Source organism: Carassius carassius, chromosome 42 (assembly GCF_963082965.1).
Source record: "Carassius carassius chromosome 42, fCarCar2.1, whole genome shotgun sequence".
Lineage (NCBI taxonomy): Eukaryota > Metazoa > Chordata > Actinopteri > Cypriniformes > Cyprinidae > Carassius > Carassius carassius.
The window spans coordinates 9,024,099-9,168,277 of NC_081796.1; the positions used below are offsets into that span (position 1 = coordinate 9,024,099).

At 40.0% G+C, this 144,179-nt stretch overlaps 2 protein-coding genes across 2 annotated transcripts; one reads left to right on the forward strand and one right to left on the reverse strand.

Annotated features, from left to right (window-relative positions):
• The first annotated feature begins 29,404 nt into the window (after nt 1-29,404).
• On the forward strand, nt 29,405-32,289 carry tmem14ca (transmembrane protein 14Ca). Its single transcript, XM_059535537.1, has 5 exons — nt 29,405-29,542; nt 30,037-30,121; nt 31,255-31,356; nt 31,502-31,589; nt 32,152-32,289. The coding sequence occupies exons 2-5, from the start codon at nt 30,043-30,045 to the stop codon at nt 32,207-32,209; spliced, it is 327 nt and encodes a 108-aa protein (XP_059391520.1). The 5' UTR covers nt 29,405-29,542; nt 30,037-30,042; the 3' UTR covers nt 32,210-32,289.
• Nucleotides 32,290-32,550: 261 nt separating this feature from the next.
• On the reverse strand, nt 32,551-83,230 carry mak (male germ cell-associated kinase). The gene is made up of 15 exons (XM_059535538.1): nt 83,052-83,230; nt 58,062-58,293; nt 49,228-49,282; nt 48,529-48,650; nt 45,947-46,029; nt 45,379-45,511; nt 44,660-44,831; nt 41,586-41,753; nt 39,016-39,264; nt 38,142-38,311; nt 37,056-37,198; nt 36,496-36,624; nt 34,339-34,458; nt 33,598-33,693; nt 32,551-33,070 (listed from the first exon to the last, which is right to left on the reverse strand). Exons 2-15 carry the CDS (start codon nt 58,160-58,162, stop codon nt 32,910-32,912), a joined length of 1,902 nt encoding a protein of 633 aa, XP_059391521.1. The 5' UTR covers nt 58,163-58,293; nt 83,052-83,230; the 3' UTR covers nt 32,551-32,909.
• Nucleotides 83,231-144,179: the final 60,949 nt, after the last annotated feature.

Consider the following 144,179-nt stretch of genomic DNA (forward strand, 5'->3'; position numbering starts at 1 on the left):
AAAATGTGAAGTAAACAGGCAGGGCACAACAGAAACATTAATTTTCTAAAAAATAACTCACATTAGTCTCAAAAAAATTAAGTTATGTTGTCTCTGGATTTCAATATCTACAAAATACTCGCCTTAAACCTGTCTGTCCCTCTCTTTGGACTTGTTTTTCTATAAAGTCGCTTACAAATATTGGTAGTCGCGGGTAGCGTTTTTTTGGGCTTGTTTCTAAAGTGTAGTTGCTTATTTGGGCTTATTCCCAGCTCCATAATAACTTATCAAGCAGGTATTTTCTATATGTTATTTAAACGTAGGAGTTCTAGCCTGTTCTCTCTGTCCCTCCCTTTTCCCCATACACACAGGAGACAGTTTTTTTCCACCCACATCCTGCTTCTAATTGGCTCTGATCCAGATGGCAACGAGTACTAGCCAATCAGAGGCAGAGCAGGGCAATCTGTTTTTTTTTTTTTTGGAAAACGTCATCAGTGAGTGACGTAAACTTTAAATAAATTGCAACTGATGCTAAAATTAAATGATGAGTGTAACCGTAACCACAACCGTCTATTGACACCTCAAAAAGAGCAGATAATGTAAAATCTTATGTAAATTTGACATAAGACACTCACATTATATGAAAGGTACATCTTCCGTTCAGTAACGTTAAAGGAGGCCGTTAAGACCTCCGTTTCTGAGGCAAAAACCGTGTTTGCATATTTTTCTATATAATGTTAAGCTCCTTTGTTTCCCCCTTTCATAAAACCTTCCGCCTTTCAGAAAACTGGGTAAACAATAAACGATAACTTTACATTTTGAATCTTAACTTACCATAATGTCTTTCACTCGCTTCTCGCTTTTTTCACACTGAGAAAATGGTGGCTGCTCGCACTGGAGACGTACGATCTTAACGTGACGTGTGTGCTCTCCTTCACGTCCACGTTCCCAACCCAGCGCCGCTGGGTTATAATCGAGAACAATTTTCAACCCAAACTTGGGTTAAAACATCCCAAAGTCCTACCCAACGGTCTCAACCCAGCATTTGGGTTGAAATAACAACCCAGCATTTTTTAGAGTGTACAATGTTAGTATGCTACCCTTAATTATTACAACAATGATTATTGAACAATCGCAACTAGCAACTTAATTCACGTGATACGTGTACTGCTAGACACCTTTGATTCCCTCTTTTTGTTTAATTTTAAAGGAAAATATGTGCAATTTTATCATTTGCGTCACAGTTAAAAGTTGCTAAAAGTTTAAAGTTGCCAAACATTTTTTAAAAGTATGTTACTAGGTGCTTTCAAAGAGGTACACCTCTTTGCCTCAGAAGACAACTCTCCTGAAACCAAGGCACGGTTACACACCCAAGGTGCTCTTCACTTCATTCAGAGCACAAGTCATTACTCTTTCTGTGCTTCCTTCCTCTGAAAAGGATCGAGAGTTATATTTACTCTTCCTGGTCAGAGCTCTAAGATTTAACATCGAGCATCCTACCCCTTTAGAAGGTCGGCACAGCTCTTCGTTAGCTTCAGTAACCACACCAAAGGGAATCCTGTCAAAAACAAAAACTTTCTAGGTGGATAGTAGATGCTATCACACAAGCGTACTCTTCCTTGGGCCTTTAATGCCCCATTGGAGTAAGGGCGTATTCAACTAGGGGCATTGCCTCGTCTTTGGCATGGTATAGTGATGTGTCGGAATTTGCTGTGGAAATTTCAAATCAAATCAAACTTTATTTATAAAGCACTTTAAAACCACCGAAGTAGACCAAAGTGCTCTTCCAAAGAATACATACCAAATAATCAAGCAACACAACTCATAAAACATAAAATACAATGTGAAATAAATTAAAAACAAAAACCTATGAAACACAGCCAAACCATAAAAACAATAAAATAAACAAAATGTCAACTCCTGGTGTTAAAGGCTAAAGAAAAAATATGGGTTTTTAAAAGAGATTTAAAATGAGTGATCAAAGTGGCCTGTTTTATCAGCTGAGGCAGATCATTTCACAATTTTGGAGCTGCCACAGCAAAGGCGCAGCCCCCTCTGAGTTTACGATTTGTTTTGGGCACATGTAGGAGCAGTTGATCAGCTGACCTAAGAGAACGAGTGGGAGTGTAAAGATGTAATAGCCCAGAGATGTAAAGTGGGGCAAGACCATTTAATGATTTAAAAACAAATAAAAGAATTTTAAAATTAATCCTGAACTGTACAGGTAGCCAGTGAAGTGAGGCTAAAATAGGGGAAATGTGCTTATATTTACATGTTCCTGTTAAAAGACATGCTGCTGCGTTTTGTACCATTTGGAGACAAGCTAAAGAAGACCCACTAACCCCCACATGCATTACAGTATTCTAAAGTAAAGAAAGTAGTTTTAACTACTGCTCTAATCTGACTGTCGAGTTTAAGGTCAGTGTCGATTTTAACCCCTTATAGACATGCAATGCTTCTTAATTATTGAGCGAAAGGCAGCAAATAAAGAGAAAACAAAAGAGGGCCCAGAACTGAGCCCTGAAGAACCCCACAAGAGAGAGGGGCAGAAGTGGACTCAGAGCTCCCACAGCTGCCACAGAGAGTCTGACCTTCCAAATATGAGGCGGCTGGCTGGGCCTCAATGTCCACATTTGTCAGGTTCTATAACCTAGAAGTTCCGACCTTGCAAGCCAGGGTCCATTCTGCTTGAAGGAGACACTCATTGCGTTATGCAATCAGTTCTAACAGAAAGTCCTTGACCGTAACTTGCTCAAGCTCTTGAGTTAGTTTACTTGTTGATTCTCGGCCCCTGGGCTGCCAAAGTTGTACGAATACTTTGGAACAATTACCCATGCCAGGCGTAACCTTGGTGAGTTCAGCCCATTCTAGCCTTGGAGTTCATTGTTAACTTCTCTATGGGAATTTTTTGCTTATGGAGGTTATAATATGCAATTGTTCCTCTACTTTAGCACGGCTTGATTGTACTGTGTTCCCATAAGTGTCTTTAGCAAGACAAAGTACAAGTGAAGTATTGACAGGGAATGTACTTGGTTACTAATGTAATCTTGGCTGTACTGTGTTCCTTGATTGATTGATTGATTGATAGACTTTATTAATCCCACATTGGGGAAATTTCTTTGTTACAGCAGCTCAAAAATAAAAAATATAATATAATATAATAGAATAAGAGTGGTTACAATAACAGTAATAATGATAATTAGAGAACAACTGTATTCACACAATAACCAACCTTATGTAAACAGACAGTATATAAATACAAATATACAATTATACAAATAAGTATAATGTAAATAAACGAAGGTTACATATTGCACAATTGTGGTGGACAGGTGGAGGCTCAGGGGGAGGGACGGAGGGCCAGAAAAGAAAAACATGGGGAACAGGCACCAGAATGTAAACACAACACAGAAAGACCAGGAGGGAGGAGGACAGGAGGAGGTTCAGGGGGAGGGACGGAGGGCCAGACTAACAGAAAGGAACAGGGACAGACATTAACACAAAAACCAAAGGAAAAAACAACATGAAGCCCCCCAGGGCAGAGCAGAAGACCACCACACCCTTGTGGTCAAGGCCAGAGCCCTCCAGGGCGGAGCGGAAGACCACCACAACCGTGTAGTCAGGGCAAGCGCCCCCCAGGGCAGAGCGGAAGACCGCCATGTCCGTGTGGTCAGAGCGGAAGCCCCCCAGGGCGGAGCAGAAGACCACCACAACCTTGTGGTCGAGGCCAGAGTTCCCCAGGGCGGAGCAGAAGACCACCACCACCATGTGGTCAGGGCGGAAGGCCCCCAGGACGGAGCAGAAGACCACCACCCCCCTGTGGTCAAAGCGGAAGCCCACCAGGGCGGAGCAGAAGACCACCACATCCCTGTGGTCGATGCACAAAGCCCCCAGGGCGGATCAGAAGCCCACCACTTCCGTGCGGCCGGATCAACGGGAGGACGAGACTCTGGTAATTCCATGGTGTCTCTACTGGACTCCAGAAGATCGGTGCTGGCCTGACACTGCTCATGAAGATCATTGGTGACTTGCATTTGCTCATGAAGATCAATGGTGACTTGACTCAGTCCTTGAAGATCACCGGTGACTTGACTCAGTCCTTGAAGATCACCGGTGACTTGACTCAGCTCTGAAAGGTCAAAGGTGACTTGACTTGACTCTGAAAGGTCAACGGTGACTAGCCCTGACTCTGGAGCATCAGCGGTGACTAGCCCTGACTCTGGAGGGTTAACAGTGACTAGCCCTGACTCTGGAAGGTCATCGGTGACTAACCCTGACTCAGGAAGGTCATCGGTGACTAGCCCTGACTCGGGAAGGTCATCGGTGGCTAGCCCTGGCTCTGGAAGGTCATCGGTGACTAGCCCTGACTCTGGAGGGTCATCGGTGACTAGCCCTGACTCTGGAGGGTCATCGGTGACTAGCCCTGACTCTGGAAGGTCACCGGTGATAAGCCCTGACTCTGGAAGGTCACCGGTGATAAGCCCTGACTCTGGCAGGTCATCGGTGATAAGCCCTAACTCTGGAGAGTTCCCTGGCACCTGACTCGACTCTGGAGGATCAGCGGTGACTAGCCCTGACTCTGGAGGATCAGCGGTGACTGGCACCTGACTCGACTCCGGAGGATCCACTGGCACCTGACTCGACTCCGGAGGGTCCACTGGCACCTGACTCGACTCCGGAGGGTCCACTGGCACCTGACTCGACTCCGGAGGGTCCACTGGCACCTGACTCGACTCCGGAGGGTCCACGGGCACCTGACTCGACTCCGGAGGGTCAGCTGAGACTCTCATCCTGTGCAGCGGCGCTGGGCAAGCAGCCATCATGGGCCATGACTCTGGACAGGCGGCCATCTTGTACTGTGGTGCTGGTCTGGCGGCCATCTGGGGTTGTGGTGCTGGACTGGCGGCCATCTTGTACTGTGGCGCTGGACCGGTGGCCAATTTGGGCATTGGCGCTGGGTTAGCGGCCATCTTGTGCTGTGGCGCTAGGCTGACGGCCATCTTGGGCTGTGGCACTGAACCGTTGGCCAAAGTGGGCATTGGCGCTGGGCTGGCGGCCATCTTGTACTGTGGCGCTGGACTGGTGGCCAATTTGGGCATTGGCGCTGGGTTGGCGGCCATCTTGGGCTGTGGCGCTGGAACGGTGGCCAATTTGGGCATTGGTGCTGGGTTAGCGGCCATCTTGTGCTGTGGCGCTTGGCTGGTAGCCATCCTGGGCAGTGATGCTGGACTGGCGGCCATCTTGGATGGTGGCGCTTGGCTGGTAGCCATCCTGGGCAGTGGTGCTGGACTGGCGGCCATCTTGGGTTGTGGCGCTGGACCGGTGGCCAATTTGGGCATTGGCGCTGGGTTAGCGGCCATCTTGTGCTGTGGCGCTAGGCTGCCGGCCATCTTGGGCTGTGGCACTGAACCGTTGGCCAAAGTGGGCATTGGCGCTGGGCTGGCGGCCATCTTGTACTGTGGCGCTGGACTGGTGGCCAATTTGGGCATTGGCGCTGGGTTGGCGGCCATCTTGGGCTGTGGCGCTGGAACGGTGGCCAATTTGGGCATTGGTGCTGGGTTAGCGGCCATCTTGTGCTGTGGCGCTTGGCTGGTAGCCATCCTGGGCAGTGATGCTGGACTGGCGGCCATCTTGGATGGTGGCGCTTGGCTGGTAGCCATCCTGGGCAGTGGTGCTGGACTGGCGGCCATCTTGGGTTGTGGCGCTGGAACGGTGGCCAATTTGGGCATTGGCGCTGGGTTAGCGGCCATCTTGTGCTGTGGCGCTTGGCTGGTAGCCATCCTGGGCAGTGGTGCTGGACTGGCGGTCATCTTGGGTTGTGGCGCTTGGCTGGTTGCAATCCTGGGCAGTGGTGCTGGGCTGACGACCACCCCGCCGGAAGAGACAGAAGTGGCTGGGGCATCCCACCGAAGCCGATGCTGCAGGTAGCGCACGAATTCCCAGAATTCCAGTGTCTCTAACTGCGCCATCTCCTCCTGAGACACTGGATCATCCAGCCCGCCATTGAAATAGTCCTTGAGGGCCGCATCATTGTAGCCCATGCCCTCGGCCAGGGACCAGAACACCTGAGCCAGGGCACCCACTTCATTTCCCTCTTGGCGGAGGGCGATCAACCGAAGATACTTGGCTCGCCGCTCCGCCATCTTGGCTGGGGAACGGAAAGACGACATACCGCTGGTTCCTAGAATGACGGAGTCGTTCTGTCACGGCCGGGATCCAATGAAGCACGGAGATAGAACCAATTGCAAGTAAGTCTTTTATTAAGGGGTAATCCAAACAGCATAAACAGTCCAGGCAGGGGTCAATAGGAAACATCCATCCAAAACATAAACTAAACAAGAAGACAAGGCAAGGGCACGAACTGACGGACATGAATAAACAACGACTCCGTGACACATACTAAGACAGACCGGGTTATATACACAAAAGGATAATGGGGAAACAGGAGACAGGTGGGGAACAATCAATTAACTAAACAAGGAGGAAGGTGACCAAATAAGGAGACAGGAAGTGATAATATGATAAACACCGTGGGAACTGAGGACACCTAGTGGAACCCCAGGGAACACAACCCAGACACTGTGACACATGCAGGGGGTGAGAAGTGTTGCCCATAATAGATGTCAACCTGGCTAACATCCTCCTCTCCCCCACCTCCTCTATGGTGTCCAGAGGGCAGACCAGAACAGAGCTAGCCTTCTTCACCAGTTTATTAAGCTTTTTCCTGTCCCTTTCTGTACTCCCAGCTCCCCAGCATACTACTGCATAAAATATTGCAGATGCCACCACAGAGTCATAAAAAGTTTTTAACAGAGACCTGCACACACCGAAAGAACTCAGCCTCCTCAGCAGATGGAGACGGCTTTGGCCCTTCTTGTACAGGACATCTGTGTTTGTGGGCCAGTCTAGTTTCTTGTTAAGGTGAACACCCAGGTATTTGTATGTCTCCACCATCTCAATGTCAACACCCTGGATGTTCACCGGTGTAGCACCAGGTGGCCTCCGGCGAAAGTCAACTACCATCTCCTTAGTCTTGCTGGCATTGATGTGAAGGTGGTTTAACACACACCAGTTGACAAAGTCCCCGATGACCTCCCGGTACTCCTGGTCATTCTCCTCTGCAACCCTCCCAACAATGGCAGTATCATCTGAGAACTTCTGCATATGACAGCTGCTTGTGATATACCTGAAGTCTGCTGTATACAGGGTGTAGAGAAAAGGAGCAAGCACTGTCCCCTGTGGTACTCCTGTGCTGCTCATCACCACATCAGACACACAGTCCTGGAGCCTCACATACTGTGGTCTGTCCGTGAGGTAACTGATGGTCCATGCAGACAGGTGTTGGTCAACACCAGCCCCCAATAGCTTCTCCCAGAGCAGTGATGGTTGAATTGTATTGAAAGCACTGGAAAAATCAAAAAACATGACCCTCACAGTGCTCCCAGTGCTCTCCAGATGTGACAGTGCTCTGTGTGAAAGATAGATGATGGCATCCTCCACCCTTATGCCTGGTTGGTAAGCGAACTGTAGGGGATCCAGTTCTGAACTCACCACGGTTCTCAGATGTCGTAGTACAATCCTCTCCAAGGTCTTCATCAGGTGTGAAGTTAAGGCAACTGGTCTGAAGTGATTGGGCTCCCTGGGATGTGCAGTTTTTGGAACTGGAACAACACACGAAGTCTTCCAAAGAACTGGAACTCGCTCCAGACTCAGGCTCAAGTTGAAGATGTGCAGGATGACTTCGCTGAGCTGATCTGCACAATCTTTAAGCATTCTGGGGCAGATTCCATCCGGGCCCAGTGCCTTTCTTGCCTTGATCTTTTTTAGCTCCATCCTCACCTGATTGACTGTCAGAGAGAGGCTGCTAGAGGGAGGTATAGAAGCTCCCGACAAGTCTGAAGTCTGGTTGGAGGTGGGAGGAGAGGGGCTAGAATCAAATCTATTGAAAAAAAAGATTTAATTCATTTGCCCTGTCACAGTCACCAGAAACAAAGCCTCTGCCACTGACTTTGTTCTGACCAGAGATGGTTTTCAGACCCCTCCAAACCTCCCTTATGTTGTTTTGTTGGAGGCGTGACTCCAACTTCTTCCTGTAACTGTCTTTTCCTTTCCTTATCTCCCATCTTAGTTGTTTTTGGACCGTCTTCAACTCTTCTTTTCCCCCAGATTTAAAAAGTCTTTTCTTTTCATTCAGCAGGGCTTTGAGTTCTGAAGTCACCCAAGGTTTGTTGTTGGAGAAACACCGAACCTTCTTCTTAGGTATGGTGTTCTCCACACAGAAATTTAAGTAGTCAGTAACACAATGAGTAAGAGTGTCAATGTCCTCCCCATGAGAATCACAGAACATTTCCCAGTCTGTGGTCTCAAAGCAGTCTCTCAGTGCTTCACTGGCCTCCTCAGACCATTTCCTCACATACTTAGTGGTGGGAGGTTGTTTACTCACCAAAGGTATGTAATTAGACAGAAGATGGACCAGGTTATGATCTGAGCGGCCCAGCAGGGGGAGGGGTAAAGAGTTATATGCCTCTTTAATATTGGCATACAGCAGATCCAAAGTTTTATTTTCCCTTGTGTGGCATTTAACATACTGGGTAAAGGTAGGAAGTGTTGAAGACAAGAGAGCATGATTAAAGTCTCCGGAGATGAGGAAGAAGGACTGTGGGTTTGATGTCTGCAGTTGCGACACAAGTAAGTGAAGTAGCTCACATGCAGCTGAAGCATCAGCCGAGGGGGGGATGTAGACAGTTATCGCAATAATGTGTGAAAACTCCCTCGGAATGTAATATGGCCGCATGCTAACCGCTAACAACTCAATGTCTTTAGTGCAGAGCTGTTCCTTAACACAGATGTGCCCAGGGTTACACCATCTATCGTTCACAAACATCGCAATTCCCCCACCCCTCCTCTTACCGCTCTCCTTTGCTCTCCTGTCCGCTCTCACAAGTTGAAAGCCATCCAGTGTAACCAGTGAGTCCGTAATGGGTTCATTCAGCCACGTCTCCGTGAAGCACATGACACTGCACTCCCTGTATTCCCTCTGCAGCCGGGTTAGGGCTGTTAGCTCTTCCATCTTATTGGGGAGAGATCTCACATTCCCCATAATAACAGATGGGATGCATGGTTTGTACCGTCTTTTCCTTTCTCGACGTTTAACTCCACCTCTGCATCCCCTTCTTCTTCTTTTAAATAAATCATCAGGGATCTCCTGTCTTTCAGTAGAAGATATCCTAGTGTGCCTCAGTGCTAACAGCTGTTCCCGTGTGTAAACAATGGAGCCGCAGCCGAATGATTCTCCCATTGCAAAGTTACATCCATGTGCCCATACATTAAAGAAAGATAGTTTTTAAGGAAGAAAAAGAAAACAAAACAAAAGAAATATGCCTATACTAAAATTCACAGAAAAAAGCTCAGAGCTGCAGCAACAGGCTACCACACACGCAGCGCCATCTTGGATGCTATGTACCTGCACGACTCAGTCATCGCTTCAGTCGAAGTAACCTGAGAATTCTGTGATGAATGCAGCTTATATAGCCAGACAGCTCTGCCCATTCTGGCGGGCTCTTGAGGGATTTGTTGCCAAACGCTTGTGCAGCACCACTGCCGACTCATTGGTTTGTGCAGTGCATTAAAGAAACTGCTTGATCGAAAAGCTTTTTTTCCCCATAAGCATCTTTAGCAAGTAGCAGTACTTGTTCCCGTATCACAGGGAACCGAAGTTACATTAGAAACCGAGTACATTTTGTAGCGCTGGTCAGAGGGCAACAATTCAAAGAAGGAGTTGTAGAAGATTTTCTGTGATCTTAATTCAATATAATACATATAATTATGCCTATAGATAAGAAGACATTATTCTACTATTATTATTTAAAGAGACTGTGTGTGTTAAAGGTTGCAGTGAGAGTGGCGCTGTTTCGCCTTTTCCGTGGCGGGGAATTCAAACAGCTGTCAATCATTCGCTGTGAAGGAGAGGAGAAGCGTTTTACGATCAGAGATTTCGTCACAAAATTGTTTTGTTTAAACAATTTGCACTGTTAAACTACATTGGCTTTATTAACTATTAGCCTACGTAATTGATTTGTTATTTGTTGCAAGAAGTCTTAAGATTATACCTCAATATGTGTTATTTTATTTATTTATTTACCTCAGAGATTAGCGCGATATTTTCACCAAACAGGTAATGTGACGAAACATTTCTTACTATAATCAATGTTGATATTATTATATATCTAATAATGATATTACTTTCTGAAGGAAGTGTTGCTGAAAACTGGAGTAATAATACTGAAAATTCAGCTTTGCTTCACAGGAATAAATTACAATAATTAGAAAGTATGTTCAAATGTAAAACAATTCATTTAATTAAAAAAAAAAATAATAATAAAATAAATGCTATGCTAAAGTGACTGAGAAAAACTGTGACATCAGCTCACACACCCATCGAGATTCCTTCGGTGGGCGCTGTAGCTCTTTTATTTAATACACTACAAATATATGTGGGATTATTAGCAGAAATCATACCATGTGTCATACTCACGGGGACAGTATGCTTGGAAATAATATTTCATATCTTCCATTGCATTCGTTATTTATAGTGTGCCAGCCACCCAATAGCAATACGATTCATGATAGACCTACTTTTAAGGTCTCAGCTTTCAAAATCAGTTTTATACACAAATTATTTGTCTTACAACGTGTTTTTCAAGTTCTTTAATGATCAAATTGCTGTATTTATGTGAAACAATTCATTAAATTAAACAGTTTTCTTTGTGAAAATTCCAAATATATTCCAAATAAATTTCTAATGTTTTTTAAAGAAGTCTCATCACCAAGCCTGCCTTTATTTGATCCAAAGTACAGCTAAAACAGTACCATTTTGAAATTTTATTACTATTAAAATAACTTCTTTCTTTTTGAATATGTATTAAAATGTAATTTGTTCCTGTGATCAAAGTTGAATTACTCCAGTCTTCATTGTCACATGATCTTCAGAAATCATTCTAAAGAAACATTTATTATTATTATGTTGAAAAGTAGAATCTTTTCATGAATCTTCTTTCATGAATAGAAAATTCAGAAGAACAGCATTTATCTGAAATAGAATGTTTTTTTGTAACTTTGCATCATCAACTTCTTTATCATAACTTTTGATGAATTTAAACCACCCTTGCTAATATATATATATATTAGAGGTGGGCATAGATTAATTTTTTTAATCTAGATTAATCTCACTTTGATCTTGAAATAAATCTAGATTAATCTAGATTAAAATGGCTCAGTCGAATTCTGCCGAAGGCATTCAGAATATGTGTGTTACCCAAATTAAATTGGCAAACAGTAAGTCTTTGAGAAGGGGTTTATCAAGCTAGGTGGTGCATTAGAAAAGGGGCTCATCTCCTGTTTCCAAAATGCATCACAAAGTGCTTGAAAAAGCTGTAAACACATTGCACAAGGTGCAAACAACCTTACGCCTGTTTCACACAAATGTTTAAGTTTTTTTTCACGTTTGTAGGTGTCCAGGTACAGAAACCAAATAATTAAATGTAAAATAGCACTGGATAGGCCTAGTCTTCAATGTAAAAATGAAATATACAATCAAACCTACATTTATTCAGACACCTTCAACATTTCTCACATTATTACAGTTTTGCTATATATATCAAAAATTATATCTGGTGTCTGAATAATTTTTGGTTTGACTGTTAAAACTACAAAGTAGGGGTGTAAAAATTCACTCGTTTTCTCGATGCATCGATTACAAACCCTGTCGATTCATATGCATCGATCTTGAAACATGATTTTTGAATCGTGAATCACCGATCTTGGACAGTAATCGATTCAAAATACTAAGAATCGAATGAATCGCGATTTCTATAGCGATTCAATGCTTTCAAAATGTATACACATTAAATTACTACACGCACGAATTAATGGAGACCTTGAAGAGTGTTCGTGAATCGTGCCTCTTATCTGTCCTTCACGCGCTCCACTGTTTACCGACTGAGACTGTCACAGGATTGCGCTCGCGCTCCGTTCGTCTCTGACGCAGCTGACGTGTGATCTATAGGACTCGTGGCCCGTAATGCTAATGTGAAGTAGTTTTACTTTTCTGTAGTTTGTCAATGGCTCTCTGCATCTTACCGACGGAGTTACCGGAGCCGTCGACAGCTGTGTTTATTGCATGGACAGAGCAGAAATGTAAGTGTCTAAATCATACGCACAGATCCATTGAATGATAAATGTTTTTAAACAATGCGGATGAACCGAATATACGAAGGAAACTTTTAAAATTAACCACAGCATTAACAACGACCTTGAAATAAGAGCGCGAGATTTATCTGATAATCAGATGCATGAAAATAGCGTTTGTTTCATTAGTAAACAGACATCTGGCACGTTTTCTCTCAGAATCATTCGCTGATGGAGAGGAAAAGTTAAATAGAGATGAAGACGTTTTCACACTGAAAGAGAAGCGATCTCGCTCTCATAGACGTGCCAGGCTATATCTGCAGCTAAACTGAATAAAAGCAGAATGAACTGATGAATCTAAAAAAAACCCACAAACAATTTATGAATGTTGCAGTGCTAATTGACATTTATTACAGTACAGAAACTATAAAGTATATTTTCTACCTTATTCTGTGCAGAAAATTTTAATAATTGCTAATTAAATTTAGCCTAGTATATAAAACAATCATAAAATTGCCATTAGGAAAAAATATCGATTAAAAATGATTGATTATTGTCCAGCAGTGTATTTGATTTATTACAGCTAATTAAAAGTAATTAAAAAAGAAGATAATTCCTTGTAAAAAAAAAAAAATTATAATAATAATTATTATCATTATATAGGCTACATACATAAAATGATTGTATTTGACATTTCTGTCACTTCTGAAATTATGGCTACGCCCCTGGTGTGACAAAATGTTAGCTTATACATAATACTCTTTAAGCTCTTTTTTAAAAACTTTGCTTACGTACATTTTTACGTATGCCATGTCGCATCTGTCACAGTGTCTGGGTGTAGTTCCCTGGGTTTCCACTAGGTGTCCTCCTTTCTCACGGTGTCTGTCACCTTATCACTTCCTGTTTCCCTTATTTGGTCACCTTCCTCCTGTTGAGTATTGATTGTTCCCCACCTGTCTCCTGTTCCCTCATTATCCTTCTTTGTATTTATACCCGGTCTGTCTGAGTCTGTGTTACGGAGTCCTTGTTGAATGTTCCTTGTTGAATGTTAATTCATGTCCGTCAGTTCTTGCCCTTGCCTTGTCTTCTTGTTTGGTTTATGTTATGTTTGGATATTCTGGTTTTGACCCTGCCTGGACTGTTTACCCCTTTGGATTACCCTTCAAATAAAGGACTTACCTGCAATTGGTTCCCTCTCCTGTGTTATCTGTAACACCGTACGTGACAGAAGGACTCCGTCACAGTAGGAACCAGCGGTATGTCGTCTTTCCGTTCCCCAGCCAAGATGGCGGAGCGGCGAACCAAGTACCTTCGGTTGACCGGCCTCCGCCAAGAGGGCAATGAAGTGAGTGCCCTGGCTCAGGTGTTCTGGTCCCTGGCCGAGGGCATGGGCTACAACGATGTGGACCTCAAGGACTATTTCAATGGCGGGCTGGATGATCCAGTGTCTCATGAGGAGATGGCGCAGTTAGAGACACTGGAATTCTGGGAATTCGTGCGCTACCTGCAGCATCGGCTTCGGTGGGATGCCCCAGCCACTTCTGTCTCTTCCGGCGGGGTGGTCGTCAGCCCAGCACCACTGCCCAGGATGGCAACCAGCCAAGCGCCACAACCCAAGATGGCCACCAGTCCACCACCACTGCCCAGGATGGCTAACAGCCAAGCGCCACAGCACAAGATGGCCGCTAACCCAGCGCCAATGCCCAAATTGGCCACCGTTCTAGCGCCACAGCCCAAGATGGCCGCCAGCCCAGCGCCAATGCCCAAATTTGCCACCGGTTCAGTGCCACAGTCCAAATTGGCCACCGGTCCAGCACCACAGAACAAGATGGCCGCCAGTCCAGCGCCACAACCCAAGATGGCCGCCAGCCCAGCACCACAGTACAAGATGGCCGCCTGTCCAGAGTCATGGCCCAAGATGGCTGCTTGCCCAGCGCCGCTGCACAGGATGAGAGTCACAGCTGACCCTCTGGAGCTGAGTCAGGTTCCAGTTGACCCTCTAGAGCCGAGTCAGGTGCCAGTGAACTCTCCAGAGCCGAGTCAGGTGCCAGTGAACTCTCCAGAGCCGAGTCAGGTGCCAGTGAACTCTCCAGAGCCGAGTCAGGTGCCAGTGAACTCTCCAGAGCCGAGTCAGGTGCCAGTGAACTCTCCAGAGCCGAGTCAGGGCTTGTCACCGATGAACTCTCCAGAGTCAGGGCTTGTCACCGATGAACTCTCCAGAGTCAGGGCTAGTCACCGATGAACTCTCCAGAGTCAGGGCTAGTCACCGATGAACTCTCCAGAGTCAGGGCTAGTCACCGATGAACTCTCCAGAGTCAGGGCTAGTCACCGATGAACTCTCCAGAGTCAGGGCTAGTCACCGATGAACTCTCCAGAGTCAGGGCTAGTCACCGATGAACTCTCCAGAGTCAGGGCTAGTCACGATGAACTCTCCAGAGTCAGGGCTAGTCACCGATGAACTCTCCAGAGTCAGGGCTAGTCACCGATGACCCTCCAGAGTCAGGGCTAGTCACCGATGACCCTCCAGAGTCAGGGCTAGTCACCGATGACCCTCCAGAGTCAGGGCTAGTCACCGATGACCCTCCAGAGTCAGGGCTAGTCACCGATGACCCTCCAGAGTCAGGGCTAGTCACCGCTGATCGCTGATCTTCCAGAGTCAGGGCTAGTCACCATGGACTTTCCAGAGACTAGGCTGGACACCGTTGACCTTTCAGAGTCAAGTCAAGTCACCGGTGATTTTCAAAGACTGAGTCAAGTCACCGGTGATTTTCAAGGACTGAGTCAAGTCACCGGTGATTTTCAAGGACTGAGTCAAGTCACTGGTGGTTTCAAGGACTGAGTCAAGTCACCGGTGATTTTCAAGGACTGAGTCAAGTCACCGGTGATCTTCATGAACAAGGGCAAGTCACCGGTGATCTTCATGAACAAGGGCAAGTCACCTCTGATCTTCATGAATAAAGGCAAGTCACCATTGATCTTCATGAATAAAGGCAAGTCACCATTGATCTTCATGAGCAAATACAAGTCACCAATGATCTTCATGTACAAATACAAGTCACCAATGATCTTCATGAGCAGTGTCAGGCCAGCACCAATCTTCTGGAGTCCAGTAAGGACACCAGGGGATTACCAGAGTTTCGTCGTCCCGTTGGTCCAGCCGCACGGAGGTCTGCTCCGCCTTGGGGGGCTCTGGTCCTGACCACATGGCTGTGGTGGTCTTCCGCTCCGCCCTGGGGGCCTTCCGCCCTGACCACACGGTTGTGGTGGCCTTCCGCTCCGCCCTGGAGGACTCTGGCTTCGTCCACAAGGACGTGGTGGTCTTCTGCTCCGCCCTGGGGGGCTTCTGTCCTGACCACATGGTTGTGGTGGTCTTCTGCTCCGCCCTGACCTCACGGTTGTGGTGGTCTTCTGCCCCGCCCTGGAGGACTCTGGCCTCGACCCCAAGGATGTGGTGGTCTTCTGCTCCGCCCTGGGGGGCTTCATGTTGTTTTTTTTGCCTTATTGTTTTTGTGTTCACCCCTGTCCCTGTTCCTCTCTGTTAGTCTGGCCCTCCGTCCCTCCCCCTGAACCTCCTCCGGTCCTCCTCCCTCCTGGTCTCCCTGTTTTGTGTTTACATTCTGGTGCCTGTTCCCCATGTTTTTCGTTTCTGGCCCTCCGTCCCTCCCCCTGAGCCTCCACCTGTCCGCCTCCCTCCTGGTCTCTGTTTTGTGTCTGTCGTGGAGCGTCTGGGAGCCGCTCCGTAGAGGGGGGGTACTGTCACAGTGTCTGGGTTGTGTTCCCTGGGTTTCCACTAGGTGTCCTCCTTTCTCACGGTGTCTGTCACCTTATCACTTCCTGTTTCCCTTATTTGGTCACCTTCCTCCTGTTGAGTATTGATTGTTCCCCACCTGTCTCCTGTTCCCTCATTATCCTTCTGTGTATTTATACCCGGTCTGTCTGAGTCTGTGTTACGGAGTCCTTGTTTAATGTTCCTTGTGAATGTTAATTCATGTCCGTCAGTTCTTGCCCTTGCCTTGTCTTCTTGTTTGGTTTATGTTATGTTTGGATATTCTGGTGTTGACCCTGCCTGGACTGTTTACCCCTTTGGATTACCCTTCAAATAAAGGACTTACCTGCAATTGGTTCCCTCTCCTGTGTTATCTGTAACACCGTACGTGACAGCATCATTAAACTAGCATTTAACAATGGACAAAAGGTTTTTTTTTTTTTTTTCTAACCTATGGTTCTCTAACCATAAATGCTACTGTAATTTGCCCCCTGACTAAGCATTTAAAGAATTTAGTAGAAGCATTTAAAATAATCCCGTAAATTCACTTAAAGAATGCAGAATCTAATCGTTATAATCGAATCGAGTCTAATTTAATTGTGAATCGAATGGAATTGAATCGTTCTAAATTTGCAAAAATCGTTCGTGATTCGAATCGAAAACCTATGAATCGTAATCGAATCGAATCGCTGCCTTGCCAAAGATTCACAGCACTACTACAAAGTAATTCAGTCAAGAGCAGTGAGTGATTTTCATTTTCATTTTCTTGGATTAACATTACAGCAGCCAGTAGCTAAATTAGGCGCGGTCACTTTAAGAGACGACGAACGCATCCAATATAATACACATCCCATTTTTTCCCTCAACTGTTTACTTTCACTTAAGAAATAACTGACAGTTTTTTCGAGCATAATTTCCAAGGTGGATATTTTGACATATTTTGTATGTATTTGTCGGCACAAGAGCAAAAATAAGCAAATTCGATGTTCAAGTGTTTTTAGACGCCTTTATCTGCGTGAGCCCTGAACACCAGAACACCGCGGTGCTGAATTGGGCTCTTTCACATCTTTTTGTTTGTTCAAACTGCGATTTGTATTTGTTCGTTCAGGTGCAGGAGGGACTTAGAGGAGAACTTCTCATAAGAGAGCTCGGTTCAGTGTCGCTGTCCGTGATACGCGGCTCTCTCTCTCTCGTACGCACCAAACACAGCGCGCGAGTAACCAGCTACTCTGTTCAGCTTTTCCGCGTCTTGTTTTTGGATGCTTTAATGTTTACATCGACAAGCGGTAAGGTGTAAAAACATGTGAAAAAGATAAGCTTTCGTGATGATGCGCAGCAGTGGCCCGTCAACTGTCCTGAGCATCTTTTTAGGCTGGCCTCAGCCAGTCGGTTATATAAAATATCAATGTGAAAGTCATCATAGCTTGCTTAGTATAGACCCAGCTCCCAACCCAACTTTGAGAATAGATTAACGGCGATATTTTTTTTATCGCCCGCTAAGAGTCTCGCGTTAACGCAGCGCCCCACCACTAATATATATATATATATATATATATATATATATATATATATATACAGTACAGACCAAAAGTTTGGACACACCTTCTCATTCAAAGAGTTTTCTTTATTTTCATGACTATGAAAATTGTAGAGTCACACTGAAGGCATCAAGGGCTATTTGACCAAGAAGGAGAGTGATGGGGTGCTGCACCAGATGACCTGGCCTCCACAGTCACCGGACCTGAACCCAATCGAGATGGTTTAGGGGTGAGCTGGACAGCAGACTGAAGGCAAAAGTGCCAACAAGTGCTAAGCATCTCTCGGGGAACTCCTTCAAGACTGTTGGAAGACCATTTCAGGTGACTACCTCTTGAAGCTCATCAAGACAATGCCAAGAGTGTGCAAAGTAGTAATCAAAGCAAAAGGTGGCTACTTTGAAGAACCTAGAATATGACATATTTTCATATTTTTTCACACTTTTTTGTTATGTATATAATTTCATATATAATTCCACATGTATTAATTCATAGTTTTGATGCCTTCAGTGTGAATCTACAATTTTCATAGTCATGAAAATAAAGAAAATTCTTTGAATGAGAAGGTGTGTCCACACTTTTGGTCTGTACTGTATATATTAAATATATATATATATATATATATATATATATATATATATATATATAAGCAAAATTGATCAAAAGTTATGATATATATGTCAGGGTGCGTGCTAGACAGAGGACTCAGAAGCAGAGTAGAGAAAAGGAGAATCCTTTATTCTCGCCACAAAACACAAAATAACATAAACAATAATAAAATGCTCTGGCGCACACAGAGATCTCCGAGCTGGCAGGCACACTGCGGACCACTCGTGCTGCCGGATCTCCGAACTACGGATCCTTAGACGAGAAAACAGAAGGTGAGACTGAGACTTGGAACCATACAAAACATGGACAAAGACAAAACAATCTACTCACGACGACAGACAGAAAAGTAGAGACATATAAGGGAGTGGGGGAACAAGTGACAGTTGGGGAAGAATCAGCTCGTGATCTGCACAACCCCGCCACGATCAGCGCTGATTGCCCAGACCACGAGCTACTGAACAGACAGGAAAACACAGACCACAGGGGAAGCTTTGACGGCACCCTGCACCGTGACAGTACCCCCCACCTCAGGGACGCTGATGAAATTAATAAATGAGAGCGCGATCCAGAATATCGGGAGCCGGAATCCAGCATCTCTCCTCCGGACCATAACCCTCCCAGTCTACCAGATATTGATGACCTCTATCCCTACGCCTCACATCAATGAGCCGCCGTACAGTATAGGCAGGCGACCCCTCAATGAGCCTAGGAGGCGGAGGGGCAGAGGTCAGGAGCTGAAGGGGGGAGCGAAAGGCGGGTTTAATCTTAGAAATGTGGAAAACCGGGTGGATCCTTCTAAACTGAGGGGGCAATTTGAGCCATACTGACACTGGACTAAGCACTTTGCCGATGATAAACGGTCCAACAAATTTGAGTCCCAGTTTACGTGAGGGCAGTCTGAAGTGTCCTTAGTAGACAACCAGACTCTCTGACCACACACGTAAAGTGGGGGCTTAGTACGGTGACGGTCCGCCGATGCCTTGTTCCTCTCGCCAGTCCAAGTGAGGGCTTCTCTGGCGATCCTCCAAGTACGGAGGCATCTCTGAATAAACGCATGCGCGGAGGGAACAACGGCATCGGATTCTTGAGAGGGCAATAAAGGTGGCTGGTAGCCTAAACAGCACTGGAAGGGAGACAAACCCGTAGATGAGACCGGGAGGGAGTTATGCGCATACTCTACCATAGTCAACCTGGAACTGCAAGATGACGGTTCAGCAGACGCCACACAGCGCAGGACTATTTCCAAATCTTGGTTTGCACGCTCTGCCTGACCATTAGTCTGCGGGTGATAACCGGAAGATAGGCTCGCAGTCGCCCCCAGCTGTCGACAGAACTCTGTCCAAAACCTAGACACAAACTGGGGACCTCTGTCAGAAACCACGTTCACCTGGAGGCCATGAATATGGAAAACGTGATCTAAGAACGTAATCGCTGTCTCCCTCGCTGACGGCAATTTGGGGAGGGGAATAAAATGGACCGCCTTTGAGAACCTGTCCACCACAGTGAGAACTACCGTCTTGCCACTAGATGGAGGCAAGCCAGTCACAAAGTCCATCGCTATGTGTGACCAGGGCCGTGAAGGGACCGACAAAGGCTGAAGTAGCCCTGCTGGGGGTCGATTGGATCCCTTACCCGCATCACAAATCGGACAGGCCGTCACAAACCGTGGAGCATCCTGCGCCACGGTCGGCCACCAAAACCGCTGCTTGATTAACCTACAAGTACGAGTCGCTCCAGGGTGGCAAGCTAGACTAGAAGAGTGGCCCCACTGAAGTACTCTAGTTCGGACTGACTCAGGTACAAAGAGCAGACCCTCTGGGCATCCAGTGGGAACAGAAGCATTGCATAGTGCCACGCGGACCTTGGACTCCACCCCCCAGGTGACCGCAGCCACTACCCGTTCGGGATGCAAAATGGCCACCGGGAGGGTGGGACTAGCCTCAGCCTCAAAAACCTGCGACAGCGCGCCAGGTTTACCATTCTTAGAGCCCGGGCGATAAGAAATGGTAAACCTGAAACGTCCAAGAAATAATGCCCAGCGAGCCTGCCCAGAATTTATTCTCTTGGCGGTGCGAATGTACTCAAGATTCTTATGATCAGTCCAAACGATAAACAGAAATTGTGCTCCCTCTAACCAGTGACGCTACTTCTCCAGGGCCAGCTTGACAGCTAGTAACGTCCTATTCCGAATGTCATAGTTCCGTTCCGCGGGGGTTAAACGATGAGAAAAGAAGGCGCAGGGATGTATTTTCTCGTCCGAAGATGATCTTTCAGAACAAAACTGCCCCAACCCCCACCTCCGACGCATCCACCTCCACAAGGAACTGACAAGATGGGTCAGGGGTCATTAAAATGGGGGCCGAAATAAATAGACTCTTAAGATTCTCAAACGCCGCTTGGGCCTGCGACGACCAACAGAATCGTTTCCTTGTGGAGGTGAGATCAGTCAGAGGAAGGGCGATCTGGCTAAAGTTCTGAATGAACCGCCTGTAAAAATTGGCAAACCCCAGAAAGCGTTGGACAGCTCTACGACTATCTGGGGTGGGCCAATCAGCAACTGCCTTCACCTTGGCGAGATCCATTCACTAGAGCTGCCCCCTGGCTTGGATGGGCTTATCGACCTCGCCATTCGGGTCGACCATTGGATTACTCTCCGTTCTCGACACCGTAGAGAGGGGATTTCCCATGAGCACGTCACCGGGATCCCGTATGGAGCAGCATTTGACACGATGTCTCAACGCCGCATCCTCCCGGAGGAGGAGCCTATGCAGATTGGGAGAGCACCGCTGACAATAGGAGAGCGACGCCGTCGCATGGATAATCAGCTGTGTCCGTACTGCGGTGAGGCGGGTCACGTGGTAGCGGTGTACCCTGTGGCAGGGCGATGCTTTTCACGCAAGGGAGAGCGCATGGTGAGCGTCACTACAACTTGACTGCCACCTGGTGGCCATTCAGAGTTCCAAGCTTCAGTACAGTTTGGGGGAGCTGTTTTCCAGGTTTCGGCATTGATTGACTCTGGAGCCGAGGGCGACTTCATGGATTCCAGATTGGCAACTCGTCTGGGGATTTCGGCCGTTACACTGGCCGAACCTATTTCTGCCAGGACCCTTTGTGGCATACATCTCACTAATATCACTCACACCACCCAGTTTGTCACATTAACTTTGTCTGATAATCATGCAGAGGAGATTAGATTTCACCTCATTCACTCGCCCACCGCTCCAGTGGTGTTGGGTCACACCTGGTTGGTTAAACATAACCCGCATATTGATTGGGCCCGTGGTTCTATTTAGGCTTGGAGCCCTTTCTGTTTAGCTCAGTGTTTGGGTGCTGCTTTTCCCCCTTTCTTGTCTCATTCTGTGTTGCAGGAGGAGCTGGTTAACCTGGTGGATGTACCGGAGGCTTACCATGATTTGAGAGCGGTTTTCAGTAGGTCCCGAGCTTCATCTCTGCCTCCACACCGCCCGTATGACTGTGTGATTGACCTGCTGCCTGGCACTTCTCCACCTAAGGGGCACATTTACTCTCTGTCGGGTCCGGAGCGGGAGGCCATGGAGAGGTATATACATGATTCTCTGGTAGCAGGCATTATCCGTCCCTCATCCTCTCCAGCTGGGGTGGGGTTCTTCTTCGTGAAGAAGAAGGATGGATCGTTGCGCCCCTGTATTGATTATCGGGAGTTGAATGACATCACGGTAAAGAATCATTATTCTTTGCCATTGATGTCATCGGCCTTCGAGCTCCTTCAGGGGGCAACCATCTTTACGAAGTTGGACCTTCGCAGTGCTTATCACTTGGTTCGGATTAGGGAGGGGGACGGATGGAAGACCGCCTTTAACACCCATACAGGGCATTTTGAGTAGATTCTGTCAGGGTGCGTGCTAGACAGAGGACTCAGAAGCAGAGTAGAGAAAAGGAGAATCCTTTATTCTCGCCACAATACACAAAATAACATAAACAATAATAAAATGCTCTGGCGCACACAGAGATCTCCGAGCTGGCCGGCACACTGCGGACCACTCGCGCTGCCGGATCTCCAAACTACGGATCCTTAGACGAAAAAAAACAGAAGATGAGACTGAGACTTGGAACCATACAAAACATGGGCAAAGACAAAACAATCTACTCAAGACGACAGACAGAAAAGCAGAGACATATAAGGGAGTGTGGGAACGAGCGACAGGTGGGGAATAATCAGCTCGTGATCTGCACAATCCCGCCACCATCAGCGCTGATTGCCCAGACCACGAGCTACCGAACAGACAGGACAACACAGACCACAGGGGAAGCTGAGACGGCACCCTGCACCGTGACAATATATATATATATATATATATAATGATTTCTGAAGATCATGTGACACTGAAGACTGGAGTAATGATGCTGAAAATTCAGATTTGATCACAAAAATAAATATTTAATAAAAAAAAAAAAAGCGGTTGTTTTAAATAGTAAAAATATTTCACAATATTGTTGCTTTTGCTGTATTTTGGATCAAATAAAGGCAGGCTTGGTGAGCTTTAAAAATCTTACTGTTGAAAAACATTTAAGTGGTAGTGTACATTATTTCTTGTTTTTGTTTTGTTTTTTCTGTGTTGTCCACAACTTTAGATTTTATTATTGTTGTTGTTGAATCTATACATTTAAATTGTTTCATTTATTTCCATTTGTTAATTAAAATACCAGAAGTCTTGGCCTTGTTTGCACTGTATTTTAGTGTGTTACGTTTTTTTTTATTATTATTGATTTTAAAAATTATTAATTTTGTATATTTTTTTATTGATATTACATTTTATTGACTTGCATTAATATCTTGCTCAGATTTGCAAACACTAAATGTTAATAACTGTTACTATTAAACATACATAATTAATGTAAAACACATGTTCTCCACATCTTTATTTTTATTATATTTGTTGTTGTTGTTTAATCTATAATTATTTTAAGTATATTTGTTTATTTATTATATATTTTGGTTAGTACTATACTGTAGTAATTACCTTTCTTCACTTTTATAATGAGCATATTATTTTACAATAAATAAATGAAAAACTTACTTTTTTGTGAGTTTTAGTTATATTTCATATATATGGGTTTTCTGTACACAGTTATACAAATATAAAGTGAATGTCTCTTTAAAAATAAAGGCCTGAAATGGGATCAAAATGTTATTTTTAATTATTCACATTGTCTATATTAAAGATAACTATTCCCTGTTATAATGTAAATATTTATTAAAATCGTTGCACATTTTGTACATCCTACACAAGAACAATTATTACAAGATTTATTTGATCTTTGTTCACAAATTTCGTTTATTGTATGTTAATCATACTTAAAGTGTATCAAGATGAAAAAACGAAAACAAACTCATTTTGTGTTATTTGTAACAGAGGCTGAATTCGAACCTCAAACTGGAGACTCAATGACGGTTGAGAAGAACTGTGTGAGCAGCTCTTGTGGCAGGTTGAACTTCCTCAGCAGGCAAAAGAAGTACAAACTCTGCTGGACCTTTTTCACAATAGAGTCAATGTTATTGTCCCACTTCAGGTCCTGAGAAAGGGTGGTGCCCCGGAACCTGAATGACTCTACTGCTGCCACAGTGCTGTTCGTGATGGTAAGTGGGGGAAGTGCAGGGAGGTTTCTCCTAAAGTCCACTATCATCTCCACTGTTTTGTGCATATTCAGCTCTAGGTTGTGTAGGATTATCCTTGATCAGTACATTTCATTAAACGATTCCCCATCGAACCATTAGTGCGTCATAAAACACAGTCATGGTGCCAAGATGGCTAAAGGAGATATCACCCCCACCTTTCCCTTTTTGTGCCTGCCTAATCTCATACCAGCGATGCCAGGACAGCAGGAAAAGATTTCTCTTTGTTGCCCAAACTTAAGACCAAATGGCCAAGAAACCATGTGGTGACCCCAATGCATAAATCCCCAGCCTTATCAGGAAACGAAGGATGCTAAGGCAATCCTATGGCCCAGGATCAGCACAAACCTTAAACCAGGGAACACCGCCTTTTTGCAGCTGTAAATTCCAGAAACTTTGTCTCCAAAACCAATAGACTGAAATTAACCCACTTGTGGTTTAATACAAACAACGGTCTCAAAATTGCTTCCAATAAGCTGAATTGGTTACCAGTATTTACCTCACATATACCTTAAGTATCATATGTATGTTTTATATAACCTGTGGAATTCTTTCTGTGTGTTTGACTTTCATTACAGCCTATTCGTAGGGTTTTCTACCTCAGTTATAGGAACTAATCACCAGAAGTTGCCTCATACATGTGTATTCTCTGTATTATGCATGCTTTATATTACTCAAGTTAATTTTGTGTGTTAAACACGTATCACGGCTAAATCCTTATTTACTTCCTACTCAACTATGGGAAGTATATGTATTTTGGTACCTACTTGATGGGTAAATGATTTCTAGAATTTTGATGTAAAGTAGATGTGTGTAGGATGCACCATATTCAAAATATTAAGTTTGCTTATTAAAGTGTTTTTTAAACAGGAGTTTAGACACACGCAAACACGTGGACATTACGCTAATTACATGCAAGAACCGGAGAACGAGGAACGGGGCATAAGTCCCGCCCAAGACCATATCTGATTGGCTGTCGCACTAGGAAGGACGGGTCAGATGGACACGCTTATAACCCAATGACAAGCAGCTATGCTTTGCTTTTTGCCTTGCTTTTTGCCCTGCTTTTGCAGTGACTTGGTTCTTGCCTGTGTTTTGTGCTGACCTTTCCATCGTCCAGCGTGTACTCTTCAAACCACCAAGAGCTCACTCAAAACTCATCAACTCTTCCGTAAGATCCTTCGTTGAACTTTCGTCAAAGAAAACCCTCTCAGAGTCGCTCCAGACTCAGAGGAAACCCGTAATCCAGTAAGGCCCTGTCCACACGGACACGGGTATTTTTATAACCGTGACTTTTTTTACGCGGTTCGGCCTTTCGTCCACACGAAAACGCAGTTTCAGGGCACAGAAACCCAACATTTTTGAAAACTACGGCCAGGGTGAGCATTTTCAGAAACGCCGGTTGCAGTGTTGTTGTGTGGACAGTATAACCGGGTGCTGAGTCCCAATTCGCATACTATCCGTCCTAAATAGTATGCGAAACTAGAATTAGTACGTCCCAAATCGTAGTATGTTGAAAAGAGTATTCCAAAGATACCCGGATGGTCTACTATTTCCAGTTAGAATTCGAAAGTGCAGATCAGTGCCCACTCTAAGTGCTAATATTGCCCACAACCCATTGCGTGCGGGAGGGAGGAGCTTTGCGGTGATGTAAACCGAGCGCCAACCTCCCGCTCTCTCTCGTGAGGCCAATAAGGAAGTGACTAAAACTGCAATTCATCGACTGGCCGCTTGAGGCTGGCTGCAAAAGGGAGTCAGTTCCATAGACTCCCCATGTTAAAATGCCCAACTTTACAGCAGGAAAAAACATGTTTACAGCCTGGTTCAAAAAATGATTTTGGTCTAAATAGCTAATTTTGCCCTTCATGACAACTGTGAGGGGGGTGAATTTTTTTATGACTCATCAGTTTAAATTATATTAAGACTTAAAGTTCTGCATAATTAAGGGCGTAGCCACTTGAGTGACAGGTGGATTGCCGCTGTTGACACTGCCGTCGTGCTAGGTGGGTGTGGCTTCAGCAACTAGCTCCCGCCTTTTTGCCCATTTTTGATTGTCCGGCAGAGTCGCGCGGTGTCGCGCTGCCAAGTTGGCAACGGCCTGCTCTACACACTTTAGGCTTCAAAAACACACTTCAGGAGACTACGGGTGACGTCACGGACACTACGTCCATGTTTTTATACAGTCTATGATGTAAACATGGCAGCCGGATGCAGCAGCGGAGATGCGCCCTCAGCTTTTAAGTGTAAGAATTCAAATGTTTAACCCTAATTAAAGTTATATTTTATTTTATTAAGCTACTTTATTAAAATAAGTAGCTTTCGTTACACACATTGCACATGAACGTCAGAACCAGCCGCCTCACAAACGACCTGCGTTTGGTTCTACGACGACGCCGCCCTGCTTCTTCACTCCTCAACTTGGTAGAAGAACACATTGTAAAATGTATTGTGAAAAAAAAGATGGGAATAGTAAATAAAATTTTATTGGACATACAAGAATGAATGAAACGTTGTGGTGTGCGTAACTAGGCAACCACGTTGTCGTTCACGTTGCATGACGTCATCGAAGTATGTCCCAGAACGTGCATACTCTTTTGCTACACACTCAAAAGTATGTACTTTTTCCTCACAAAAAAAGTACATACTTTTAGGTCGTAGTATAAGTAGGCGAATGGGACTCAGTGGGGGTTTTTGCCTTGCGACGTCAGAGTGTGCGCCGTTATCCGCTGTGTTTGACGTCAGATTGTGCGCCGCTGACTGCTTCTGATTGGCCAAAGTGACTTTACAATTTAGGTTATATTGCCGCCGGCTGGTGTGGCATAATCTTGACAGCGCTTGATAGCATGTTTTTGCGTTTTCATGTGGACGGGATTTTCTTTTTAAACGCAGGAGGAAAAACTCTGGTTATAAAAATACCCGTGTCCGTGTGGACTAGGCCTAATGCCGCGTTCCAGGCAACCCGTGTTTTTCCAACCTTCTACCCGTGAAAGTGCACTGGAACAGCAGTCAAACCCGTGACTTCCCACCCGTGAACTCGTACTAGATAGATGTACTCCGAGTTGCGAACTCTGACGTCACATAGCCTGCGAAACAACAATGGCAGCCTCTACGGATAATATTGCCTATGGATGCAGTGTTTACGCAAGTGGTGCACGTTAAAAAAACGATTTTAGGACAATATAACATTGCAATAAAATTAATAATCTAGCTACAATTGCTTGCGCTCAGGAAGTTTGGCGTAACTTGCCTGTAACGCTATAAAGTCGTGAGTCGTGGTTTGAAATCGTGACTTACGGGCTCAAAACCTGCCTGGAACGCAGCATTATTCTCGTGAACGAAGCGCCACTCGGCTGAGCCAACCAACCACTCACCATCGAGTGCTATCCCTCAGAACGCGTCATCGACCGACTGCCAGCCAATCAGCGCCAGAGATTCCCTCTCCAGCAACTTCTTTACAGAAGGGAACACACGCGCCCACAGGAGCATCCAAACGCAAGTAAGTACACAATATCTTCTCATTCTGGCTGAACTGGCGCAAATCTTATTAAGAAAACGAACTAAGATTAAAGTGCTAGTAGATTGATTCTCTCAGGTTGCGGTCAAGAAATAGTGTCTAACGCTAGACACTTGGGACTCCATTCACCCTCCGTTAATAACATCACTTTTCTCTGTCACTGTTTGAATGAATTTTTGTGTTTTCGTTAGTTTAGTTTGTGTGTATTAGAGTAGTTCAATAAAGCCTTGGTTGATTTTACATACCAGTGTCTTGTGCTTACATGTTACTGTCTTAAACTGTAGATTCTGTTACCTTGCTCATAATCATTATTATAATTTTATGATATTATTACCGTAGGCCACGGGATAGTATTTTGTCCAGAATTTATAAAATACCCTAATCTCAATTTATTGGTGGACGAATAGTTGATAAAGTGTTAAATATTAATTCTGAATAATTTGCATACTAATTTGGTTCTTATTCACTGTAATTCAATCCCCTTTGAGTTGTATTGATCTTAATTCCCTTTTTAATCTTACAGTTGTTATAACTGCACCACACAGGCAGCTATTTAACCTGTCTCCCAAGCAGACTCGTCTCCATCCTTGACTGACTGTAGTGTCATCCGCAAACTTCAGGAGCATGAGAGAGGGGTCTTTAGAAGTGCAGTCATTTGTGTAGAGGGTAAAGAGAAGTGGGGAGAGAATACATCCCTGGGGGGCTCCAGTACTGATAGTGAGGGTTCTGGATGTTAGTTTCCCCAACCTCACTAGCTGTTGCCTGTCTGTCAGGAAGTTGGTGATCCACTGACAGAAGGTGGGCACAGAGACCTGGGTCAGTTTGTCTGAGAGAAGATTGGGCATGAGGTTATTGAAGGCCCAACTGAAGTCCAAAAATAAAATCCTTGTGATCCAGTGATTTAGTTTTTTTGGGTGGGGGACCAGGATGATGGTCATAAAAGATCTAACCTCAAATAAATGTTTTATAATGTATTATAATTGATTATTTACATTTAACAACATAACTTTTTTATATAATGCATTATGCATTCATTATAATGCCTTAAGAATACCCTTATAAAGTGTTATAAAAATTGGCTCATAGAAGGTGTTATCCATTATTCATTTACATTAAATGTATATATTTAACAAACACTTTTATTCAAAGGGAAGAAGAGGAATACAACAAGCAATTCATCATAAAGAGGCAAATAAACAGGAACTGCTCTTAATGCAATAACATGGGCCCCTTCGGGACTGGCATGCTGCTGCATTCTGAATCATTTGTAGAAGTTTGATTGCACATGATAAAAGTCCAGCCAGAAGAGCATTGCAATATAGTCTAGCCTAGAAATGATAAGGGCCAAGAAGTTGTGCATTATTGTTCAAGTAAAATCTGAGCCAGGAGACTTTTCTGTATGGCATTTGAATGTCTGTGTGGGTTTCCTCCATGTACTCTAGTTCCCCCACAATCCAGACATGCATTTTAGGTTGAATTGGAGACACTAAATTGTCAGAAGGTGTAAATGTGTGTAAGTCTGTGTGTGAGCTCTGTGAATGACTGGCCATCTGTCTAGGGTGTTTTTCCCTCTTGTGCAAGGGGAAGTCACTGGGATAGCCTTCAGCATCCCCATGATGCTGCATACTGCAGAGGATAAGGAGTTTGTAGAATGGATGGATAGTTAACAAATAGGCCTAAACTGAGTTCACTTTTTGAGTTTTTTGAATGGCAAATTTATGTAAAAACGACTTCAAATCTAGACAAAGTGTTAAGAAATTTGTTCTTGTAGTTAAAATATTTGCAATGCAAAACAAATGAATTAACAGCAACTTACACACACACACACACACACACACACACGTGTACATACATATATATATATATATATATATATATATATATATATATATATATATATATATATATATATATATATATATATATATATATATATATATATTTTTTTTTTTTTTTTTTTTCAAAAAGCAATTAAATAAAAAGTTAAATTCTTCCAAAAATCGGTTTGCACTTATAAAAATTTATTTAAACATCCTCAAAACTGCCATAAGTTTTTAAGTAAAAAAAAAAAATACAATAAACATATATATATATTACACACACACACGCACACGCACAGGTCATTCAGAAGGGTTAAAGTAAACTTCATTTCCCATAAGTCAACTAGAAACATTTCGAAACAAGTAGGCTACGTCAGGTGCGTAAGCTAGCTTTCATTTGACGATTAAGCAGCACACACAAGTCGACCGTTTTTGGACCACGAGAACTTCACTTAAGCGAAAACAGATTCTCAGGCAGCGGTATTATTTAATATTTGTATTGCAATAATGTGATGAATGTAGAATATACTTTTGAGAGTAACACCAGTCTATGTTTTTTTATACATGTTATGCACAGATCTGATATCAGCTAGAGGTCAACAGCGCATTTTGTGTGCGTTTGAATATATGGTTTATGTAGACACTATGTCTATTGCAAAATTTGTTTAATGGCATTGGTATAACAACGTAAACATTGTTTATGAGGAGGACACACAAACAAACATGCTAAACGGTGTTTGCCAGTAGGTTTGTGTAAGGTTACTTATGTTTGTATGTCATCCTCCTATAAAATATCCTAATATTATGCTGTCACACAGTTCGTACGAAATAAAAACCATCGCACCTCTGGAGAGTTCCCGTATACAAGAAACATTATGTATATGTTTGTGTAAGTTTCATTTAGACTGTCTGTTCGTGTCTGCAAACTTTCAAGCTGTGAATGTTTGACATTTTTATGTAACTTGTGTGTTGAGGTGTTGATGATGGCAGTGGACTGGGCTGGATATGGATACGCAGCACTAGTAGCATCTGGAGGAGTCATAGGATATGTCAAAGCAGGTAAGTAATGACAAAGCTCAAGAGATTATAATTTATAGAGTTTACATTATTAAGAGCCCAGGCTTGTTTGCTGGCCATTGCTTGTCAAACTGGGAAATTAGATAAAACATTTATCAGCTAAACCAGCTTGATTGAATTTCATCCCACAGTCGACTGGGAGAGGGTGTGGTCTAACCTCAGTTTAACCTCTAAAAACTTGGTTCATTGTCTTATACGTGTCTAAGTTATTCACAGAGCATATATAACTCCTTACAAAAGATTAAAAATTAAACTACAACCAAATTACAACTGCCATATCTGTAATACTGCGTCATCAGATACTTTTCTTCATACGTTTTGGGAGTGTCCTGTTGTCAATAATCTATGGACACATGTAAACTTTCTTTTATCCTCTTTACTACAAACTGATTACATAGCTAAGCCAAGTTTATGTCTTCTTGATGATTCTGGCTTCTGTATAAGCTCAATACGAAAAAAAAAGAATGCTGTTTGCTGGTTTTACAGCGGTAAAAAAAAGATAATAATACAGAACTGGTTTACACCACACATGTGCGGGAAAACGTATTGGATCCATAGTCTTCTCAAAATAGTTGCCTGTGAATGTACAAAAGCACATATTAATAAGGCCAAACCTAATACAATGGATGTTTGGCAGTTTTTTTTACACTAAAATACAGGATTATATTAAAGTATATATATTCTCCCACTGGAATATGTAAATTGATTACGTCTGGTTTTTTTTTGCATTTTATTCTGAATGTTTGTTATGAGTTTATTTGTTATATGTAAAACATAAGTTTATGTAAGATTACATCCCACGCATGCACCACCTTTATCCCATTTTTAACAAAAACAGTTTTGTAATCATTTATTTTCACACAAATTGGTTGGTTCCTCTATATTCAGTGAAAATGTCACAATTTGGAAGCAAAAACCTGTGCATGATCTTTAAAGAAGGCCTTCAGGTCTGTTGTATAATTGCTTAAACTTTTTACAGTTTTAAGTGGATAATTACAAACATCTAAACATCTTTATTTTGCACTCTGAATTTCTTTTGACACTTTATACAATTTATATCATTCATCAACACAGTGTTTTTGTATATTTTATGTTTTATTTCTTTTGTCTTGCAGGCAGTGTCCCGTCCCTAGCAGCTGGGCTGCTCTTTGGTGGTTTGGCTGGTTTTGGTGCTTACCAGACATCACAAGATCCCAAAAATATTTGGGTTTCTTTAGGTGTGCATTTTTTTTTCATGCATTGTGCAATTATTATATTTGTTGCAGTTGAAAAGTGATCAGCAGTATTAATGTTTGTTTTATAAAATTAGGTGACAGTGATTTTGAATTACACTACGTGTCATCAATATTTTTCCTCTCTCAGCTGCATCTGGGACACTTGCTGCTATCATGGGAAAAAGATTCTATAACTCGCACAAAATCATTCCAGCTGGTCTTATCGCTGGAGCGAGGTACCTACCACACATCACACTTAATTTGTCTAATACAGGGTTTCCCTTTTTCTTGCACGATAGAGCTTTCGACTGTTAGTAAAATATTTTAGTTTATTAACAACTAATAAAAAATACAAACATGTCACATACCCATGCAGACTCCAGCAAAAAAGATTAAAGTGAAGAGAAACAGAAATATATTAAAATTCTGTTCCTGGACTTCTGACCACTTTATACTAAATCTCACTTAGCCTCTCACACTCCAAAAACTTTAGCATGTCATTTATAACACAGAAAGTACCATAAGTATTACCAACTTCCGACTTGCTTCCATGAAACAAAAGGGTTAGAACTTTAAATTAACTTTGATGCAGCTTTTCTATAATACCATGACTGTCAAGCTCCAAAAAATACCATAAGTAGTATCATAAAAGTTGCCTGTGTGCCTCGTCAATACATATTTTGTCTTCTGAAGTCATTCAACAGCTTTGAGTAAGGAACGGACCAAAATTTTTAATTTCTGATGACTATTAAGAAGTTTTATTTTTGCCTGACCTATCCCTTTAATTTTTTCTTGCAGTGTCCTGATGCTGGCAAAACTCGGAGCCAGAATGCTACAGAAACCTCAGCAATCGTAATACCCAAACAGAAATCATGGTCTGCTTTCATTCAAACATAATTTTCTTTGAACAACATGTCATCATAGTTCATTGTCATATTGTTTAAAATGTAAAATAAAAATGTAGTTGTCAGGTGAATATCTGAATTAAAGACTTCTGTTGAAAACATGCCCATTTTATGCATATAAAACACTTACAAAACATTATTTATTTATTTGAGTTCAGCCCAACCCAATCACTGTTATCTACATTATATGTGTTCATGTGTTAATTCTCAGTAATGTTTACAGAAAAAAAGGGCTACTCAACATACTAGGAAATATAAATAACACTGCCTTGCAGTATGAATTATAGTAACATAAAAAAGAAAACAAGAATATATTTAAAAACTGTAAAATACTATAAAAAATGTCAATAGGGTTACAAAAAAATACAATATATGGAATATAGATCTAACAATTTCATTGAAAATAGAGATTACAGGCATTGGATGCATAAACTGAACAAGACAGATTTAAAGATCAACAAATTGTTAGGTTTGTAAAAATCCATTGTACAGATTTTTGTTTTTAATTGAACAATTAAGGAGCTGTGGGCTTAAGTGTTGTGGATCTATCCTAGCTACTCCTCTTAGAAACAAAATAAGTGTTTATACAATATTCACGAGTGTTGAAACAGGCCTTAGACCTCACAGCAGCCGTAGCTCGCATGATATATATTAGCGATGGCTTCCATATTTTGCAGCCCAGTCAACCCGCCCATGCACTGGCTGAACTGGTGGAGCACGAGTAATGAGATTGGTAGAGTTTTTGCCCAGAGCAGAGTAACTCGTTCCTTTATGATGGGTTCGATCAGCTCTCCTCTTCCATCCTTCATAATCTGAGAAGCAAGAAAGAGCATTTCACACTTGTGCAAGATCAGTAAAGCCAGAGTTAAGGACTCCTTCTGACAGGATCATGGTAATGAAGAGGCCAAAAATTAACATTTGCCAAGGGGCAAAAGAGTAAAAACTGGATTTTTTTTTAACCAGTTGGCCAGTAACTTAATTAGAAACCGCAACATCACATGGTTTACAATGTATGAACAACAGTCTGGCAGAGGTGATTAAAATAAAAGATTGCATTGGCCATCAAAATGGTAACATGATAAAAAAAAAAAGAACTGTGACAACTGCCATTATACACTGACTGACTCTTATATGATGCTCCAAATGACAGTCATTTCAATGTATGTATTCAATGATGTCAATAATAGCATAAAGTATCAGTAATAGTATCAGTTATATAAATTCACTGTACAAACAATAACAAAATAAAAGTAAAAATGAACCTGTAAGGTGTAACAATATTAATTTTGGACCCTGGAAAGAAGTGCTGACCAAAACTTATATTGTTCAGAGATTTTACCTTCAGAGATCTCACTGACTGAAACTGTAGAGGAAGGTTTGGACTTTGAAGGTTTAGCTTTGCCAGTTTTTGAGTCAGCAGTGGCAGAGAGATCAACTAAGAGCAGATATAAAGATGAGAGAGAGACACAGACAGACAGAGACCGAGTGAATGAATAAATGAATGAATGTAGAAAGAAACAGCAGATTTTAGAGATCTAGCAACAGATTTTTACTAAGAACAAGAACAAAAAACAAACAAAAGCTTATATGGGGAGTTTAGATTTTGGGTCTCGGAAGAATAATATTAAGTATAAAGGTGTGTAGGTTTTGTGGCATAATGTCACCAAATGGATTTCAAATCCCAAACAGCACTATTTGAGGCAATGTTGCTATGTCAGACTTGTCACATTTTTAAAATGTAGGATTGGGGGAGGGAGGCTGTTTTCATCTTAAATAATAATGTGCCTCCTCCTACCATTGTTTTGGGAATTTTCTGGTTGGTAGGGCTGCTCAATCAAACAGAGCAACGTTTTGATAATGCCTTTGTGTTTACATTTGTCAGGGAAACAAACATACAAATTATAATAAACAAAGAATATATTTTAACTTTACAAAAATTACTTCACCTTTAAATTTAACATCAGTATTGCAAAGCCAACATGCATGCAGCATAAAAATATGACTCTATAATGCTGTTCTAAAAAACAAAGAAAGGCAAAAGTTAACTATTTGAGGATTAATTCTAAAACCAAACTCTTACGTGCATGCTGGTGTCCAAGAGGGGCGAGCTGAATCCTTTGTCCTACAGATCCCACTTCCTTCTTCTGGAAAGAAGGTATATATCCTCCAGAAAGATTGTATGTGGTTGTTACAATGTTTCCTGTGAGGAGAGGCCACAACTTAAAGAGTCAAGAAAGAGAACACAACCAGCTAAAGAAACAAATCAAACAAGTTTTTTATTATCTACATTTTTGCCAAATATACCCACTCTATTCTTCTTAAAAATAAAAAATGAATTTTTATAGGTGGCAGTTTATCTAATGTTTATAGACATAGAAACTCAGTACTGTGTGTAATGTATAAAACAGACATCTATCAATTAAAAACTACCCTACACAGTAAACACTGCTTTTCTAAATTCCATTTTAATTGTACTTTATTAATTTCAGTTTTAATTGCAATGCTGCATCCTGTTTGCCTTCAGTTCAAATTCAGTAAATGGATGTTTAATGCAATGTGGCTGCTAAATACAATGCCTAATTTAGTTACCCTAGAATGCATAAAGGAGAACAAATTGACTAAAAATAATAAAATTTCTTAATTCAGCGTGTACAAAAAATAAATAAAACAAAATAAATAAATAAAAATGTTATGACCCTCATCAATATAATTTTATTAATAAAAAAACAACAACAATTTAATAAAATAAAAAAGTACAATATGGTTAAAGGGTTAGTTCACCCAAAAATGAAAATTAGCCTGTGTTTTAATCGCCCTAAAAGCATCCTAGGTGACTTTCTTCTTTCAGACGAATCCAATGGGTTCGGTGCACAAGATGGCGCAGGTGAGCTTGCATACTTACTTCCGGTCTTGTGACGCTCGCATTTACTGTAAGGGAAACTTGCATACTAAACTTGGCTAGATATATATAATTAATGATTTTCAAATTTAACAGCGGATAGTGGTATATCAAAGACATGGGGAAACATCCTCCCTACATTTTTGCGTACCTCTGTGTGGAAATACGTAAGTATAAGTCGCATCAGTCCAAAAATACGTCATGACGAGGAAAAAAACATATATAAGTCGCACTGGACTAAGTCGCATTTATTGAGCATCAAGAACCAAGAGAAAACATTACCGTCTACAGCTGCAAGAGGGCACTCTGTTTTCAGGGGTAGACTACAGGAGCACTAAGCAGCACAGAGCGCCCTCTCGCGGCTGTAGACGGTAACGTTTTCTCTTAGTTCATGTCGAATTAATTTAGATAAATAAGTCGCACCTGACTATCGCAGGACCAGCCAAACTATGAAAAAAAAGTGTGACTTATAGTCCGGAAAATACGGTATATAAAAAAAATTGTCCTGGCCCCTCCAAGCCTTTCAATGGGGGTTAGCAAGTGTTGGTTGTCAACAGTGACATGATGTGAAATAACAGACGTTAACTAAAGTGAGTGCATCTGTAACAGACCTGCTAACCTTGGAAATTTGTTTTTGATACCATCAGCGTGGTGAGCTATTTTCTCACTTCTGCTGACTGTGGTATGCGGAAGATGTTCAGGCCAATGATGTAGGACGTATGCATCATGCACGCGCCTCTGAGAAATGCAGGAACAAAGGAAACAAAGTTTCCTTACTTTAGCAAAGGAAAACCCATCTCCTCTTGGCTTATATCAAAATCCTCCGACATTTCTTTCATCACTAATCACCCAATGTTGATGTCTTGCGTCATCCGCAAGAACGGCTTCCGTGTATGACAGTCAGCGAAGTGAAAAAAAAAAAAGTGTTTAAATATGCATATTTATCTTACAAAAATGCATGGACTCACTACCAGGAGGCCTTTATTCACCCCCCAGTGCTTTGTGAGGGATGTTTTATTAGGATGTGTGCACTTTATATCACATCTTCTGAAATTCTTACAACCAACACCCACTTACCTCCATTGCAAGGCTTGGAGGGGCCAGGATTTTTTTTATATAACTCTGATTGGATTCGTCTGAAATAAAAAAAAGTCACATACACATAGAATGCTTTGAGGGTGAGTAAAACACAGTCTAATTTTCATTGTTGGGTGAACTAACCTTTTAACTGTAACCACCTTAATGCATTTGTATAAGGTTTTCCATTTATTTATTTGCATTCTGTGGTTGAACATTAATTTGAGAAGTTAGTCTCAGGTTTAATTTATTTGTGCTCACCTGGGCCGATTCTAGACACTGGTGCTACTCCAATGGGTGCAAGAGGTTTGTTCAATGGAGCTGAGGTGTCCCACAAGTCTTGTTGAGATTCCTTGTTGCTCAGAGATGGCGTGTTCTTTCTTATTAACCCTACGATTGATATAATAATGTAAAATCTAATTTATGAAAAATAGTCTAATGGGGTGTTTACATATACATTGATTTGCTGCATTAAAGGAACATTTGTTTAGAAGACATTTGTTTTTAATGGGTTTAATGGGTAAAGCAGTGATGCAATGTGGCAACTATCAATGAGATCTTAACATGTGATGTGTGTTCTGTGAGATACTCATTTCAAGCCATTCCAAATGATCTGTACCTGTGTACATGCAGGGATATTACTTACAAAATGTGTAGAAAGCCATGTAAGGAATTGTCAGCCATTTGAGCCTATTTTGATTTATGCACTGGTAATCATTCATCTTATTTTTGATATAATGTATTGTGCACTACTGCAATTCAGAATAATAAATAAAAAATAAATAAAAACAAGAAAAGACTAAATTAAACTTAGATCTTGCCTGGCAGGTATCTGGACTGGCGAAGGTAATGTTGTCTGGCTGAAGAGGTGCTCTGGTGACTAAAGTCTGGCTGGTTCAGTCTGCTGGTGTTTGGTAATTTGGTTACAGTGCTAAATGTATAAAGGGGTTTCTGGTCCTTGGTCCTGCAAAGTTTTTCATAACATAAATAAGGAAAGAGTGAAATCTCAAATGGAATAATTGAAACTGAATGTACAGTAGAGAAACACAAAAGCCTTGTTATCAAACTTAGTCAGCAGCCATGATACTAGACAGGTTTCGCAGGCACGCTCCCAACACAAAAGGCTGCTAAAAAGATAGACAGCAATATTACACAGCTTTCTAGACTAGACAAGTCCTCAGCACAGATCCTTATGGCCAGCCATGAACAAATCATGCTAGAATGAGTTGGGACCAAAGTTTTTAACAAGAAGGATGTTCTTTGCTAAATAGCAGCTCTACCATCATGTTCAGACTACAACTCTCCATTTCCCCTAATGCCAGTGTGATGTATGCTGATATTATACAGAAACACACTGATGCAAAATTTACTGAATAACATAAATCTAGCAACCTCCTTAAAATCACACCATTTTTGTTAATTTGGCCATGGAAGAAATGGTCCCAAGGATATATCCTCCGTTTCTGTCACAGGATGGAGTTTGGGTTCCCTGCCACTGTCACATTTGGCTTGCTTAGTGGGGTTTAAAAGATACTTAATATTCATATTACAGATTTGATTGCACTGACACTATCAAATGAGAACAAAAACTATATGACACTACTGTCTTCTTTAAAAAATACTTTTGAGCTGAATCAAATTTGTTCATAAGTGACAAATTATGTTTCACTTTCTGTTATTGAACTGAACTGAATCAACATTGAACTGACTCGAGCTGAATAACGACACTATTGTCTTCAGTTTAACTAATCTTAATTTAAAATAGTTCAATTTCAGTTCGGATGCTTTGTTAGAAAGTAGATAGTAAGTCTGCTCACTAGGTTTCGGAATAGTGTGCTCACTGAAATGTGCTACAAATTAAATAAGTGTCATAACGGTTTATGTTAAACTGAATGTAGTCATCATACTGTGTAGTAGTTTTCTCCTCCTCTGGGCCTTTGCTGGGTTTTTTAGAGAGAGATGCTGCAGAATCAGAACAGTCAGACTCATCCCAGCTGTCTGAGGGTTTCATGTTGGTCTGTCCCCACCTTCTTCGTCCATTCTTCAGCCCAATCAAATTGTTCTCAGCGCCGACCACCTCATGTTAGGAACACAAAGTATCATGCAGGCTCATATTTTTAAATCAATACAACTTTTTACGTGGGATTCAAGTAAAAGTAAGAATGTAATATGGTTTAACGCAATTATCAAATTACAAAGACTCCATTGTAATTATAAAAATAGGTGTCAGAGTGACTCAGTTTGTATCAAATGCTGCTCCACACAAATTCCATCTCTGCAAGTGCTATGAGTTTAGGTCACTTATAATATGCATTTGAAAATGTAATATAAACCTTATCATGTGTCCCCGGGGACTCGAACCCCCAACATTGCGCTTGATAGCGCAATGCTCTACCAATTGAGCTACAGGAACACCAATATGCACCAAACATAATAAATTACGTGTATTATTATGAAATACTTCATATTTAATGGCCGGTAAATTTTAGTCACTAGCAATCTGCATGTGTGGCAAAATGTTGGTTTTAGGCCCTGTGTACATTTTTTATTTACTGTAAAAGAATTCCCTGTTCATATTTACAAAGAGATAAACTAGGTGAAATCATTGTTCATGATAATAAACACTGGGCCAAAGATGCAGTAAAACAAAATATAAAGTTAATAACAAAATACAAACTTTAAGATTTTGTTCTATTATGTGGCATAAAAATACATTCAGAATGGGAATCTCAAGTTTTTTAAAGGTAATTACAACATTCATTTGAGAAGGAGGTTTTGTACCTTTTGTGTGTATGGAGCGAGAGGGTCTGTCTGAAAAAGAGACTGGGGCAGAAGAATCTGCTGCAGTGGCTGATGGGAGTTTCTGCTTTGGCCTTTAGTCTGTGATGGCAGCACTTGTTCTGAGACAGACTGCAGCTCTGATCTGGGTTCACTAGGCAGAGTCATCTTTATCTGAGCCTTCCGTACATCAGGGGTCATGGGTAGGGGGCCCAGAACTTGTCCTACTTGGAAGTAGGGGTATCTGAGTGCCTAATAAGATGTTTATAAACAATTACTTATGCAAACATAAAATATAGATTTAAAAAATGAACTGAATTGAAATAACACAAAAAGGGACGAAAGGGTCATGTTTGCTGTGAAAAAAAAACTAAACTATTATTAGTACATTAGCATTACTATAATAATTCAACATCATTGATTGCTATATAGATAACAATTACAATCTGTACTGGAGTCCACATAAACAATATTCCACTGTTTCATGAAACCGAGTTTAGAAAATGTCTCTGTCACTTAATTAAACATGGTGCCTTGAGGTCCCTGAGACCATGTGTTGATGCTATGGAAAAATCCTCTGTTGTGACAACTGTATGAAGCCTATACAGAATTAAGTCAATGTATTGGCAGACTGCACTAGCACCACCCACTGAGGTGTTGCTTTACTGATGCCTCAGAAGAATGTGCTTATGCTATCAGAAATATTTGCTATGAAGGAAACCAAGCAAAATGAGGATTATAGCCACTTATGCAGCATCTCTTTCCCCACTCAGGGAACCAAGGTTACGTATGTAAAATGCTGTAACCACATCTTGCATATTGCTAGGATTTTTTTTATAATGGAATTAGGGCTGTAGCTATCGAATATTTTAGTAATCGAGTATTCTACCAAAAATTCCATAGATTAATCGAGTAATCGGATAAATGTGTTTTTGCTTAATTAAAGTGCAATATTAATTATGCAAGAGAAAATAAGACTCATGGGTCTCTTAAAATTAACAACTAAGTTTCCTTTTTTAGAATTCTTTTTAAAATATTTTTTTAAATGCATAGAATGCAATGCATACATCAAAAATAAACATTTAATTATTACCCATTGTTTCTCTGTCTGTACTTGTACTGTGAACAATGACAATAAAGTTGACAGATGAATTAAGTGCATTTAAGTGCCATTCAGTTGGGGATTTAAATAAAGCATTTTCTGAGATGCACATTAAACACATAAAACATTAATTTATCTTTTAATTATTGAAAATTAATCAAACTTACGGGTTGAGCGATTCCCTCCGCATTTTCTGCATCGCGGAAATCATAGGGCCCTAGTTGTGGTATGCCGATTCTATTTTGCATTGGACACATGCCACGACGTTCTCTTTGCGTTAGCCTGCGCCCTCAAATCAAAACACTGCTGACTCCTTGCAGTATGCGATTTCGGACGCAACGCTTGTGTCTCCTTCCGCTTTGTGGGTGACGTAAACGTGTTGTCACTTTAAAAAAATCATTGCGAAAGAACCTGACGTGAGATTTAAAATAAATTAAAAGAGGCTTCGAGGCAGAGGAATTTGCCTCGATAATTTTTTGTAATCGAGTTACTCAAGGAATCAGCCCTAAATGGAATATAACTTTGAAAGAATTTCTAGGTCTAATTCTGTTAGGGAAGTAATCATTTTGAAGTATGTAAATAATATTTTAAATATGCACTAATTCACTCTTATTTGTATGCCTAAAATGTTGAAAAAGCTAAACATTTCTTGTCTAGCCACGAGTCGTTTAAGTTATACCAAAATGACAATATTTGAGAAAAAACGTTTAGCAGTTTGCGTCACATGGACACATAACTGAAATGGTCTCTTTCATAGGTTCACTTTGACTCTGAGTCAGTAGCTGACACTATGGGAACGCTTTATAATCACACCATACTATGAGGTAGTGGCTGATTTATCATCCTGTGATAAAAGTTGCACAGACTAATGAACATATTGACATCAATGGTTTAAAGAGATAACACCATGGGAACCAAAACAACTTTAAACTTAAACTTTGCCCCTAAAGTGAAGGCTGGCAACAAACTCCAGTCAGATGTGGTGGTAGATAACACAAAATTAATTCCAAAAGAGATTTATTCACAAGCTTCAGAACGTGGAAATAAATCTTAAATTGCAAACTCCACCAGAGACATATTATGTAAGTGATCAGGAGAAATACATTGAGGACACAGAGCCACACACTTATGGAATAAATTATGGAATTGTATCCAATCTGAGCAGCAAAGGCGAGAAAACTTGTAAAATCCACTGCAGACAGATGAATAGTTTGAATAGTGAAGATAAATCATCTGTGCACACATGTCCTTATGGGTTGTCAGTCAAGTGACACCTCAGTGGGTGATATCTGACAATAATTTGGCATGATTCTATACAGTCTTCGGATAATGGTCAACCTAGAGGGTGTCGAAGTGAAAATATGAAAGCGAACGCCTTTCACACCAACCAAAAGTACAAATGTCTGACCTCAAACTGAATTCTTTCTACACCAAAACTTTATTTTTATCAAACAATACAATTTATATATACCTTTGCAGCAGAGGGTCTTTTCTTTGGGTCCCACTGGAGAAGATCTCTCATGAGGTCTAAAGCCTCATTGGTGGCATTGGGGATCAGAGTTTTCAGTGGTGTAGGAACACACTGGGGGAAGCGGAAGTTCATTGCAGCAGCAAGCTGATAACCCTCTGGCCAGTCTGACTGCAGGGGAAAATAACTTTTACTATCAAGCACATTTTACCTATGATACTAAATAAATACTGTAAAAGATAAGAACCAAATCAAACACATAAACTGATCAAGACTATTCATTATTAAAGTTACATGTAGCTCACCCTCATATACAGTACGAACAATGCCTGGAGTAGAGATGTGCTCACAATATTGATAATATAATGAAATATTGATGAACTCCTGACAATGCATTTATCGATAGAGCTGCTTCCGTATAGATCTTCATATGTCAGGATTTAAGGCCATACAGTGTTGTTGAGAAATACGAATTGCTCTCGAAACTGTAAGGCCTGCTACATAATGCCCATATGTCAGTTTTTTTAAGAGTCTTTATTTTTACTTCGTTCTTGTGGGCGATGCTCCACTCGTTACTTTATCTTAATACAAGGTATAAATGCTTCAGTTTATTCCAAACTACATTTCTCTTGACAATGAGCGATGCCCATTGATGAATGATTCATTGTTTTGAGTCAATTCTGTTCAAAGGCTTGATCAAACCAGTTGGCAAATCAGTAAATTGGTTTGTGAATCAGTTTGAATGATTCGTTCAGTTCCCTGCCGCATGCCCTGAGCCGTCTGAAGCGGTTCACCCAGAGTTGTAACAAAAAATGTAAGAACATCAAGAGCGTTGAAGACGTGGCTTTGGATCTAAATTCAATTGAAAGCATTTGCTTTGCTATTGTTTGCTAGCGATGAAGATCTTTTTTAGATGAACACAGTGTGTGCTGTCTACGTTTCAACAGGTATAACTTAGTGGTATCATGTACTGTAATCGAAAGTAGCCTATGACATTACCAGTTTGTTGTAATGTATTTAATGTGTAATTTATACATTAAATACAATCTATCATTTTTACATTAAATAAGCAGTCACAGAGTATGAAATAAATACCCTCTATAACTACGTTAGCTCTGTTCAAGGAGAAATGCCTTTGCCTAGACACAATTAATATTTATATTTCCACAGTATTTACGCTTGCAGAAATATATATTTATTTACATTTTGCAGAACAGACAGAAGAAGATCCGTCAATGTGCATTTGGTTCGTTATGTTCAGATGTTCGGAAACTTAGCTGTCATGTGGGGAGTTTTAATTCTTCTCCGTGACAGAGGTTATTTAAACATATATAATACATAATTAATATACTTTAAAGTAAAATCTAATTCAGTGATGCAATTCAGAAATTTCATTAGCTGTTTTAAGAATCAAGATCTTTCAGAAATCATTCTAATATATTGATTTATTACCAGTGCTGGAAACAGTTTTGCTGCTTAATATTTTTTGGAACCTGTGACATTTTGTTTAGGATTCTTTGATGAATAGAAAGCTAAAAAGAACATCATTGATAGTAAATCAACATACAGGAATGATAAGCAAAAAAAAAAAAAAAGATTAATAATACTACTACTACTACTACTACATATATATATATATATATATATATTATATATACATATAAGGGCTGTCACTTTTGAGAAAAATCAAATTCGAACGAACATCGAATATCATGCAATGTATTCGAATATGATCCTCTATATAATCCTCTACTGGATAAGATGGCAAAGAATAAAATAAAAAACTAACGGTCTAATCATAGACTGTAAAAAATGCGCTACACATGGCATTTTAAAAACTGGATATTTCACGTCATGTTCGAATGCATATTTGAATATCGAATAAAAAGTGACAGCTCTAATATATATATATATATATATATATATATATATATATATATATATATATATATATATGCATGAGGTGGAACAGTGTCCATGACATGTTGGAGTGATTCGTAGAACAACAGCCCACAATTTGCACTGCATTACTCTCAACCTAGGTGTGGAAAAATGCCAAAGATATGTGGACATTAACAGAGGCAGAAATAACAATGTGCTAAAGATGTAATAAATGCACTTAAGCCAGTTGATATTAAAACTTAAAATGAACGGACAGGGGGTCTGGAAATGGAGTCATCACATATTTAATTAAATGATAAATAAATGATAAGAAAATTAACTTAATGTTAATTATTTCATCTAGTTACATTATAATGCTAATATACAGTATGTATAATGGTATATGTGTTTTTCTATTTTATAAATGTATTACTGTGGTCTACATAATTTGGGCTACATGAGTTCTATAAAAGTTATTAATTAGAATGTCAAAGCCTAAATCCTGTTGCGAATCTGACAAATCTGTCCCCAACCTGCCAGAAAAAAAATGTGGACTCTTTTTTGAGGACTTATTTTAAGATGCATTTTCCACTAAAAGACAACATTCTCCTCTGTCACTGCATAATCAGTCAAAGGATGAAGTCAGGAAATACAAAGACACAGAGCCTATTACATAGGATCCACTAATCTGGTGAAAGGAGCATTGTTTTCCTATTACTATCAAACTTGTCAAGATGTACCCTCTGCATTCGGTACAAGTGTAGGAGTAAAAAGGGTGTTCTCCACTGCTAGAGCATGTTAATCAGTTCATGCTTTTTGGTATTTGTAGTATTGTTTAGTCAATGAGCCTTATGTAACACTTCAGCATTTGAGAATATTTGACAGAGTAATTTTGGGAGTAACCTTAAATGCAGAATGAAGGGCTAATCTAAGTAGTTTTTTTTCTTCAGTTATCAAAATTGTTTTAACATTATTCAATGCACAATAAACATTACTGTTACTAATAAACCTAGAAAAACTCATTCAAAATTGACCTGTATCATGAAGTTGTTGGTGTTTCAAAGTTCTACAAGTCAGTTTCTACAGGCCCAAAAAAATTTTTCCAGTCTCCTGGTTAGACACTACCTTGGGCTGTTGATCACTTGACCACTCCAAATTTCCTAAAACAGGTTGTTCACCTTCACATTTGATCATACCTTCTTTACTGTACCAAGAACCTGGCAGATCTTGAAGATCTCATCCACCTCACTGTTGCCAGGAAACAGAGGTCGAAGCGTGTAGAGTTCAGCTATGATACAACCTACTGCCCAGATGTCTATTGGTGAGCTATACACTGGTGACCTCAATAACACCTCTGGAGCTCGATACCTTAACACAAACACATAAGACAGAACTTTGAAATGCTCACATTTCATACAGTAGGGAATACCATGGCCAGTTAGACACTAGCACATTCACTTATTGTTCTTAAAGTATCAAAGCTGATCAATATATAAAATATAGTAAAATTTGATAATATATACTAAAAATTAACTCATTTTGCAGAAATCCCACTTATGGCTTTTCAATGAAACATAATATACCTGACAGAAGAATTGGTACCAGAGAAAAGTGATTAATGGTACTACTACTTTTGGCATGTATAGGTGTTTCTTTTACTAGAAAATAATGGGTAGATCTGTATTATAAAATTACACAAAGCTATCTGCCCTCCCCTAATACTATGGCCATGTCTCAGTACACAATTTACCTAGTTCCACAGTAGTAGAATAGTTTTATGTTTTGTTGGTTTATTTTTCTGTGCATTTGTCAGTTTGTGAAATTGCAAATTTTCGCCAAAAATAAATAAAATAAAAAATAAATAAATAAATAGTAGTAATAATAATAATTCCAGTGACAGTTTTTATACTCTTACCATCTTGTTGAAACATAGTCTGTATAAGGAGGTCGAGAGCGGATCTCCCGAGCCAATCCAAAATCAGCAATTTTCACCAGCTCTGGACCCATACATAGCAAATTTTCCGGTTTCATATCCCGGTGAAAAAATCCTACAAGATTGAGCCAAAGAGATACTGATGTCAACATACATATAAGAACGCCTCTATGTTTATTGCTTCCACCTAATGCAAATGCAGAGATATGGAGCCTATATAACACCATTAAAGCTTAATAAACTTTAAAAAGTTTAGTTTGTAACAAATATACTTGGATTGTGTACACACAATTAACACCTGTATATATATAATTTGGATTATATAAGCCTTCATAAGCTAAACCACCTTGTGTGATGGACAATAATGTTAATTTCCTTCCTTGAATGTGGGTGTAAAATAACCTATAAACATAAAACCTAAAAAATAACCTCATAAACATGTCACATATCACTATTATAAATGTAATAGAGAACTAATTAAAGTTTGTAACATTGTTATAAAGCTCCTTAACACTTTAGTGAAAAACAAATGAGTGTAAGAAAATCTTACCATGCTTGTGCACAAATGCCAAACCAGAGAGAACTTGAAACATGATGTTCCTTATTTCATTCTCAGTAAACATCTTATTTTCCCTGATGCCAGAGAATTTCACAAACAAAAAAGACACAGAAGAGAAAAGAAAAGAGAAACAGAGACAGAGGATAAGAAAAGAACAGCCCTACAAGATGTGTGAGACTGAGTGCTTTTTCTCCTTGATTAAAGCTCTTAAAAAGGTACTATAAGTTAAAAAAGCTACCGCTGAAGAAACATTAGCTTCTTTGAAGGGATCATATCATGGAAAAATAAATTGGATTTATTTTAAGAGGTCATTGTACCATGAAAACATACTTCAACTTGCAGGACTCAAAACACCATATTATTATTTTAAAAATAAAAATAAAAAAACTTTTGGTTATTACGTGTCAAATCAACCAAATTTCAGAAACTTCCCAGACTCAAATATTTGATAACAAACAAACAAATAAATAAATAAATAACAAATAGTAAACAAACCCTAAACATTACAATATATCATCATATATATTTACAGAGTAGTTTAGTTACAAATCTCAGGTAAAATTTTTAATTTTGTAATAGTGAACTACTTGGTAAATATTAGTGATGGTTATCGGTGTTAACATGCTGCGTTAACGGGAGACTCTTATCGGGCGATAAAAAAAATATCACCGTTAATCTATTCTCAAAGTTGGGTTGGGAGCTGGGTCTATACTAAGCAAGCTATGATGACTTTCACCTTGATATTTTAGCGTGGATGTATACCTAGCCAATTGCACTGTAGGGGGCGAGAACGAGTCTTCGAACCTGTGTGTATGCCTACTGTGAAATTACCACATCAAACGTGACGTGCTAACATGGATGCAGCTGAAGCCTTTCCAATGGAAACCTCAACAAGACTCGCGCCTGTTTAACACATACTCCGTCTGCAGTGCGTATGCAGTCCGTGTGGTTGTCGTACGTGGTGCAGCACGGACTCGATGTGCTTTCACACAGGACGCGTTTGCAGTTCGCTACTCGGTACGTAAACGATCGTAGAACGGAGTATGTGTGAAACAGGCGGAAGGTTGTTTGCACCTTGTGCAATGTGGAATTAGTTTACTGCATTCTCAAGCAGTTTGTGATGCATTTTGGAAACAGGAGATGAGCCCCTGGTCTAATGCACCACCTAGCTTGATAAACCCCTTCTCAAAGACTTACTGTTTGTCAATATTTTATTTGGGTAGCATACATATTCTGAATGCCTTCAGCAGAATTCAAATGAGCCATTTTAATCTAGATTAATCTAGATTCATTTCAAGATCACAGTGAGATTAATCTAGATTTAAAAAATTAATCTATGCCCACCACTAGTAAATATACACGCATAACATTTAATATTTTTTCTAATATTAAATTTTTTTCCCTTAATTTTTTTATTTGTTTGTACAAGAACAAAATCTAAATAAATATATTAAAAATATTTTAAAAACATTATGTAAAATTTGATCAAAGGTTGTCAAAAGGTTGTTTCTGGATGCGAATAGCACCTGTTCCTCCTAATATCTTTCTGATAAATATCAACAGTAAGGCTAATTCACACCCCATCAACAGCAACAACCAATGGCAAATATCACCAGATTAAAGTATGTCACTTCTCAGACATTCCATGACCCAAATTAATGGCAACTGAACATGAACATGAACAAGTGCCAACCAGCAACAGATGCCAACGGGGTATCCGACAAATACAGACAAAAGTGTCAACTGCCATTGATTAGCATTTGTCGTGCAAGGTGAATTCGCCTTTAGAAAGGAGTAATTAAAATTAAAAGATTTTATAATTTTTTTTTAATAAGATCCCTGATTATTTTGGCTACCGTGAGGCATTGATATGGAAGGCTCGAAGACACTAACATTATCAGTGAACTTCAGAGGGAAAAAAATATTTTTATAAACATGATATGAACCCTTTAACTGCTTATAATACAATGGGTCTGAAGGGAAGACATGGGAATTTCAGGTTTTTTGGGATTTAGTTAAACATTTTGGCAGCAGCTGAGATACTCACACATCCTGTCACCACACAGATACAAGAACAACTGAGTCTTCAGCAAAAATAGTCCCAAGATTCAGTCTGTAGTAGGCCCTGAGACATTTGATACAGGACTCAGACTCAGTTGTTCTAGTTTGTTGGACACAAATATGACGGCCCTGTGACCTACCATGTTTATGAATAAATGATAGTCCCTGCAATATCTGAAAGCTTATATTCCTGACGACTGACTCTGGGAACAATTTGGTTCTGGAGACAGAGAATCAGCACAGCTGTCAAAAAGTGCCATTTATCAAGCACAGAGACAACCATTTCAAAATGTTTTGACCATGATCAAATGAGTTTGACTTCAAGGGATAGTTGGAAATGGCAAACCAACTTGTTTGAGTTTCTTTCTTGTGGTTAATCAAAGAGTTTCTGGTCACCATTGGCTTCCATAGTATTGTTTATAGTATTGAACTATTCATTTCCTTTATATATCATGCATCATGGGGCCTTAATAAATATGAAATAGCAGATGGAATATGGAATTTCTTCATACCTGTCTTTCATGAGCTGGTAGAGGTTTTCTTTCATGTATTCAAAGACAAAGTACAAGTGGTCATTCTCTCGTATCACCTCCTTTAACTTCACCACATTAGCATGATTCAGTTTCTTCAGTGACTGCAACATAAAAATGAAGAATACCAGTAGAAACACTATGAACCCTGAGATTTTACAGTTGTGCCCGTGTCCTTTTACACCGTATCTTAACCAGCTGCGACAACAATATTTGACACGCAAAACATTCTATTTTTCGGCAACATCACGGCTGGGAGCAAGAATAATAAAAAATAAATAACTATGTACCCAATGACAATGATACATCATAGTTTGAAAGTAAGGAAATTAAGCAAAGAAGAACGGCCAAACTGTGAACGGTGTACAAACAAGTGGACGCCATGACAAAGACTGTATCTGTAAATATGTACATATTTTTAATAATGTTAAAATCTTTAATAATTTGATTAATTACCCATTTTATTGTCAGATAGTGCTTGCAGAGCCTGCCCACAGGCTCTTCTATTTGTAATTTGTCACTGATTTTCTAGTGTCTTATAGCTTTGTCACAGCTGGTGTGGATAGACAAACTGTTGTCGCATTGTGGTTAGAGCACAGTGTAAATCCTAAATGTCTGATGACAATTTTTTTTTTTTTTTAAGGGATTAATGAAAGCTTCATTCATCCTCTGAGATCATACCTTGACCTCCCTTAAATTCATGCACTCCTCCCAAGAGTAGAACTTCCTCTTCATTCTGTGAGAAACACAATGATCATTATATCTCCATGGTTTCAATACCAACAAACTGCTCAAATAAACCAGTCAATCATCAGAATCTACCTCCATGTTATAGAACAATGCTAATATTAATATTACTTACATAGTTAACTTTAATATAGCACTATGAATCAGTCTTACAGTCTCACTGTTGATTCGACACTCATAATTTATCAGAATAAACACAATATCAGCATCATCACTGATCACAGAATTCTCCATGTGGCATTTGTGTGGTAAAATATTCCTGTTAATTAGGGGTGTGCAATATGACGATTTTTGATCGTGGACGATAAAAATGTCTCCATGATCTGCTTTTGAAGAAATATCGTAGTATCATGCTACAGCACACATTCTATCAGCTGCAGTTCTGGCGCCTCCATCATATACTGTACAACGCCACGTGTATTCACAGCAGTTTATGTGCTTTCAAATGTTTCATTCGTGCGCTGGTCTGACTTGTGCTTTTTCTGAGCGCCTCATACTACCGAAGCGCATGCGCTAAAGCCTGTCAAACAGCATCTGATTATTGAACTAAGTTATCTTTTGCGCTAATACCGTCAAAACACTCAAGGTTTACATGTAGACTCAGTTGGTTATGTCTAAAATGAAAGTAAACAGTTGAGAGAAAAACATACAAGTGTCTGTATATTAGATGCGTGACGGTCTTAAAGGGTTACTCCATCCAAAAATAATGACCCCCATGTCGTTCCAAATGGGAACACAATTTAATATATTTTGGATGAAAACCGCTAGGCTTGAGACTGTCCCATAGACTGCCAAATAAATAAGAATGTCAAGGTCCAGGAAAGTATGAAAAGCATCATCAAAATAGTCCATCTGTCATCAGTGCTTCAACGCTAACATTATGAAGCAACGAGAGTACTTTTTGTATACAAAGAAATCAAAAATAACGACTTTAACAATTCCTCTCCTCTGTCTCTCCAAATCAGCGTAGCACCATTTTGGCAAATCAAATAGCATTCCGATTTGCCAAAATGGCGCTACACTGATTTGGAGAGACAAAGAGGAGAGCAACTGTTGAATAAAGTTGTTATTTTTGTTTTCTTTGTGTAAAAAATATTCTCATCACTTCATAATGTTACAGTAGGCCTATTAAACATGCAGCCTACTGTCATTACTGTGAAGGGATAGATCACCCTAAAATTTCATTTCTGTCATTATTTACTCACGGTCACGTTGTCCCAAAGCTGTATTAATTTCTTTCTTGTGCTGAACACAAAAGAAGATATTTTGAAGAATGTGTGTAACCAAACAGTTGATCATAGCAAAAAATACTATCAAAATCACTTTGGACCAGGAACTGTTTAGTTTTCCACATTCCTCAAAATAGCATTTATGTTCAGAAGTAAAAAGAAACCCATTCAGGTTTAAAACCACTTCTAAGTGAGTAAATGGTGATATAAAAATAAAACACTATGACAAAATTGACAATTTTTATTTTTGGCTGAACTGTTCCTTTAACGTTAATAAAACAACAAAACACAAAAAAAAAAAAACCACTCACTGCTCTTGACTGAAGAAATTTAATACAGTTGCTTTAGAAATCATACACCTATTGTACCTGAAAATAAAGCACCGTTATATTTTGTGTAGTTGTAATATTTTTTTTTGTCATTTTATCTTTGTTATTAAAAAATAAGAATTTTTTTTTTTTTTATCTCCACCCTCTTTGGCCTAAATATCTGCCATTCTTTTTTTGTTACCTTGAAAGGCTTTGTCTTTATAATAGGGAAATTAGTTTGGCTGTAATGCTCAGACAACTTGCAAAATAGTAAAACCAACATGACAAAGAATTGTGATAAAATCGTGAATCGTGATATTTCTAAAACAAATTGTGATATTTTTTTCCATATCGCCCACCCCTACTGTTAATTATTAGGCATATTATTATTAATTATTAACTATTATTAAGCATTTATAGACATGAACTGAACTCTAATGGGGTTAGACAACACGTTTCAGGACCTACTCATTGTCCAAATTATACTCTAGATTTAATACTACTGTCACATGGAATTGATGTTAATAGTGTTGAAATGATGCAGCAAAGTGATGATATCTCAGATCATTATTTAGTTTTGTGCAAACTCCAAATAGCCAAAATTGTCAATTCTACTTCTTGTTACAAGTATGGTAGAACCATCACTTCTACCACAAAAGACTGCTTTTTAAGTTATCTTCCTGATGTATCTGAAATCCTTAGCATATCCAAAACCTCAGAACAACTTGATGATGTAATAGAAACTATGGACTCTCTCTTTTCTAGCATTTTAAATACAGTTGCTCCTTTACGCTTAAGGACGGTTAAGGAAACCAGTATGCAGGGCTCTGAGCCGGTTCAAGGAACGAAAACGAAAACCGGAAACGAACGAAATTTTGACAGGAACAGAACCAGACATGAAATCAAATTTTATAGTTCCGAACAGAATCGAAAATTTGAAATGGCCATTAACCGGTTAATAACGTTATTTTATCGTTCCATTTAAGATTTGAAATTTTCTTGTCAATGAATCACGAATTCCAGTAGTACAGCATATGCAAATGTAACACTGAAGCCAGCGAGTGAAATGTCCGCTCAGCTGTGAGGTCAGTCTCATCATAGGTCAGTCTCAATGGCAATGAGCCACACTTAGAGTTTATCTGAGGATAAGTGAGATGAATTCAACAGATCACACACCTGCAGCACTTCTGTGAATGGAGAAAACTGAAAAACGAACCCATATAGGCTTACATAAAAAGGAATATAGGCATATACACTAAATATATTTCACTTAAATCATATTGACAGATTAACAAAACGAAAGAAAAAGTGTGCTAAATTACGGTTCATTGTGACACGTTCCAAAGTTTTCTGAAAGGAAAACGAAACTGCAGAGAGAAGTTTTCTTTATTTTGCAAAAGCTTTACTGTTTTAATTATTTTGCAAAAGCTTTGAATAATGTCTTGCTTCTATATAATCAACCAGCTTTGGTATGACCATCGCGCTGACACAACATCATTTTGCTTTATTAAAGCCTGTACATTAACAAAATAAAACCGAGTTAAAGAAACAAATAAAAAGTTAGACTACTCCGTTGTACAACATGTTGCGTTCAGAGTGACTGTGCTGATAAAGCCGATTTGAAGGATGATGTTTTATGTAGATAAAAGTACAAACACTATATAATAAATAATATTTTTGCATCTAGATACGTCGGGAACATGGATTTGGATTCGTGCCGGATGAGAGATGCAGGCATCAGCTTCAGCTTAAATGAATTTGTTTTTGGATTGACGTTTTTATAGCCTAAACTTGTTTTGTTTTCGAGAGAAACTAGTAGCTGATTTTATAAATTTTTGAAAACATTTTGCTTTAGACTACAGGCATTTTAGCCTTCATTATTTCGTAAAGTAATAGGGCTAATAAAATGCAATGCTGCAACTTTATTTATTTTTTTTTTACTTTCAAAACGCAATCTTTCATCCTTGTTTTTTTTTGTTTTGTTTTTTATACAATGCACCAAATATTTTTAAATATCTTAAAAAAACTTTGATGTCTTTAAAGTGTTGATAGATTTTTTTGGCCAAAATCTAGAAAAGATGACTAACGACAGCGGGTTATTAACTGACGTTAGATCTATATTTTTTCTTTTTCTTTTTGAGTAAATAAAACGCTGTACTTTATTATTATTACATTACTATTATTGTAGGGAGTGAAAATTAAGGTTAAAATTAATGTTCTATAACTTTAAATAAGATAAAAAAGGTAATATCGGGAGAACAGAGACCCGCGAGTAGAATCGCGGGAGAGAATAGTCTGCGCGCAGTTATGAGAGGTAGATAGAGTGAGAAAGATGACGCACACTGTGTAATCAGATGTGGCTACCGGTAATTCCTAATGTTCACCTCTTCATGTCTAATAAAACAAGTGTTATGATCTGCCGAGCTCCCTGTCGGTGTCCTCCTTCCAACAAAGCCAATGACCTAACGCAAAGTAAGAACTGTAAAGCCTGCATATAGAAACGACGCGCGTTACATTATTATTAGGCAAATTATAGACATATAATATTGTTATTAAAAGCTAACGTTATTAACCGGTATTTTTTCCACCCGAACCAGTTTCGGAACGGTAATAATTCAGAGGAACGCAGGAACAGAAACGTTAAAATATCGATTCTGCTCGGAGTGAACCGATTGAATTTTCTTTTCGTTTTCAAGCCCTGCCAGTCTGACACCATGGTATAATGAGCATACTCGCACCCTAAAGAGAGCAGCCTGAAAAATGGAGCGCAGCTGGACGGAAACAAAACTAGAGGTATTTCGTATTGCTTGGCAGGAAAGTAACCTATCCTACAGAAAAGCATTAAAAACTACTAGATCCGATTACTTTTCTTCTCTTTTAGAAGAAAACAAACATAACCCCAGGTATTTATTCAATACAGTGGCTAAATTAACGAAAAATAAAGCCTCAACAAGTGTTGACATTTCCCAACATCACAGCAGTAATGACTTTATGAGCTACTTTACTTCTAAAATCGATACTATTAAAGATAAAATTGTTACCATTCAGCTGTCAGCTACAGTATCGCATCAGACAGTGCACTATAGACCCCCTAAGGAACAGTTTAGGGCTGAAACGATTACTCGAGTAACTCGATTACAAAAAATGATCGAGGCAAATTCCTCTGCTTCGAAGCTTCTTTTAATTTAATTTACTTTCTAAATGATTTTTTTTATGTTACACCCAGAAAGCGGAAGCGCTGCGTCCGAAATCGCATACTGCAAGGAGTCAGCAGTGTTTTGATTTGAGGGCACAGGCAAACGTAAAGAGAACGTCGTGGCGTGTGTCCATTGCAAGATAGAGCTGGCATACCACAACTAGGGCCCTATGATTTCCGCGATGCAGAAAACGCGGAGGGAATCGCAGAATCCAGTCATAAAAAACGGAATTTACAGTTTAACGCGGAATGGCACGGAATTTACCAAATTTTGAATGAATTAATCAAAAGTAGGTCATTGCACTTACACCAAATCACGATATGGAATAATGTATGTAAATATTAAGCCGGAACAGTCTATTTAAATATGAATCCTGCATGTTCTGCGTGTCTCTGTTAATGAATGGAGCAGAAGAGCGTCTTCCTTTATTAACACACACTGAAGCGCGCGTGACGCTCCAGTGATTTCAGCGTCTGCTGTCTCACTAAATAAGGATGTGAACACATGAACAACATCTCCAGAACTGCTCTGACAGTCACTTCATGAGCATTTGACCATTTGATTTGAGTAAAACTAGCGTCACATCACATACACAGAACTGTAAAGGTACGTCAACCCGTCAAAATAAAAGTCCGGTTTAGATTAAAGTCAAGTATTTGCCAGAGATGTATTACTATTGTTCAGCAGAACGTACATAGCCTAAGCCTACTACTCTTTAAAAAAAAACAAAAAACATTTTTTTAAGGTTTAAATCACACAACATTTCTTCCATGTTTTATTTTTAATAGTAAATCCCCTTTGTTTACCAAAAAGTTAAGTTTGCTTAATTTTCAATAATTAAAAGATAAATTAAATTAATGTTTTATGTGTTTATTCTGCATCTAAGAAAATGCTTTATTTAAAACCCCAATTAAATGGCACTTAAATGCACTTAATTGATCTGTCAACTTTACTGTCAAGTACAGACAGAGAAACAATGGGTACTAATTAAATGTTTATTTTTGATGTATGAATTGCATTCTATGCATTTATTATATTAGCATATTAGCCCGGTCCTGTCAACACTGCACTGGCTCCCTATCAAACATCGTGTAGATTTTAAAATATTGCTTATTACTTATAAAGCCCTGAATGGTTTAGCACCTCAGTATTTGAATGAGCTCCTTTTACATTATAATCCTCTACGTCCGCTACATTCTCAAAACTCAGGCAATTTGATAATACCTAGAATATCAAAATCAACTGCGGGCGGCAGATCCTTTTCCTATTTGGCGCCTAAACTCTGGAATAACCTACCTAACATTGTTCGGGAGGCAGATACACTCTTGCAGTTTAAATCTAGATTAAAGACCCATCTCTTTAACCTGGCATACACATAACATACTAATATGCTTTTAATATCCAAATCCGTTAAAGGATTTTAGGCTGCATTAATTAGGTAAACCGGAACTGGGAACACTTCCCATAACACCCTATGTACTTGCTACATCATTAGAAGAATGGCATCAACGCTAATATTTGTCTGTTTCTCTCTTATTCCGAGGCCACCGTGGCCACCAGATCCTGTCTCTATCCAGATCAGAGGATCACTGCAGTCACCCGGATCCAGTACGTATCCAGACCAGATGGTGGATCAGCAACTAGAAAGGACCTCTACATCCCTGAAAGACAGCGGAGACCAGGACAACTAGAGCCCCAGATACAGATCCCCTGTAAAGACCTTGTCTCAGAGGACCACCAGGACAAGACCACAGGAAACAGATGATTCTTCTGCACAATCTGACTTTGCTGCAGCCTGGAATTGAACTACTGGTTTCGTCTGGTCAGAGGAGAACTGGCCCCCCAACTGAGCCTGGTTTCTCCCAAGGTTTTTTTCTCCATTCTGTCACCGATGGAGTTTCGGTTCCTTGCCGCTGTCGCCTCTGGCTTGCTTAGGGGACACTTCATCTACAGCGATATCGTTGACTTGATTGCAAATAAATGCACAGACACTATTTAACTGAACAGAGATGACATAACTGAATCCAATGATGAACTGCCTTTAACTATCATTTTGCATTATTGACACTGTTTTCCTAATGAATGTTGTTCAGTTGCTTTGACGCAATGTATTTTGTTTAAAGCGCTATATAAATAAAGGTGACTTTGACTTTAAAACATACAAACACAAGAGGCTGATAAATATTAGGCACTTCAGGAGGAAAAACACAAGCACAATTACTGTAAACCATACCACAGATATGGTTTTCATTACTAAACAGAGTAAGAGTCTTATCTGCCTGAAAGGCAATCCGCTAATCTCTCTTCAGAATAGGTACATTACATCTAATATTCTCTTGAAGTTGTTCCCATTTTCTTTGCATAATCTGATTTCTAAGTGGAAAAAATGATCTTCAACGAGGAAAAGAATGTTTTGCACTAGGAATTTATAAGATGCGAGGAAGGGAGGTGAGATGTGAGGTGTTTGATGTGTCAGTGAGAATAAAAAGATACTTTAGTGGCAGAGGAAGTTATAACATTTTGATAAAAGTTTCAAAAGTTAAATGACATGCAGCTCTGAATGTGTTACGGGTGGCACGGTTCAACTTTTTCATGGTTTGGTTTGTTTCACGGTTTTAGAATAACAGTTTCGGTACAGTTCGGTATGTGCTATGTTTATGGAAAAACTATATTTTCTAATAAAAATGAAAAAAAAAAAAAGAATATTCTATCCAACTACAAGCAACAGCACAAATTAATACAATAGAGTAAAGATACAAAAAATAAACAGTGATTTTCAGTTTTTTTTAGGGAGGTCTAGCATTAGTTTTTAGGTACAGAAATTGAATAAAGTGATTAAACGTAAAACAGCATTGCATATTAGACTATGTATTAAAGATTATTCTTTAGTGAGGGATTTCTTTGTTGTTGCGGTTCGATTAATATAAATGTCACTTTAAGAGAATACACTGATACAGTAGGCCTACGTTCAGCCGGCTAGGTCTGCTGTAGGACATTTACCAAGATGGGCATTTTGACATAATTTTTATGTGAATTTGTCCATTTAAACACAATACTTCAGAGAGAGCTTAATATTTGCATGCGTTCTGAGGCACACTTCGGATAAGCGCACTCACAAATCTTCCCACTGCATGTGCAAGCTCGTGTCCTCTGGCTCTTAAATGTTTAAACTGACAAAGCTTAAATGAGTTTAGTTTAAACACATATTAACGTGTGCTGTTCAGGTCTCATCTGTGCGCATGCGCTATCAGCACCCGGGTGATGATGGAATAAATGACTGCTCATATTCCAGCATACAGCATATTGGCATTGAACAAAAGTGAATGGTTTGACCAGAATTTTTTTTTTTCCTTCTCATCGCTATTGTTGTAATGTCTGGGAAGCCAGAATGCACATTCGTCAACAGAAACATATATTTGCTGAACCCTGTTTGTTTTACGTGATATTTATAGTAAACCATATTACAGATGCTTTGTCAGATTTAAGTTGAACCGCGGTCCCAGCGTGTGCCGAACCGCGTGTGGTGAACCGAACTGTTCATTTTTTTTTTTGAGAAACCGTGCCATCACTAGAATGTGTTATAAGTAAATGTAGTTAATTTTGATTTCATGTTGACCTTAAATACATCATAATCAACATCATCTGCACAATGCATAAAGACATGTCAAAATCATATTGCATAACATCTCCTACACTAAAATGCCATTATTTTGTGTATTTTTGAAGGTAACACAGATGTATGCTTCATTACCTATGATATCCAACAACCATTCAGTTTGGTGTCTGAAAAGCAGTTTAAGGTAGTAATTAGCAGTTTAATAAGGTTTTTTTTAAGACGGCATGATTATTTTAACTGATAAGCATTATAAAGCAAATATGAGTTTGTGCAGTATAATCAGAAATTATTCTGCCTTGGAAGCCTAAGTTTCTTTAGAAAGTGTAAAGTCAAAGTGACAATTAGCCTAAGGCATTGATGGACTGAGAAGCAAGAAAGATGCTTTTGGTTTTGAACAAAGCCTAATGGTTTGACGCACCTCTTGATGGCCACTAGCTCTCCAGACTCATTGCTTTTCCCCATCAGAACACTGCCGTAGGTCCCATCACCCAGTTGCTTGAGTGTTGTATAACGGTTCATCTTTACTCTCACCCAGAGAAACGGTACTGACAGATGGACGTCTCTCCCCTCAGATCACCTGATCATATCTGTCCTGTAAATGAGCTTAATGGAAGTGAAACGGTGAACACCACTCCATCCCACTGTTGGCACTGAAAACAAATACAGAAAATAGAACACAATGCACTGTTTACGGTGTCTACTGAGTAACAGTACTCTATCATGTTGCTTAAATCAAATTTAATTGACATTAATCAATGCTTCAAAATATTACTGATGGCAAATTAACTTGAAGAACAATTATACATGTAAGTAATTAGAAAATACATGCACACAGTTTGCATATAGTTTGTTTATTAATTGAGTTTATAAATAACTTATCCATGGACCTTTTTTAAACAAAGTCTCCATGAAACTGAAGTTTTGACCAACTTTACTACTGCATTAAGCAAGTAATGACATTTTTATTACAGATTCCAAAGTCCAAAAAAACAAATAAATCGCTAAATACAAAATGAATGAACTGTTAACAATAAGATCAGCAACGAATAGTTAAATTCTATCTAAAATATTTTGAAATGGAGTACAAAATGTTAGGGATGCACGATCATGATTTTTCATGGATTTCTTTTTCAAGATGTTTATTTGGTATTTAATAGGCCAAAATAGCTTTTAGCTATTGAAAACAATAACAGTAACCATCTGAAATTAACGGCAGTAACTGCACAGTAAGTAGCCTACATTCAATACAAACATAGATGGTACAGACATCAGCATTTAGTTTTTGTTTTTGAATTGGGTTGAAACTACATAGAACTGGCCTTAAATGAAAAGATTAACTGTAACCATGTGAAATTAAAGGCAACAACTGCATAGTTCTACAGTCCAAACAACACAATCAACACACATTCAATAAGATGTTTCTTAATCAGCATTCAGTATTTTTTTTAGTTTTTAAATTTGGTAAAAAAAAGGTCTTTACCAGTGAGACTAAATAAAAGTATGCTATATAAATACATTATTCCAAAATGTTAAAAACAATTAATGTTGGTGCTAATAAAACAAAGATGCAAAATGTTTCATTCATCCAATAAAAATAAAAAAATAAGGTAATGATTCACATTTATATTTTTTTACTTGAGCCAATGAAAAATAAATAACTATTCTCTCAAGTTAAAAAAAATATAGATGTGTTCGCTTCCTGCTATCTGTGCCTCAGACGTGTAGCTCTGCACTTTCAGTGCTAAACGGCTGCCCGTGTCCTGCGCACAGATTTCGAAATACTTCCTCACAAATGACATGATAGCGAATGATTACAATGTAGTCTGTGCACGCGGGCGCACTTCCGGGAAAATCGGCCAAAAAAAATAGCAAAAACCGACCGATTGCCGATCGCGTATTTTAAGCAAAAACTGGCCGGTTTCGATTGATGGCCGGTCAACCGGTGCATCTATACAAAATGTAACACAACAGGACAGCTATTAATTCAGTCAATTGGGGATGTTCATATTAACTGTTTTGTTGCAAGTGATAAGTAAACAATAAGTAAAAAAAAAATGTGGAAATATCTCCATGCAAACTGGGTGAACCTCACGTAAATTATGTATAAATTATGTGTTATATTCCTTGTATGAAGCAACGAGGAGGCATTCGAAAATCAAGATTCTTTATTTAACCAAATTAAATAGCAGAATGGTACCGCACACGCAGTAGCAGGTGGAATGCTCCCTCAGTCTTCGATATTCAACTAAACATATATTATGAACCTCTATTTCCACCTACTGGCCAATATGCACAAAAGAACACAACATATTCCCCCATCACTCAAAGGAGTCATGACCCACAATTTTCACTTTTCCATGAGAATCAATGTATGTTATGATTGCCTAACGATTATATACTGGCCGGGAAGCCGATATTTAAAAGTCAAGCGTTTGTTTACCTCAGGGTTTGTAAAATAGCCCACGTGCACGCGCACTAAAATACGAGATTTTGATTTCTTCCCCGTCTTGACATCAAGACGGGGCAGGATATACCATATATGGACACCGCAGCAGGAAGCTCGCCCCTTCCCCTCTCCCCCTCATATTCAGTCGCGAAAGACGGTGGAGTAGTGCACACGTGAGTTGCTCTGTGGTTGACTGCCAGAATCAACATGTAAATGTGTTTTCTCTACCAAGAACGGACCTAGCTATCAGAGACCAGTGGATTAAATTCATTTTTAATGACGCGGTTCCTTCAACCCTTCCACTGGCTTATCGTTACGTGTTTGTGTTAAACATTGTACGCCGAAATCCTTCACAAATTTGGGGCAATATCAGGTGAAGTTGGCATCGAAGCTCAGGAAAAGCGCCATTCCAACAAAATTCCCTGCAATTGAAACGGTAAGACTGTGTTTTTATTGCTCTACTGTGTGTAACAAACAGCATCTAACTGCTAATGCAGCTATTGTATGCTATTGCGTCTGTCACTAGACAAATAAACGAAAGACTGGAGGTGAAGTAATTATTTATGTTCCCTGTAAACGGACTGCAAAAACTGACTTTTGACTGCATTATAATGATTTCTTAATTCAGAATATGATCAAGATTACGTAGGTTGATGTGTTCGGGGAATTTGCCAGTTAATAGTAACATTTAAAGCCCCTTAAATGAACGAAATGACTCGAAAAAAGATTTGTTCATTTTGATGAACGACTTTGAACAAGAGAGTCTGGCGTTGCCAGATTGGGTATTGGATATTTTTTCCGCTACATATTAAGGCCGGTTTACGGTGTGTTTTAGGTGGGTTTTCGCCTGGAAGGCTTTATAGAAATCTGGCATCCTACTGAACGAAGTTAAACTGAGAGAGCGTGGCGTTCACAGTAGGGCTGGGACAACGAGTCGAGGTCATCGATGACGTCGACGCAAAATATGCGCATCGATTCGTCGACCTGTTTTTATTTATCTAAAAAACTTTTGCAAAACGTTTACCTTATGTGCGCTGAATATACGCGATGGCTGGATCAACATTCTGTCCAACGTTATATAACCAATCCAGGGGTTTTTCTGCATTGATCTTTTTTTTTGGCGGCTGTCAAAGCCTTATTTGATCGGTGAGTGACAGTGACAGGGCGCGTACGAGAGAGAGCCCCGGCTGCGCGCGCACTCACAGTCTTCAAACTACACGAGCGCTCTTGCTCTCTCTCTCGGTCTCTCTCTCTCTCTCCCGCGTGCATATTAACCAAAATCATTAGACACGATAGAAAAAGGGCGGAACGCCAAAGTTTCACGTGGAGCATTCAGAGATTTTTTTTTCTCCATGACAGGCTGCTGGCTCCCACTGTTAAATTATTATTATTTTTTTTTTTTTGTAAAAGCACTCTCTGTATTAGCTTAAAGCCCTCAAGTTTACATTGGTTACTGTATTCTTTCAATTGCTCTAAACAAGTATTTTGGGTGAACTTTTTTATTGAATGCTAGACATCAAGTTGTTGTTATTTTCATCTGAAAGAAGAACTTTTTTCAGTAAGCTAGGCCCTATGTGTTCAGTAAGCTTGTTTCAGTAAGCTATGTGTTTTCAAGGCTTCAAGGTTTTATTGAATGCTATCTCTATACAAGTGCAAAGTAATGCATTCTTAGTCAGTCTTTTATTTTGTAATTTTAAGAGCAATAAACATATATTGCAATGTTAAGGAATTCATGTTTTTTTCATTCAGATATGTAAATCAACATGTATAAATTGTTAGTAGTCAATTAATGGGGAGATAATCGAGATCGAATCGGTCTGAAAAATTAATCGTTAGATTAATCGATGCATCGGAAAAATAATCGCTAGATTAATCATTTAAAAAATAATCGTTTATCCCAGCCCTAGTTCACAGACACCAGAATGAACGACTTCACAGTAACGTTCATCAGGCAGTAATGCGGTACGTTCAGTTCAGTCCAAAACATGAACGAGTTCATGAATTATCGTTCAATGAACGCGTCCAGGCACAACTCTGGCGGGAGCATTAGCTTCGAGGTATGGGGAATGGCTGCTAACGTACTTTGCAAAAAACAAATGACTGAGATCATCATGAATTCGGTTATTGATTATTTATTGCCTAATGCTTACATGAGGCCCTGTCTAGTTTGTGTGTGTGTGTGCTCATGTCTTATATTTGTGTGTGTGTGCTGTGCTCACGTCTCATATGAGTAACTTTATGTGCGTAGATAGTTCATATACATGTATGTGTGACTAGTACTTAGTATATATGCAAGCGTGTTTCATATGTGTGCGTGAATGAAGTTTGATTTAAGCCCTAAACGGCGCTGGCCGGGAAGCCGGTCGCGTTCATTCACAACTTGCGCCATGATGTCAGTTTGTAATGATATGCTAAAGCGTTACCTGCGGTGTCAACCCCCCTCCTTCCTGCAACCAATCAACGTGCCCCTCATTTGCATTATTATAATGACCGTCCACGACAGCCAAAATATCGCATCAGATCTCGCGAGACAATAATGCCTACAGAGATAAGGGTCTGAGGAGCTCTGTGTTTATTTTTTTTCCAATTTTCTTTTTTAGAAGGGCCTGAAAGACTATAATACAGCCGTAGGTATCCAAGGTAATACGAGGGTATGACTCCTTTAAAGCAACCTACCTACCCCTATATTTACGAACAACAACAAAAAAAGGAACACAACCACAAATTTACTAAAGCATTCACTTGTTATATAACACTTACTTGTAACCAGATCAAAGAACAAAATTAAGCTTCACAAGATTTATTAGATGTAGCATTCATATAAAATCAATCGTAAGCTTAATGAATTACTCATCCGTGATAATCATGCAATGCAAGGTGACTTAGTGACATAGTCTTCCAGCCAACGAGGAGGTCGTCTCAACCGGAAAGACACCCTTTGAAGAGCTTCAGGAGTTTGGATCTCTGGAGGAGGAGACGAAGAAAGATGCTGAAATGACAAGTCCACAGCACCTGTGTCAATTGCCTCCGAAATAGGTGCAACAGAACGAGCCAGGTGAGAAGCATGCCAGTTCTTTCCGTCAGATAACAGATAAGTACATGCACCCAATTTACGTACAATTTGACGAGGGTTGGTAAACTTTGGATGTGCTTTCGGAACATGAGTAGGAATACGCACCACCCAGTCCCCCACTTTAAAATCTGGAGTGCGAGCTGCACGTCTGGAGTCAGTGTATGCTTTCATTTTCTTTTGCTTCAAAGAAACTCACTGAAGAAGCGCCAGAGCATCCTGACTTGTGGTGGGAGGAGGAAGAACATTGAGACGCGTTCGCATCTTTCTGCCATGAAGCAGCTCAAATGGGGAAAGTCCAGTAGCAGAATGGGGAGTAGCACGATACACTTGGAGAAATTCCCTGACTGTAGATTTCCACAGCTTCGCTTCCAGAACAGCAGACGGAATACAGCTTTTCAACACAAGATGGAAATGTTCTACAGCTCTATTCACAGCAGGGTGGTACAACGAAGTACGTATGTGCTGAATGTCTCTCTTTTCCAGAAATTTTTAAAACTCTACTGATGTGAATTGGATCCCGTTATCCGTACATGGATTGTCGTATCTGCTAAACACAGATGACAAGAAGGTGATCACATTTTGAGTAGTGATGGAAGCGGTGAAAGCGACTTCAGGCCATTTACTGTGATAGTCGATCAATGTCAGCGCATTTCGGCAGTCCCACTCAGTGGTTTCAAATGGACCCACCACATCAATAGCCACCTTTTCCCACGGTACAGACGGAAAATGCACTGGCTGCAGTGGCGCAGCGAAGGTGTTAGCAGTTTTGTCAGAAGAAAGACACATTTGACAGGCTTGGATATGCTCTTTAACCAAACAATCAATGCCAGTCCAACAGTACAGTTCATGAAGCCGCTGTTTAGTGTGCTCAATTCCTTGGTGACCTTCGTTAGCTAACTTCACCAATGTGTGCCGTAGCGCAACAGGTACAACAAGAGGTGACCCTCTGAACACAAAATCTTGCTGAACACTCAGTTCGTCACATAGTTGAAAGTAGGGACGTAGAATAATATCCACAGAAGTTGAAGAAGAAGGCCAACCATGAGCTATTTGTGCGCATAATGCACTCAGTTCAGAGCATGACGCAGAGGCAGACGCAAACTCAGCAGGCGACAAAGCTGACATCGCAGGAGACAGAAACGCTATAAACTTAGTCTTCTTCCGAAGCAGGCAAACGCAGGCGAGAAAGACAGTCACCTGTTATTAAGAGCCCCAGGCCTGGAAATCATGTCATAATTGAAGCACAGTAACCGTGCTGCCAAGCGCGCAATGCGCATCCCGGTGTGATCAGTTCCTTTGGATGAGAGAAGCAAAGTTAAGGCTTGGTGGTCCGTGCGCAGGAAGAATTTGTGGCCCCACAAGTAAGTTTGCCACTTTTCAACGGCCCAAACACAAGCAAGTGCTTCCTTTTCAATGGTCGAGTACTTGCGTTCAGCCGCTGACAAGGTCCGCAATGCAAAAGCGACAATGCGTTCAGTTTTATCCTCGTGAACTTGAGCAAGAACAGTGCCCGGACCGTAGTTAGAGGCATCTGTAGATACCACTGTAGGCAAATTTGGATAGAATAATGAAAGTGCAGGGCTATGGATGAGCAGTTCCTTTACATCAAAGCATTGCTGTGCGTCTTCAGACCAGAGACGAAATCTGAGGTAATCAGATAGGTAATTGGCCACATTCGTAAGTCCTCTTAAAACTGTTGCCAACATTTTCTGAAAAGCGGAGGGGGCTGAAGCAAGGCCAAACGGGACCCGACAAAATCTGAAAAGTCCTTTGTGAGTAATGAAGGCGGTCAGATCACGGCTCTCCTCATGTAACGGTAACTGAAAGTAAGCACTCTCCAAATCGATAGTGGAAAATACAGTCGAGCCTCTTAACAAAGACAACATTTCTTCGATGTGTGGTAGAGGGTAGCTATCCATAACTACAGCCTTGTTGGGATCTCGCAGGTCCACAAACATACGAATAGCCCCCGACTGTTTCTGTATTACTACTATCGGGAGACCCACGGCGAAGCATCCACTCTCTCAATTACGCCCAACTCAAGGCGATGAATTTCTTCACTGACTGTATCTCTAACAGACAAAGGTAAGCGGCGGAGTTTTTGGAGCACAGGAGTCACATCAGACAAAATTTTTACCTTGTGCACAAAACCTTTTGCGCATCCCAAAGCAGGTGAAGATATCGAAGCAGACAATTGCAAGACCGGAGCTGACGTGCGCTCTGGCAAAATTGAATTGCCTTCGAAACGAAGATGTAGCCCACTGATCGGATTTATTCCAAGCAGAGCTGTGCCAGATTCAACCACGAAGAACGATGTGGAGCAGGTGATGTCATCCTTAAAGAGAGTCACAGGTAAGCATCCAAGTACAGGAATCGGAGCACGAGAATATGTCATCAGTCTTACAGAAGGAGGCTGCAAAGCATCTTTACTGAAGTGTGTATCATACACAATTTTTCGGCAAAATAGAAACAGATGATCCAGAATCCACGGTCAGCTCGATAGGCACAGACGTAGTTGCGATCGCTATGACAGCCGTGCACTGAATTTTATCAGTTAGCGAGTCATGCATATAAAGGATCTGAATCTCAGGTAAGTCAATTTCACGCACTGAGCGAGCTTGTCCCGAGCGACAGACTCGTCAATAATGTCCCATTTTTTGACAGTTATTACACTGTGCCGATGCAGCAGGACAACTACTGTCATTCACGAGTTGTTTCCTAGATCCACATAGATAACATTCACGGGACGACGAAACAGGTACCGTAAATGATGGCTTTGAAGAACGCACTGTAGATGCTGGCTTTGAAGGTGGTCTCCGACGGTGACGTGCAGCTGCAGGTGGAGAATTTGCATGTATCACTCGCACAGGAACTGAGCGATTACTCGATAATAATTTGGCTTGTTCACCAGCAGCTTCTGTTTGAGTTGCAATAGTAATGGCTCTTTCAAGAGTCAATTCAGATTCCAAAAGCAATATCTCATGAATGCAACGACTGGACACATTCTCCACCAGCTGATCAAGCAACATGTCATCCAGAGTAGTTGCAAAGTCACAAGTAGCCGCTAAGTCCCTTAGAGCAGCTACGTACTGAAGTATGGTTTCTCCTGGTACCTGAATATATTTCCTGAAAGCGTGACACTCAGCCACTATGTTCCGTCGAGGAACAAAGTGCGCTTCCAAGGTCACGATCGCATCCTCCATCGAATCAACTTGATTCGGCAAGGTATAGAACAACCTTTGGCCTTCAGTCCCGAGACAATGTAGAAGCAGTGCTCGTTTTCGTTCGACCGGCCATGCATCTCCAGAAGCACCAACAACGAGCAAATAATGCTGGAACATCCCAGCCACGTGTCAAACAGAATAGTTGGTTCTCTGGGACATGGTAAAAATGGCGTGGGAAAAGTAGAAATAGCTGCCATCCTCAAGTAAAAAAAAAAATACCTCTTCGCCAATCGTTATATCCCTTGTATGAAGCAACGAGGAGGCATTCGAAAATCAAGATTCTTTATTTAACCAACTTATATAGCAGAATGGTACCGCACATGCAGTAGGAGGTGGAATGCTTCTGACTGCCTCAGTCTTCGATATTCAACTAAACATATATCATGAACCTCTATTTCCACCTACTGGCCAACATGCCCAAAAAAACACAACATTATGTAATTAAAATCAAAAGAAGAGATGACATTAAAGGAAAATGCCACCGTTTTTCCATATTCTTGTGTTGTCACGATAACAAAATTATTGTTTCGATACTGATACCTAGTCAAGAATTGCGATTTCGATACTTTTTCGATTTACTTTTCCTGAAAAGGGAAAATACACTCTCAAATATAATTGCTGTGCTTTATTTTAAAACCGGGACAACATTCTAATCATATAACACACTCATAAATGAACATATGAACAGCAGATATATGAAACATTTGAACAAAATATGAAATATCAAAATATAAAAAATAAATTAGAGCAATGACATTCAAGGTAAAGAAAGAATAAATTTAGCAGCATTATCTCAGTTATCATAAGAAACATAAGAGTAATAAATTTATCTTGATTCTGAACTTTAAATAAAAATATGAACAGTGATTATATTAAACAATGTTTCTGAACTCAGAAGATTAAATGTCAAAAGATAAATAATATCAATTTAAGCAATGGCATTCAAGTAAAAAAAAAAAAATAATAATAAAATTTAGCAGCAATATCTCAGATATTGTAACTTATTCTGTCAGTTGTGCAACCTTTTCTTTCAGAGGAGAAAACTCAGCCATTGAGCTTTAATGAGCGTCATGTTTTTCTACCAGTCGTGGACCGACGGCCACAGTATCACTCATGCTCGCACATGCAGCCTAGAGATGCGCGGGTCCGGTTTTTTTCCAACGCGTGGGTCCCGCTTTTATGAAATTATTTGGCCCACCCCAGCCCGCAAATAAAGTAAAATTTCTTTACCCACCGCGACCCGCGCATCTGGGACATCACGGAAGATACGTTGCTACTTAGACCTTCGTATTGTAACCTTATCAAAGAACCTAATAAAATATGAAAATATATATTCCAAATATTTAATATAGGCTATATGAAATTACACTAGTGATGGTTCGTCCATGAACGAATCGTTCTCGTTCAGGTAATCCACTGATTCCTATTTCTCATTCACTGAAGTTCCTCCCTCCACAGCAGCGCAAGCTTGGCGCTATTAGCAGCGTGTGCACAGCTCGTGAACAGCTCTGTGAACTGTTTCAACCTGTCAAAGAGTTACTCAAGATGTGACGGAGCATGTGATTTGTTGAATGTAGTGAACCCAGATCGAGATCGAGAGATCTTCTCATTCATGGACGAGTTGAATGAACTGATACATCTCGTTTATGAATGAATTGATTCTGAATGAGTATACAGGGTCAGTGAGCCAAGCATGTAAATCTCGATAAGCAATCAGCAGATAACAAAGCGCAGTTATAGGTGCTGTGCAGATACGCTCGTTTTCATATTTAGCATACAGAACATAACTCCACATTTAATCCCCGATTAATGTGAATATTATATATGAACTGTCTGACCAAACAATTAAAATGTTAATTATGCAAGAAAACCTCGTGTTTTGTTCATCTGAACAACTTATTTAAACTATTTAATGCGATCAAGCACACATTTTAGTAAAGCCAAATCAGTTTAATAAAGCCACTAATGCAGCCATCTCGCTGTAGTGCTTTTTTGCTGCTTGCGTGAGGACAGAAACACAGACGTCCATAGGGAGGCACTAGTGTTGTCAAAAGACCCGGTACTCCGGTACCAAGTCGGTACTAAAAAAAAATGAAAATGTCACGGTACCAGGTTTCTGTAAGTACCGGTAGTACTGAGGACCCGTTCAAACCCAGTTCTGGATGCATACAGCTCTATGATTTCCGCGAAGCAGAAAACGCGGACGGAATCTCAAAATCCAGTCATGAAAAAGAAACTTACATTTTAATATGTACAGTCACGGAATTTGTCAAAGTTAGCATAAATTAATCAAATCAAATCTCCATATGGACCAGTATCTGTAAATGTTAACCCGCAAAAGTTGGTTGAAATCTGCATCCTGCATGTTCTGCGTGCATGTCTCTGTGTGAATGAATGAATGGTTTGTTTACTACATAGACTGAAGCACATGACGCTTGCAATAATGAGGACACAAATACACAAACAACATCACCAGAACTGTTCTGAGTCACTTCACAAGCATTTTACCATTTCATTTGAGTAAAACAAGTGTCAATTTAAAGGTATTCACGGAAAACCGTCAAAACAGCCTCTACATTGCGAGTAAATCACTCGCATATGTGAATAAATTTTACTCAGGGCGACTAAATTATGTCTATTGTTAGCCATTGGCTAATAAATTCTTAGATTTTACTCGCCAGTGTGTCTGTGTTCGAGGCTATTATAAGATTGGCGTAGATATATTTTCACTCGCTGAACACGGAGCGCTTCAGAGTTCTCTCTCCATCAAGCGATCTGTACTTTTCAATTCATCTCAATGGACGCACAGAACACCTGTATTTGCCTTTTTTACGGTCTATGGTATTTGCCGAACTGTAAACTCTGTGTGAAGGAGCACGACTCGCCGTCGCTTTGCTGATAGCTCTGTTTCTCACACATGCAAAGAGAGAGAGCGAGAGTCTTACCACGCTGAATCGACATGCTACATGTAAACTATATTCTTTGTTGTCTTCTCCTGTCAAAATAATGGAGTTCATTTAGAATTATTCATATTTTTGAACAAGCAGAAGATATGCCGGTTTCTCCGGTAGTGGGCGGAACTAATGCGCAAATGGCAATTTCATTGGCTGGCGCTCATCTATTACCGTCCCTGTTTTGATTTCAGCAAATCAGTTCGACCGAACGCAGACAACGTGATTAATATTCATGAACCAGCAGCTCATCAATCCATAGTGCATTGTATATTGTTAGTATGGTAGTAGAATTAGTAGTATTATAGACTTTTAATAATAATTATTATGATCTATGACTTTTTTTTTTTTACAGAAACCCTCAATGAACAAAAATATCTTAAGCATCACCACCAGTCTTAAGTTCAGATAAATGAAAAATATGCATTCATTACAAATTCATTTTTACATAAAGGCATTGTGCTAGAAATATTACTATTATTTTGTAAAATGTATGTGATACTGCTACTACTGTTAATTAAAAAATAATCACACAATATTTCTTCCATGTTTAAATTTTAATAGCAAATCTCCTTTATTTACCAAAAAATAAAATGTGTTTAAATTTCATAAATTAAAAGACAAATTAAATTTGGGTGAAACTTGTTTACTGTTTTTCATAATTATATTACTTGTAGAAGAACTTTAAACACAATTGTAAATAAGTATAAAGAATGGCATTGGTTTTATTTTTAGTGATGAAAAGTTTTTTTTTTTTTTTAATTAGCATATTTTTGTGTTTTGCTTTGGTACCGAAATTGGTACCGAGAACCGCGGATTTTCACTAGTATCGGTACCGAATACTGAAATTTTGGTACCGTGACAACACTAGGAGGCACTGGAAGCGTGCGTTGCACACACCAACATGGAATACGTCTCTTACTAATCTGGAATGCAGTCGATACTAATAAATTTAGGAATCGTGACGTTTTTAATTTCCGAAAATCGCGATACTTTTGAAGTATCGGTGCACCGTGCAACACTACCATATTCCACTATGTTTTTCTTCTTCTTTTTTCTTTTCCTTCTTAAAGGTCCTATGACATGAAAATGTCACTTTCTGAGGTTTTTTAACATTAAAATGATTTCCCTAGCCTGTATATGGTCCCCAAGTTTCTAGAATTTTTAATCGGTGTAAATCGAGATTTTGCTATCTTTCTCTGCCTTTGAGAAAATGGAAGCTCAAACGGGCTGATCTGGAATCTCCTCTTTGTGACGTTGTAAGGAGAAATGTTACCTCCCCTTTCTCTGCTTTGCCCGCAGAAATATTTACATATAATTCAGTCGCAATGTCAGCAAAGGCGTTACAAACAGACTTTTATGATATGGCTTCGACAGCACCGCCACAAACAGTGAGTAACAGTGTTCATTAATGCCTGATCTGTGATCAGTGATTTCTGATGTGTAGCTAATCATTCAAGTTCACTAGTGATGGGAAGTTCAATTCTTTTCCGCGAAACAGTTCTTTCGGACGGTTCGATTCAATGAACCGGTTGAAAAAAAACGGTTCAGCGGTTCTTTTACGCTCGACGTAATGACGTCATTGGCAATATATATACATTTTTTTATTTATAAGTCAGTAATCATAACTTTAGTCAGTTAAAAACCTCATAATCATGAAAAATTTACATTTGAGTTTTGCAACAACGCACCCAAATACAGTAACAGCAATAATGTGCATACGAGGATTTAAGTCTTGAAGATATAAAGTAAATAAATTAGGTGTCATCAGCGCAGAAACCATGATCCACGTAATATACATAATCCATTTTGATGTATTTGTTATTAAATTAACTTAAGTTTCGCCAGATTGCCCTTCATCCAAGCCGCGCTCATGACATTAGCACAGAATCAGTTCAGAATCAATCACCAAAAGAACCAGTTCAGTTCAGACGCCCTGTGACAGATATTACATAAATCATCCCTTATTCCTATTAAACATTGAGTCTTAATTATTGTCCAACTTCCCTGAAAACCCCTTTGGCCTATACATTATCTACAATATACAAATTGAAACATTCATCTTAAAAAAAATAATAATAATAATAAAAAAAGCAAAATAAAATAGTTATTTTAGCACACTTTCCTATGTTTAACAAAATACTTTAAAAAATTATACGCATACGCAGTATCATCAGTTCATCGGTTCTCAAATCGGATGCGTCCGAAAGAAACGGTTTTCAGTTCAGTGTACTGGTGATCCGAAAACCGATACAACCGGTTCTTGACTCGAGAACGAGAATCAGCTCATCGGTTCTCAAATCAGACGCGTCCGACAGAAACGATTCTCGGTTCAGTGTACTGGTGATCCGAAAACCGATGCAACCAGTTCTTGACTCGAGAATGAGAACTGCTCAGCAGTGGGCGTGTTCATTCGCATTCTGGCTCGCCTCGGTGTTCATCTTCAGTTCTCTCTTCACAGCAGTTCAGTCAGTGTACTGTTTGAGTAAATGAATTACTCCGGGATATTGGTTTATTCTGACTCGGAGGGAGTGTCAGTCACGTTAAAAAAAGTTAACAGCTTAAGTAATTTGTGGATTAATGCGTAATGGAGACGTGAACCGTTTCAAACGATTCAGTTCGATTTGGTGAACTGGTTCAACCGGTTCACTAAGAAGAACCGGTTAAATTGAACGATTCATTCACGAATTGGACATCACTAAAGTTCACATAGACTTTCTTTCTAAATCATTTAATACGGTTTATGCATCAGTGAATCAAGCCAGTGAGTAAACGATCAACTTCACGTTGTTTCTCTTAGTAGCATGAAACAAATCTGTTATTTAAATTGATTTAACTACAGAGAGCGATCAAAGAACGCTCCCTTTTTTTCGGAGCTCTCACACATCGCAGTATATCTGCACACTTGCCCAAACTGCCGTTACAATGAATGACGCTCTTATGCTGCACAACAAAACTCTTACTGTATTCATGTGGTGCATTCATGTGTTTGCTGTTAGTTGTGGTGAAAGTATTTTGTGAGAGAAAACGTGTTGCAATAATGACAAGATCACTGCATTCACGCGATAAACAGACTCTGTCTACTCAATGCTCATCACTGCAGCCTTTCCTGTGATGGGAAAAGATCGAAAAAAATAATTATATAATCAACAAATCCACGATTCGTTAATCTTGACAGCTGTAATAGTATATATATATATATATATATATTTGAGAGGGGTTCCACATGTAATACGCATTTCAAATGCAAAGATGTCAGCCAATCACAACAGTTGTCGTTTACTCGGAGTCTCACAGCAGACACGCCCCTTCAAACAGAGCATTCAAGCCAGAGGGCTAATATCAGGATATAAAAATGCTTTTTATTTCTAAATTTTAAATTTAAAAATCATACTAACAATATAAGTACACCTAAGGAAACATTAAAAAGCATTTAAAGAAAAGGAAATAATCCATGTCATGGGACCTTTAATGGCGGTTGGCAAACTGTGCATTTTCGCCACCTACTGGAGTGGAATGTGGAGTATGACGTTTTTGGCGACAACACACAAACACACATATACATACATACATACATTATATATATATATATATATATATATATATATATATATATATATATATATATATATATATATTAGGGCTGAAACGATTCCTCGAGTAACTCTGCCTCGAAGCCTCTTTTTATTTATTTTAAATCTCACGTCAGGTTCTTTCGCAATGATTTTTTTAATGTGACACAAAGCGTTTACGTCACCCACAAAGCGGAAGGAGACACAAGCGCTGCGTGTGAAATCGCATACTGCAAGGAGTCAGCAGTGTTTTGATTTGAGGGCGCGGGCAAACGTAAAGAGAACGTCGTGGCGTGTGTCCATTGCAAGAGAGCTGGCAGACCACAACTAGGGCGTATGATTTCCGCGATGCAGAAAACACGGAGGGAATCGCGGAATCCAGTCATAAAAACTGAATTTACAGTCTATTTAAATATGAATCCTGCATGTTCTGCTTGTCACTGTTAATGGATGGAGCAGAAGCGCGTCTTCCTTTATCAAACACAATGAAGCGCGCGTTACTCTCGCGGTAATTTCAGCGTCTGCTATCTCACTAAATAAGGATGTGAACACATGAACAACATCTCCAGAACTGCTCTGACAGTCACTTCATGAGCATTTGACCGTTTGAGTAAAACTAGCGTCACATCACATACACAGAACTGTAAAGGTACGTCAGTCAACCCGTCAAAATAAAAGTCCGGTTAAAGACTATTGTTCAGCAGAATGTACATAGCCTACTACTACTAAAAAAAAAAAATCAAACATTATTTTTTTTAGGTTTAAATCACACAACATTTCTTTTATGTTCTCTTTTTAATAGTAAATCCCCTTTGTTTACCAAAAAGTAAAGTTAATTTTCAATAATTAAAAGATAAATTAATGTTTTATGTGTTTAATGTGCATCTCAGAAAATGCTTTATTTAAAACCCCATATGAATGGCACTTAAATGCACTTAATTCATCTGTCAACTTTATTGTCATTGTTCACAGTACAGGTACAGACAGAGAAACAATGGGTAATAATTAAATGTTTATTTTTGATGTATGCATTGCATTCTATGCATTTAAAAAATAAAATAAAAAAAATTATAAAAAAGCAAACTTAGGCCCTGTCCACACGGACATGGGTATTTTTATAACCGTGACTTTTTTTACGCGGTTCGGCCTTTCTTCCACACGAAAACGCAGTTTCAGAAACCGAACATTTTTGAAAACTACGGCCAGGGTGAGCATTTTCAGAAACGCCGGTTGCAGTGTTGTCGTGTGGACAGTATAACTGGGGTTTTTGCCTTGCGACGTCAGAGTGTGCGCCGTTATCCGCTGTGTTTGACGTCAGATTGTGCGCCGCTGACTGCTTCTGATTGGCCAAGGTGACTTTACAATTTGGGTTATATCTTTGGGTTATATCGCCGCCTGCTGGTGTGGCATGCTCTTGACAGCGCTTGATAGCATGTTTTTGCTTTTCATGTGGACGGGATTTTTTTTTTTAAACGCAGGAGGAAAAACTCCGGTTATAAAAATACCCATGTCCGTGTGGACTAGGCCTTAGGCTAGTTGTTAGGGCTGCTCCGATCACGATCGGCTGATCGTTATGCGCATCTCGTCAGTAAAGCCGGTTTTCTAATCAGCGGTAAATTCCATCAGGTGCGTGATTTCACATAGAGCAGCTGTTACTACACAGAGCCATTGTTAACTGAGAAGATGCGCAAATCCACGTTCATTGTCAGCGTTTATTTGCGCATCTTCTCAGTTAACAACAGCTCTGTGGTGTGTTCCCTACTCACTGCTGTGTATGTGCATTTGGATGAGTTAAATGCAGAGCACCAATTCAGAGTATTGGTTACCATTACTTGGCAAAATGACATGACTTCCACTTTATAGTTATAATTTTTTTATCCGCTTAGAAAATCACCATGTTTTATTTTGTGTCACCATACTTTAGGGATGTGCGATATGACGATTTTTGATCGTGGACAATAAAAATGTCTTCACGATCTGCTTTTGAAGAAATATCATAGTATTGTGCTACAGCACACATTCAATCAGCTGCAGTTCTGGCGCCTTCATCATATACTGTACAACGCCACACGCATTCACAGCAGTATTAACTCAGCGGAAGAGTTACTCTGTCATTATTTGCTTGTGCTTTTAAATGTTTCATTCGCGCGCTGGTATGACCTGTGCTATTTCTGAACGCCACATACACACAAAGCGCGCGCTAAAGCCTGTCAAACAGTGCCTGGTTATTGAACTAAAATATCTTTGCACTAATACTATCAAAACACAAAAGGTTTACATGTAGTCTCAAGTTGGTTATGTCTAAAAGGAAAGTAAACAGCTGAGAGAAAAACATATAAGTGCCTGTATATTAGCTGCGTGCAGGTCTTAAAGGGACAGTAGGCCTATTAAACATGCAGCCTACTGTCAAGGGATGGATCACCCTGAAATTTTATTTTCTGTCATTATTTACTCACGGTCACATTGTCCCAAACCCGTATTAATTTATTTCTTGTGCTGAACCCAAAATAATATATTTTAAAGAATGTGGGTAACCAAACAGTTGCTGGTCCACATTTAATTTGATAGTAGCAAAAAAATACTTGTTTGGTTTTCCACGTTCCTCAAAATAGCAGTTATGTTCAGAAGAAGAAAGAAACTCAGGTTTAAAACCATTTTGATTGAGTAAATGGTGGTATAAAATCTAAAACACTATGACAGAATTGACAGACAGCTTTGAGGGAACTATTTATTTACTGTTTATAAAACAACAAAACACAAAGAAAAAAAAACACTCACTGCTCTTGACTGAAGAGATTTAATACAGTTGTTTTAGGAATCAGTTTAACTGTTGTTAACTGACAAGCTACACAAATCCACATTCATTATCACCACTGATTTGTGCAGCTTGTCAGTTAACAAAGGCTCTGTGTAGTAACAGCTGCTCTATGGGAAATCATGCACCTGATGGAAATGACAGCTGATTAGAGAACTGGCTTTACTGATGAGATGTGCATTAATTATTAATTATCAGCCGATATTTATTGTGCACCCTATTTATTTTTATATTTGTTCATTCAATTTCTTGAATGCTCCAGCTAGGGCTGTCACTTTTGAGAAAAATCAAATTCGAACGGATATCGAATATCATGCAATGTATTCCAATATACTGCGCACCTACGTTGGAAATAACGAACATGAGCGCGCAAAAGACGCGATATGTGAACGGCCCCTAATGAAAGTGAAAGTGAAAGTGAAGTGACATTCAGCCAAGTATGGTGACCCATACTCAGAATTTGTGCTCTGCATTTAACCCATCCGAAATGCACACACACAGAGCAGTGAACACACACTGTGAGCACACACCCGGAGCAGTGGGCAGCCATTTATGCTGCGGCGCCCGGGGAGCAGTTGGGGGTTCGATGCCTTGCTCAAGGGCACCTAAGTCGTGGTATTGAAGGTGGAGAGAGAACTGTACATGCACTCCCCCCACCCACAATTCCTGCCGGCCCGGGACTCGAACTCACAACCTTTCGATTGGGAGTCCGACTCTCTAACCATTAGGCCACGACTTCCCTGGAGATTCAATCACAAATGTTTAACAGTGAGTCATAAACAGGACTATCTGGATTATTTTTTTTACTTAATGTTTGAAACAGCAGGTTATCAATTTAGAATATCAATTCTTATGAAGCAGGCGCGGAGCTGTGGGCGGGCCTGGACGGGCCTGGGCCCGCCCACATTGACAGCTGGCCCGCCCAATCAGAAATAAAAAAATAAATAAAATACTACTCTGTATTGTTAAATATGGATACTACTTTATGTGGTGTATTTCATCTATAACATGTTATGTTAAAACAGTAAAATTATAAGTAAGCCTGATAACTATTTAATATTTAAGTGTGTTGGTGACTTGTTTTCATTGGTCAATGCAACATCGTAGCGCGCTCTATTGTAATCTGGCGCGAACCATCTATGACGCGAACAACCAACGGTTATAACGTTCGCTAGAAGTGTACGGTATCTTGATTTTTCTCAGTATGGCCAAACAAGTTACTCTCACTCATTTTTTTAAAAAACCTCGTATTGAGATTAATAATTATTTGGAGGACCAATCTGTGGATCGTAATGGAACAACCACTGGCTCTGAGAATGGAGCGGAGATTAACTCCGAACCGACGACCTCCACTGATGCTAACCGGCAAGCAGATCTGCCTATGGCTAATCGACGATCACTGCTACACTTAATTGCACCGTCGGATCTGTCAGCTCTGGGGGAACCTGCTACCCAACCTCATCTACAGGCATTCCCGAGTACCATAATTGATGGGAAATATCGAAGCTTCAACGCCAAGTGGTATGAAAGGTTCAACTGGATTGAATATAGCCAGTCGAAAGACCTGATTTTTTGTAAAGCCTGTCGGCATTTTCCTGAACAGCACACTGAGGGGACTTTTACTAAAGAGGGTTTCAAAAATTGGAAACGTATCGGCCAGGTCTGTGAGAAGCATCAGTCTAGCAAGCTACATGCTTCTGCACTTGTAAAATTACTCTCCTACAAACAAAGTCATGCGCAACAAGGCAGCGGTACTGTATTAAATCAGATGCACGGAGATTCCATTTCGTTCATTGAACGTAATCGACAGCACGTCAAAGTTGTGCTGGATGTTGTCATGCAGTGTGCCAAAATGGAGATACCCCTGAGAGGGCACCGGGAAACTCAGGAAGCGTTAAACAAGGGGAATTTTTTGGAGCTATTCGAGTTTATATCGAAGTACGACCCAGAAATAAAAAAAAAACTTGTTGAACTGCCACGAAATGCTATACTCATGTCCCACCACATTCAGGACGAGCTGCTTGAGGCTGCCGCTTCACTTCTACTCAGGAAGATAAAAACGGAGATGCAAGAACAGCCTAGGCCCACATATTTTGCCATACTTGCAGATGAGTTTAAAGATGTTTCGAAACGCGAGCTAGTTGCTGTCTGTGTTCGATTTATCCATAGTGGGACAATCAAAGAACGAGCGCTGGGCTTTGTCAAAACAGCTGACCTGTCTGCTCAAGGAATATCGCAGAGGATCCTTGAAATTCTAGAACCACTTGGTTTGGACCCTTCTCTCTGTGTCGGGTTCTGTTTTGATGGGGCATCGGTCATGTCTGGGCACAGAGGAGGCGTTCAATCTATATTGAAAGAGACATTTCCCAAAGCTGTGTATGTACACTGTAATTCCCACAGACTGAATTTAGTGCTTTGTGCTGCTGCGGAATCATCTGGACACGTCAGTACTTTTTTCACTGTCATCAATCAGATACACAACTTCTTCACTGGGGCCCAGAGGCACGCTCGGTTTGTGGAACTTCAGAAGGAAATGCATCCAGAACGCCCATGTAAGGAACTGGAAAGGTCATGTGACACCAGGTGGAGCTCTAAATCAGGATCTGTTCATAAAGTTTTAGAAATGCTAGACGTGTTACTTGAGACTCTTGCTGAGTATTCTGAGACAAGTGGACAGACAAAACTAGATGCAGATAACCTATTACAACAGATGCAAACAAAAAAGTTCATTTTCATGCTTGTTGTGTTTTGCAAGTTGTTTCAGTGCAGCGATTTTGCCACAAAGGGGCTGCAAAGTCCAGCAATCTGCGTGACAGACTGCATCTCCTTAATTGAAACATTGAAAGCCACCCTTGCCACTTTTCGAGATGATTCAGATGGTGACTTTGACAAAGTTCTCAGATTGACAGAGGAGTTGATGGATAAATACGAGATAGCATGCTGGGATCTGATAATGTCTCGTGAGCGAAAGCTGCCTGCAAAGTTTAGTCAGTCTATTGTCACCACAACATTGGGAAAAACATCCGCTATCAAAAATAATGGTGATCTGAGAGCACTCTGGAACTGTATTCTGGATAACGAGATGGCTGAATTGAACAGCCGATTTAAAGACGACACCTACGGAATAATGCGAGCTTCAGCTGCCCTCATCCCAGGATCCACCACTTTTGGCACACAAGAACTGATCAAATCTCCTTGCAGCTTGTATGGGATAACAGTCTGTGATGCGGAATTTGCCTTTTTTACCCAATTCATCAAGGGCAAAGCTGACAAAGACAAAATGCCCTCACTAATTGAATTGTTGGATGCCTGCGCTGCTGATATTTTCCCCGGAATGAACCGTCTGTTAAGGGCCATCATCACACTACCCATGACGTCCTGCAGTGTTGAAAGACTTTTCTCCGCTACTCACAGGATCAACACTCGCTTGAGAGCATCAATGGTGACTGAACGCTTGAACAATTTGACCCTGTTATCCTTTGAAAGAGAACTGACAGAAACACTGGATTATGACGAGATCATAAGCATCTTTAATTCAAAACCCAGGCGACTCCGCCTTGTGTAGCCGGGTAAGGTATAGGCCATGGTTTTCTTTACATGTAGGCCGTGGCTTGATAGCAGGATGAGACTATTAAGTAGGCTACTTTGAGCCTCTGAGCTCAAATAATGTTGCTTTTTTAGAAAGCTAAACGTGTAGTGGGGGTTGACCTCAGCCTCTTGTTCAGGGCCTAAATATTCGTTCAGTTAACATGTCATTACTTTAAATGTTCAATGAATAGAGTGTTATGTTGTGGTTGTTTTTTTGTTATTTTGTTAGAGCTACGTGCTCTCTAATTGATCTTCCCTATGCACTATCACAATGTTGCCTTTTTGTGAATTATATGTTCCTGGCTCGGTAGCCATAGCCTATGTTATATAGGCTTATGTATTTAGCTCAGTTTTGACAGTAGATTAAATTTAAATTACAAAATAAGTAGGCTAATAAACATTTTTTTTTACCATTATAAAGCAGTTTGAATGTTTCATTGCGTTACAGTATGATTCTAATGAGAAAAGAATTCCCGAGCAGCTTTCAGCTATAATCACTTTGAGAACTTTTCTTGCAAGCACCCTGAACTAGACAAGTGGAAAACGTTTTTTGAATAACACCATGTTATAACCTTAATTTTTTTTTTCGTTTTGAATTATTTCGTTTAAAGACATTTCAAGCTTTGTGCATTTGATGTATTTCTCATGTCTGTGTGAGGCATACACTGAGTTTCGTTAAGTTAGGATGAGATGCGCTCCAGTTAACGTGCAATGCAAGTGACCGCGCAGGCGCCTCCATGATTATTGTCTGTTATATTTGCTTGTTTTTATATCTGCAATTGGTTGATGAAAAATTGATTAAAATTAAGATACAATTTATACAAAACGAAATTCACTTTAAAGAAAGTCTTTCTACAAAACAAACCTATGAAGTGGTCATAATCATGTCTGACCATGTCATATTGCGCCTCTTATAATGCTGTTCAGTGTTCACTTTTCATAACCATAGATTAAATAAATAAAAACGTATATTATAATATTGAACATATATATTAACCTAAATACGTTTTCTTTAATGGCTACAGCACCTTGTAACGTCAGAGGACTCAAGGTTTCAGCGTTTCCCGAAACCTTCTTATTTAGGCTACACTTTTTTTTTTTTTTACTGAAATGCTGGAAAGTATTTACAAGAACAATATTTCATTGCAGCTTCACCACAACAAAAAAAAATGGGAATTATTAATTAATTAATAAAAACAAATTTAATTAACATTTAATTAATTTAATTTAATTAAAAAGCGCTTTTAAAGGTCAGTGAAAGCATAGGCTACTGTCAGTCAAGTCCTATTCAGACGCTAATATTGTTTCTCATGGGCTCATACGGTATTTTAAACATTTACAGCAGTAAGTCGGTGATTTTAGTGCCGTCCGAATCCATAATATCAGTGTCTTTTCTCACCCAACCCGCAATAAAAATCCCTGTCCAAATTAGTACCTACTGTTTTTTGACAAACAGGTCGTGTGGTGATTTAATTGCCGTCTGAATCCACATCTCTGAGTTTACAAGAAGAAATTCAAAATACACTGTTAAAATCCTTTTTGATCACTGCCGAGCACCATACGTAAGATGTACACTTTTATTATTATTGAAATGCTGTAAAGTATTTACAAGAACAAAATTTAATCGCAGCTCCACCTCAGCGAACAAAAATGGGAAAGAGACGAAAGCACATACAAATTGGGTTTATTGGGTTATTATGGCAGCAATATATGATACAATTTAAAAATATGTAGGCTAGGCTATTATAGTTTGGATTATTTTTTATAATATCCCATGAGTCCTAATAAATGAAATTTCAACTATTTCTGAAGCGCTTCTTTTATAAAGAACACCGCTTTCTTACATAAAAAGCCCCTGCACGAGAGAATAATTGATTCTCGAGCCATCGATATCAACCAATTCAGCACCATCGCCACGGACAGCACCCGGTAACATCGCACATAAGAAGATATATCAGCTTCCTAAAGAGGGCCACACACCGGACGCGCAGCTCAGCGCCGCGCCGCGCCACGTCTAGGACAACGCTCACCTGAAAATCCGATAACATCAGCAATTTTCTGATTTCTGTAAATAAATATATAATATAATGCCCAGCAACGGCTCAGGACCGTGTTTACATTTATGTGTCTCAAATCGTAGTTAATGTATATACGGACTTTACCATGTGCTGCAATATACATTTAGTTTTATATTTATTTACAGAAATCAGAAAATTGCTGATGTTATCGGATTTTCAGGTGAGCGTTGTCCTAGACGTGGCGCGGCGCGGCGCTGAGCTGCGCGTCCGGTGTGTGGCCCCCTTTAGAGTCTTCGCGCTAAGAAACAACCGTTATCGGGAAACCCAGCCTTGATTTCGGAACACCCATAAATTCAGGCCCACCTCGACTTAATCTAGGCCCACCCATCTGTCACGTTCTGCATCCGCCACTGTTATGAAGTGCCACTATGCATATCCCACAACATTAGGCTAAATGAAAAAAAAAAGAAAAAAAAAAAACGATTCAGAACAGGCACAAACAATAACGTGACAACTTAAACAGCAGCAGGAGTAAGGCATATAGCCTAGCCTAATTCATTTTTTAATATTGTTTGCAAGAAACACCAGTCTATCAACTGGTTTATTTACAATGTTCCCCGCGGTGGAGAACACACGTTCTGAGCGCACAGACGTGCCTGGCTAGCTATTATTTGCTTGATTTGGTCATGGGCCTACGCTACAATACGTCTAGAGTGCCCTCAACTGGATAAGATGGCAAAGAATAAAATAAAAAACAAACGGTATATTCATAGACTGTAAAAAACATACTACACATGGCATTTTAAAAAACGGATATTTTATTTATAGTTCGATTACGGATATTTCACGTCATGTTCGAAAGCATATTCGAATATCGAATAAAAAGTGACAGCCCTAGCTCCTGCTAAATGCACCTATTGTACCTGAAAATAAAGCACTGTTTGTTATTATATTATGTGTAGTTGTAATGTGTATCTTTATCATCCTTTTCTCTTTGTTATTAAAAAAAAAATCATGCAAATTTTTATCTTCGCCCTCTTTGGCCTAAATATCTGCCTTTATAACAATGAAATTAGTTTGGCTGTAATTCAAAATAGTAAAAACAACATGACAAAGGACTGAGCTAAAATTGTTAATCGTGATATGATACCACCAATTAAATCCAATATATCTAAATATATATAAAAAGCACACATAAAACACACATCTATCACCACTGCACTACTTTAAATCCCAACACATTATTATGCACAAATTCTTGAGACCAAGCGTTGAATAGCGTACCATATGGGGAAAATAAAGTTTCACAAAACAGATCTGTCAGTAATCTGGTTTAAGAAGCATTAGTGGATCTACAGATGACACATGGAGTTAAGATGCTTCTCAAGGTCACTCAATAAGCTGAACACGTGTGCATTAATATGGGGGTAGAAAGTCAACCTATATACAAGCATAAAATGTTAACGTTAATAGAAACATGAATTTACAAGTGTCTCGAGACTGCATTTAACGTTAAACATTAACAGCATTATATGACAACCCTCAGGAGTATTTATTAGTATTGCAACACAAAGACGTTAAATAAGCCATTAGAGTTAAGTCATTTTTAATTATTTATCATTATTAATCTGAAATGTGTTTTCATTTAAATCTCTTGGGTTGGCTGTAAATGTTTTTCTCATTCACATGATCTTCTGCGTAGTTTTGCTCCGCAAACTCACCCGTTGTGATGGCACTCCTCCCTGATAGTCGTTGTCTGTGTCTAGATATGATAGATGTGTTTAAGAGAGATACTACGTGAGTTTATCTCTCTTGCAAAGAGGAGTGATCTAACCTCACCCTGGCAACCGACACTCGCTACAGCTAGCAACACCTAGCAAGCCGCAGCCGGAAGTGAGTATTCTTCTTCTTCGTGAAATTTTATTGGCGGTTGACAAACAACAAAATGGTGTATTTCCGCCACCAACTGGTATGGAGTAGGGATCAAAATGACGATCCCTTTCCCACCACATATATATATATTCTCTCCCACAACGAGTATAAAAAATGAAACTACAGCATTATAGCATGCATTCCTTTATTGAAATTATTTATCTTGTAAAATATCTCTGTGTAAATTGCATTTTTCTTTTCTAATATTCGCATTATGCTCCTTCTTTCAATTTTTGATAGTACATTATAACATGTTCCACTGTTTCTTCTTGTCCACAAGAGTCACACCTTCCCGTATCATGTTTATCCATTTTAAAAGGTATATTATTTTATCTTGTGTGTCCAAATCTCATCCTCGATATTACTCTCTCTCCTGTTTTTCCCTGCACTTCTCATCTCTCCCACTTTCCTTTGAATTCTGTAAAACCACCTACCTTATTTTCTCCTTATCCCAAAGTTTTGACCACCTTTCCTTCAGTCTTTTCTTAATAATACTCTTGATTTCATTCTTAGATTAACAAGTAATTTAATGTTGTTGTTTTTAACTGCTTCTCTTGCTTCTTTATATGCAATTTCATTTCCTTGAATACCAATATGTGCAGGCACCCATTCAAATACCAATGTAATCCCCATCATTTGAATTCTACATAACGTTTGCATTATTTTGTTTGGTTCTTCCGTTTTACATGTGACAAACAGGCTTTCATCTCTCAAAATCTTAGCCGTATCCACTTCTCCTAACTTTTTCTTCAGCTCTCTAGACAATGCTATTATACTTAGACTAACATGTTCATCTTCCTTTCAAAATTTAAGAATTACTTTATATTCATCTCTTTATATTCCTCTTTATATTCCTCCAATCTTTTTTACGTACAACCATGTCATCTTCATCTGATCTGATCCTTCGAATCCCCTTTTAATGGGTTGGCTATCTACCCAAATCCCTTCATTTCGTCCACTCTTTCTCTTTTATTGTCCTTTCCTACTACCTATTAGATTCCAGTCATCTGACTCCATTTCATCTTTATCAACTACCCCAAAAATCATCTCAATCCAGACAAAGCATTTTTTTTTTCAATTGCTGTATACTCCAAACACAATGCCTGCATCAAACAGCGGGTGTTCTCTTCAACTTTGCGCGCACATCACCAACTCAAGGGTCACATGGATGCGCGAAGGTTCATGGGGCTTGTTATTTTTTTTTTAACCCCTTTAGTTCTGCTGATGACTCTGAATTTATATTCACATTTTTCATGCAGTTAATCATAATTTTATGTATTTTTATGCAGCCAGTGTACCTAACCAATGTTGGGTAATGTTACATTTATTATATTTTGTAATGTAGGTAATTAAATGTCGCCTTGTGTTTATACCAGGGGCCCATTCTTCGTACCTTGCTTAAGGCATCTGAGATGATTTGAAAGATGCCAGATCTTCTCATCAAGGTAACTAATCTCTGGCTAATTTGGTTCTTCAAACAGAATTTTTTAATTATTTAATAATTATTTTAATTTTAATCTTAAAAGGATGCAATCTAATCCTGTTTACATGAAATAAGCCTGCTCCCCAGGTTATGGACCTGTTGCGATGACAGCAAGTCCAGGATGAGCTTCGAAGAACCAAAATAATCCAAGATTAACCAAATCATCAACAATCAAATCCAGCTAACTAAGTTAGCGACGTACAAAGAACAGGCCCCTGGGGTGTGCAAACCTGTTAATGGAGCCCACTGTGCCAACCCTAATTAAACACACCTGAACCAACTACTAAAGGTGTTCAGACACCTTTTCAGCAAGTTGGTGCTAAAATCTAGTGATGGGACGATTGATACAGAGGCTCCGATGCTGCAACGCAGTTTTCAAAACACTATTGTATCACACACTGTGTCCATGCTTGTGTCGAATGATTTCGCTTGTGATTGATGACATTTGAAGCTTCGAATGTCATGCAGTATCAGAAGGTCGGGACACCTGGTTTGAAGAAATCAGTGCTTCGTATGACTGTAGTGTTTGAATTTACATTGCCTTGGTTGTGTGTGTGCGTGTACACTTATTTGGAATTCAGTAGAATATGTTAGAATAACCTCAGCACCAGACAGAAACTGAATGTCACACCTCATTTGCATTTTATCATGTTCTATAGCTGGGGTCTCAGAGACACCAAACAGCTCACCCCAAATATTTTTGCTACTACTCACATAAATTATTAATTATAATCATACACTTGAATATTTTATATTATTGATCAATATGTGAAACCGTTGACCAGACTATGCATGAGTTTAAAAAACTTTTTCAAACCATCCTCTGCTCCGTTATTCTGTCCTCTGCATGCGTGTGCATTGAGCATGCATATACAGATAGTCAAGCATTGTAAAGAGATGAAGAAGTGGATTCAATGACGACTCAGAAGATTAAGTAAATTTTCTCTTTACTTGACTTTGTTGAGTGCAATCAAGTTGTTTCTCTCAATCTCAGTTACATTCTTTTTGTGAAACTGCAGAATAAAAAAAATGCTTACCTTATAATACACAAACTCGTTCTGAAATTTTTACATTAACAACGCTAAATTACAATAGTTATTATTGTATCACATGGCGATCCTTTGAATGTAACTTACTCATAATGCACATGAAACATGCTTTCAATATATATAGATATTAACAAGATCCAAACACAAATTAAATAAAATAACAAATGTTAATGATAAACTTACAAGCAAAGCTTCTCCAGGCTGGGCCGCATTAATGCACGGGCTTACCTGTGCTTAAGCCCAGGGCCCCAGGCTGGGGGAGGGCCCCGATGATGCCGGAAAATATTGTAATCGGATTTTATAATTCGTTGGATGTCCCTTTAAAATTACGCTTTATCGTTTTGCTTTGAATGCATGTGCGGCGTTGCAATTCCTGCTCGAGAAGTGTCAGTCAAACCCTCTCACTCAATAGCCGCATTTCCACTGTCGGGCCAGTGCGAGCCAGGGCTTAAAACGGGCCGGGCGGAGCAAATAGCCTCGGGCCCATAGACAGTAAAAGAAATGGACACAGCGACCCCATTGGATTCAACGGAGACAAGTGAAGTCAATTAGAAGCACGCACTTCCTTGACGTAAATGTCACGTGAGCAACCTGTACGTCTTCTAATCGCTGTGTCAAGAGAAATCTGAATCACCCACCGAATCTTGCAGACGTTGTTGAATAATTTTGTCCCGTTGCTTTTATGGACTCTTTATGGGCTTCTCCCTCGACGTCATGCCTCCACGTCCCCCCGATAGCCTTATAGACAGTAAAAGATTGCCTGCAAGCTTCTCCTCCAATCCATACGGTAAATTCTCTACTGTGCGACAGAGAGTCCCAGGTTATGACGCAATCGTTAGCCTATTTATACAAAAACTGCTTCTACGGGGCCACAACGTAAGATACAAGGTAATGGGGCCTTTTATACATTTTCGTGTTTCTTTAGAAATAATGAATGGACAAATGGACAAATTTATATATAAATCCATATATAATTCCACATGTGTTAATTCATAGTTTTGATGCCTTCAGTGTGACTCTACAATTTGCATAGTCATGAAAATAAAGAAAACTCTTTGAATGAGAAGGTGTGTCCAAACTTTTGGTCTGTACTGTATATAAAAAAAATATATATATAAAAATATTCTTCTATATTTCTATATTTTATATATTTATATTTATATAAAAGTTCTATATTTTTGTTTACTTTATACTCTCTGCTTTTGTTTACTTTATATACTAAAATTCTTCTTTAGTACTTCCTACAATAATCTTAAGAACATCTAAGTGTACTCAACTGGTATTTTGAGACACCATGAATTTGACTAAAATATGCTTTTATTACTGTCTCTGTATTAAAAAAAAGTATATTAAAAGCACATTTTAGTTCCTATTCATGGTGTCTTTAAGTACATTATGGAAGTGTACTTTTTCACTTGGGTATATTTGTGTATTTTATATGACAGACCTATAGATTTGGATGTTTTTAATACCATTTATTCACGTAAAATAAAAGGTTTTGTGATTAAGAAGAGTGAGTTAAATTGAGAATGATTCCATGACAAATGCATTTTTAACAGTCACTTGTTGCCACCTGGTGGGGTAACGTGTAATAGATACAAACGCCCTAACAGTAAAAGGGGGTGGAACCATAACTTTTAACGATTAGTTATGCAGTTCCAATGGATGAAGGCAGGGCTCAACCCTGGTCGGGCCAGTGATTAAAATTTGTACTTGCCCCACCAAAATTTTCACTGGCCCCACAACAAAAAATTAATAAAAGTAAAAGACAATAAAATGGGCCTGTAAAATAAGCATAGATATTGGTTTCATTGTCTTTGTTACATTTAACCAATAGGTTAATGACAGCAAAAGCTACTAAATTTTAAATATTGTTAGACAAATAAACAGTAAGTAATAAAATAGTTACAAATAATCAAATTACGAGTAATAGCACGAATAAATACAACAGAACAAACATATAAATGAAATAAATGGTGCTTTTCAAGTTTTTCATGTAGGTTTAAACGAGATTTTCAGGTAAATAAGTTGTAATCTAATGTATAACTATAGAATAGATTAAACTTTATTAAAAATTTATCATTCAAGAGCAGTTACAGTTGCATAAAAATGTTTTCAATGTTGAAAATATAAAACGTTAAATACTGCGGAATTATTTAAAAAAAAAAGGAAGACACCTTAAACCTGAAATTAAACCCGCCAGTAAGTGGCAGCGAATCACTGATAATGAGCAAATTATTAGGATTCAACCGATTCAGTCAAGGCTGATTTACTCAGGAAGTGTTGCTCAGAGATGCAAAACAATTCCGTGGACTTTGGAACCATTTTCGTTGGCGAAATACAGCGAAACAGACGATTTGGTGTCTAAAATGTAAGTCACTTGATATTCTTGTTTATTAAACTGTATGCTGAATAAAATAATCACATGTGTAATCATGCTAATATGTGGAGAAAAACAGCACTCTGTGTGTAATATTGGTTAAAATAGATATTAAATTATATAAATATGAAATATATACAGGGGCATATTTAAATTCTGAGGCATTAAGACTAAATCATGTGCACGAGTCTAACCTACTACGTCACGTAGTGTATGCGTGCAAAGAATGGGTGTTTTTTGTAAAGTGAGATGCATACTCGTACTGGCCCGATCGGGCAAGTGACCGTTCTGTCCACTGTCCCGAACGTCATTCACACTAGCCTCGGGCAATCGGGCAGTCCTTATTGTCGAGCCCTGGAAGGGCCCCTCAAGAGTTAAAGCCCAGGGGCCCCTTATAGTCTTAATGCGGCCCTGTCTCCAGGGCATTACACAACGAATACAAACAGATTAAAGGAGCAGCGATCTCTCTTCTGTGCAGAGCGGGAAAAATGGCTGCTGCGCTTTGCGTGCTTGAACAATTGTATGTTCCTGCACAACCTTTTTGTTTTGTAAGGAAAAAAAGGCTCAGTGCGTTCTTTTGCAGGAAACTCATTCAAGTGGCAGTGATTGTACTTTTTGGTCAAATCAGTGGGGTGAACCAATTTTATTTGCTCATGGCACAAATCGATCAGGGGGTGTTGCTTTTCTTTTTAACAACTTCCCTGGGAAACTTGATGAATCGAGATCTAGTTTGGATGGTCATTGGTTATTTTGCATTCAAAAAATGTAACACTGTTACATTGTCTTAGGAAATGTGTATGGTTATAATAATTTGTCCCAAAACAAACATTTAATTTCAGAAATATCACTGGTATTAGAGGAAATGAAAGCAAAATACTACTGATTTTATTGTATTGGGTGGTGACTTTAATATGGTGTATGATGAGTGGTTAGATTGGTCACCAACTAAATATAATGTGAATCATTACAATTCTTTATTATTACTCGTTTGTAATAATCAAGGTTTAATAGATCCCTGGCATGGATCAAACCCCTATCTAAGACAGTTTTCTTGGTTTAAACCTGATGCTTCTAGCAAATCCCGAATTTACTTCTGGTTAATTTCTCATAGTTTTTTTGCCCTATCAAATTATATCTAATATATTGGCAGCTCCCCTAACAGATCACTGTTCAATTGAATTGATGATAAATTATAAAAATACTGTAAACCTTTCCATAACAAAGGTTATTGGAAGTTTAACCCACTGCTCCGGGTGTGTGTTCACAGTGTGTGTGTGTGTTCACTGCTCTGTGTGTGTGTGCATTTCGGATGTGTTAAGTGCAGAGCACGAATTCCGAGTATGGGGCACCATACTTGGCTGAATGTCACGTCACTATGTCACGTCACTCTAACCTTCTTGGAAATGAAGGTTATACGAAATTGGTCAAAGAACTTATTTCAAATATTATTAATGATAATAGCTTGGTTTCCTGGATAAATAAATGGGAATTCTTTAAATATAAGCTTCGCCAGTTATCTATTTCATATAGTAAACAGCTAAAATATCTTATATTTTAAAAGAGACATCTATTATTAAAGAAATAAAATGAATATTCTAACAAATTAAGTTTAACGGAGGATGATAGATCAAGATTGTTACTCTTGCAATCACAGTTGGATGAAATCTATATGAGAAAAGTTAAAGGGGCATATATTAGATCAAGAGCTAAGTGGATGGAAAAAGGGGAGAAAAACTCCGCTTATTTCTGCAGACTGGAAATAAATGTCAAGAAAGAAATTCTATTAAAATTTTAATTATTAATGGGGCAGAGTGTTCTAATACACAATTAATAGCTAAATAAGTCGCCAAATTTTATCAGGATTTATATTCGCCATCCTCTTCAATTTTAGACCCTAATTCTCTCTTTGAAAAAATTGGAAAATCTGTCCCTCATACAGATGACCAATTCAAAATTAACAATTGAAGAGCTTGATTCTGCTGTTATGTGTTTGTCATTAGATAAATCACCTGGCCCAGACGGTTTTACATCTAATTTTTATCGCCATTTTTGGGTCTTATTAAGGGAATTTCTTTTTGCTGCTTTTCAGGAAATGACTAAAACTTTGGTTTTACCTAGTTCAATGAAACAAGGCCTTATCACGCTTATTCCCAAACCAGGAAAAGATTGCAGATTGTTAGACAATTTGCGACCTATAACCTTATTAAACAATGACTATAAATGACTAACTCACATATATAATAACCGCTTAAAACACAGTTTATCCAAAATTATTGGGGAGACAAACTGGATTCATTAAAGGCCGATGTATACATAATAATATTCGATTGGTTCTGGACTTGCTGGAGTATAATCAAGAAACAGAGGATGATGCGGTTATTTTATTTTTAGATTTCTATAAAGCATTTTATATGTTAGAACATTCTTTTATTTTCAAATGTTTAAAAATATATGGGTTTGGTGAAAATTTTTGTAATATTATTCAATTATTCTCTACAAATACAAATAGCTCAGTTGCCCTACCAACAGGTACTTCACCCAGATTTGATGTCAAGAGAGGAGTTAAACAAGGCTGTCTCATCTCACCCTCATTATTTATTCTGGCTACAGAGATGTTAGCTCTCCTAATTAAAAACTCAAATGCTGACAGTTTAAATGTGTTTGGACAGAAAATTGTACTTAGTCAATTGGCTGACGATACAACAGTATTCTTAAAAGATCTTAACCAAATTCCCTAAGTAATTGATATAATTAATTATTTTTGCAAATTTTCAGGTTTAAAGGTGCCATGTGCAAAAATTGAGGAAAAAATATCCAAAAAATGACCTACACGCATCAAAAGTATGAGAAGAAATAAGGGCGATGATGTCATTAAAAAAATGTCAAGTTATAGTGCTGCAGAGATATCAACCTTAATTAGCATTAGCATTACTAGCCCCGGCCCGACAGGTGCCGTAATACCAGTTTCGGCCATGGGAGGCGGTATTCGGGCAACATAACCACCAGCCAACCTGCAATACACGAATAACTCGCACGGCTTGTGGGCGTACTTATACCTGATGTCAATCATGTGGAAAGTACAGCCCACTACTTCATTTCAGTTCAGGGAAGAGAGCGGAAGGATGACTTAAGCCCTTGGTAAGAGACCACCACCCGCTACAGGGAAACAACAGCGTTCGGAATCACAAATCAAATCCGATAAGAAAAGAAACCGAACCAGAGAAAACATCGGCACTGCTTTCAATCGCTGGAGACAACTGATGGACCTGAAAGAAATGAGGTTCGACACCGAACTTGCAACATTTCTTTTGGATTGGTAAGTTAGATGCTGTTAGTATTTCGCTAGAAGTTTGTTTTATATGTTTGTGTATTTTTTTTGCGGAAGTTATAACATAACTAAGAAATGTATCGAAGGCTGTTCTATAAACGTGCTAATGTTAGCGATGGCTAACCGTAGCTGCGTTTGATAATTAGCTAGCTATAACTTACCCATTTTTTTATATCATAAGTAACCTGCTCTGTCTAGTCTGTTGGTTTCCGTGTCCTCTTTGCTTCGTGGTTTTTCTGTACGTGAGAAAATTGATGTGTGGCGTGAAAGCGTGTGAAAAGAGTCAATTGCGTGTGTCTCACGGTGAATGCTTGAGAGTTGGCAGCTCTGGTTACGTTGGTTGGCACTAGCTTGGTCAACATCAGCTGTCTGATGTTGACCAATGATGTTGACAGAATGCTGTCTGTCAAAATAATTTAATTCAAATAATGTGTATATACAACTCAATGTAATATGAACAAAACGAATATGAACATATTCACTGGTAAAGGTGAAGGGGAGTAGCTTGAAGATGTCATGTTTCAAAATCACTTGACATCACCCAGCGTTTTCTCTGGAGGCAAAACGTCCTCTTATAGCAGCGGTTCTCAATTCCAGTCCTCGCGCCCCACTGCTCTGCATATTTTGCACGTTTCTCTTTGTTAACACACCTGATTCAGATAATCAGCTCATTAGAAAACTCTCTGAGCAGGGGAAATCTGTTGAAGTTTACCTCACATCGAAACATTCATTCACTGATTTGTGCTGTGCAGCGTCTTTAAACATGGACAACTGTGACATCATATACATCTGTAAATCAATACAATTTAAATTCACGTCTTGCACACTTCAATGCACTTTGATTGGAACATATAGCTACGTTCGCTTCGAACTGGAATCATGGCTGAATATCCTGTGATGTCCACTTCGCAGGGCACTTATGTTCGAATAGAACAAATGTCTGAAGCGCTAAGAGAAATGTTCAAAATGTGCAGAGCAGTGGGGCGCGAGGACTGCAATTGAGAACCGCTGTCTTATAGACTTCAGCTATGCTCTAGGGTTGTTGTGAATGTAGGGGCGGAGCATAGAGACTATGCCGTTTCTCGTTTGTTACTCTAGAGTAGACCAATTCACTTTATTGAGGCATACTGCCCCCATCTGGTATGGAATGTGGAGTATGACTTGATTTTTTTGCCAGACATGACAGATGGCACCTTTAACCCTCTGAAGTCGATTAACGCGGATACGCGTTTTGAGTCATTTTCTCCTGATAACCCCGAAAAGAACTTAAATTACACTTTCAGTTTTAATCGTACAGATAAGAGCAATACATCAATCGAATCTGTAAAGGGTCTACTTTTTTTTGGATACAGACATAACAACAACAAAACTTTGTGCACTTATAAAATAAAGATAACAAACAAGGTGTGCTGTCTGCAGCCTTTGTCTGCGCTGATCTTTATTTACAAACACGTCATTAAAATGAACTGTAACTCCGTGAATACTCAACGAAGAGACATGAGAAAGATATCTATAGAAAGCTTGACATATCTACTTTTAAACTAAACAAGTGCCGCCGAAGACCTATATTCTGTGATAAAGTAATCCATATGAAAACAACGCGATGTCTGTTTTTCATGTCTCCCTTCATTATATCTAATGTGACCACGCCCCCGCGCTGAACGCGCTATTCAGATTCAAACTGAAGCGCGCGGCTTAAATATATGGAAGGCATTTTCTGCCAAATTTAAATAAATAAATGAAATGATTAAAATTAAAATTAAAACCAGATTAACGATTTCATTACAGAAAACTGTATGCAAAATATGTGACAAAATGATTTAAATGATTTAATTTTCACGGTGACATACCTGTCAAATTGAAAAATAAAATGCAATTGGTGATTTCACATTTCATTTTCAATACAGTCTCGAGGCAAGACTGCCAATATTAAAATGAAAAGCCAAACGTGAAAAAGAAACTACACATACAGTTTTTACAAAGCTCTTTATTAACGCTCACGCAATAATAGTGACACAATTCAAATTTAAATGTACATTTTACTTGTCATTTTAATTCCTCTTTTATTTCATTAACATATAATTTGCATGCAGGTTGTCTTTGAAAATGAAAACGAAAATGAAAACAGTGAAATAAAAGAGGAATTAAAATGACAAGTAAAATTTACATTTAAATTTGAATTGTGTCACTATTATTGCGTGAGCGTTAATAAAGAGCTTTGTAAAAACTGTATGTTTAGTTTCTTTTTCACGTTTGGCTTTTCATTTTAATATTGGCAGTGTTGCCTCGAGACTGTATTGAAAATGAAATGTGAAATCACCAATTGCATTTTATTTTTCAATAAAAAAAGTTCTTCTGTTACGCCCATAACAGAAGAAAAAGCAGCCAGACTATTCTTCAAGTTTTTATTTTACTGTTTGCTTCGCGATGAGAGGAATAAGACATAATTCACCCCAAAAAGATGTGATGTGGTTGAGGATTTGAGAAATGGATTTCCTCAGAAAAAAAAGAATGAAGCACTTTATTCAGCAGAGATCATAAACATGAGTAAGTCTCTTTTTATTTCTTTATATACTTGTACTAGTTTTCACATAACGTGTAAACATTTTACTAGTTAGACTTTTTCCAAAGACTTTTTCCAAACTAAAATTCCTGACTAAATATATAATCAAGTGAAACATTATGAAGTTTCAATAACATTATACAATACTATACCATTCAAAAGCTTGATATAATATAAATGTAACAAATAAATAACTGTAGGCTAACAAATGTAAAAACAATGCTGTTCTTTCATTTTATTCCCCCTAAAAAACCTAAAAAAATTTCTCAGCACTTTTCAACATTAATAATAATAATAATAATGATAATAATAACAACAATAAATGTTTTTTTGTAGAAAATAAGATTGTTAAAAGGATTTCTGAAGGATTGTGTGACTGGAGTATTGATGCCAAAAAATTAGTTTGAAAGTCAGCTTTGATTGTTCCTGATAAACTGTTTAACTGCTCCCCCAAGTGGATATTAAAGTATGGCACAGATGAACGAATGGCTCATTATGCAGCTCATTATGCAGGCCTTTGTCTTCTCAGGTGTAAATCACAATGATATTCATGATAGTTGACGCCTACTCGCATATGACTTTTACCAACAAAAAGTGTCTTAGAAAATGTAAATCAATATATTGTTTTCTGTAAGTGAGTAAACAAGATGATTTTCACATAATTTAGAAAAAAACAATTCTAGGCTACAAGCTCCAGTTCTCAAAAGTCCCGGGAACCAATGTTATGTATGTGTTTTTTTGCCTTGTTCAAGTGTTTTAACATTTTTAGTTTTTCACTAACCACGCATAATATTTTTTTCTCAAAAACACAATCATGTACATACATGCATTTTACATATTATTATAGCCCAGTTTGTGCTGTTTACAGTGAGATTAGACTTTACCCATTCAGATATTATTAAGAAAATGAAAAAAGCACAAATGTCAGGGCATGACAAAACTTCTCCAGGCCCCAAAAATACCCTTAGACTCCAGAGGGTTAAAGCTTAATATAGGCCAATGTGAAATTATTACCATACATGAATGCCCCCTAAAAACTGTATATAATATCCCAATTAAGTTCAGTGTCAAATATTTAGGTATAAACATTTCTAAGGATGAAGTCTTGATGGAAAAGGAAAATGTCTGGAATAGATGGAATGAATGTAAAGGGAGGCTTGATGCATGGATGCAAAGGGATTTGTTTATTTTTGGAAGGATTTTTAACTAAAATGGAAAGTCTTTCTAGGGTTATCTATCCTGAATCTTGTCTCTCTATTTCTAATAGAGCTATTAAGATCATTAATCAAATTAATTTCAATTTTATATGGAGGAGACGTGTGCACTACATAAAGAGAGCACAATTTATACAAGATTACGAAAATGGTGGTTTACAAGCCTTTGACTTCTATTGTATAAATGGAATGTTAAAGGTCAAATGGCTTAAAAATTTTATAACAAGTGAAACTAGTTTCTGGTTTTGTATTTCCAGAGGTATATTTAAAAAACTGGGTGGAATTGACTTCCTACTAAGATGTGATTTCACTGTTTCCAGACTACCAATCAAGCTATCTTCCTTTCACCAGCAGATTTTGTTATATTGGAAGTTATTATATAACCATAATTTTACTCCACATAAAATACCCATATTGAAAAATAGATTTATTTTGTCTCGATACAAGTCTCTATGCATTCTTGATTGGCTCGAAAAAGGTGTTTGGTCAATTATTCATTTAATGGATAAAAAAATGGAAGTTTGTTATCTTTTAAAGATTTCTGTTCTAAATATAATTTGCAGTGTGAAGGCAAACAATTTGAGCGTGTTAATAAATGTTATAAATGCCATTCCAAATTTTTTTATAATTTGATACATAACACTTCTGTCAATATACCAGATGGACTTTGTGAACTCCCATCTCTTTCCTTCAATGGTAATGACTTTAGGGCAATGCTTCCCAACAAACTTATTCGCTCTTGTTTCAATTCCATATTATATCATACACTCCTGTATTATAACAGTGTTTTGCAAGTTTTTGATAAATAATCTGTAAAAAAAAATTGCGAACAAAGTATATTAGCTTTCCAGTGGCTCCTAAAGCTAAGGAAACTCATTTTAAAATATTCAGTGGTATATATCCATCAAGTGAATTTTTAAGACAACGGTTTAATTTTGAAGAAAATACCTGTATTTTCTGTCAAGTTGATATAGAGACAACTGATCATCTTTTTTTTTTCTTGTGTGTTTTCAAATATTTTCTGGGAAAAATTTTCTTACTGTTTGGAGACAAAGATTCATTCACTGCCCACTTTTGCCAGGAAACACATTATTTTTGGAATGATATTGGATGATAAAAAAATGATTTTTTTTATTAATGTAATGTTGATTCTAGGAAAATTTTTCATTCATAAATGCAAATGTATGAAGACGAAACCTTATTTTTCTGTATTCAAAAGAGACTTTATTTGTAATTACTTTCCATCACTGAAATGTATGAAAATGAAAAAGGCCCAGAAATTTGCAGGAATAATAAGAGACTTTGGTCTCTTAGAAGAGGAATTAAGATTTTTCGATTAATCGTTTTTTAAAATGTGGTCGATTCAAAATCGATTCTCAAAGGCCATGAATCGATTTTTTTCCATATTTATTTCCACTGACATTGAACGTAAGATTAGAGTTAATCTAATTAGAAAATTTTCTCCACTAGATTTCATCCTCTTATGTGCCTTGTGTGATGTTACCAACGAACCTGTCATTCATTCATTCAGTTTAAAGCAGTGGTTCTCAGCCCGCGGCCCATCACAAATTCAAATGCGGCCCACCATATGCTGAACATATGCTGAACATATGGGGTGGTGTTAGCGCAGTGGATAAGACGCATGCCTGTGGTGTGGGAGACCCGGGTTCGAATCCACTGTGAACCGCCAGTGTGTCCCTGAGCAAGACACTTAACCCCTAGTTGCTCCAGAGGCGTGCGACCTCTGACATATATAGCAATTGTAAGTCGCTTTGGATAAAAGCGTCAGCTAAATGAATAAATGTAAATGTAAATGTGAACACACACAAAACTTTTGCAACTCACTTGAAGAAGTTCAAGCAAATGGAAACACCATATACTACGCAGCAATCATCCTTAATTGAAGAAATGTGGCAAAACATCTCTGAAGAGAACCTCATATTATTAAATTCGAAAGTGCTTTCCATATTTGGATCAACATAGGCTACATTTGTGAACGCACAATTTCTGCAATGTCGCGCGTCAAGTCATGCTCCCGTGCGAGTCTTACAGACTGCATCTTAAAGCCACTTATAGCCTACTTTCTGCGTCCGTGAGTCCGCTATGGACCGCTAGGTAGGCGTGACGTAAAAATCGTCATCGGAGAGTGTGTGCCGAGGCTCTGAGCAGACGACAGCGCTGACAGGTGCGCATGGTCAGTAGTCTTCAAAAGCACAATTACACATGTTCAGGCAGTGTGAAGAAGCCCATTGCCAATCGAGTCTGTGCAATCCGTCAATAAAGAATATAAAGACAGCGATGTGCAATGGTTCTGGGCAATTGTTTGTTCACATGTTTGTTGCAGAGCGGACCATCAGCGTGCGCTTTCGGAAGTATAAATCGAAGAAGTCCGCGTCCGCGCTGGCCGCGTTTGCATCCGGATTGCTCATGTGGAAAGTATAACACAGGTTTTACAATCGCAACTTCATTGTGCTGTTACTGATATCGAGCCGAATTTCACAAAATTGTTCAGCTTCCGACAGAATCAGGTGTAGTAGAATTATTTATTTATTTCAATGAATCTAATCGATTAGATATCATAATATTTAGGCTATAATATTATAAATCAGGTTGGTTTGTATTGGTGACGTAATGTGCGTGCGGCCCGCGAGACTTGTACTTGGACCATAATGCGGCCTGGTGGGAAAAAAGTTTGAGAACAACTGGGTTAAAGGGTTTCAGGTGGTTTGTCGACGTTGATGCCACCTTCACATAAAAAGTCAGAGGTATGGAAGCATTTTAAAATTCGGAAGCAAGACAACGACGATAGTGTTGTTTAGAGCCCGACCGATATGGATTTTTGGGGGACGATGCCGATATTAACTTGAAAAGAGCCGATTTATAAGCCGATATTTTGATTTTAAAAATAATCTGGATATTAGACCCATTTCCTATAAACTGCATTTACACAACATTCAATAGCAAAATATCTGCCTGTTCTATGTATGTGGGCTGTATAAACCATTTTCCAGAATGGACTATGTAAAAAAAAAAGCCTTAGATTACAGTCTCAATGACTAAACAATTGCACATCAAAAGTATATATTTTTTAATGATCAAAAAACAGTCTGGTTTTAAACATTTAACACTTTTACTTTCTTCCAGTTGAAGCTGGTTTTAACAGTCTGTGTGTTTACTGTAAATAAATTATAATACTAAAGTTAAAGTATTTGCAGAAGTAGTCCCACACTTTGCTGCTACAGCATTCACCTTTTTCAGCCATCTGTAGGCAGAAAGAGAGACGGAGAAAGAATAAGCATGTGTATTAATAATATCACCATGTATCATTACTCATGTCATCATTAGAATTATAATAATAATAAACTGGGATCTCCTACATAGGCAAAAATGAGAAATATATATATATTTTTTTATTTGTCAAGCAATAGGTATTACCTACTTATATTTAACAATATTATTTCAACATTTTCCTGTTATGTCTGTAAAGCTGCTTTGAAACAATATGTAAAAAAAAAAAAAAGCGCTTGTTCAGCTCACATTTATTTACATGTCCCCTCTGGTTTAATCATTTCTGACGCACCTACTGTAGTTACTGTAACTACACTATATTTGCTCTCACAGACACATTCACAACAGACCCGTATATCTTCTCCTCTTCTCTTTGTGCAGTCTGAATCAAAACATCGTCTTGCCTACTATTACCGGAAGATTACGGAATCAATTCGAAGTTGAATGGTTAACGTTAGTGTCATGAACACAACGCTGTCAATTTTGAGAAGAACCACCTTCAAACAAGTTAATAGCAAGCATTTAGGGGGCCTGCTAAAAAGGAAGCTAGTAGCGTTAGAGTAACGTAACCAGCCTGAATTCACCAAATTGTTCTCTGGACCTGAGGGTAGCCTCTTCTTCCTTGCTTCTCTCTTAATTCTCATCAGCAGGACTAGCGCTATCGCTCGCTTCTTACAACGGGACAGATACATGTTTGCTGCTGACCGAAAGGAGGAGGAACAGACTATGAAAGAGCTCCCGCTAAACGTTTTTAAAACTCCGCCTATGCCATAGCGCAGCGCAAATCACGTTGTATCTGAAAGGCAACGCTGAGCCCAGCGGCAAGCGCCGTGCATACCGCGTCCTGTGTGAAAGGCCCAATTACGCGGTCATTATGTGGGAAACACACCGCAATTGAATAAGAATAAGTTAAACGCTACCGTTATAGTTTGACCTCCTATTAACGTTCGCGCTCTTCCACTGATAAACATGGTATTAGCTTTGTGGCTAATCTAATATAGCAATGCATTAGCGGCTGTAAGTGATGTTACAGAATATTTAGAAGTGATAATGATAGGACCGTTAGCTAGAACTACCACACAGTTTTTATATACAGGGTAACTAAATCTACAATCATTTCACATGACGAACGACAGACTCACCGTCAAAACAGTTGATCGCTTTCTTCTGTAGTGGACTTCTGGCGCTGTTGTTAACTCAGAGCTGCAGAGCTCCCTCTGGTGGGCACACTATGCAACACTCATAACATGAGTGAAGCATGAGACTCTGTTTCTCATGTTTCATCGGCCGTTATAAATGCCGATGCCGATTTAAATGCAATTAGCTTATATCGGCCGATAATATCGGCCGGCCGATATATCGGTCGGGCTCTAGTGTTGTTGATAAGAACAAAGCATTTTTCATCTTGCATCAAACTTATATTTATTTAACATAATTGTATGCATTTGAAAATTAGAGATGGGTTCTGTTTTAATGTACCCAAGTGTACCTAAAATAAAAGAGTTTAATATACAGGTTTGTGGCTCTTAATTTCTTTTTTTTAATTACCCAATTGTAAACTTATATTCACTGTTCTTTTTATACATATAGTATTTGTTTTAAATCTATATTCATTGACTTGAATCGAGAATCGAGTATAGAAAATAGAGCTTAAGATCTTTGCCCAAACCCGACGGGACCCGATCGGACTTCATTTTCGATTCGGGCTTCATTTATATCATTTTACACGGGCTCGGGCCGGGCACGGGCTTGTGCGGTAAACGAGCGGTCATGTAATGTGTTTCAATTAGCGCGAGAAAGATGCGAAAACGTATGCTGAGTAGTTGAAACGGAGGCTTGCCTCTGACGATTACGTTTTGGTAGCACCAGCAACTAAAGCAAAGTCTGAGGTTTGGTAATGTTTTGACCTTGTTTATAATGAGAATCCTCGAATAATGAGCCAGAGGGTTATAATGCTTATAGAGGGTTATAGACGCACCATCAGTGAGCGCAGGAACGCACTGAAGCCATCTACAGTAGATTCAATCATTTTCCTCCACAAAAACACGTAGGTCTTACCTAATCTTGGTGAGTAAATGTTTTTCAAATAATAACTGAATATTAATTTAGTCTTAAATGCATAATGTAGACAGAGTAGGCTATATAAGCTAATGTTGGCATTATTATTTTATTATGTCAGCTGCTATGTCAGCTGCTATGCTTATTTTTTTTAAGAAAGACTTTTTTTTATTGGTGCTTTGGCCTATTTATATGCTAAATGAGCCTATACCTAGGGCTATTTATAGAGTGCTGGAATATTACGATGTTACAGAGGACTTATTTTATTTCTTTGATCAAACTTCCAAGTGGCCTATTATGTTAGTCATGTATAAATTATGTTAAAACATGTATAAATGACTCATTCTTGACAAAAGGCAAGCTCTGTGTGTGCGCACATTTGAATAATGTCGGGTTGTAAATGGGTTCGGGCTTTTAAAAAGCTGTCAATTAAAATGTACTTGTCCGTCTCGGGCCCAAATCTGTCGGGCTCGGGTCCTGTTGGGTTTAACTTTTAAGGCCCGATTACAGCTCTAATAGAAAATCGAATCGAGAATCGAAATCGAATCGAGAATCGAAATCGAATCGAGAATCGAAATTGAATCGATTTGAGAGCTTGTGAATCGAAATCAAATCGATCTGGAACATCTGAATCGATACCCAGCCCTAATAAATATAATAAATAAAATGCTCTGGCGCACACAGAGATCTCCGAGCTGGCCAGCACACTGCGGACCACTCGCGCTGCCGGATCTGCGATCAGCGCTGATTGCCCAGACCACGAGCTACCGAACAGACAGGACAACACAGACCGCAGGGGAAGCTGAGATGGCACCCTGCACCGTGACAGTACCCCCCACCTCAGGGACGCCTCCTGGCGTCCCCGGAGGACTCACCATGACGCTGATGAAATTGATCAATGAGAGCGCGATCCAGAATATCGCGAGCCGGAATCCAGCATCTCTCCTCCGGACCATAACCCTCCCAGTCTACCAGATATTGATGACCTCTACCCCTACGCCTCACATCAATGAGCCGCCGTACAGTATAGGCAGGCGACCCCTCGATGAGCCTAGGAGATGGAGGGGCAGAGGTCAGGGGCTGAAGGGGGGAACAAAAGGTGGGTTTAAACGTGGAAAACCGGGTGGATCCTTCTAAATTGAGGGGGCAATTTGAGCCGTACTGACTAAGAACTTTGGCGATGATAAATGGTCCAACAAATTTGGGTCCCAGTTTACGTGAGGGCAGTCTGAAGTTAATGTCATTAGTAGACAACCAGACTCTCTGACCACACATGTAAAGTGGGGGCTTAGTACGGTGACGGTCTGCTGATGCCTTGTTCCTCTCGCCAGTCCGAGTGAGGGCTTCTCTGGCGATCCTCCAAGTACGGAGGCATCTCTGAATAAATATATGCGTGGAGGGAACAACGGCATCAGATTCTTGAGAGGGAAATAAAGGTGGCTGGTAGCCTAAACAGCACTGGAAGGGAGACAAACCCATAGATGAGACCGGGAGGGAGTTATGCGAATACTCTACCATGATCAACCTGGAACTCCAAGATGACGGTTCAGCAGACGCCACACATCGCAGGACTCTCTCCAAATCTTGGTTTGCACGCTCGGCCTGACCATTAGTCTGCGGGTGATAACCGGAAGATTGGCTCGCAGTTGCCCCCAGAATAAAATGGGAGGGGAATAAAATGGACCACCTTTGAGAACCTGTCCACCACAGTGAGAACTACTGTCTTGCCACTTGATGGAGGCAAGCCAGTCACAAAGTCCATTGCTATGTGTGACCAGGGCCATGAAGGGACCGACAACGGCTGAAGTAGCCCTGCTGGGGGTCGATGAGAAAAGAAGGTGCAGGGATGTATTTTCTCGTCCGAAGATGATCTTTGAGACAAAAATGCACCAACCCCCACCTCTGACGCATCCACCTCCACAATGAACTGACGAGATGGGTCAGGGGTCGTTAAAATGGGGGCCAAAATAATCGACTCTTAAGGTTCTCAAACGCAGGTTGGGCTGCGACGACCAACAGAATCATTTCCTTTTGGAGGTGAGATCAGTCAGAGACAGGGCGATCTGGCTAAAGTTCCGAATTAACCGCCTGTAAAAACTGGCAAACCCCAGAAAGCGCTGGACCGCTCTACGACTATCTGGGGTGGGCCAATCAGCAACTGCCTTTACCTTGGCGAGATCAATTCGGATACCTTCAGGCGAGAGAATAAAACCCAGGAATGGAACCGACTGTGCGTGAAACCCACACTTCTCCAACTTAACGAATAAACGATTCTCCAGCAGCCGCTGGAGCACTCGCCTGACGTGCTGGACATGATCACGCTCATTCTGGGAAAAGATCAGGATGTCGTCGATATAAACAAAAACAAACCGATCGACCATGTCTCGGAGCACGTCGTTGACGAGTGCCTGAAAGACCGCCGGGGAGTTGGAAAGCCCAAACGGCATAACTAAATATTCAAAATGCCCTGTATGGGTGTTAAAGACGGTCTTCCATTTGTCCCCCTCCCTAATCCGAACAGTTTTCTCTAGAATCTTTATCTTACTATCACTCTCTTTTTAAAAGTGATAAAATATAACTTAATTCACACCATATTTCTGATATTATCGATCAATCTTATCAGATTAATTTTGATCGTTCACTTTTATTTTATATCCGTAAGTGCAGTACACCTGCATTGCGTTAGCACTCGTTAGCTTGTCATTAGCGTTTTCATTCGAACCTATCACTGTTTTCTTTTCTCCTATCCTCTCTCTCACTCCAGTTTTTCACAAGTTCATCAAACAACTGTGGGAAGAATATTTCATCAAGCACGGTGAGTAATGGCTTCTCCTGCTATTGTTATTTGCACTTCTTGCCACATGTCGAGTTTATCTATCTCTGTCGCAGATGAGGGATTCACATGTGATAAATGCAAGGAAATAGTTAGGCTGACAGAGATTTCAGAATTAGAGACACGCATCCAAACTTAATTTGAGGACAGTAAGAATGTTAGGGCTCTAGATAGGGCTTTGGATGCGTCTAGCTCAGGGATTCCTGTACATTGTTTGGTTCCAGCAACAGAGCCCCCGCAGCAGGGCAACTGGGTGACAGTGAGGCAGCGTAGTCGTGGGTCAAAACAGCACTCTTCTATTCCGATCAAAACATTAAACAGGTTCTCCCCACTCATTGATGCACCCACTGAGAAACCTGATGAAAGTGCTCTAGTTATTGGTGATTCTATTGTACGGAATGTGAATATAGAGACACCAGCCACCATAGTCAAATGTTTACCGGAAGCCAGGGCACCTGACATCTTGGCAAATTGAAATGTGCTGGCTAATGCTAAACGTAAATACAGTAAGATTGTTATTCATGCCGGCGCTAATGATGTTCGACTTCGCCAGTCGGAGATCACAAAAAATAACATTAAAGAGGTGTGTGAACTTTGCAAGCACGATGTCAGACACTGTAATATGCTCTGGTCCCCTCCCTGCTTACCATGGTGACGAGATGCATAGCAGATTGTCATCACTCAATGGCTGGATATCTAAGTGGTGCCCACAGAATAATATAGGTTTCAATGAATATCAGATCCCTTTCTACTAAAACACTTTTTGTAAATAATATGATCACTGATCATAATCTAGATGTGTTCTGTTTGACAGAAACCTGGCTAAAACTTGATGATTACATTATTTTTAATGAGTCCACCCCCCAAGATTACTGTTATAAACATGAGCCGCGTCTAAAAGGCAAAGGGGGAGGTGTTGCTTCAATTTATAACAATGTTTTCAGGATTTCTCAGGGGGCATGTTTCAATTATAACTCGTTTGAAGTAATGGTGCTTCAAATAACATTATCCAAAGAAACAAATGTTAATGATAAATCCCCTGTTATGTTTGTACTGGCTACTGTATACAGGCCACCAGGGCACCATACAAACTTTATTAAGGAGTTTGCTGATTTTACATCTGGGTTAGTTCTGGCTGCAGATAAAGTTTTAATAGTTGGTGATTTTAATATCCATGTTGATAATGAAAAAGATGCATTGGGATCAGCATTTATAGACATTCTAAACCCTATTGGGGTTAGACAACACGTTTCAGGACCTACTCATTGTTGAAATCATACTCTAGATTTAATACTGTCACATGGAAATGATGTTGATAGTGTTGAAATTATGCAGCCAAGTGATGATATCTCAGATCGTTATTTAGTTTTGTGCAAACTTCATATAGCCAAAATTGTAAAATCTACTTCTTGTTTCAAGTATGGAAGAACCATCACCTCTACCACAAAAGACTGCTTTTTAAGTTATCTTCCAGATGTATCCGAATTCCTTAGCATATCCAAAACCTCAGAACAACTTGATGATGTAACAGAAACTATGGACTCTCTCTTTACTAGCATTTTAAATACAGTTGCTCCTTTACGCTTAAGAAAGGTTAAGGAAACCAGTATGACACCATGGTATAATGAGCATACTCGCACCCTAAAGAGAGCAGCCCGAAAAATGGAGCGCAGCTGAAGGAAAACAAAACTAGAAGTATTTCGTATTGCTTGGCGGGAAAGTAACCTATCCTACAGAAAAGCATTAAAAACTGCTAGATCCGATTACTTTTCTTCTCTTTTAGAAGAAAACAAACATAAACCCAGGTATTTATTCAATACAGTGGCTAAATTAACGAAAAATAAAGCCTCAACATTTCCCAACATCACAGCAGTGATGACTTTATGAACTACTTTACTTCTAAAATCGATACAATTAGAGATAAAATTAGAACCATTCAGCCGTCAGCTACAGTATCCCAGCATACAGTGCACTATAAACCCTCTGAGGAACAGTTCCACTCATTCTCTACCATAGGAGAGGAAGAATTGTATAAACTTGTTAAATCATCTAAACCAACAACATGTTTGTTAGACCCTATACCATCTAAGCTCCTACAAGAGGTGCTTAAAGAAGTCATAGATCCTCTTCTGACTATTATTAATTCCTCATTGTCATTAGGATATGTCCGCAAAACCTTCAAACTGGCTGTTATTAAGCCTCTCATCAAAAAAACGCAACTTGACCCCAAAGAACTAGTTAATTATAGACCAATCTCGAATCTCCCTTTTCTGTCCAAGATACTAGAAAAGGTGGTATCCTCACAATTATATTCCTTCTTAGAGAGAAATGGTATATGTGAGGATTTCCAGTCAGGATTTAGACCGCATCATAGTACTGAGACTGCTCTCCTTAGAGTTACAAATGACCTGCATTTATCAACTGATCGTGGTTGTATCTCTCTATTAGTTTTATTGGATCTTAGTGCTGCATTTGACACAATTGACCACAACATTCTTTTGCATAGACTTGAACACTTTGTTGCTATTAATGGAAGTTCATTAGCATGGTTTAAATCGTACTTATATGACCGCCATCAGTTCGTAGCAGTGACTGAAGATGTAACATATTGATCACAAGTGCAGTATGGAGTACCTTAAGGCTCAGTACTAGGGCTGATACTCTTCACCCTTTATATGTTACCCTTGGGAGATATCATCAGGAAACATGGTGTTAGCTTTCACTGTTATGCTGATGATACTCAGCTCTATATTTCTTCACGGCCCGGTGAAACCAATTTGAAAAATTAATGGAATGCATAGTCGATATAAAAAACTGGATGACGAGTAATTTCTTACTGCTAAATTCTGAAAAAACAGAGGTGTTAATTATAGGACCTAAAAACTCTGCATGTAATAACATAGAACAGTCTAAGACTTGATGGCTGCTCTGTCAATTCTTCATCATCAGTTAGGAACCTAGGTGTGATATTTGATCGCAATCTTTTCGTAGAAAGACACAGTTTTAGCATTTGTAAAACTGCATTTTTCCATCTCAAAAATATATCTAAATTACGGCCTATCCTCTCAATGTCAAATGCAGGAATGTTAATCCATGCATTTATGAACTCAAGGTTAGATTATTGTAATGCTTTTTTGGGTGGTTGTTCTGCATGCTTAGTAAACAAACTTCAGCTAGTCCAAAATGCAGCAGCAAGAGTTCTTACTAGAACCAGGAAGTATGACCATATTAGCCCGGTCCTGTCAACACTGCACTGGCTCCCTATCAAACATCGTATAGATTTTAAAATATTGCTTATTACTTATAAAGCCCTGAATGGTTTAGCACCTCAGTATTTGAATGAGCTCCTTTTACATTATAATCCTCTACGTCCGCTACGTTCTCAAAACTCAGGCAATTTGATAATACCTAGAATATCAAAGTCAACTGCGGGCGGCAGATCCTTTTCCTACTTGGCGCCTAAACTCTGGAATAACCTACCTAACATTGTTCAGGAGGCAGACACACTCTTGCAGTTTAAATCTAGATTAAAGACCCATCTCTTTAACTTGGCTTACACATAACATACTAATATGCTTTTAATATCCAAATCCGTTAAAGGATTTTTAGGCTGCATTACTAAATGTAAACCGGGAACACTTCCCATACCACCTGATGTACTTGCTACATCATTAGAAGAATGGCATCTATGCTAATATTAGTCTGTTTCTCTCTTATTCCGAGGTGACCGTAGCCACCAGATCCAGTCTGTATCTAGATCAGAGGGTCACTGCAGTCACATGGATCCAGTACGTATCCAGACCAGATGATGGATCAGCACCTAGAAAGGACCTCTGAAAGACAGCGGAGACCAGGACAACTAGAGCCCCAGATACAGATCCCCTGTAAAGACCTTGTCTCAGACGACCACCAGGACAAGACCACAAGAAACAGATGATTCTTCTGCACAATCTGACTTTGCTGCAGCCTGGAACTAAACTGCTGGTTTCGTCTGGTCAGAGGAGAACTGGCCCCCCAACTGAGCCTGGTTTCTCCCAAGGTTTTTTTCTCCATTCTGTCACCGATGGAGTTTTGGTTCCTTGCCGCCGTCGCCTCTGGCTTGCTTAGTTGGGGTCACTTCATCTACAGTGATATCATTGACTTGATTGCAAATAAATGCACAGACACTATTTAAACTGAACAGAGATGTCATCACTGAATTCAATGATGAACTGCCTTTAACTGTCATTTTTGCATTATTGACACACTGTTTTCCTAATGAATGTTGTTCAGTTGCTTTGACGCAATGTATTTTAAAGCGCTATATAAATAAAGTTTACTTGACTTGACTTGACAAGTGATAAGCACTGCGAAGGTCCAACTTCGTAAAGATGGTTGCCCCCTGAAGGAGCTCGAAGGCCGATGACATCAACGGCAAAGGATAACGATTCTTTACCGTGATGTAATTCAACCCCCGATAGTCAATACAGGGGTGCAACGATCCATCCTTCTTCTCCACCAAGAAGAACCCCTCCCCAGCTGGAGAGGATGAGGGACGGATAATGCCTGCTACCAGAGAATCATGTATATACCTCTCCATGTGAAGTGCCAGGCAGCGGGTCAATCGCAGAGTCGTACGGGCGGTGTGGAGGCAGAGATGAAGCTCGGGACCTACTGAAAACCACTCTAAAATCATGGTAAGCCTCCGGTACATCCACCAGGTTAACCAGCTCCTCCTGCAACACAGAATGAGACAAGACAGGGGGAAAAGCAGCACCCAAACAGTGAGCTAAACAGAAAGGGCCCCAGGCCAAAATAGAACCACTGGCCCAATCAATATGAGGGTTATGTTTAACCAACCAGGTGTGACCCAACACCACTGGAGCGGTGGGCAAGTGAATGAGGTGAAATCTAATATCCTCAGCATGATTACCAGACAAAGTTAATGTGACAAACTGGGTGGTGTGAGTGATATTAGTGAGATGGGTGCCACAAAGGGTCCTGGCAGAAATAGGTTAGGCCAGTGCAATGGCCAAAATCCCCAGACGTTTTGTCAATCTGGAATCCATGAAGTCGCCCTCCGCTCCAGAGTCAATCAATGCTGAAAACTGGAAAACAGCTCCCCCAAACTGTACTGAAGCTTGAAACTCTGAACGGCCACCAGGTGGCAGTCGAGTTGTAGTGACGATCACCATGCGCTCTCCCTTGCGTGAAAAGCGTCGCCCTGCCACAGGGCACGCCGCTACCACGTGACCCGCCTCACCGCAGTACAGACACAGCTGATTATCCAAGCGACGGCGTCACTCTCCTATTGTCAGCCATGCTCTCCCAATTTGCATAGGCTCCTCCTCTGGGAGGATGCGGCGTTGAGACATCGTGTCACATGCTGCTCCATACGGGACCCCGGTTACATGTTCATGGGGAATCCCCTCTCTTCTGTGCCGAGAATGGAGAGTAATCCGGTTGATGACACGAATGGCGAGGTCGATAAGCCCATCCAAGCCAGGGGTCAGCTCTAGTGAATAGATCTCGTCCTTCACATGCTCAGCCAGGCCGTGGAGGAAGTGATGACAATGCTCGTGCTGCTTCAATACCGCGTGCCGAGCGGTCAAACACCTTGCGCAGCTCCTTTGAGAATGCCTCAAACGAACCACAACAGTCATGGTTGCTGTCCCACATGGCCGTTCCCCACTCTCTCGCTTGACCTACTAGGAGAGTGATTATGAACGCCACCCTGGATTGCTCCGTGGGGAAACAGGAAGGCTGGAGAGCACTGGGACAGAAATGACCGACATGAGTTGGGCTCACCCGAGTATGGAGCGGGTGGATTAAGTGGCGGTTCCGCGTGCTAGGAGCAGGTAGGACAGACAAGGCAATCGAAGGGCTGGCCTGCAGCTGGTCAAGCCGTTCTGCTAGCTGGTTGAGTTGGAGAGAGATCTCAGAGTAGGCGCGACGAGAAGCTGCGATTTCCTCCTGCTGTCACCCCAGAATAGAGACTGCTGCAGAAGATCTAGGCGCAGCTCCGTTTCCTCTGCTGAATCCATTTATGGTGAGTAGATTCTGTCAGGGTGTGCGCTAAACAGAGGACTCAGAAGCAGAGTAGAGAAAAGGAGAATCTTTATTCTCGCCACAAAACACAAAATAACATAAACAATAATAAAATGCTCTGACGCACACAGAGATCTCCGAGCTGGCCGGCACACTGCGGACCACTCGCGCTGCCGGATCTCCGAACTATGGATCCTTAGACCGGAAAACAGAAGGTGAGACTGAGACTTGGATACCATATAAAACATGGGCAAAGACAAAACAATCTACCCACGACGACAGACAGAAAAGCAGATATATATAAGGGAGTGGGGGAACGAGCGACAGGTGGGGAAGAATCAGCTCGAGATCTGCACAACCCTGCCACGATGAGCGCTGATTGCCCAGACCATGAGCTACCGAACAGACAGGACAACACAGACCGCAGGGGAAGCTGAGACGACACCCTGCACTGTGACACCGGATCCAGAACACCTGAGAAGAGATGATGCTGAACCCTCAGAGGACCTCAGATAATGCCAACCCTGAATCAACAAACAGAACTAACAAATATTGCTACAAGTGTGACTGCATCATATAATAATTGCTGTTAATAATGTTCGTCATCTGGCTGACTACGTCTTGTATAAATTTTTCGGGGAAAATCCTGTCATATGCGCACAAACAGTCACCACTTATAAGCTACTACTAAATATTGTAGAAACTTAATTTTCTGTAAAGTTGCTTTGTAATGATTTGTATCGTAAAAAGCGCTATACAATTAACCCTCTGGAGTCTAAGGGTATTTTTGGGGCCTGGAGAAGTTTTGTCATGCCCTGACATTTGTACTTTTTTCAAGTTTCTTATAAATATCTAAATGGGAAAAGTCTAATCTCACTGTAATCAGCACAAACTGGGCTATAATAATATGTGAAATGCATGTATGTACATGATTGTGTTTTTGAGAAAAAAAATATTATGCGTGGTTAGTGAAAAACTAAAAATGTTAAAACAGTTGAATAAGGCAAAAAAAACACATAAAGAACAATGGTTCCCGGGATTTTTGAGAACTGGAGCTTGTAGCGTAGAATTTTTCTTTCTAAATTATGTGAAAATCATCTTGTTTATTCACTCACAGAAAACAATATATTGATTTAAATTTTCTAAGACACTTTTTATTGGTAAAAGTCATATGCGAGTAGGCGTCAACTACCATGAATATCATTGTGATTTACACCTGAGAAGACAAAGGGCCGAATAATGAGCTGCATAATGAGCCTCTCAGTCATCTGTGCCATTGAGAGGGAAGAGTTACAAGAAAGAATTTGAGAACAAAATAAATCTATATATGTCACGTTTATGAACTTTTTGTTTCCTTATTTGGTCATCTTCCTTTTCTTGTTTTAGTTAATTGATTGATCCTCACCTGTCCCCAGTTCCCTCATCACCTGTGTGCATAAATACCCGTTCTGTTCAGTTCCTCCTCGTCCGTGATTGTTGAATGTTATATGTGTCTAAGCTGTATGTTAATGCTAAATGTAAATCTTGTATATTGTCTGTATTCTCCGTCCTCATCAGTAAACTCCTTATTTTGTTCCAGATCCTCATCTCGCACTTTATTTTACGTTTAGCACTACCTCACCTGTAACAGAATCATGGACCTAAACAGTATAGTTTATTTTAGCTGCGTTTTTTCTTTCATTTATTTTTTGCTTTGTTTTTCTCCTCTCCCGGAATGGCCATCCTAGCAGTCCGTCTCCTATGCCTGGAGAAACTGGACCGTTCGCTGGAGGACCACACCAGGGACTTTTTAGATCTGGCGTGCCTTACTAACTTCCCCGACCGCTCGCTCTCTAACTTTTTCTACACCGGCCTGAGCGAGCGGAGTAAGGCACGCCTACCAGCGAACGGTCCCCGAGAGGATTTCGCCGCTTTTGTGGAGTGGGTGCTGGAGAAAAATGGATCGTCATGGACCATCTGCACCGCCGAGGACGATATCTCCAGCCCCACTCCTGACCCAGAGATCAGCCAGCCACCATCTCGCCACACGGAGCCAGAGCCCACCGCAGCCGCAAAGCCTGAGCCGATTCAGGACGTCGAGAGCGCGACTGACCAGGTGTGTGAGCCGGCAACACCGTGCATCGTGGGAGTCCTCGTGGAGATCGAGGGTGTGGAGGAAAGCCCTGCCCACACTCCTGCGACTGAGGGTGAGCTGTATTCGATCTCGGGAAATATGGAGCAACTTCTGGATCTAATTGACTGGTCCATGGAGGTAATTCCTGTATCCCCTTTTTTTCGCTGGTTCCATCCAGCCCTGATCCCTTTGTATACCCTCTCAGTCTCCCACTCCTACCTCCTCCAGTCAGCTCCTCTGCTCCATTTCCGCTGGTTCCGTCCAGCCCTGAATTTTCTGTCTCTCCGCTGGTTCCGCCCAGCTATGAATTTTCGGTCTCTCCGCTGGGTCTGCCCAGCTATGAATTTTCTGTTTCTCCGCTGGTTCAGCCCAGCCCAGAGTTTTCTGTTTCTCCGCTGGTTCCACCCAGCCCTGAATTTTCTGTCTCTCCGCTGGTTCAGCCCAGCTCTGAATTTTCTGTCTCTCCGCTGGTTCCGCCAAGCTCTGAATCTTCTGTCTCTCCGCTGGTTCCGCCCAGTTCTGAATCTTCTGTGTCTCCGCTGGTTCCGCCCAGCTCTGAATCTTCTGCGTCTCCGCTGGTTCCGCCCAGCTCTGAATCTTCTGTGTCTCCTGTAATCCCTCCCAGCCTCCCTCTCCCACCTCCTCCTAAACCTGCCAGTCCCTCTGCTCCACTACCGCTGGTTCCGTCCAGCCCTGATCCTCCTGTGTTTCCTCCCATCCTTCCTCTCTCTCCTCCTCCTAGACCAGCCAGTTCCTCGTCATCCCTGCTGGTGCCAGTCAGTCCCGCAGCTCACCCTCAGTCCGCGCCATCTGGGCGCGATGGTTCGCCGCTGGACTGCCAGTCTCCAGCTCCGCCTTGGCATGTTAAGGCCCTGTCTCTGCCTCCAGCCTCCGAGCCCTGGACTCCTCCTCGGTCCTTCGACCCAGCGGCTCCGCCTTGGCTCCTAGCTCCCTCGTCTCCACCGTGGCCTGTCATCCCACCTGCTCCACCGGGCTCCCTCGTCCCTCCGGCTCCACCTTGGTCAGTCGTCGACCTTCCGCCGCCTCGGGACTCCACTCCTCTGGTTCCACCTCGTCACTCCATCCCTCCGGCTCTGTCAGGCTCCTCCTTCCCTCTGGTTCCACCGTCATCCTCCGTCACTCCGGATCCACAGCGGTCTTCCAGGACCCCGCCTCCGCCTTGGTCGCCAGAGCCTTCTGCTCCACCTAGGCCCTCCGGGTCCTCGACGTCACCCTGGCTCTGTGGCTGTGCTGCTCCATCTTGGGCTCCTCACCCACCGGTGCAGTCTCCTCCTGTCGCCCCCCTGGTGTCGTCGGCCGCTTCTCCACTGTGGCTCCTACCGCCGTCGACTCCACCGTGGATCGCCGTCCTGGCTGGTCTCTGGTGGACCATCTGGCTCCTCCTGCTCCGGGCTCCTCCCTGGCTCCTCCCTCCATCCACTCCGCCCTGGTCCCTACCTCCATGCTCCCTCGTCACCTGCTCCTGGCCTGCTCCTCGCCCGCCTCCAGAACCCCCAACCTCCCTCCGCTGGTATTCCTCTTGCGGTGCGAGGACGCACCTTTCCGGGAGGGGGCGAACTGTCACGTTTATGAACTTTTGGTTTCCTTATTTGGTCATCTTCCTTTTCTTGTTTTAGTTAATTGATTGATCCTCACCTGTCCCCAGTTCCCTCATCACCTGTGTGCATAAATACCCGTTCTGTTCAGTTCCTCCTCGTCCGTGATTGTTGAATGTTATATGTGTCTAAGCTGTATGTTAATGCTAAATGTAAATCTTGTATATTGTCTGTATTCTCCGTCCTCATCAGTAAACTCCTTATTTTGTTCCAGATCCTCATCTCGTACTTTATTTTACGTTTATCACTACCTCATCTGTAACAATATAATTTTATGTTTGTAGTTTATTAAGAATATATTTAATTATCCCACAACATAATTTAATATCCACTTGGGGGAGCAGTTAAACAGTTTATTATAAACAATCAAAGCTGACTTTCAAACAAATTGTTTGGCATCCTTACTCCAGTCACACAATCCTTCAGAAATCCTTTTAACAATCTTATTTTCTACAAAAAAACATTTATTGTTATTATTATTATCATTATTATTAATGTTGAAAAGAGCTGAGAATATTTTTCTGGGTTTTTAGGGGGAATAAATTGAAAAAAAGCATTGTTTTTACATTTGTTACATTTATATTATTTACATCAAGCTTTTGAATGGTATAGTATTGTATATTGTTATTGAAACTTCACAATGTTTCACTTGATTATACATTTAGTCAGGAATTATAGTTTGGAAAAAGTATTTGGAAAAAGTCTAACTAGTAAAATGTTTACACGTTATGTGAAAACTAGTACAAGTATATAAATAAATAAAAAGAGACCTACTCATGTTTATGATCTCTGCTGAATAAAGTGCTTCATTCTTTTTTTTCTGAGGAAATCCATTTCTCAAATCCTCAACCACATCACATCTTTTTGGGGTGATTTATGTCTTATTCCTCTCATCGCGAAGCAAACAGTAAAATAAAAAAACTTGGAACAGTCTGGCTGCTTTTTCTTCTGTTATGGGCGTATTCAAGCCGCGCACTTCAGTTTGAATCTGAATAGCGCGTTCAGCGCGGGGGCATGGTCACATTAGATATAATGAAGGGAGACTTGAAAAACAGACATCACATTGTTTTCATATGGATTACTTTATCACAGAATATCTGTTTTTGGCAGCACTTGTTTAGTTTAAAATAGACATGTCAAGCTTTCTATAGATACCTCTCTCATGTATTTTCGTTGAGTATTCACGGAGTTACAGTTCATTTAAATGACGTGTTTGTAAAAGAAGATCAGCGCAGACAAAGGCTGCAGACAGCGCACCTTGTTTGTTATCTTTATTTTATAAGTGCACAAAGTTTTGTTGTTATTATGTCTGTATCCAAAAAAAAGTAGACCCTTTACAGATTCGATTGATGTATTGCTCTTATCTGTACGATTAAAACTGAAAGTGTAATTTAAGTTCTTTTCGGGGTTATCAGGAGAAAATGACTCAAAACGCGTATCCGCGTTAATCGACTCGAGAGGGTTAAACTTGAATTGAAATGTTGGAGTTATAGAAAGAGAAAGTCAAATAGAATGTTCATGTTACTCGCTCATGGGAGGGCCACCAAAACCTCTGGCAAATGGCGGCAATGGTGCCTCTGATCCCCGGGTGAGCAAATCATTAAGATGAGTGTCCCCACTGAAGAACAGTGCAATGAGCGGATGGAGGTACAAACAAAAGCCCTTTAGGGCAGAGCCTAGGCGTGCGAGTACGAGACAAGGTGCGTATGACCAGGCATTCAATTCCCCAGACGGCCGCGCCCACTATGACCCACTGAGGAGGATGCCCTCCTCAGATGGTACGGACTCAGAAGAAGGGAACTGGCAAGAGAGAGCGTCAGGCTTTAGATTCTTGCACCCCGGCCGGTAGGAGATCGTAAAATCAAAGCGCGTAAAGGGACCAACGAGCCTGATGGACATTGAGTCTCCTGGCCGACCGGATGTATTTGAGATTTTTATGGTCAGTCCAGACTTCGAATGGGACCGCAGCTCCCTCCAGCCAGTGCCATCACTCCCCTAACTCGAGACAAATGGCCAAAAGCTCACGGTTACCCACATCATAATTCTGTTCAGCAGTGGTAAGGCGATGCGAAAAAAAAGTGCAGGGATGAATCTGCTCATCAGCTGAGGAGCGCTGAGAGAGAATGGCCCCAACACCCACCTCTGAAGCGTCGACCTCGACGATAAACTGTCTTTCTAAATCAGGGGTGATAAGGATAGGAGCGGATGAAAAGAGTGATTTGAGACGTTCGAAGGCTGCCTGGGCGGCCTCCGTCCAAGAGAATTGAGTCTTGACCCAAGTAAGCGCAGTGAGGGGGGCTGCTACCTGACTGAAATTCTGAATAAAACATCGGTAAAAATTAGCAAAACCCAGAAAGCGTTGAAGAGCAAGACACAAGACTCTGGCCTGGGCCAGTCAGTAACAGCGAGAATCTTGACAGGGTCCATACTAATACCCTGGGAAGAGATAAAGGAACCGAGAAACGTGGCAAATTGAGCGTGAAAGGTGCATTTCTCCGCCTTGACAAAAAGAAGGTTCTCTAATAGTCGTTGAAGGACCTGTCTAACATGTTGCATATGAACTTGGAGATTCGGAGAGAAAATCAAAATATCATCAAGGTAAACAAACACGAACAGGTTTAACATGTCTCTAAAGACATCATTAACAAGAGCCTGAAACACGGAGGGGCGTTAACTAGCCCGAACGGGAGAACACGATATTCAAAGTGCCCAAGGGGTGTATTTAACGCCGTCTTCCACTCGTCACCCTCCTTGATTTGTACAAGATGATATGCATTGCGAAGTTCCAGTTTTGTGAAGTATTGTGCCCCCTGCAGGATCTCAAAAGTTGATGACATAAGGGGTAACGGGTACCGGTTCTCAACCGTTATGTCATTCAAGCCCCTGTAATCTATGCAGGGGCGCAGCAAAGTACTCCTCAGGAACCCCAGACAAATCTCCTGGCTCCTCCTGGAAGACAGAAACAGAAGACATGGGAGAGGCAGCAGACACAAGACATTTGACATGACTTGACAAACCCCAGGAGAGTATGGAATTCTTAGCCCAATTAATATGAGGATTATGTTCAGACAACCATGGATGACCCAAAACTAAAGGGGTCTCCGGAGAATTAATAACTAAAAAAGAAATAGTCTCTCTGTGGTTACCGGACACTCGTGAGGCGGAATCGATCAGAGGATCAAGGCGAGTCGGTACCTCTCAGGCCAACACTTCGTCCCTTATCTCGGCATCTAGGCCCTCAAAGTAACGGGCCACCAGGGCTGGCTCGTTCCACCCACATGAAGTGGCGAGAGTACGGAACTCCACAGAAAAGTTGGTGACAGTGCGTCGTCCAACAGTCTAAGCAGAGACGCCCAGACTTCCCTCTCCCTAGCCACTTCCTCCAGCTCTTCCGGGGGAACCCCGAGGCGTTCCCAGGCCAGCCGGGAGACATAGTCCCTCCAGCGTGTCCTAGGTCTTCCCCGGGGCCTCCTCCTGGTGGGACGTGCCTGGAACACCTCCCTGGGAAGGCGTCCAGGAGGCATCCGAAATAGATAACCGAGCCACCTCAGCTGGCTCCTCTCGATGTGGAGGAGCAACGGCTCTACTCTGAGCTCCTCCCAAGTGACCGAGCTTCTCACCCTATCTCTAAGGGAGCGCCCAGCCACCCTACGGAGAAAGCTCATTTTGGCCGCCTGTATCCGGGATCTTGTCCTTTCGGTCATGACCCACAGCTCATGACCATAGGTGATAGTAGGAACGTAGATTGACCGGTAAATTGAGAGCTTTGTCTTACAGCTCAGCTCCTTCTTCACCACGGCAGACCGGTACAGCGACTGCATTACTGCAGAAGCTGCACCGATCCGTCTGTCAATCTCCTGTTCCATCCTTCCCTCACTCGTGAACAAGACCCCAAGATACCTGAACTCCTCCACTTGAGGCAGGAACTCTCCACCAACCTGAAGTGGGCAATCCACCCTTTTCCGACTGAGAACCATGGCCTCGGACTTGGAGGTGCTGATTCTCATCCCAGCCGCTTCACACTTGGCTGCAAACCGTTCCAGTGCACGCTGAAGGTCCTGGTCTGAGGAGGCCAACAAGACAACATCATCCACAAAAAGCAGCGACGAAATCGTATGGTCCCCAAACGGGACACTCTTCGGCCCTTGGCTGCGGCTAGAAATTCTGTCCATAAAAATTATGAACTGAACCGGTGACAAAGGGCAACCCTGCCGGAGTCCAACATGCACCGGGAACAGGTCTGACTTACTGCCGGCAATGCGAACCAAGCTCTTCCGGTCGTACAGGGCCCGAACAGCCCTAAGCAGGGGGCCGCCGACCCCATACTCCCAGAGCACCCTCCACAGGATGCCGCGAGGAACACGGTCGAATGTCTTCTCCAAATCCACAAAACACATGTGGACTGGTTGGGCAAACTCCCATGAACCCTCCAGCACCCTGGAAAGGGTATAGAGCTGGTCCAGTGTTGATTCACTGGATTCCTCCTGAATCCGAGGTTCCACTGTGGGCCGAATTCTCCTCTCCAGTACCCTGGCATAGACTTTCCCGGGGAGGCTGAGAAGTGTGATCCCCCTATAGTTGGAACACCCTCATGTTACATCATAATCATTTTTCCTACAATGGCAGTTAATGGGGTGTGAGATCTGCTTTGTTACAAACATTTTTCCAAGTATCTTTGTTGTTTATAAGACAACTGTGTAAGTCAATGACAAGATTAATAAAGAAATGATAAAAAGAAACCATCTTTTAACATTCTATTAGAAAACACGTGAACGCATTCTCAGAAGTGTAATATTTGAATTCATGTCGGTTCTATACAGTTTAAAATCTTTTATGCTACTTTGATTTTATAAATGGCATTGATTTTGAACATTTTATGAGGGTCTTATGTTTTATGATTTTCTTGTCACATGACAACAATGGCTCCTGCAAAGTGGTTATGCCACATGTTCAAATATTAATAATCTTAATATTATTTTTATGATTAAAGGTCCCGTTCTTCGTGATCCCATGTTTTAAACTTTAGTTAGTGTGTAATGTTGTTGTTAGAGTATAAATAATATCTGTAAAATTCTAAAGCTCAAAGTTCAATGCCAAGCGAGATATTTTATTTAACAGAATTCGCCTACAAAAAATGACCCGTTTGGACTACATCTAGTTCCTGCAGTACTGACGTCACTAAAACAGTTTTATGACTAACCTCCGCCCACATGAATACACAAAAAGGGGGCGTGGCCTTGTTGCGCTCGGACGTAGAAGAGGAAGAGCTGCGTTTGTGTTTGTCGCCATGTCGTCGAAACGCTGTTATTTTCATCTCGGAGTCCAATCAACTTTGTTTGGGCTTCCCTGGTACTCTGTACTTGGAGATTAATGGTTACAATTTATGTTTAACGGGGTTCCCGAAAATTATAATCCACATGTAAAACTATGTGCAGCACATTTTGCTGAGGACAGCGAGCTTCCTCAATCTCAATCAGTTTAATGCCGGATTCGCACAAAGATTATTCTTGAAAGATGGAGCAGTTCCCTCTTTTTCTGGAGAAGGCGTTGTTTATGGACCATAACCGGTAAGTGTATTTTATTATTTAAGTTGGTGCGTTTAACAGTTTCTGTAACTTAGCAACACTGTTTAGCTTTGTTAACTAGATGTTAGGGCTGTGCAAAAAAATCAAATGCGATTTTCATGTGCATCTTGTCAGTAAAAACGCTCCTGTGATTATAAGTTCATCTCAGGCACGTGCATTTTTTTACGGTCTATAGTTCAGATCAGGATTGCCAGGTTTTCAAAACAAATCCTGCCCACTTGCTTCTCAAAACTAGTGCAAAACTAGCCCAATCGCATTTCCAGGAGGGCAGCGCGCTAAGATGGTGTCGAATCACAACACAGGAACCGCTGGCACAATCAGAACTCTTTACGTATTTCTGAAGGAGGGACTTTATAGAAAAAGGAAGTCATCAGCCCGTTTTTATGACAGTGAAAACAGCGTTGTACAGATAGGTGAATTGTGTAAAAAATACTGTGTTTTTTTACACGCGAAACATGAACATGTTATATTGCACACTGTAAACACAATCAAAGCTTAAAAAAACATTAAAAAACGGGACCTTTAAAGGATTTAAAAATAAATGCAATTAAATAATACTGATTTATATTATTATATATTAAAAACATTAATAAACAAATACTGCGAAAAAAATACATTTTTGACAATAATGGACTTTAAGATTGAGTATTTCAGCACTTTTTATTCAGTGATGACCATCATTAAATCATATTTCTGATGAAAATGATTGGCCTGTAAACTTCTTTTAGAAATCCAAAATGGATACAAAGATTATATTGAAAAACTAATCTTTTAAATAGATTTTTATCATCTTGAATCATATTTGTCATTGTCCCAGTAAAGCAAACGTGAAAACAACATTGTCAGAACATAGAAAGGTATACAGTTTTGAAACATGAGGGTGAGTAAATGACAGAATTTTCATTTTTGGGTAAACTATCCCTTTATATAATAATTCAGTATTTTGTAATTGGTATTTTAGTCTGATTAACAGATGCTAAACTGTTCAAAAACAATAAAATGTGCTAAATCAGAACATGCTTATTTTTTACTTATGTCCACAAATAATGTGTTCTTGTTTGTGATGTGCACTTGATTAAGACGTTTTATGGACGTTCAGGTCTGACTGGACCGCTCTTGAACCTTTGTCAAGATGTGTTAAACCTCAAGACATAATTGATTGCCTTTCACGATGTTACACAGTGGGTGTGTGATTAATTTATATGCAGGCTTATATATACATACTGTCACGATCATTAGATGGAGTGCCCATGAACTTCAGTAGAGGGCACTCTACTCAGGACCATTCCACCCATTAACCACCAGATGTCACCATATCATCACTTGGACACTAGCACCTCTCATACTGTTGCACAACACCCGAACTACATTCCCCATGAGTCACTGCATCACAATCACCTTGCCACACCTGCAACTCATTCATCAGCCAATTTCCTTGCCACACCTGCACCTCATTTACACATACACAAAAGCAGCACAATCGCTCTCACTCACTGCAAAGTCTTTATTAGCCTGAGCAAAGTCAAGTCACAGTTGACCTTCCTGAGCAAAGTCAAGTCACCGTTGACCTTCCTGAGCAAAGTCAAGTCACCTTTGACCTTCCTGAGCAAAGTCAAGTCACCAACGATCTTCATGAGCCAAGTCAGGTCAGCAACGATCTTCATGAGCAAAGTCAAGTCACTAACGATCTTCATGAGCAAAGTCAAGTCACAGTTGATCTTCATGAACTAAGTCAAGTCACAGTTGATCTTCATGAACCCAGTCAAATCACCGCGGATCTACCAGAGCCTCGTCACGTCTCAGCCGAACCCCCAGAGCCTCGTCACGTCTTAGCCGAACTTTTAGTGCCCTGCCACATCTCAGCCAAACTTCCAGAGCTCTCGTCCTATCCTGTCACTGCCATGAAGGCCGTCTATGAGCTCTCATTCGTTCCAGTCATGGCTACGGAAGCCATCCAGGAACTCACCGCCTGCCCTGTCACGGCCACGGAGGCCAGCTACCATCTCATCACGGCCACGGAGGCCGCTATTAACCTGTTTATGTTCTCTGTTTCAGTCCCACCTGACCAGACTTGCTCTCCTGTGGAGGTACTCTGCTCCGCCCCAGTGGGCTTCTGTCTCGTCTGCTCAGCTATGGTGGTCGTCTGCTCCACCCTGGTGGGCTTCTGTCCCGTCTTCTCAACTGTGGTGGTCCTCTGCTCCACCCTGGTGGGCTTCTGTCCCATCTTCTCGGCTGTGGTGGTCCTCTACTCCGCTCTGGTGGGCTCCCACACCACCTCTGCCTTGGTGGACCCCTGTTCCTGAGTTAAGCCCGCGGCAGGCCCCTGTTCCCGAGTTTAACCCACGGCGGGCCCCTGTTCCTGAGTTAAGCCCTGTTCCCGAGTTAAGCCCACGGCGGGTCCCTGTTCCCGAGTTAAGCCCACGGTGGGCTCCTGTTCCCGAGTTAAGCCCACGGCGGGCCCCTGTTCCCGAGTTAAGCCCACGGTGGGTCCCTGTTCCCGAGTTAAGCCCACGGCGGGCCCCTGTTCCCGAGTTAAGCCCGTGGTGGGCTCATGTTCCCGAGTTAAGCCCACGGCGGGTCCCTGTTTCCCACGTTGCAGGCTTATATATACATACTGTCCCAATCATTAGATGGAGAGCCCATGAACTTCAGTAGAGGGCACTCCACTCAGGACCATTCCACCCATCAACCACCAGATGTCACCATATCATCACTTGGACACTAGCACCTCTCATACTGTTGCATCACACCCGAACTACATTCCCCATGAGTCACTGCATCACAATCACCTTGCCACTCCTGCACCTCATTCATCAGCAGTGTTTGGAATAACGGCGTTTAAAAGAACGGCGTTAGGTAACGATGTTATTTTTTCAGTAACGGGGTAATCTAACTAATTACTTTTCCCGTCGTTACAACGCCGTTAACATTACTGAACGTTAAATGCGGTGCGTTACTATGCATTGATTTAATATGCAATCCGAACGCACCCCTGGCTCACACAGCGAGTGAGCAGGTGGGTTAATAACGAGATAAGCGATTATGATTGGCTAAGGCAGAGTCATGTGTTTCATGGTAGCCAATCAGAGCCAGTGTTTTTACACACACGCGCCAGCGGCGCCAAACACACACAGTCACACACACGCAACAGCTACACAGAGATTCGCAGCAGCAGCAGAAATGGCGAGTCAGGAGCAATCCGATGAAAAGTTGGCATTTTCAAGGTGGAGATATAAGCACCACTTCAAATTCATTGTAGTCAAAGGCAAGAACGTGCATGTAATGTGTACATGTAATGTGTGACACACGCATCTACAAAGCTAGTGGCCAAAAACACTTTTCTTACAAAGAGTGCAGGATAACACACTTGCTGTCTGTTGACGTGTAATACAGCTCGAAAGTTATGTACGAAAACCTGTCTGTTCTACTTATTTCAACTGACTAGTGAAAACTGCTAAAAAAAACAAATTCTTTGACATATAGCAACTTTTTTTTTTTTACAGCAACGCAAATAGTTACTTTCCCTGGTAACGAGTTACTTTTATTATAGAGTAATTTAGTTACTAACTCAGTTACTTTTTGCAACAAGTAGTGAGTAACTATAACTAATTACTTTTTTAAAGTAACGTTCCCAACAGTGTTCATCAGCCAATTTCCTTGCCACACCTGCACCTCATTTACACACACATAAAAGCAGCACAATCACTCTCACTCACTGTGAAGTCTTGTTTAGCCTTTCTGACATTTCCAAGCGTTTTCCCTAGTGTTTGTTTTTACTGTGTATTATCTTGGATTGTTTAAACCGACTCTGATTCTCTGCTGCCTGCCCTGATCTCTGCATGTTACCGTTAATGATTCTGGTTATCCCTAACATACCTGACACCGTTCCTGATTTTTAATAAAATTCTGCACATGGATCCGAACGCCTCTTACTCCTCGTTACACATACACTTAAACTATGCAGCAATGCATTTAAACATCCAGAAGACGACAACATCTAGAAATCGACGCATTTAGACGTCCAGAAGACGACACATTTTGACGTCCAGGGACGTGCAGAAAAGACGTGCAGTTCACGTCCAGAAGATGTCAAAAACGTCGGTTCAACTTTCATTTTGGAATTATTTTTCAACCATGCCGGGACGTGTCAGACTGACGTCTTTTCAATGGTCAAAAGACATCCGAATGTTTGCTGGGTAGGATGTAAAGGTGCACTTGATAATTACAGACAGGTTTGTTCATGGTTGGAACTAAACTCTGAAGAATTTCAAGTAGAGATGGGAGAAATGCCACTAGAAGTTCGTAGGAGAAAGTTAAGAATTAGCTATTGGATCAATGTAAAAGGACATGATGAAAGACATCCAGTTAAAAAGGTACTGGAAACCTGTTGGGAGTATGAACATGGATATATAAATAGTTTTGGCTGGGTAGCAAATAAGGAGGCACAAGAAACGGGTATAACCGAGATAGAGGTAGCTCCTTCTGTTGTAATTCCATCTATAACCCCGTGGTTATACCCAATGCCAGAAATAGACCTATTCATACATAAGGAGATACATAAGAACTAGGGGTTGCACGACTGCTGATTTCTACTAGTCGATTTTTTTATTTAAAAAATACTCGAGTTACTCGACTACTCATGGTTCATGCTACTGTAAATGAAAAGACATTAAATAGTTCTTTTATCAATAAACGCTTATTAATTCATAGCAGTATGCCACAATTACATATGTAAATTGTCAAAACTTTATAAATATGACATTACATATTTAAATTTCATGCAACAGCCAGTATTTGTATCTGTATTTGTGTCTCTAACAATCACAACATTTTTTGTATCTGCATTCAGATACAATGTTGATAAGACCGTTATGGCCTTTATCTTTTTTTTCATATTTATCACTAAACAAGTAGGCTATGTCGTGTTAAACTAAAATAATTATTAATTTCTAAAATAATATTTATCGTGCAAGCAGAAAGATGTCATGACAAACGTTTAGTGATCATTTGAACACAACTGGATCAATTCAATGCGCACATTTTCATTACGCAGAACACTTTAAGTGAGTCTTAATGTTTAGTGAACTTCACTAAACAAATGCGCGTGTGCCGCACAAATCAACAAAAGGTAAAGATGCCAACTCGTAGGACAAGTAGAAAATGTATCCGTATCAAAGTGGATTATTAGCCTGCTAGAAATGGTTTGGTTTTTGAGAGACTGACGCACAAGCACGGCTGTTTGATTGGTGAGCACGCTGTGCTTAATCCATTCATTCGTGTCATATCGTAGCCCAAGGTTTAAATCATTGCCTTTTAAACATATACAAATAATAGAATGTGTATGATGTATTATTATAGGTGATATTACTCTTGCAAAGCTCTGATTTCTGAGAGCTGCACGGAGAGACAACGGCAATGTGGTGTTTGATTTACGCTCTTTTCATTCATAAAGTTTACATTCATTCACCTCACACTCGTGACTTTAGAGGTCTGTTGTATAATATTGCGCTGATCCCCTGACTCAACTGTTATCTAGCAAATACCAGACTGTGTCAGCTTCAGCCGAGTATTCAGGCAGAATTATTCTGAATTTATTTGTCTGTTATTAATTTTTGAAGCCATTATCTGTTCCATTCCCGAATAAGGAATTCGGCTTCAGGCACACCCCTAATTATTACATTACATATTTAATTTACATGCAACATAGATCAGGTCATAGAAAGTAACAGCTACACGCAATTTTGTAATCCTAAAATTAATGTCGTACTTGCAAACTCTGTGTACGCATTATGGTTAATGCGTGCTCGACTAGTCGATTGTTTTCAACAGCGCCGACTAGTGGTTGAAGTAATCGATCACTCGACTACTCGACTAGTCTATGCAAGCCCTAATAAGAACAAACTATAGATTTGCCATTAAAAGTAATCATTCAACAATACATTAATCAAGCATACAGTGACATGACATGGATACACATAACATACTAATATGCTTTTAATATCCAAATCCGTTAAAGGATTTTTAGGCTGCATTAATTAGGTAAACCGGAACCGGGAACACTTCCCATAACACCCTATGTACTTGCTACATCATTAGAAGAATGCCATCTATGCTAATATTTGTCTGTTTCTCTCTTATTTCGAGGTCACCGTAGCCACCAGATCCAGTCTGTATCCAGATCAGAGGGTCACTGCAGTCACCCGGGTCCAGTACTTATCCAGACCAGATGGTGGATCAGCACCTAGAAAGGACCTCTACTGCCCTGAAAGACAGCGGAGATCAGGACAACTAGAGCCCCAGATACAGATCCCTTGTAAAGACCTTGTCTCAGAGGACCACCAGGACAAGACCACAGGAAACAGATGATTCTTCTGCACAATCTGACTTTGCTGCAGCCTGGAATTGAACTACTGGTTTCGTCTGGTCAGAGGAGAACTGGCCCCCCAACTGAGGCTGGTTTCTCCCAAGGTTTTTTTCTTCATTCTGTCACCGTTGGAGTTTCGGTTCCATGCCGCTGTCGCCTCTGGCTTGCTTAGTTGGGGTCACTTCATCTACAGCGATATCGTTGACTTGATTGCAAATAAATGCACAAACACTATTTAACTGAACAGAGATGACATCACTGAATTCAATGATGAACTGCCTTTAACTATCATTTTGCATTATTGACACACTATTTTCCTAATGATTGTTGTTCAGTTGCTTTGACGCAATGTATTTTGTTTAAAGCGCTATATAAATAAAGGTGACTTGACTTGACTTGACTCAAATATTCACAGATGGATCAAAAGATCCAAAAACAGGTAGAACAGCTGCTGTAGTGTATATTCCTCAGTACAATATTAAAATATTAAAAAAGCAACGGATCATATATTTGTTTTTACAACAGAACTGATAGCTATATAATTTGCCTTGCAATGGATAGAAGAAAAGCAGCCTAACAGTAGTGTAATATGTACAGACTCATTATCAGCTCTGCAAAGTTTAGAAAGCAGAACATTTTTAGCAAGACATATAACATATATAGCATAAAGCACTTAGGCATAAAGATGAGTTTTTTTGTGGGTTCCAGCCCATGTCGGAGTTAAGGGGAATGAGGAAGCTGACAAACTGGCAAAGGAGTCATTGAAATATCCTCAGATCAATATAAGAGTACAGATTAGTAAAGCAGAAATTAAGGGACTGATTGGGACTGAAGTGAAAAAGAGGTGGCAGAGGATATGGGACAATGAAAGAAGAGGAAGACATCTGTATAGTATACAAAGAAATGTGGGGGTGGAAAGAACAACTGTTAATAACAGGAAAAGGGATGTGATAATGACAAGATTACGTAGTTGGCATACAACACTAAATCAAAGTTTATATAAACAGGTAAACATGAAACTGGTGTAGCCTATGTGTTCGAGGCATTCTATGTTGCTCTCTCTCTTTTCCCTCCATCACCACTTCCGATCGCTTTCACTCCCTCTCGTGTTGCTACGTTACCTAATGTGGGTGGGAGTGGTCGGAAAATGAGAGCAGGCAGGTTTATAGGCACCTGGGGTCCTTATGCTGGGGGCGATACACTGTAGCTAGCTGCTAACGTGTCAGAGTGCAGCAGTGTTCCGGGGTGCTGTTTGTAGCGCAAGGTATGTCCAAACTATTTGTGTTGTATGACTAATTATTATTTGGGTTCAATGTACTGAGCGAGATCTAATTTATTTGATGGGTTCAGGGGTTGCAGAGTGTTTGTCAACAGCGCTATTGTTTGTGTGTGTGCACGCTTCCGAAACAACACGTATGGAATGCCTAGACTGACGAGCACAGAGGAGTGTACCGTGACCCTGGAGAGATTGTGACGCGCCAAAACACTGTCTACTCACCCAATCGCTAGATTGCAGGCAGGTATGTTATGCCTATGATTATTATGTTATTTTTTATTTTATTTATTTTTTTCCCGCTAACCAGTGGGTTGTAAAAGATTTGTGTTTTGTGAACTGATTGTGACACTGGCTATTGGTTTCTTCTTTTTTTTTTTTTAAGTGAAGTGAAAGTCGTGACATTTACCAAGTATGGTAACCCATACTCGGAATTGGTGCTCTGCATTTAACCCATCCAAATGCACACACCGTGAACACACCGTGAAAACGCACCCAGAGCAGTGTGCAGCTATATATCCTGCAACTGGGGGTTTAGTGCCTTGCTCAAGGGCACTTTAGCTATGGGTATTGAGGGTGGAAGAGAGCGCTGTTCATTCACTCCCCCCCCCACCTACAACTCCTGCCAGCACCGAGACTCAAACTGGTGACCTTCTGGTAACTAGTCCGGTTCTCTAACCATTAGGCCACAGTTGCCATAGGATAGACAAGCTTATCAGGTTCTAAATAAGGATTTAGCCGTGATAAGTGTTTAACACACAAAATTACTTGTGTAATATAAAGCATGCATAATACAGAGAATACACATGTATGAGGCAACTTCTGGTGATTAGTTCCTATAACTGAGGTAGAAAACCCTACGAATAGGCTGTAATGAAAGTTAAACACACAGATATAATTCCACAGGTTATATAAAACATACATGATACTTAAGAAATGTGTGAGGTAAATACTTGTAATCAATTCAGATTATTGGAAGCAATTTTGAGACCGTTGTTTGTATTAAACCACAAGTGGGTTAGATTTCAGTCTGTTGGTTTTGGGAGACGAAGTCTATGGTTTAAGGGTTTTGATGATCCTGGGCCAAAGGAATGCCTTAGCATCCTTCCTGATTCCTGATAAGGCTGGGCATTTATGCATTGGGGTCACCACAGGGTTCCCTGGTCATTTGGTCTTAAGTTTGGGGAACAAAGAGAAATCTTTTCCTGCTGTCCTGACGTCGCTGGTATGAGATTAGACAGACACGAGAAAGAAAAGGGGGGTGACATCTCCTTTAGCCATCTTGGCACCATGAATGTGTTTTATGACACACTAATTGTTCGATGGGGAATCTTTCTGAACTGTGGAATGCGGTGTTGGGTTCCTTTACTGAAATGGTCTGTTCAAGGATAATCCTACATATTCCCCCTTTCGATCTTTGATGTTCCAGGTGAGGACATTGGCGAACGCTGGAGAAAATAGGCAGAGAGAGAGACAAGCACACATACAAACACAACACAACACTCCATCACTTAGCTGAGTTCTGGTGCAAGATTTTGCTTTTGAATATTGTGGGCCTATATGGCGCGACAGGTTAACAATTATGATGATGATGGTGGCTTTCTTGATTACCCTGATGGATTAATAGAGTTTTGTTTTAAATATTTTCTAGATTTTAGCATTCTGTTTGAGATTCGTCGCCTGATAGGTGATCGAAAGCTAAATCATCGGTATGGAGGATTTCCATACAACTGCATGGTTATAGTTATTTGATCGGTTGCGAGAGTGCCGTGACGGGTAGCTCACGGGACTCTGCAATCCACGTTTTTGCACAGTGGACGTAGTGAGTCAATCCTATCGTCAGGCCCTATACCAAGTTTCTGTAGGTTTAAGATTGTTTAGGTGAGAGTTGTGGAGAGTGAAAGAGAAGGAAGGGAATAAAGAAAGTGAGCATTAGTAATGACACCGGTGGGATACTAATTACCTCTTGTTAGTGGGGCAATCCCAAAAGAGTGGGTGCATATCAATTCAATTAAATTCAATTCAAGTTTATTTGTATAGCGCTTTTTACAATACAAATCGTTACAATGCAACTTTACAGAAAATTATGTTTCTACAATATTTAGTAGTAGCTTATAAGTGGTGACTGTCAGTTTGTGCAAGTATGACAGGATTTTTAGAAAAATTAATACAAGACGTAGTCAGCCAGACGATGAACATTATTAATATTATTAATAATTAATAGGTATTATATGATGCAGTCACACTTGTAGCAATATCTGTTAGTTCTTTTTGTTGATTCAGGGTTAGCATCATCTGGGGTCCTCTGAGGGTCAGCATCATCTCTTCTCAGGTGTTCTGGATCCAGACTGGAGCTTGTGTAAATCCTAGTTACATCCCGTGGTAAAACATAGAAACAAAATAGAGACATCATTAGCATAGCTGCTGATACAACAAAGTAAAATTAATTAGTTTAACCCAAGCTAAAGAATAAGAATGCACATTTGATCAGATGCAACTACACTCAGAGATACATTAAGAGATACATTATTCGAATTCTTGGTGAAAGAGATGCGTTTTTAATCTAGATTTAAACAGAGAGAGTGTGTCTGAACCCCGAACATTATCAGGAAGGCTATTTCAGAGTTTGGGAGCCAAATGTGAGAAAGCTTTACCTCCTTTAGTGGACTTTGCTATCCTAGCAACTACCAAAAGTCCAACGTTTTGTGACCTTAGTGAGCGTGATGGATTGTAACGTGGTATAAGGCTGGTTAGGTATGCAGGAGCTAAACCATTTAGGGCCTTATAGGTAAGTAATGATAATTTGTAACTGATACAGAACTTAATAGGAAGCCAGTGCAGAGACTGTAAAATTGGGGTAATATGATCATGTTTTCTTGACCTTGTAAGGACTCTAGCTTCTGCATTTTGGACTACCTGTAGCTTGTTTATTGAAGAAGCAGGACAACCACCTAGTGCATTACAATAGTCCAGTCTAGAGGTCATAAATGCATGAACTAGCTTTTCTGCATCAGAAACAGATAACATGTTTCGTAGCTTGGCAATGTTTCTAAGATGGAAGAATGCGGTTTTTGTAACATGGGAAATATGATTTTCAAAAGACAAATTGCTGTGTAATATAACACCCAGATTTTTGACTGTAGAGGAAGTAACAGTACATCCGTCTAGTTGCAGATTGTGATCTACAAGATTCTGTGTAGTGTTTTTTGGTCCGATAATTAATATCTCTGTCTTATCCGAGTTTAATTGGAGAAAATTATTTGTCATCCAATCTGTTAAATTTTTAACACACTCTGTTAGCTTTGATAATTTAGAAGTTTCATCTGGTCTCTTTGAGATGTATAGCTGAGTATCATCAGCATAACAGTGGAAGATAATTCCGTATTTTCTAATAATATTACCAAGGGGCAACATTTATATTGAAAATAGAACGGGACCTAGGACGGATCCTTGTGGCACTCCATATTTTACTGATGATAAATGAGATGACTCCCCATTTAAGTAAACAAAATGGTAGCGATCGGACAGGTAGGATCTAAACCATCTTAGAGCCTGCCCATGAATACCTGTATAGTTTTGTAATCGATCTATGAGTATGTCATGATCTATGTCTAAGATCAAGTAAGACTAGAAATGAGATGCAGCCTTGATCTGACGCAAGAAGCAGGTCCTTTGTAATTTTAACAAGTGCAGTTTCTGTGCTATGGTGGGGCCTGAAACCTGACTGAAATTCTTCACACAGATAATTTTTGTGCAGGAAGGTGCTCAATTGAGCAGACACAACTTTTTCTAAAATTTTAGACATAAATGGAAGATTTGAAATAGGCCTATAATTTGCCAGTACACTAGGATCTAGTTTTGGTTTCTTAATAAGAGGCTTAATAACCTCCAGCTTGAATGGTTTTGGGACGTGACCTAAAGATAACGACGAGTTAATGATATTGAGAAGCGGTTCTTCGACTACAGGTAACAACTCTTTCAGTAATTTAGTGGGTACAGGGTCTAATAAACATGTTGTTGGTTTAGATAGTGATAAGTTTATTTAGCTCTTCCTGTCCTATATTTGTAAAGCACTGCAGTTTATCTTTGGGTGCGATGGATGAAACTGAAGTGTTAGACGCTGTAGAATCTACATTTGCTATTGTATTTCTAATGTTATCTATTATATCAGTGAAGAAATTCATAAAGTCATTACTATTAAACGTTGGTGGAATATTTGAATCAGGTGGCGTCTGATAATTTGTTAATTTAGCCACTGTGCTAAGTTTTTCACAAGTTCATCAAACAACCGCAGTAAGAATATTTCATCAAGCATGGTGAGTAATGGCTTCTCCTTCTATTGTTATTTGCACCTCTTGCCACATGTACAGTTTATCTATCTCTGTCGCAGATGAGGGATTCACATGTGATAAATGCAGGGAAATAGTTAAGCTGACAGAAAAGATTTCAGAATTAGAGACACGCATCCAAACTTTAATTGAGGACAGTAAGAATGTTAGGGCTCTAGATACGGCTTTGGATGCGTCTAGCTCAGGGATTCCTGTACATTGTTCGGTTCCGGCAACAGAGCCCCTGCAGCAGGGCAACTGGGTGACAGTGAGGCAGCGTAGTCGTGGGTCAAAACAACGCTCTTCTGTTCCGATCAAAACATTAAACAGGTTCTCCCCACTCAGTGATGAACCCACTGAGAAACCTGATGAAAGTGCTCTAGTTATTGGTGATTCTATTGTACGGAATGTGAATATAGAGACACCAGCCACCATAGCCAAATGTTTACCGGGAGCAAGAGCGCCTGACATCTTGGCAAATTTAAAAGTGCTGGCTAATGCTAAACGTAAATACAGTAAGATTGTTATTCATGCTGGCACTAATGATGTTCGACTTCGCCAATTGGACGAGCTTTTGGGGCAGACCTGACCTGTTGAAAAGAGATGGTCTTCATCCCTCCTGGGGTGGCGCCACTCTTCTCTCTAGAAATATGGCAAATAGTCTTAGTGTTTATACTTGACTAACTGGGGCCCAGGTCAGGAAGCAGACAGACTGGCTAAACCGACCATCTGCTAGCTGCCTCACGTCACAGAGGTCAGCTAATTCTCAGCACATAGAGACTCTTTCACCTAGATATCACACTATAGAGACTGTGTCTGTTCCCCGAACTAGAAAATACAAAAAATGTCCAAACCAAGTTAAGATTAACAATTTAATTGAGGTTCAACAAATAAAAAACAGATGCAATATGGATAAACAAATGATAAAGCTTGGCTTATTGAATATCAGATCCCTTTCTATGAAAACACTTTTTGTAAGTAATATGATCACTGATCATAATATGGATGTGCTCTGTTTGACAGAAACCTGGCTAAAACCTGATGATTACATTATTTTAAATGAGTCCACCCCCCAAGATTACTGTTATAAACATGAGCCGCGCCCTAAAAGGCAAAGGGGGAGGTGTTGCTTCAATTTATAACAACGTTTTCAGGATTTCTCAGAGGGCAGGCTTCAAGTATAACTTGTTTGAAGTAATGGTGCTTCATATAACATTATCCAGAGAAACAAATGTTAATGATAAATCCCCTGTGATGTTTGTACTGGCTACTGTACACAGGCCACCAGGGCACCATACAGACTTTATTAAAGAGTTTGGTGATTTTACATCCGAGTTAGTTCTGGCTGCAGATAAAGTTTTAATAGTTGGTGATTTTAATATCCATGTTGATAATGAAAAAGATGCATTGGGATCAGCATTTATAGACATTCTGAACTCTATTGGGTTTAGACAACACGTTTCAGGACCTACTCATTGTCGAAATCATACTCTAGATTTAATACTGTCACATGGAATTGATGTTGATAGTGTTGAAATTATGCAGCCAAGTGATGATATCTCAGATCATTATTTAGTTTTGTGCAAACTTCATATAGCCAAAATTGTAAATTCTACTTCTTGTTACAAGTATGGAAGAACCATCACTTCTACCACAAAAGACTGCTTTTTAAGTTATCTTCCTGATGTATCCAAATTCCTTAGCATATCCAAAACCTCAGAATAACTTGATGATGTAACAGAAACTATGGACTCTCTCTTTTCTAGCACTTTAAAAACAGTTGCTCCTCTATGCTTAAGGAAGGTTAAGGAAAACAATTTGACACCATGGTATAATGAGCATACTCGCACCCTAAAGAGAGCAGCCCGAAAAATGGAGCTCAGCTGGAGGAAAACAAAACTAGAGGTATTTCGTATTGCTTGGCGGGAAAGTAACCTATCCTACAGAAAAGCATTAAAAACTGCTAGATCCGATTACTTTTCTTCTATTTTAGAAGAAAACAAACATAACCCCAGGTATTTATTCAATACAGTGGCTAAATTAACGAAAAATAAAGCCTCAACAAGTGTTTACATTTCCCAACCCCACAGCAGTAATGACTTTATGAACTACTTTACTTCTAAAATCGATACTATTAGAGATAAAATTGCAACCATTCAGCCATCAGCTACAGTATCGCATCAGACAGTGCACTGTAGACCCCCTGAGGAACAGTTCCACTCATTCTCTACTATAGGAGAGGAGACATTTACATTTACATTATCAACCGTATCATAGACCGTATCATAGTACTGAGACTGCTCTCCTTAGAGTAACAAATTATCTACTCTTATCATCTGATCGTGGGTGTATTTCTCTATTAGTTTTATTGGATCTTAGTGCTGCGTTTGACACAATTGACCACAACATTCTTTTGCATAGACTTGAACACTTTGTTGGCATTAATGGAAGTGCATTAGCATGGTTTAAATCGTACTTATATGACTGCCATCAGTTCGTAGCAGTGAATGAAGATGTATCATATCGATCACAAGTGCAGTATGGAGTACCTCAAGGCTCAGTACTAGGGCTGCTACTCTTCACGCTTTATATGTTACCCTTGGGAGATATCATCAGGAAACATGGTGTTAGCTTTCACTGTTATGCTGATGATACTCAGCTCTATATTTCTTCACGGCCTGGTGAAACACACCAATTTGAAAAACTAATGGAATGCATAGTCGATATAAAAAACTGGATGACGAGTAATTTCTTACTGCTAAATTCTGAAAAAACAGAGGTGTTAATTATAGGACCTAAAAACTCTGCTTGTAATAACCTAGAACTCTGTCTTAGACTTGATGGTTGCTCTGTCAATTCTTCATCATCAGTTAGGAACCTAGGTGTGCTATTTGATCGCAATCTTTCCTTAGAAAGCCATGTTTCTAGCATTTGTAAAACTGCATTTTTCCATCTCAAAAATATATCTAAATTACGGCCTATGCTCTCAATGTCAAATGCAGAAATGTTAATCCATGCATTTATGACCTCAAGGTTAGATTATTGTAATGCTTTATTTGGTGGTTGTTCTGCACGCTTAGTAAACAAACTACAGCTAGTCCAAAATGCAGCAGCAAGAGTTCTTACTAGAACCAGGAAGTATGACCATATTAGCCCGGTCCTGTCAACGCTGCACTGGCTCCCTATCAAACATCGTATAGATTTAAAAATATTGCTTATTACTTATAAAGCCCTGAATGGTTTAGCATCTCAGTATTTGAATGAGCTCCTTTTACATTATAATCCTCTATGTCCGCTACGTTCTCAAAACTCAGGCAATTTGATAATACCTAGAATATCAAAATCAACTGCGGGCGGCAGATCCTTTTCCTATTTGCACCTAAACTCTGGAATAACCTACCTAACATTGTTCGGGAGGCAGACACACTCTTGCAGTTTAAATCTAGATTAAAGACCCATCTCTTTAACCTGGCTTACACATAACATACTAATATGCTTTTAATATCCAAATCCGTTAAAGGATTTTTAGGCTGCATTAATTAGGTAAACCGGAACCGGGAACACTTCACATAACACCCTATGTACTTGCTACATCATTAGAAGAATGGCATCTACGCTAATATTTGTTTCTCTCTTATTCCGAGGTCACCGTGGCCACCAGATCCAGTCTGTATCCAGATCAGAGGGTCACTGCAGTCACCCGGATCCAGTACGTATCCAGACCAGATGGTGGATCAGCACCTAGAAAGGACCTCTACTGCCATGAAAGACAGCGGAGACGAGGACAACTAGAGCCCCAGATACAGATCCCCTGTAAAGACCTTGTCTCAGAGGACCACCAGGACAAGACCACAGGAAACAGATGATTCTTCTGCACAATCTGACTTTGCTGCAGCCTGGAATTGAACTACTGGTTTCGTCTGTTCAGAGGAGAACTGGCCCCCCAACTGAGCCTGGTTTCTCCCAAGGTTTTTTTCTCCATTCTGTCACCGATGGAGTTTCGGTTCTTTGCCGCTGTCGTCTCTGGCTTGCATAGTTGGGGTCACTTCATCTACAGCGATATCGTTGACTTGATTGCAAATAAATGCACAGACACTATTTAACTGAACAGAGATGACATCACTGAATTCAATGATGAACTGCCTTTAACTATCATTTTGCATTATTGACACACTGTTTTCCTAATGAATGTTGTTCAGTTGCTTTGACGCAATGTATTTTGTTTAAAGCGCTATATAAAAAAAGGTGACTTGACTTGACTTGACTTGACTGTGCTAAATAAAAACCTTGGATTGTTTTGGTTATTTTCTATGAGTTTGTGGATATGCTCTGCCCTAGCAGTTTTTATAGCCTGTCTATAGCTGGACATACTGTTTTTCCATGCAATTCTAAAAACTTCCAAGTTCGTTTTTCTCCATTTGCGTTCAAGACTACGAGTTACTTTCTTGAGAGAGTGAGTATTACTGTTATACCATGGCACAGTACATTTTTCTCTAACCTTTTTCAATTTGATGGGGGCAACAGCTTCTAATGTATTAGAGAAAATAGTGCCCATGTTGTCAGTCATTTCGTCTATTTCATGTGTATTTTTGGGTACAAATAGCAGTTGAGATAGATCAGGCAGGTTATTTGCGAATCTGTCTTTGGTGACTGGAACAATAGTTCTGCCTAGATGGTAATGCTAAGACATATAGTTAATATCAGTGATATGCAGCATGCATGATTCAAGGAAATGGTCTGTAACATCTTCACTTTAAAGTACGATATCTATAGCAGTAAAATCGATTCCATGCGATATAATTAAATCTAGTGTTTGATTAAAACGATGAGTGGGGCCGGTGACATTTTGCTCGACTCCAAAAGAGTTTATTAGGTCAGTAAACGCAAGTCCTAATGCATCATTTGTATTATCAACGTGAATATTAAAATCTACCATGATTAGCACCTTATCAATTGTAACCAGAAGGTCTGAGAGGAAATCTGCAAATTCTTTTAAGAATTCTGTATACGGCCCTGGAGATCTATACACAGTAGCCAGAGCAAGAGATACATTAGATTTCTTTTGCATGTCTGACAGTGTAACATTAAGCAGAAGTATTTCAAATGAGTAAAACCTGTATCCTGTTTTCTGGGTAACATTGAGAATATCACTATATATTGTTGCAACACCTCCTCCGCGACCAGTCTGACAAGGCTCATGCTTATAACAGTAGTTTGGTGGAGTAGACTCATTAAGACCAAAATAATCATTAGGTTTTAGCCAGGTTTCAGTCAAGCAGAGGACATCAAAACTATTATCTGTGATCATTTCATTTACAATAACTGATTTGGGTGTGAGTGATCTAATATTTATGAGCCCAAACTTTAAAAAAAATTTTGTTCATTTACTTAACATGTGTCTGATTTAATCACGATAAGATTTTTTCTAGATCCTACATTATATTTATATTTTGACCTCACTATTCGGGGAACAGACACAGTCTTAATAGTTTTTACAGCGCAAGTACTTTTATAATTTAAGCGGGTGGATGATTCCAGCGCGGCTCTCCGCTCTCTCAGCTGGGCCTGCCTCACCTCCAGGTCACGAATCTGCTTCTCCACGGCCTCGAGACATTCACCCTCCTTTAAAGCAAGTAACAGTGAGTACAGCAGTGGTAATGTGTATGAATAGAGTATTAGCAATGTAAGCGCGTTTACCAATAACCACGCTTGCTGATGCTAATGGGCTATAAGCTAATAGCGGACCCAGGAGATCAAAATAAAACTAGTGATAGCGAGGCGCTCTGATTGTTTTTGTTGTAGAATACAGTAGAGGATATATTCACACGTTATATAGACGGAAACAATGGTGTATAAAATTGATTTTTAAGTTAAAAATAGTCAATAAAAAGAATATAGCGACGGAGCTCAAACGCAGTACAGATGCCAACAACAAACAGGAAGTGACGTATCCTATATGATATCATTTGAATGACTCTGAGTAAGGTGTTTATGAAGACAAATGAGTGTTTCATTAAATGGGGTGTAGTGTGTGGTGAAATTGATCTGTGTCAGTCACTTTTGGCTTCCCCCTTTTCTTGTCTGTTGGAGCCCAAGTGCCGTTTTAACTGGTTTCGGTGGACCCAACGTAGGACTGGCTCATTGCGCTTCTGGCTCATCTTGATTATGTATACGACAGGTGAGAGCTTGTCCACGATTTCATGGGGTCCTGTCCAGCGAGGCAGGAACTTCTTTGACAGGCAACGGGGACCTGATTGTTGTGACTGCAAAAAACTGTAGTACCACACTTTGTCTCCGATGTTGAATTCTTGGTGAGAGGCTTTCTGGTCGTAATAGGCTTTGGGTCCTACTGCACTTTTCTGTAGTTGTTGTTGCATAAAGGCAAAGGCTGTTCTTAGATGGTGATGCAACTCTTCAAGATACTGGTGGGTGAATTTGTTGATGTTTCTATCCAGCTTGCCAAGGTCTTTGAGTTCCAGGCCATGTGCAGCTTCCTAGCTAGTTCAGAGAGGCCCCCTTCTCTTGTCAGCAGGGTAGCGCTCCTCCATGACAGCTGAATAGGGCTTTGGTGGTGATTTTTCACTTTCTCTTTGACGTGGCAATCCCAGGATAGGGGACGCAGCTCTGCTGGTCAGGGGTGAGACCAGAGGATGCCTTGTCCTGGTTGGCTCAGGGTGCAGCTCATAAGCGTGCTTGAGTTCCTCTCTGATTGAGTCGGATACTTCTTTTACATAGTCTAGCTGTTGAGTAAAGCTGCTAATCTGATTCCGTGACCTTTCAAGATGGTTTTCAAGGGCCTTTATTCGGCTGTTCTTGACTCTGAAGTCAGCCTTGGCTTTTTCCAGAAGCTGCTCTGCATACTGTAAATTGTTGGCCAGATCATCTTTGGCAGCCTTAGCTTGTTCTAGTTCTCGGCTAGAGGTTGTCAATGTTTCTTGAAGCCTTTCGATAGCCTCTTTGGCGCCTGGCTCCACCTCATCGGACCCTTCCTGTTGGTCCCGTGCTTCCAGTTCTAACTGGTTGATGCGTTGTTTGCGCGAGTCAGCTCCTCCTGGAGGTGAGCTTCTTGCTCATCGCTCAGTTTGAGTGAGGCTATCAGTGTGTGACTCATGGAGCCAGTGATCTTTGCAATCTCTTTGTTGTTGTAGCCGCGGAATGGATCCTGTGTCATGATGTCAGAGATTTTGGCAAGAGCTCAAGTCACTGCAAGCAGGGCAAAACTGAGGCTAAAAGCAACGCATAGCTGCTTGTCATTGGGTTATAAGCGTGTCCATCTGACCCGTCCTTCTTAGTGCGACAGCCAATCAGATATTGTCTTGGGCGGGACCTTCTCCGGTTCTTGCATGTAATTAGCGTAATGTCCACGTGATCGCGTGTGTCCAAACTTCTGAGAGTTTAGTTTAAATGCTTTAATAAGCAAACTTAATAGTTTAAATATGGTGCATCCTACACACATCTACTTTATATCAAAATTCTAGAAATCATTTACCCATCAAGTAGGTACCAACATACATATACTTCCCATAGTTGAGGTGGAAGTAAATAAGGATTTAGCTGTGATAAGTGTTTAACACACAAAATTACTTGAGTAATATAAAGCATGCATAATACAGAGAATACACATGTATGAGGCAACTTCTGGTGATTAGTTCCTATAACTGAGATAGAAAACACTACGAATAGGCTGTAATGAAAGTTAAACACACAGAAATAATTCCACAGGTTATATAAAACATACATGATACTTAAGAAATGTGTGAGGTAAATACTTGTAATCAATTCAGATTATTGGAAGTAATTTTGAGACCGTTGTTGGTATTAAACCACAAGTGGGTTAGATTTCAGTCTGTTGGTTTTGGGAGACAAAGTCTATGGTTTAAGAGTTTTGGTGATCCTGGGCCAAAGGAATGCCTTAGCATCCTTCCTGATTCCTGATAACGCTGGGGATTTATGCATTGGGGTCACCACAGGGTTCCTGGTCATTTAGTCTTAAGTTTGGGGAACAAAGAGAAATCTTTTCCTGCTGTCCTGACGTCGCTGGTATGAGATTAGACAGACACGATAAAGAAAAGGGGGGTGACATCTCCTTTAGCCATCTTGGCACCATGAATGTGTTTTATGACACATTAATGGTTCGATGGAGAATCGTTCTGAACTGTGGAATGTGGTGTTGGGTTTCTTTACTGAAATGGACTGTTCAAAGATAATCCTACATGTGCAACGCATATGTCTAATTTTGACAGGGCATTGTTTTTGTTTGATCACTTAGAGGGCAAAGCCTGAAATGAGGTTAAGTACCGTCCTACAGCCACACATGAAAACCCTGAGTCAATAATTGAAGTCTTAAGAGAAGTGTATGGGTGTGCTAAATTGTATGTTTACTGGCAACAGCGTTTATTTAATAGAAAGCAAAAGGACAATGAAAGTTTGTTTTGATTTTACAAAAGGAAGATTGTAGATGGCTTGGGCTTAAGGCCGCTGATGGGTTAGACATCTCCTATATTGGTTACCTAGAGATAGATGTGGGGGTATTGGGGCAAGGCATTCCAAGGAGGGGAATTTTAATTGTTAAAGACCCAGAGAATGGTCCTCTTAAAGACCGAAAGCTTATAACACCCGGGATACTAGGAATGAATGTAATTGGGGAATGCTATCAGGTCCTTTTTGATCAACATGTCTCACAGCTCTTCCACTCCCCTCCTGTGAAATCGGCGGCACTGGCAGCCTGACGTGCACTGAGACACTGTGAACAGATCCAGGCCATTGTAAATGCACCGAAGCCATTTAAAGTGAGAGTCTGTCTTGAGGCAGGTGCCCTAACCATGGTCCCGGTTACATGCCCCCAGCTTGAATCCACAGTGTTTTTGCTGGAGCCCTTGGGCTTTGACGAGGAGCAATTGCCATACCTGGACGATATGATTGTCTTTTCTGCCACTGTTCAGCAGCATCTGGAAAGACTGAGAGAGGTGTTTTCCCGTGTGCAAAAACAGGGACTAAAAGTAAAATTGTCAAAATGCCATTTCTTCCAGTGCCAGGTCAGTTACTTGGGGCATGTGGTCTCTGCTGAGGGAGTTGCCACGGATCCCACCAAGATAGAGGTGGTCAAGGAGTGGAGACGCCCTGGACACATGGCTGAATTGCGATCCTTTCTCGGGTTCGCAAGCTATTATCGGTGCTTCGTTGAGGGATTTTCAAAGTTGGCTGCCCCATTTCATCAGTTTGTACAGCAAAGCTGGGCACAACCGAGCAGCCGTGGGCCACCCAGCTGGTGTCATTAAATTTTACCCTTAGATATTGGCCAGGCATGAGCAATCAGAATGTGAATGCTCTTTCTCGTCAGTATCTAGAACGCTTCACCTTTGGGACAGAGGTCCCTGCATTGGGTGCATTGACCAGCCTTGGTCCAACACCTGCTATAGAGGGCCAATGCAGGGAAGTGGTTGCCTAAACGGCCATTCACCTCAGGATCTCAGCTCGCTTCAGGAAGCTGACTCAGTCATTGGACCCTTGAAGAAGTACTATCAAGAAGTGCGACCCAAAATCCAGCAGAGCCCTGGATAGGAATTTTGGGTTTTCATGAGCTGTATGCCAAAATCATCAGTATTAAAACAATAAAAGACCTGAAATATTTCAGTTGGTGTGCATTGAATCTAAAATATATGAAAGTTTAATTTTTATCATTACATTATGGAAAATAATTAACTTTATCACAATATGCTAATTTTTAGTACCTGTATATATATAAATTCTTTTTTTTTTTTTTTTGCTAACCGGTGGGTTGTAAAAGATTTGTGTTAGTGAACTGATTGTGACCACCGGCTAGCGGTTTCTTCTTTTTTTTGGTATGTTGTTTGTTTCCTCCTTCTCCCTAGTAATATTCTTGGGGTGGATTGGGCTCATAGGATAGACAAGCTTATCAGGTTCTAGCTTGGTTTCTTTAGTGTTTCACCCATTTTGACTTGATGTGTGCAGTGTAGTGCTGTGACGTGTGCATCAAGGAGCATGATTGCCGTGGTTATATAGGCTGAGTTTGTAGTGTTTGTTCTACCATAAAAGTGGTATGCTTTAGTTCACGTGTGGCATTGAAACCTAAGCCTGGTCCAGCTTATAACCTGGGGGCCCACCCTCCTATGCCTTATCCCTATGTCAAATTATGTATTTACGTGTTATTTATTGACAACCGAAAGCAACTAAATTTTACTTAAAGATAAAATAAAGATTGTATCTTTCTACTTTGCTAAACCGAGCCTGTGTGTGTGTGTGTGTGTGTGTGTGTTCTTTTTGTAACATAGAGTCCCCTTGCCCTTACCAGTTGTGTCCAAGGGGTGGCGTAGTTAGCATTGCCATAGCATTTTTTTTTTCAAAACATGGATTTTATATTTATACAGGTGTGTAGTAAATATCATTTATGTAATGCATTCACATATGTTAATACAACTTTTAACACAGAATCAGTTGAAGTCTTTATTCAGCAAAAGCAATGTACTTTTATATTTCAAATGAAAATATACAAATTACTGTGTGTTCTGATTTAGCCATTTGTTATTACATTACAAAACATTTTGATTGTTATAAATTTTTAGAAAATAAGCAAAACATTGTTAAAGTACTGCAAGGTTTGTGGGTTTCAAAACTTGACCAATACACATTTGAGTCAAAATGATTTTCAAGTGCAGCACAATGCAGTATATGATTAAATACAAAAATAAAGTGTATAAAGACATTTTTACTTATTTTTTTTTACTATATAGTGCATTTTATCTACTAAATTTATAATTTTTGGGCAAAAAAAAAAAAAAAAAAAAAAAAAAAAAAATATATATATATATATATATATATTTAATCCAGTTCATGTGTGCATTACAAAAACATTCAGCTTTCACAATATTATTAAAAACATTTTTGAATGATAGAGCAAATGATTAGGAATGATACAGAATAATCATCATACATTTTATTATGGCACAACAGATACATGTTGGCAAAGTTATTAAACAACACATTTTAAGGACTCTTATTTATGTCAAATTAGAATATTATAAAACTGCTTAATTGTTGTAGGCTCATTTGGAGCATAGCCTACCTCAGATAAATCATTACGACAATCGCTAAACATGACAAGTCAAGTCAAGTCACCTTTATTTATATAGCGCTTTAAACAAAATACATTGCGTCAAAGCAACTGAACAACATTCATTAGGAAAACAGTGTGTCAATAATGCAAAATGATAGTTAAAGGCAGTTCATCATTGAATTCAGTGATGTCATCTCTGTTCAGTTAAATAGTGTCTGTGCATTTATTTGCAATCAAGTCAACGATATCGCTGTAGATGAAGTGACCCCAACTAAGCAAGCCAGAGGCGACAGCGGCAAGGAACCGAAACTCCATCGGTGACAGAATGGAGAAAAAAAACCTTGGGAGAAACCAGGCTCAGTTGGGGGGCCAGTTCTCCTCTGACCAGACGAAACCAGTAGTTCAATTCCAGGCTGCAGCAAAGTCAGATTGTTCAGAAGAATCATCATGACACAATCTATAAATTATTTTTCATATTAACAATAGTAATAAAAACAATAAACTAAGCATAATGTCACTCTACACTAAAACATACCTTTTTGAAAATCGTTTATGTGACAACTTACTAATATTTCCAAACAGGAAACTCATGAATATTCATGTATGCTCTGCCCAGCATCACAGAGAATCTCAGACACCGATTATTTCATAACACCATTCATTACGGGAAGCTTTTTAACACAGTGCGCATTAGCAAAATCTGGTGGTCAGACTCAGTTTCTCCAGCCTTTCTAATGAAACATCGCGGAGCAGAGGATGGTTTGAAAAAGTTTTTAATCTGTGCCAAGTCATGCGTAGTCCGTTCAATGGATTCTCATATTGATCAATAATATAACATATACAAGTGTGATCATGATTATATGGAAGCCCATTCCCGTCACAGTTGAGAAAAATATGATTCTGTAAGTCAGAATAATGAGAAACTTTTGGTAACAATTTCTATGAAGCCCGTATTTATAATAGCCTACATTATGAGGGTATTCTTAAGGCATTATAATGCATAATGCGAAAAAAAAAAACATATATCAACTCATGAATAATCATAACAACAATTATAATACATCATAATACTTGAGTATTTGTGGTTATAAGTTTAAGAGTATGATTATTTAATTTATGCATTTAGCAGACACTTTTATCCAACGCACCTTACAGTGCTTTCAGGATATACATTTTTTTTTTTTTTACCAGTAGGTATGTTCCCTGGGAATTAAACCCATGACATTTTGCGCTGCTAATGCAATGCTCTACCACTGAGCCCAGGAACATATTTACTTATAACACAATGAACGCCATATTAAATCGACTTCATTTTACAGTATAATGGACTGTATCATATCTTGACATTATTTACTTAAGATCTACAGCTTGTGAGTGGTTAGATGTTGAGTGTTATTTTAGTGTTTCCTGTGGAGCTACTGTTAATCAATTGATGTGAGCTTAATACTCTAACTGAAAAAAATGCAATGTTTTATATGGTTACATTTTATTTTGATGGTCCCCTTAATCAAACGACTATAAGAAACTTTGCAACTACATGCCAACTAACTTTCATTAGAGTATTAGTATGGTCAAGAATGGTAGAATCTAGTATGGTAGAATAAGTTGACGTACTTGCAAAGACACTTCTAGTCAGTTTATCTGTTGGTTGACCATCAAAATAAAGTGTTAGCATATATTTACAGTAGTAGACATACTAATACTCTAATGACCGCTAGTTGATATGTAGTTATAGAGTTACTTATCAACAGCTGTCTAAAGGTTGCCATCAAAATAATCAAACTGATCTTACAATAAAAATAGTTCAAAGCAAATGTGTCATATTATACATTCATCTGATCTGATATCTGATCTTATGGCTGTTTGAGAGAAACAAATGTTATTGCCATTATTACTACTACTACTTATAAGTGGTCTTTGACTGCTTTAAGTAAAGTAGAATAAGAAAAATGGCAAGATATGAGATTTATAGTACATTATAACTATGAGAAATATAATACATTGTAAAAGTGGATGCAACGCGTTAATTTTGTTGTAAATCATCATACTCTTAAAAGCTATAACCACAAATAAGAAAATATTATAATATATTAAAACTGTTCTTATGAATATTCATGACATGAAACAACATATTATACTTTTTTTTTCCTAATGCTTTATGCATTCATTATAATACATTAAGAATATCCTTATAAAAATACGGGCTTCATAGAAAGTGTTACCAAACGTTCTTATAATTGTGACTTAGTATCTCATAATATTGATAAACTATCTCTTAATATTAACTTAATATTTCATAATAACTACTTAATTTCTCATAATAATGACTTAGTCTCTCACA

Excerpts from the sequence above, each read along its gene's own strand:
- tmem14ca (XM_059535537.1), top strand. The coding sequence starts at position 30,043 with ATGATGGCAGTGGACTGGGCTGGATATGGATACGCAGCACTAGTAGCA. Across the intron at positions 30,122-31,254 it reads CATAGGATATGTCAAAGCAG|GCAGTGTCCCGTCCCTAGCA; the intron begins GTAAGTAATGAC and ends TTTGTCTTGCAG. Across the intron at positions 31,590-32,151 it reads GGTCTTATCGCTGGAGCGAG|TGTCCTGATGCTGGCAAAAC; the intron begins GTACCTACCACA and ends TTTTTCTTGCAG.
- mak (XM_059535538.1), bottom strand. The coding sequence starts at position 58,162 with ATGAACCGTTATACAACACTCAAGCAACTGGGTGATGGGACCTACGGC. Across the intron at positions 45,512-45,946 it reads GGCATTTGTGCACAAGCATG|GATTTTTTCACCGGGATATG; the intron begins GTAAGATTTTCT and ends TCAATCTTGTAG. Across the intron at positions 37,199-38,141 it reads GAGGAGAAAACTACTACACA|GACCAAGGACCAGAAACCCC; the intron begins GTATGATGACTA and ends AAAACTTTGCAG.